At 45.0% G+C, this 144179-nt stretch overlaps 1 protein-coding gene across 1 annotated transcript; it reads right to left on the minus strand.

Annotated features, from left to right (window-relative positions):
• Window positions 1–714: 714 nt before the first annotated feature.
• HSPBP1 (HSPA (Hsp70) binding protein 1) lies at window positions 715–91728 on the minus strand. Its single transcript, XM_082274361.1, has 8 exons — window positions 91716–91728; window positions 84486–84623; window positions 63098–63281; window positions 45567–45791; window positions 43812–43967; window positions 31591–31687; window positions 21840–21951; window positions 715–1021 (listed from the first exon to the last, which is right to left on the minus strand). Exons 2-8 carry the CDS (start codon window positions 84609–84611, stop codon window positions 944–946), a joined length of 978 nt encoding a protein of 325 aa, XP_082130487.1. The 5' UTR covers window positions 84612–84623; window positions 91716–91728; the 3' UTR covers window positions 715–943.
• Window positions 91729–144179: the final 52451 nt, after the last annotated feature.

The following is a 144179-nucleotide window of genomic DNA, read 5'->3' on the forward strand; positions in this document are numbered from 1 at the left end:
GGAGAAAAAAATTCTACTCTAGGAAAGTACAGATACCGCATTTCGGTACTTAAGTACAGTACTTAAGTAGTTCTACTTCGTTACTATACATCTCTGCCTTTATCTAGGTGGCAGCTCACTTCATTTACATTCAATATATTTTGACCTCAAATTATGAAAAAAATTGATTTGATTGTATAGGTTTTATGAGAAAGTAGAAAAGTTTTTTTTTTTTTTGTTTTTTTCCCAAAATGTTCTCTTTTTTCGTTTAAATAATAATAATAATAATAAAAAAAAAAAAAAACAGTGTTGATCAAATACCACAAAAAGAAAGCTTCATGTATTCAAATATTCATGTGAAAAAAAAAAATGGATTTAAATTTCATTTAAATACAGTGTTACATGACCGCGTAATTGCAAGTTAAAGAACCGCAGTGCAGAATAGGGGAAAATGCTCTGGTCATGTAGGGGGTAAAACCTTCCAGAGGTCAAGTGGTAAACATCGGATAGGTTTTATATTTTTTATTGTGAAAAAATAATGGGTTTGTGAGATTTGCAAATCATTGCATTCTGTTTTTATTTAGATTTTTACACAGCGTCCTAGCTATTTTGGAACTGGGGTTGTACATTTATGCATATTGTCATACTGAAATGAATAATATAGGCTGAATGGAGCTCCAACCAAACTGTACTTGTAAAAAAGTAAAATATGCATCAAGTAAAAGTAAAACTAAATTTCAATTTTTCAAAATATATGTATTTTTATTCCAAGATACACAAGTGTTTTTTTGCAGAAATACATATTAAATACGTCAGTCCAATGATGTTTTTAGTTCTCAGACTTCTCTTTTGAAACAAAGATTGTATATGTCTGAGGAGAGCCATGGTAACAGTCTATAACCAAATATTTTACTCATCATCTTGCCCCATCATGAGGCAATATTTGTGAACAGTTTCTATGAGATCATCGGTCCATGCCGTAGTCATCAAGAGTATCCTGGAAGCAGATCTTCAAGAGACGCTCACAAAACTCCAACTCTTCCTAGAAAAAAAAACAATTTTTTTATTTTTAAACCAGGTCTTCTAAATTCCTCCACAAGTGAAGATTAGATAATTTATATTATGGTTTCCACTGCTTTCATATTTTATTTACATATAATGACCTCCTTGGTCCATGCTAACTTACTGTAAAACAAGATTTTTCGATTTCCTCGAGTACAGCAACACAGGACACAGGCTTTCATAAAAGTATTATAACTGTGCTATAAGCAGCTACCTTCAGATGATTGATCAGTAGCAAAAGAAAGGTTGTAGGAATATCCCCCTAAAAACCCAGTATTCTTCTAGCTACCTATAGGGAGATCATAACAGAGGGGAGGCCTAGGTTATGTACTGTACTCCAGGAAACTAACTTTACTGGGAAATCAAAAAAATGGATTTTTGTAAAATCTTACCGTAAAATCCTTTTCTCTTAAGCTCATTGACAGACGTAGTCCTCGTTGATTAATAACAACTCGGGTTATACTGCCCTCTACAGGAGTAGGACTAGACAGGAAAGAAAACATTCTGGCCACACCTTAGGGGCAGTCCCAGAGGGTATATTCTCTCTCTCTCTGCTACAGCAAATCAGTTATGTCACAAAGCAGTGTTTAGAGAATTTAACCCAACCCAACTCAAAAACAGAGGGGTGGGTACTACGTCTGTCAATGAGCTTAAGAGAAAAGGATTTTAAGGTAAGATTTTACAAAAACCCATTTTTCTCTGTCGCTCATTGACAGACGTAGTCCTCGTTGATTAATAACAACTCGGGACGTCCGAAAGCAGTACCACAAATGAGGGGTGGGAAAATGGAAATCAAAATCCAATCTAGAAGGCCCAGCCGGTGCCAACTAGAAGTTTTAAAGGCTCATCAATCACACGATGAGACTCAACTGAAATTCCAACGGAAAAAAAAAAAACCCTCGAGGTAGACCTCCGTTCTCCTCAAATTGCGGCCTGCAAAACCTTGCGGCCAAATGAGGCATCCGCCGATGCCATCACATCAACTTTATAAAATTTCGTAAAGGTATGTACGGACGACCAGGTGGCTGCCTTGCACACCTGGACCACTGACGCCTGATGGCGGTAGGCCCAGGAAGTACTGAGCGCTCGAGTGGAGTGCGCCTTAACAGGGAACGGAGGATTCCGACCCTTAATAGAATAAGCCTGTACCACCGTCTGTCTAATCCATTTGGAGATAGTCGCGGCAGATGCAGGCAACCCCTTTCTGGGGCCATCCGTGATCACAAAAAGTGAATCCGTCTTACGGAACGTTTCCGTAGCCTTCAGGTATACCCTGATTGCCCGAACCACATCCAAGGAATGCAACGCATATTCCCGAGGATGATTGGGCTGAGGACACAAGGAAGGTAGCACAATATCTTCATTCAGATGAAAGTCTGAAACCACATTAGGAAGAAAAGGATGGCTTCGGATGAAGAACTACCTTATCCCTATGAACCACTAGATATGGGGAATGGCATGATAATGCAGCCAGTTCTGACACCCTGCGTGCAGAAGTGATAGCCACCAAAAAGGCCACCTTCTGGGATAATGTAAGCAAGGGAATCTCCCTGATATTTTCAAAGGGAGGTTTCTGCAGAAACGACAAAACCAAATTAAGATCCCAAGGTGGTAAGGGCGCGCGGACTGGCGGAGCCAAGTGCCGAACCCCCTGGATGAAATTCCGCACCAAGGAATTAGTAGCCAAAGGCTTCTGAAAGAAGATTGCTAATGCTGAAACCTGACCCTTGATGGTGCTCAAGGATAGTTTCTGCTCAACCCCCTTTTGCAGAAAGGCCAAGATTCGGGTCACCGAATAGGTACGTGGGGGAAATCCCAAAGATTCACACCACGCAATATAAGTCTTCCATGTGCGATAATAGACTTTGCTGGAAGTCGCTTTCCTTGCTTTAGAGTAGGAATAACTGAAGCTGACAACCCTCTGCCCTTCAGTACCTGGGTCTCAATGGCCAGGCCATTAAAACCAGCGACTGTAAAGCACAATGGAAGATCGGTCCTTGAGACCGCAGATCCTCCCTGAGAGGAAGTCTCCAAGGAGCGTTCGCGACTAGCATGTCCAAGTCGGCCTGACCGGCCTGACGAGGCTAGCCTAGAATTTCCAGGATAGCTGGAGTTCCCTCCATCTCTATCCTGCGGAGAAATCTCAGCAGCAACTTGAGAGGGGGGGAAGATGTATAGTAGCTGATACTGCCTTTATAGGCCGTTCAGCGCGTCTGCTGCGTCCGCTAGAGGATCGCGGGCGCGCGTTACCAACCTCCGCGCCTTCCTGTTGAGCCGATATGCCAACAGATCCACCTCCGGGATGCTCTGATGAAGGCACAGATGGTGAAATCCTTGGTGATCGACCTAAGTGATCACCCTGATATTGTCTGACTGGATCCGAACCAGGCTGCCCTAGAGCTGCTTGGTCCAGGCAATCCGACAAAGTCTGATCGCTCTCTGTTCCCACACATTTATCAGAAACTTGATTCTTATCAGGAGTGATGATTTCTCCTGGTTGAGCATTAGAGACCGAAGTCACCAGACTAGAGGCTCCTTGGTCTGTTTGCTCAACCGGATCCGATTCCTGTAGGGAACTGAGACTAATCTTTGGAAAAGGTAAAGAAAATTATCTTTTCAGGGAACGGGAACTACCGCTCCCTGTAGCACCTAAATGTTGGAAGGGAAGAATCGCACCGGTAGCAGTGATCGATACTCGATCTTGTGTCCTGATCGTATGATCTTGTTATACCTGAAGGGTTTCACATGTATTGTCACTTTAAGGCTGGCTCCACCCAGGAGTGATGACAAGGGTCAAGGGGCAGAGTGGCCATCTTTAGACACATGCAGAGATGTATTGATATGCAGAGCTGTCCTGTAATGCTGTACAGTGAGTCCTGAATAAACAACCGTTGTTCCAGACCAGAGTCCTGTGTCTCTCACAACACGGAGAATATAACAGTGGCGACGAGGATGGGATTTACAAGGTTACTATCCGTGTGAGAAAGGAAAGGAAGAAAAAAAAACTCTGGATTGTCAGGAATACAAAACCCACAGAGCCCAGCAGGAAAATGTCATTGATCGGGACATTAAGTGAATTTGATGGCGAACAGACAACGTGGATTTCTTGGATTGAAAGATTAGAACAATATTTCTGTGCAAATGCCATCCCAGGCGACAGGCAAGTAGCAGTTTTTCTGACAGTGGTTGGTGCTAGGACATATGACACTCTTAGGGATCTCCTTTTCCCTGAAAAACCAGCAACTAAGACTTTGGCAGAGCTCCTGACACTGTTAGGGAATCACTTCCAGCCTAAACCACTAGAGATTGCAGAGAGATTCAGGTTCTATCAGCGGCAGCAGCAGCCGGGTGAAGATATTAAGGCTTATGTGCTCGCCCTTCGCAGACTAGCCTCAACCTGTTCTTTTGGGGAGTATTTACCAACTGCACTGAGGGATAAGTTTGTCATGGGACTGAATAGTGAGTCTAGCCAAAAGAGACTGTTAACAGAGAAAGACCTTACCCTTACAAAGGCAATTGAGATAGCTTCAGTGATGGAAATGGCTGTGAAAGATACAGAAGCTTTGAACCCCCAGAGCAGAAGGGGAGAGGTTAAAGAGGAAGTTTTCAGAACAGCAGTCAAGCAAACTGCAGCTAACGGTAAATATAGACCCTCACCAACCAGGACGTCAGCTTGCTACCGTTGTGGGAATACAGACCATGATCACAAAGTCTGCCGGTTTAAGGATCAGCTCTGTCATAATTGTGGAAAGGCAGGCCATCTGAAACGAGTCTGCCATAGTAAGAAGGTGCGAAATAAACAACCTCTGAACCCCAGGACAAAGGCATATATGGTGGGAAGATATCCATCGTCATCGGAATCAGGGGATGAGGAAGTGCTCCACAGATTGGACATACATCATATGCATTCAGCACCCTCAGCAATGACTGTAGAGGTAACCGTGGAAGGAAAGAAACTCAAGATGGATGTAGACACAGGAGCAGCAGTTTCAGTTATCACCCAGAAACAATGGAGAAAACTTCTGATCCGAACAACTGTCCGTCCAACACCAATCAAACTGCAGACATACTCAAAGCAGATACTCCACCCACTGGGGTACGTGAAAGTACAGGTATCCTACAAGGGTCAGACAAAGAGAATGCCATTGTATATCCTAGAACATGGGGGACCCCCTCTCTTTGGGAGAGACTGGATTGCTCACTTTGGCATGCCAGACATCGCCATTAACCCCTGCAACACTGTGACCATCACATCAAGAGATAACGAGGGATGGGTGGAATCCCTGAAACAGCGATTCCCACAAGTCTTTGATCACCATTTGGGAAAAATAAAGCATGACTGTGTGAGACTCAGGCTGAAACCCAATGCCCAGCCTAGGTTCTTCAAAGCTCGGACGGTACCTTTCGCACTCCGAGCAGGTGTGGAAGCTGAACTAAGCCGGCTGGAGGAACAAGGTGTCATCTCAAAGGTAGAGCACAGCGAGTGGGCATCACCAGTTGTACCAGTAAAGAAAGCGAATGGGGACTTACGCATTTGTGGCGATTTCCGCATGGCACTAAATTCTCAACTGGAGATAGACCAGTATCCCCTACCCAGAGTAGATGACATTTTTGCCTCTCTTGCAGGAGGTCAAAAGTTCACCAAGCTTGATCTCAGGCAAGCTTATTTACAGTTTGAGGTCCACCCTTCGTCCCGCAAGTTTCTAACAATCAACACTCACAAGGGACTGTATGAATACAATCGGATGGTGTTTGGGGTAGCCTCCGCCCCAGCCATTTGGCAACGCAAAATGGATGAGATTTTGGCGGACATTCCTTTCACACAGTGCCTGTTAGATGACATGCTCATCACGGGCCTGACGGACCAGGAACACAAGCATAACGTGGAGCTTGTGTTGGCGAGACTGCAAGAACAGGGTCTAAAAGTGAACTTGGCGAAATGCCAATTCATGGTACCTAAATTGGAGTTTTGTGGCCACCTTGTGGATGCAGAGGGTATACACACCACGGAAGCCAAAGTTGATGCTTTAGTAAAAGCTCCAGCCCCGACCAACGTCCAGCAGCTGCGATCATACCTGGGCTTGCTGAACTATTACCACAAATTCCTGCCGGATCTAGCACACACTTTGTTTCCATTAAACAAGCTTTTGGAGACACACTCCAGATGGAACTGGTCGGCTGCATGCCAACGTGCTTTTGAAGTTTCTAAGCGAAAGCTGTTGGCGTCACGCATGCTCGTGCACTATGACCTCCAAAGGCCTCTCACCTTGGCTTGTGATGCCTCACCCTATGGTCTAGGGGCTGTACTATCTCACGTTTTACCAGATGGGTCAGAGAAACCTGTGGCATTCGCCTCCAGGTCCTTGACAAAAGCAGAAAGCAATTACTCTCACATTGACAAAGAGGCTCTGGCGCTCATATGGGCAATTAAGAAGTTTAATCTTTACCTGTATGGTAGGGAATTCACCATACTGACTGATCATAAACCACTCCTTCAGATCTTTAGCCCTGACAAAGGCATCTCCCAGACGACTGCAGCCCGTCTTCAACGCTATGCCCTATTCTTGGGAGCATATAACTACAAAATCCAGTATCGCAGCCATGATGCCAACGCTAATGCAGACGCCATGTCCCGTCTGACAAGGACATTAACAGACTCTTCTCCACCTGTCAAGAGTTGTCGTTACACCAGCCTGTCCTTTCTGTCTTCCGGGGAAGTAGCAGCCCATACAGCCAAGGATACCTTCCTTAAGACAATACTCTCCTGGGTACGTTACGGTTGGCCTGCAACTGTCACACAGGATTATGAGCCTTACTTCCGTAGGCGTCTGGAATTAACTGTGTCTGGCAACTGTGTTTTATGGGGAGACCGAGTGATCGTTCCACAGACCCTCCGGAGACACATTCTGGAATTGCTACATACTGGTCATCCCGGGGGCACACGTATGAAACAAAAGGCCCGAGGCTATGTGTGGTGGCCGAACCTCGACTCCGATATCACGACATATGTGAATGCGTGTGCTGGATGTGCACAAACTGCGAGAGACCCTCCTCGAGGGTGCGTCCAGCCCTGGACTTGGCCCACGGTTCCCTGGTTTCGCCTACACTTGGACTTTGCAGGCCCGATCAGAGGACACACCTTTTTGATCATTATTGATGCCCATTCAAAGTGGCCTGAGGTCGTTCCTGTTACTCAGCCAACGACTAAGGCGACGATTTCCATACTGTTACATCTCGCTGCTACGTTTGGATACCCCAGAGAAATTGTCACAGACAACGGTGCACAATTCACAAGCCAGGAGTTTCAGGGTTTCCTGACTGCCCACAACATCAAACACAAGTTGACCGCACCTTACCACCCGGCTACAAATGGTCAAGCAGAAAGGTTTGTACAGACCTTCAAACGCTATTTCAAAGCTACTGTGGCTACAAGTAAACAACAGTCCCTGTCACCCCAGCAGCTGGACTCCTTCCTTTCTGCTTACAGAACCACACCACATGCAACCACTGGGAAAACTCCAGCTGAACTTCTTTTGGGTCGGCAGCCATGGACTGTTTTGGATATGCTCCGCCCTCAAACGGTCCAGGAACATGTACGGCAGTCCCAAGACAAGAGGGTCGAACACGACGAGATTCCCCGGTTTACAGCCCAGCAAAAGGTATGGGCCCGATCTTATGGCGCTTCCAACACTCGTTGGCTTCCTGCTATCGTCGCAGAGACTTTGGGACCCAAAATGTATAGGGTCTGCCTGGAAGATGGTTCCATTTGCAGAAGGCATGCGGACCAATTGCGTCCTCGTTCTCAGCTGCCCGAATCCCTGACATCGGCTGCACCTCCAGTGTCTCAAGGATCTGCTCCTACCGGATCAGGAGGCATTGAGACTGATGCTTGGGGAGACTCTGAACTTTTGAACTCAGCTCCAACAGAGCCCTCCAGCCCTGGACCAGAGGTCTGCTCACCCTCTGAGCTAGGGAATCCCCTCTTGGCCCCGCCGGTGTCCATTCCGGCCAGCCCTGCTTCCTCCAGCCCCGAGTCGCTGGGTGCCCGTCCTCAACGACACTGTCGCCCTCCTGACCGGTTTCAAATGCAAGACCGGTTACGAGACTTTCGACGGGCCCGCCGAAAGTGATCCGCTGCCATTTTCTCCCCGGAGCTTCCCTGGAAGTTGTTCTCACATCCGGACATGGAAGAAACCATGTAAATCTCCTGAGTTGGAGGACTGTATTGGACAATTATGAGTACTGTTTTATGCCTGTTCTTGTTTTGTTGTTTTTTTTTTTTTGTTTTTTGTTTTTTTTTTTTAGGTATGGATGGAAGGTGTTATACCTGAAGGGTTTCACATGTATTGTCACTTTAAGGCTGGCTCCACCCAGGAGTGATGACAAGGGTCAAGGGGCAGAGTGGCCATCTTTAGACACATGCAGAGATGTATTGATATGCAGAGCTGTCCTGTAATGCTGTACAGTGAGTCCTGAATAAACAACCGTTGTTCCAGACCAGAGTCCTGTGTCTCTCACAACACGGAGAATATAACAGATCTCCTGAACCCCTTAGTCCGAGATTCAGGAAGGCTCTCTAGCTCTGAATGCCGGTGAAGACGTCCCCCCACCCTCAAGCCGGGTGGGGGCGCACCTTCAGGCTGTATTAGCCTTAACTTCAGGTTTGGCTGAGTCGGCCTTTTGTTTGCCCGACCAGCGCCTCTTGAACCCTCCTAGAGGGGCTTTGCCTTTCCCGCTCGCCCCAGCGGAGCGAACGAACCCTTTATGAGCGGCAAAGAAAGGTCCACGCTTGTTAAGAGGTCCTTTAGCTTTAGCAGCCTGCAGCAAAAAAGTGCTTTTGCCCCCAGTGACATCCTTAATGATCTCATCTAGGGTGGCCCCAAATAGGGGATTCCCCTGAAAGGGGAGATTCGCCAAGGCTTTTTTGGAACCTAGATCCGCTGACCAGCATTTTAACCACAGCACACGTCTGAGGATTACCGCTGACATAGATGCATGCCCTAACAAGGGGGTGGCATCCAGGGCTGCGTCACAGACGAACTGCAGTCCTTGTATAATTTGTTCCATCAAATCAGATGCTGCCTGGGGGATACCTTTCCCCTTTAGGTCATGGCGTACCAATCTTGCCCATTCCGTTAATGTCTGTGAAACGAAACCAATGACAATCACTGGTCTAAAAGCTGACCCTATCAGGGAAAAAATAGTGCGGGACTCCGCTTCCATCTTCCGATCCACCGGATCCTTAAAGGACGGAGCGTCCTCCAACGGGATAACAGTGGCTTTATTCAGTCTGGAAATAGGTGGATCCACCACTGGTGGTACCGTCCATTTCTTAATGAGGGATTCCGCAAACGGATAGCGTCTAGCAGTGCGCTTGGAAACAGTAAAGGTACGTTTTGAATGATCCCATTCCTCTTTAATTTTATTACCAAAACATTTGGGTAAGGGAAAAACCTTCGCCGTCTTGGTAGGTTTACTAGTACCAAAGGGAATTTCCATCTCAGTTGCCTCTGCCGGTAAAACCTCAAGTCTTAAGGTTTCCCGGACCGTCACAACTAGTGCGTCCACCAATGCTTCTTCTTGTGCTATGGCGGAGGCAGGAACGTCCTCCTCACTGTCTGAGGGAACTTTACCTGAGACAACAGCCCCTGCAGAGGGACCTGCAGCTGTAATGACCATCTCAGAATCTGAATCTGAAGTATCAGATGAAATAGGGGTAGGCGGGGGGTCGCTTTCTTGACCCCCGTCCCTGACAGGCCATCTCCACCCGAGACACCAAAGACTCCAAAACTGCTGTGAATGCATCAATACTCTGTGAACTGGAGGGTCCTGCGGCCACCTCGAGGGGAACAGGTGGGGGTACCTGTGTGGCAGGGTCCATGATTATTCCAGACACTTGCCGGAAAAATTTAATTTGCCAAAAAAAATAAAACTTTTTTTTTTTTTTTTCTTTAGACCCCCAGCGCCACAGCGCCCCTCAGTGTTACCTGCTTAGGGACCCCTACAGAGCGAGAGAGAGAGACCCCAAGGCTCACCACTTGATGCTCAGAAGTTTCAATACAACCTGTTCCAGCACTGTCTATTACAGACAGGAAGTCTTTGGCTGGCTTTCCCGGGTAAAAGGAGGCGGCTCCGCCCCTTTGCACGCCTTCCGGCGCCTCCCCCTAGCTCCTCGAGGTGTTTGGTCACCTCAAACATGGCCGCCCCCATGCTGGAGACACGAGGCTACGCCAATATGGCGGCCTCGTGCGACCTGCAAGACAATGGCGGCGGCCTGTGTAGGATAGCGGCGGCTAGCAGTGGGATGTCTATGTTCGGCCTGGCGGCCTGCGGGAGTATCTCGGCCCCACAACCTTCACCCTGAATGGTGATAAGCCTGGCCGGCGGTACAGGACCCTGGCGGGCCGCATGCAGTCCGTGGACCGTCGGGAGGCAGCCCTCTGTCCTTCCGAAGTGACCGTTTGCTGGAGGAATGGCGATCTGGACTGCAGTGACTCAGGCATAGGCATCGGCCTGTGTACACCTCTGACAGGTAGGATACCTTTTACTTCAATAGTAATGCCCCTTATAGTACTGCCACTGACTTCAGTCACCCTTACAGTTTTGCAATGACCTTAGATAGTCAGCTCCCAAACCAAGCCTCCTGGTTTCTGTTCACAAAAAATCACACTCAAATTGGGGGATCTGTGACCTGTTATAGGATAGAGGGGAGACCCATCCTACCATTCCAGAGAGGGGCCCGCGTCCACCACAAACCCGACAGGGGGGGAGGGGGAACATACTACTCACCATACCGGAACCAGGCGGGCGCCCACTCCTGACAGAACCCCTCTCCACCGGGGTGGGGGGGCTGTCGACCAATACGGACGCCGTGACTCTGTTGGTCATTGGCGTTCAGGCGAGACGTTTAACTCGCCGGGTCAGTCCCCGTCCAGTGGGACTATGTCGCGGCCGACCCAGCGCGGAGCTATGGCCTGCACGCGCTCGTAGGCTGAACTGGGGTGACCACTGGATCTCAACATCCAGCCCGTCGCCCAGTTACAGCTTGCTTGCTTGAAGATCTCACAGGAACACTGGAGAAAAAAGCTGTCTAAAAAAATCTAAGAAAAATTCCTGCCAGGACCGAAGATCCTAGCAAGGCATCTAGGTCCTTACTCCTAACTAGACAGAAAAAAACTGATTTGCTGTAGCAGAGAGAGAGAGGATATACCCTCTGGGACTGCCCCTAAGGTGTGGCCAGAATGTTTTCTTTCCTGTCTAGTCCTACTCCTGTAGAGGGCAGTATAACCCGAGTTGTTATTAATCAACGAGGACTACGTCTGTCAATGAGCGACAGAGAAATCCATTTTCCTGATCACAGGACACAGGCTTCATTAAACCATTACATCTGGAATGTCCAAAATCAGTCCAACTGAGGGGTGGACAACACAGCAAACAATGCAAACAGGCCCAAATAACAAATAGGTCAAATAGGGCTTGACAGACTCTGAGCATTTGCCAGATTCTGAAATGCCCAAATAGCACCTGAATCTGACAGAATGTGATTTAACAAGAAAAGGAGGAACCTTATTCATCAGGCTATAGGCCTGAACGATAACTTGTCTGTGAAGACCACTGTGGGGATACGCTCAGACCCCTCATATGGAGGTATATAACTGGCGGCGTCTCCAGCTCTCCAGTTGCCTGAAGGAGGAGGCGGCCCGCTTTGTCCTGATCTGGTCTCTTGCTAGCTCTCTGAGAGCGGGAGTGAGAGCTTGAGACGCCGCCAGTTATATACCTTCATACGGCGGGTCCGTGGCTTAGCCCCACAGCGGTCTTCTCATTCCTCATGATGGCTGGCTGCTTGATTGGTGATCCTGCAAGATACTTTTATGTAAGCATATTTGAATAAAGGGTTACTTGTTTTTACTATCACACTGACCCAGGTGCCCTCTTTCTGCTGTGGTTGTTTGTGTCTGAGGGAATTCCCATTTCCTGCTGAGGAGCTTCCGGTGATTGTGTGTGCTATTCCCATCAACCTATGGCATTCATCCATCCTGCGGACTTCTCCTTGATATTCCTTACCACTATGGACTTGTATGGACTAATTCTTACCCAATTCGTTTTGATTATATCTTAGTATTTTTTACCTCCCCCCCCCCCATTATTGATCCTTTATGGTCTACCTTATAGCTGTCAGTGAACGCTGACTCACACACTACCTGCCAGATCTGTGTGATATATTGCTTGTATTGTTCCAAGGTGGAGACATATCCCTTAGTAGTGCTAAAGGTCAATTTTTGGTCCAGACCAAACTGACCAAACTGGAGGAAGAACAGAAGAGGTCACATGGATGAAAGTTCCTTAAATTGCACCAAGCAAAGTAGGCCCCCTAGGTGCAGTAGTAGACTGTACAAGAAAGTGATTTACTAACCTTTAAGAGGGCAGGGAACACATGGCCCCTAGACCGTTAAGGAACATGGCTTCAACAGCCATTCCAATAAAGCCAGTGACCGAGCAGCAGGATGAACACTGGATGATCCAGAAGAGCAGATGGGCAGACTGCCAGGAGCTTGGGTACATTGAAATTCCATGTTCTCCTGGGCCAATTTGATGCAATAAGGAGGATGTCCTCCTCATTCCTATGGAGTAGGCGAGGAAGAAACTGGAGGGATGGAAAGGCGTCAGACTGAATTCATCCCACAGTTTAACCAAAGTGTCCACTGCTAGGATACTCAGACTTAGTGACAAAATTGTCCAGTTGCTGTTGTATCTGGACAATAAGAGGTCCCTATCAGGTGTTCCATACCAGTGGCAAATGCTTTTAAAGATCTCCAGATAGAAAATCCAGTTTCCTGGATCCAGACGCTGATAACTGAAAGTTTCCCTGTCTGGTGATGTGGACAGGAACTCCATAATGCAATGTTCTGATCAAAAGAGGATTACGTCTGTTTCCCTTAGAGCAGCATGACTTCTTGATGAAAGATGAAGGCCACAGCATTTTCCAAATGTGTTCTTGTCAGGTATCTTTGCTATAGAGGAGTCCAGCGTTGAAGGGACAACCAAGCCACCCCAGAAAGTTGATCGGACTGACAACCAAGTCCCCTGTACTAAGATGTTCAGGACTGCTCTTTAGCCTGACAGGCTAGCATCCACTGTGAGAACTCCCCATGACTAAAGAAGAAACAGAAATCCACCCTGTCAAAGAGAGTCTGGTCTTGCGGATCAGACACATAAGGTGGTCATAGGACGGAGTCAGTTTATACTACGTGGCCAGAATTTTTAGGTTTAATGATGCGGAGTGAAACAAGGTTTTGTGACACCACCCCGAAAAAAGCTACCATGCGATCCAAGACACTCACGCATACACAAATTGAGGGCTATATCTGAGAACCATGGGACAGAAGTTTGTACCAAGGCAGAAACATTCTGGACAAATGTTGTGTCCAATGCGAGACACAGGTAATCAAATCTGTGAAATTGATCCAGCAATGACTTCTGTAGGTCGAGGGTCTAACTGAAGCTCCGTAGAACCTGTACCACATGTTGAATGTTGGCTGACAGGGAGGACTGACTGATCCTTTAGCAGGAAAATGTCCAGGTACCCCACAATGTGGATCTATGGAAAAAAAAACAGAGGCAAAACCGGAGCAAGCACCTTTGTTAAAAAAGAGGGACAGACGTGACAGGCCCAAGGGAAAGGTGAAAAACTGGTAATACTGATTTCCCACCACATAATGATAACTACATCAATGAGGCAAAAATGTGCAGTTAAGTATCCTGGATGTCTATGGAAGAAAAGAAGAAAGCTAAAGGAGGGAGGAAATGTACAACTTTGCATTTTCCTTGCAAAACTTCTGAACCCATAGGAATACGTTTAAAGTTTTCAGATTCGGAATGGGCTGAACTCCACCATTCAGTTTTTAACCTTTTATTTCACAAAAGTTTTTCATTGGATTTGTTCAATAAACGATGTACAGTAACATAGGACATGGGTATACAAGTAAACCAAACAATGGTTAGTGTAAAAAATTACCAGACATCAGTACCAAAACACAAATGCAGAGGGAATTTAAAACACATCTACAAAGGATTTGCAACTATGCGTGTAAGTGGGAAACGATAAAAAGGTACAAATCCTATGGGGATTCCTCAATGAAAAAGGTCATAAAATGCCTCTGTAAGAAAAAGGAAGGGGTGAATAATTTGCTCATGACTAAAAACACTAAAGACTATAAAAGGGGGAAGAATAGACCGAGAAATAGAAAGGAAGAAGGGTAGAGGAAAAGAACAAGCCCAAGAAAAAAATGGCACATGGGAAAGGAAGACAAAATAGTGGCGAGAGGGTATGTAATCATGTTACATACTTGTATCCAGAAGCAGAAGGACCACCAAATCTGGAAAAGAGTGCTGCACAGTCTACAGCCCTGAAAGCCCATTGGGGGGACATTGGGAACTGATTTATATCAAGTTAAATTAAGTAGTAAGAATTTTCCTGGGCAAAGGTTTTGGGAACATTTAGGCTTCATCCACTCACACCTGAGCGTATCGTTTTCAGGCGTTTTTTCAGGCATTTTTTGCAGGTGTTTGGAGGCAGGCATTGCCATCGAACAAAAATGTAATCTGCCATAAAAGAAACTCATGTACTTTTTTGAGCTTCAGGCATTTTGCTTTAGGAGACAAAATGCTCCTATGTGAATGGGGGCCATTGAAATGAATGGGATTTTGCTTGTTGGGCGTTTTGAGACTTCAGAGATGAGCGTTTTACGAGCTGAAAAACGCTCAGGTATGAACGGGGCCTTGGAGGTGGCCAACCAAATGTTATTCCTGTCTGCCTGGTGAAGAGGTCTGCCAGGGTCTGTTTTGCACTATTCTATGTAGGGGAGATTCCGTGTCTGTGTGTGAAGCATATAGAGTAGAAACCAGACCCCTGGAGTTAGGGTCCTTCTGGCAGAAGTTTTCTAATGGTGTCAGGTGTGTGGGGCATTCAATACAGTGCATAATTTAACTGGAAATGTAATTCTTTGAGCATAATGGAAGGCTTTCTCAGCAGGTACGTTCTAGTGCTCCTGCAAATATTAGCAAGAATTAGCAGTATATAAACCTACCTGACCCTGCCACAACCAGAAAGCTATGGGCTTTTGAACAGTGGGAAGAAAAAGGGGTATCCAGAATTCCTGACAGGGCAAATAGAAGGAGAGAAGATTGCAGGAATATTTCACCTGATCCCAGTTTTTACCTTTTTGAACCTAGAAAGCATTCTACTATAGCAGGATGGATTTCAAGATGGAGAAACTGAAGCAGGGAGGAGGTAGAGTGCGAAACTCTAGTTTGTAGCCCTCTGGAAAAAAACAGTCCGAACCCAGGCATCCGATAGGCAGACTCAATAGACTACTCAGTCTTTTTTCTGCCATCACTTTTCTATGTTTCTACTATTCTGAAACCAAAAGACTGAGAAGGCCAACAGACATAATAAGGCCTTGGTTTCATGCTTCGCTCAATTGGATGGCTGTCTTCTTGCAAAAGTTGGTTTATGTCTTAGACGTAATATTGGAAGTTTGAGATGAAAAATTAGGAACCTTTTCGAACCTCAAAAGTAGTTCACCTACTGGTGGAAGCACAAGCCTTTTTCTTCTGGGGGAGGGGATATTCTTATCCAACAAGAGACCAAAGCAGGCATTTGGCGCTGAAATGTAACCATTGGTGTCTCGCAAGGTAGCTCAGCTGACCAACATTTAAGCCAGAGGATCCTGCAGATGCTGTGAAGAGAGAAGGCTCATCCTAGCAATTTGGCTCATTGCCAAGCCATTTACACAGTAAGACAAGGCTGAAGGCAAAAGTTCCAGCTGAATATGAACAGAGATCTGTAAGGATGGAGCCGAGACTTTGAGCCAAACCTAGTCCAGACAGCAATGGTTTGGCATACTGCTTCAGACAAAACTGCTGGGTGAATGACAGGGCTCACCAGGGCAGGCAAAGATAGCCTTGTCCTAGGTTCAGTGCGTTGCGGGACACGACGTCAAATCACATGCGATGTAGAAGTGGTGCGATTCGCATAGCATCAAAATGGTGGAGGACCCTTTTTTTTGCACCTGAATCGCATCACATGGGTGTTCACACCCATGAATTCAAATTCTGGCAATCACACTGCATTTTGCATTCTGTTTCAGGGTGTCTTTAATCTAACACTGACCCCTGAAGGAGATCGCATTGGTGCCGTGCGATTGCAATGCAGTGGGGGAAACGCACACGAGTCGCTGCGTTACCCGCATCACATTAGTGATGCAAAAGTCTCCTTGAGTTTTGGAGAGATTAATGTCCTGTGTCTCATCCTAATCAGATGCCTCAGCCTCATGCTCTGGTACTATGTGTGGCTCAAAAAGTCAAAGACTAAAGTCGATGGGGGGCAAAAGAGAACGGCTGCCACCCTTGTAGTCTAAGGCCTCAACAGGACCATAAATTCTGCCCATGAACTCTGACATTAAAGCAGGAAATTTCTCTCTAGACAAGAAGGATGAGGCAAGTGTGACCGAAAGGCTGACTAAACTAACCTGAGGAAGGCAGAGAGTCTGAACAGGAGCAAGCATTGGAGAAAAGGGTAACAGGACCCTGAACCAATGTACTACAACCCCCAGTAGTGCTAAAGACTGAGCTGAGACCCCTTATCCTTCCACTTATGGTCCACCACATATTTGAATAAATTGTTCCTAATGGGGTACTCACAATCTCTGCAGCAGTGGAGTGAGGAGGGAAGGATGCCACTGTAACCTTGGATTAGCAAAAGTAAAACATTAAAGATGCACTCCCAGGATCAAGGACTAGGAGAGGTCGCTCAGCTGGCAACCTGAATCCGAAGCGGAAAAGGCAGGGAGGCTTCTGCACAGTAACCTCCCTCAAAACAAAGTGGTGGGTGCACACAGTGCACTTAAGGCCGTGTAGGCACAGCACACCACCATAAAGGAGAAAGCAAATGGTACAACAGTGCCAGCATTATGCACCCTTCAATAAATAGAACAGTTAAAAACAGGTGCCAAACAGTGGGATACTTGGTATAAATGTAGACCGTTGCTTTCATCATTAATCTGGATTTGATTAATGTTTTTTATTCCTCCATTTTTTGCCTTTGTGACAAAGGATTTGGCATTCGTTAACGGTCACCCTTTGGAGTTGATTTACTAAAACTAGAGTGCAAAATCTGGTGCAGCTGTGCATGGTAGTCAGCTTCTAACATCAGCTTGTTTAATTAAGCGTTGACAAAAAAAAAAAAACCTGGAAGCTGATTGGTTACTATGCAAAGCTGCACCAGATTTTGCACTCTCCAGTTTTAGTATGAATCCCTGTTTGTCCAGAACCAACTTATATCCATATATAAATAGCTTCTTTGTTATATAATGATTGTTTTATGTAATCTTGCTCTTTGCATCTAAGGCCCCTTTCACACAATCGGATCGATTGGGTCTGCCTGTCCGTTTTTCAGGCAGACCTGATCGGGCCAACCATTGACCAATATGGGGAGGCGGATGTCAGCGGCCGTCAGCAGACATATGTTCGCTGACACCCGCCTGGCATCCAATCCTTCAAGATTCGCTGAAAACAGACGTATGGTGAAACGTTCACCACCTGTACAGCAGGTTGGATCAGATGAAAACAGACAGGCTGTCCTTTTTCAACTGATCTTCCCATAGAGGAGAGCGGGACTGTGACAGGTCTGTCTCTGCACAGTGCGTGGAGATGGACCCGTCATCAACCTGCTCAGTGGGGATCAGAGGAGTGATCCCCACTGAGCAAACGGAGTCTATCAAAACTAATCTTCCCTGTGTAAAAGGGGCCTTAGACGCCACTTTTGTGGAAACTGCTTTTTTTCAATAAAATTTGTAAAAAAAAAAAAGCCACCATAATTGTGGCCAGCAGTCTCCACACAACCCAAAAGGAGGAATAAAATGAACACCCTGGGTGAATGTTAGAAAGGATTCAGCCCTGTACTGTACTCACCAATTCAGTAGCAGGAATAAGAGGGATTTAACCCCATCCTGGCTTCGCCCTGTACGGTGGGCATAACCCTTTAGGGATGCTCGTATATTGGGCTCTACACCAGGCAGGCCAAGGCTCTAGACCTGTAAAGCACCCTTAATCCATATACTGCACTGAATGCCAAGACAAGCATCCTTAGCAGGATCAAGGGCATAGCAACATTACAGGCCAGCCCCACATCTGCCACCACGTTGGGTCTTGGTACAGCCTCCTAAGGCTCTGTTGCCGAGTCCACCAAGCTGATAGCTACATAAAAGAATTCAATGTAGGAAGGTAAGCTTCTGTATGTAGACAGAAGAGGTCCATCGACCAAAGACACTAGCAAAAAACTGAAGCTATCTGGGAATGGGAGGAGTTATATAAGGGGATGTCCCTGCAACCTTTTTTTACCAGTGTCCAATCACCTGAAGGGATCTGCATTGAACCTGTCGTAGGAATTTAGGCCTCATTCACACAAGTGCTGAGACCTGGCTGAAGCTGCATAAACACATGGCCTAGAAGTCTCACACTTGTAAATGAGGCCCTAAAGATGCCCGAAACCTATACTGTACAATCAAAAAGTCCTTTTTTCGCTAAAAATAAAATTCTCTATTAAGCCAGCCTGTATTTGCTCAGTAGACTACTGCAGTTCCCTGGGATAATGCTAGATCCAGCGATGTTTGCTTAGTGTGCAGAGTAGCATATTTTTATACATATGTGTAACAAAGATCACCCAGCAATAAAGAACTGCCTGTACTCTCAGCTCCATGTAATATACACAGCTGTCTCTTAAACATCCTTCTGTCAACCAAAATGTATAGGTTGTAGATGGCTTATCATTTTTAAATATAAAAAAAGTTCCTAGGTACAACATTTTAGTTGCATTAACATGCCATGCCATGAACAGACAATTGAAATAGGCAGGAGAAAGAAACTACTCGTTTTCACATTAGTAAGGCTGCTAATTAACAGTCTGGATTTAATTGCATAGTGCATGAAAAAATTATCTAGCTTTATGCAAATAACCAACCTTAAGGAAAAAAAAAACAAATCAAAATGTAACAAGTAAATGAGCAGTTGCTAAAACCATACCAAGAAAGGATGTAATTTCCCGATTCGAAATTACCCATACAATGAAGATGTTGTCACACTGAACATCTCTAGAAAGCTTAATTCAAGATATGAGGACGACAAAAACCTCCAAATAACTTTTTACTAATTACCGTAACTATCATGCCATTTCAGCCTCATCTAACCATCTAATGAAACTCTCACACAGTCACAGTCTAAGAACTCGATTAGATTTTGACTGTCAAAACCTTTCATACACTGGTCAAAAAAATTAAAGAAACACTTTGTAATCAGAGTACAGCATCAAGTCAATTACACTTCTGGGATATTGATCAGGTCAGTTAAGTAGCGGAGGGGTTTGTTAATCAGTTTCAGATGCTTTGGTGTTAATGAAATTAACAGGTGCACTAGATGGGCAACAATGAGACAACCTCCTAAACAGGAATGGTATTACAGGTGGAGGTCACTGAATTTTTTTCCCTACTCATTTTATCTGACTGTTTTTAACTAGTTTTGCATTTTGCTAGGGTCAGTGTCACTACTGGTAGCATGAGGCGATACCTGGACCCTATAGAGGTTACACAGGCAGTCCAACTCCTTCAGGATGGCACATCAATACATTAAATTGCCAGATTTGGCACATCAATACGTGCCATTGCCAGAAGGTTTGCTTTGTCTCCCACCACAGTCTCAAGAGCATGGAGGAGATTCCAGGAGACAGGCAGTTACTCTAGGAGAGCTGGACAGTGGCGTAGAAGGTCCTTAACCCATCAGCAGGACTGGTATCTCTTACTTTGAGCACTGCCATAACCCTACAAAATGACCTCCAGCAGGCCACTGGTGTGAATGTCTCTGACCAAACAATCAGAAACAGACTTCATGCTTTTCACAGATGAGAACAGGTTCACCATGAGCACATGTGACAGACGTTAAAGGGTCTGAAGAAGCCATGGAGAACATGATGCTGCCTGTTACATCGTTCAGCATGACCGGTTTGGTGGTGGGTCAGGGATGGTCTGGGGAGGCATATCCATGGAGATATGCACAAACCTCTACAGGCTAGACAATTGCACCCTAAATGCCATTAGGAATCGGGATGAAATCCTTGAACCTATTGTCAAACCCTAGGCTGGTGCAGTGGTTCCTTCCGGTGCACGACAATGCCTGGCCTGATATAGTGAGAGTATGCAGCCAGTTCAAGTAGGATGAAGGAATGGATACCATTGAATGGCCCCCACACTCGCCTCACAGAAATCCAATAGAACACCTCTGGAACATTATGTTTCGGTACATCCAAGGCCGCCAGGTTGCACATCAGTCTGTTTAGGAGCTCAGTAATGCCCTGGTGCAGATCTGGGAGGAAATACCCCAGGATACCATCCCTTGTCACATTAAGAGCATGCCCCGACATTGTCAGGCATGCATACAAGTACATGGGGGCCATACAAACTACTGAGTACCATTTTGAGTTGCTGCAATGACATTTTAGCAGAATGGACTAGCCTACTGCATCATTTTTTCACTTTGATTTTAGAGGTGTCTCGTTGAATTCAGCCCTCTTCTGTAGGGTGATAATTTTCATTTCCATCAAACGATGTGGCATCCTTTCCTTCCTAACACATTACCCAGTCCATATCAGTATAGATATCCAGTGTGATATTTTTCCTCATTGAGATCTGATGTGTTTTCAAAGTGTGCCTTTAATTTTTTTTTGAGCAGTGTATATTGCAATGAGGTAAAATGGCCCACTATGTGTAATCAAGCTGCCTGGAACTCCTACATCTTTAATTCCTTCAAACTATGCATGTCTTCAGTTTACCTGAAAAGTAACCAAGCAAATTATCTTAAAATGTAATTGAAAAAGACCTGTTTTATAGAGAGCCCCCTATACAAATACTGTGCAGAAAAAAAGCAATACTTTTGGCCATAAATGGCCTAGACAAGGTCTGCAATGCTCACATTCTCAGTCATTACCTCCAAACAATCCAGCCATTTCTGATTTCTTAGGTGGTGATAACAAGCAGATTCAGTAGTTGAATACGCACCATTTCACAAGGAGATATCCCAGTCTATAGGAAAAACTCTCACCGTGTGTAGGCTTATTCCCTTACTCTTTTTGGAAGACCTCATGTTCATGAGAGCATTAATCTCTACAGCACAATAAAGGGTGCATTTTGGCATCTAGGTGGCACAGATGTTACATACAGCCCGCTGCTGGAGACAGTCAAATTCAATGCCAGGCTGAAATACACTTCACCTGTATGAACATCTGAGCAGTACTTGTGTACAAGGATGTATGCACCAAACGCAGAAAGTCCGTGCTGGGGGTATACCTCTCTTTATCAGAGTAGCACAGAGATGTGCATACGGTTAAAGCATATTTCAGCCTGTCATTAAATTTGACAAGCTGCCGAGACTGGGCTGAATGCTCCTCCTGGGCACCGAAATTTGCTCGTTTGTATGCTGTACTGGCAAATGCACCCATGTGAATGAGGACTAAAAAGAGTGCAGCAAAGGAGAACCAAGTGTGAATAGCTGTTACTGCAGAGCAACATTCATATTGGGTTCTGGTGCTCAAGACGACTTGCTCAATGACTAGACACATATCAATTTGCCCATGCTCTTTGACTAGAAATGTATCTTCTTTAGACTGCTTTATTTAAAAAATAGTAACCTTCTGGTTTACAGACATGGTGATCAAACTCTATTTCAATAGGAAGAAAATAAAATCTTTTTACCTGAAACTCCTCCTGCTTCTGTATTAGCTGACATCGCTCTTTGAGCAGCTCTTCGAAACCTAGTTCAGGTGCTCGACATTCAGCTACACCGAGTGGGAAATCTGACACCATGCTTAAAAAAGAAAAAAAAAAAAAGAAAAAAATTCTATCAACAGCTTATTTTTTAAATGACTAAACTGAAGAGAAAAAGGGGATTATAGAAGGTTTGTGTGGGTGTGTGTGTGTGTGTGGAAACCAACCCAATTTGCCTTTACTACTGGGATGGGGGTGTGTGTTTTCCAGCTGGTCAATTTTTAGTTTGCACCCTATGGCCATCACATGGCCATTCGTTTTTCAATACCAGTCATGGATGGGAGCAGGTTAAGGGAGGATTGGGCCATCTCCATGCTCAGCTGTTTCCCATCCATCCATCAGCATTCATGTACTTCCATGTTGGAGACACTCAGACCAAGTAGTGTTAGGAAGTGTTAGGACTGCAGGATACACAGGGTGCCGTGGAGTGGCCTGCAGCTTATACATGCGTTTGCAAATGTGTGTTAACCAAACCCCTGTTTTTAACCTATTATATTAGGCAGGTACATTTAGTTTGTTAGCAGACTGGTGGGTAAGTATAGCAAACTAAGGGCCAGTTGGTTTACACACACACACACACACCTTCTATAATCCCCTTTTTCTCTTCAGTTTTGTTATACACAGGGATGGAGACGCTGAGCAGTGCTCGCCAGTGTCTCATCTAAAGTCCCAACATTGCCCAAGTTGTATATTTTTTAAATGAAGCAATGTTTTTTCAAGCCCTGCATTCTTCCCTTCTCCTCTACTGGCTGCTCAGGGGAGAGACCCCACAAGGTGAAGGAGTGTTAATGTTTGTGCACACATATCCTTACTGTGGATTTATGGTGAGAAGTATTGCATCAGCCAGAATGCACTGCACCATATTGACCAATAGAGATTATATTCTGGGGCGGAGTTGTTTAGTCGAACAACCAAAACTTTAGCGCTGTAACAGTAAGAGCCAGAATCTACTGTAAAGAAATCAAAATAAGCATTTCTAATATGTGCAGTATTTGTCTCATTCATCTATTAGCATAATGGGAATATTCTCATTCAAGTCTACAGACTTGCAGATGTTTAAGTAATGCATTTTCAGAAGCAATAAGTCTGTCTTCAGGAGAAAAAATGTATATAAAAAAAACACCCTTTTAAAAATTGGGAGGAATTTATTATTAGAATCCTTTGAAGATAGATTGTATGATCTTTTAGTTTTTTTTTTTTTTTTAATCTACATGTGCATGGCCATGAAATTACTTCACAGGGAAGTACCACATGACAAATACCCTGTGGAGTGTTAACACAGGTTAAAGTATGTGTTAACGTGTTGCTTTAAGGCAGCTCATTCATTGTGAATAGGCTGTTAATCCACCACAACCGATAGAAAAACATACATGACCTTTTTTTTTGGGTTGTGTTTTGTGTGCTGCAATGGGTTGCACTATACATTTCAACTCTCTGGAGCGAGCGGCCCAAACTGAGATCCTAGAAAAAGACTGAGTGCCTCCAATGCATTCCATAGTGCAATCAGAATGCTTATTGCCTTCATTGCATTGTGACATGTGGAAGTGTGCAAACAGTTTATAAAGTTATTTGCATATTAAATTTGCTTGCCTCTCTGGGCACAATCGGGTAGTATTTTGTGACGCTAAAAAGGTATGTGCTGGCACATTATGGTGGCCATTTAGGACTCTGCATTTAGTTTCCCTTTAAGAATAAAGGCTTAACCTAGCCACCCATCTCTCGTCACCAGTGCTCTGCCCACATGGCTGTATCATTAATTTACAGTTTCCTGTGAATGAACAGACTACAGGAACTATCACCTATTGTAGCGGACAGCTTGTATTTCTCAATGAACTGCAAGGGTGCTGATGAACACTCTTGTAGTTCATGGATTCTTCCCGCCATTCAGTAACTGCTTCTTGTATTGGAGATTTGGGCAGACAGTGTACCCGAGAGTCTACCGGATACAGACATTGCATCCACGATCTGCTGATATATATATTTTAAATGCAAAAAGATGTGCATTTATTTTTAAATTAAAAAGGCCCTCATTACACAGCTCCAGTGCGTTGTAATGCATTATCGTATGTATGTTATAGTGCAGTATTCTGTAATTTGATTTGGGCTGCAAAAAAGCAGCCAAATTTTAAAAATTGTGTTATACTGCCCCCTACAGGAGTAGGACACTAGGCAGAATAAAAGTCTGGCTACACCCATTGGCAGTCCCAGGGGGTATACTCCCTCTTTCTGCTATTGGCACTCAGTTTCAAGCAGTATCAGAAGAATTACAACTCCACAAAGGGGTCGGTGCTGTGTCCGTAGATAAACATCAGAGAAATTGATTTTACGGCAAGTCAAAAATCCCATTTTCCGCTTTCCTTCATTGACGGACATAGCTTCAGATCTTCATAACCATCGGGACGTCCCAAATTAGTGTTAACATGAGTGATGGGAACAGCAAAAAAAATTCCCAAGGCTAAAAACAGTAGCAAACCAGGCAACATGAGCTCAACCAAAACAACTGGAGTCCACCTGAAAAAAAAAATACACCCTCAAAGAGGATCAGGTCCTCTCAACAGCAGCCTGCAAAACCTTGCAGCCAAAAGAAGCATGGGCAGATGTGAACACATCCACTTTAAAAAAAACTTTGTGAAAAGTGTGCACTGATGACCAAGTGGCTGCCTTGCAAACCTGTATCACTGACACCTGATGACAGAAAGCCCAGGAGGCACTAAGCGCCCAAGTAGATTGCGCTTTAACAGGAAAAGGAGGAATCTGACCCTTGATGGAATAGACCGCAATAACTGTCTGTCTGATCCATCTGGAAATGGTCGCAGAGGATCGGACAACCCTTTATGACGCCCATCCGTGAGCACAAAGAGAGTCAGACTTCCTGAAAGACTCCGTAGCTGCCAGGTACACCCTAATTGCCCGGAGCACATACAAGGCAATTTCCTTTGGATGTTTAGGCCTGGGACACAGGGAAGGCAACACAATGTATTCATTCAAATGAAAATCAGAGACAACCTTTGGAACGATGGACAGGGGTGAAGAACCACCTTATCTCTGTGAATCACCAGGTAAGGTGAACAACAGGATAACGCCACAAAAAAACTTCTTATGAGCCAAAACGGAAGGCCCACGTCTATGACGAGGTTCCTTCCCCTTTGTAGCCTGCAGAAGAAAGGTACTCTTTCCCCCCTGTGAGACCTTTTATGATGTCATCCAGGGTAGCTCCAAACAGGCGATCTCCTTGAAAGGAAAGATCAGTTGAGGCCTTTTTAGAAGTCTGGTCCGCAGACCACCAATTGAGCCAAAAGACACGCTGAAGGACCACTGCCAAATTAGAGAGCCGAGCCACTAGGGGAGCTGCATCTAAAGAGGCATCACAGATACACTGCAGCCCCTGGACCAGCTGGTCCACCAGCTCAGCAAAGGCAGGGGGGAGCTGTTCTCCCTCCAGGTGTCAGCGCAAAAGCTTAGTCCACTCGGTCAGAGTTTGCGACACCAGGGCAATGGTGAATACCGGCCTCAGTGCCAAACCAACCAGAGAGTACATATTGTGGGCCACAGCTTACCGCCTTCCTGTCAGCCGGATTCTTAAAGGCCAGAGACTCTTCAACCGGAATCATGGTTGCCTTGTTCAATCTGGAGACCAGAGAGTCCACCACCGGTGGAACAGTCCACTTATTAAGAAGGGACTCCTTATAGGAGTAACGCCTAGTAAAGCACTTAGGGGCCCCATGGGGACGCTTTGGTCGTCCCCACTCTTTAGCGACAATTCTGTCAAAATAGGCAGGAAAAGAAAACACCTTTGCTTCTCCGGATGGCTTGTGAGTACCAAACGGAACCTGCACCTCCATTGCAGCTGCATCCTCCATTTTCAAGGTCTCATGCACAGATACAATTAGTGCTTTCATCAGCGCCTTTTCGTGCACGGTTGCAGTAGTGGAGGAATTATCCTCACCATCAGAGGATTCCGAGTGCGTGCTTGCAGACCCAGCAGGGTGGCCCACGTCCGCAGCAGCCGAATCAGATTCAGGATCTGATGAGGCAGGGGGGCACTTTTTGCTAGCCCCTCATTCGAAGACCACTTCCACCTGGACACAATGGACTCCATGACCGCCATCAGTTTATCGATGGATGTTTGAGGCCCCACAGCCTCAGAGAGGGGATCAGGGTGGGAGATGTGCTCCAAAGACTCCATGAGTCACCAGGGGGACCCCACCAAAAAACACTGCAAGGGATAACCCCCACCGCGCTGGCAGCCCCACTAGGTCACCAGGCACAAACCCCAAGTGATCCTCACCAGAGAGGGAGAGTACCCCACCAGACACAGCACCCAGCATAAACAGGTACCTGCAGCCACCAGGATAATCTGCACTCCACTCGCAGCGATCAGGAAGTGAAAGGATCCAGAAGTCAGCGATAGGGGATGAGGAGGGGCTCCCGCCACTGAAATCGCTTCCCACAGGGCTCCACTGTCATGGCCGCCGGTATTTTCAATGGCAAACCACTGCAAAATGGTCGCCGGACTACACAAACATGGCCGCCGTGTAAAGAAACACACAGGCTACAACAAGATGGCGGCCCTGGGTGGCACCACGAGGCTTACAGGAAGCTAGGCCTCAGGGAAAGACCCAGGCAGGACTGGGGGTCCTGACAGGAGCCCCCACCAGGTACTAACCCCCCCCGCACAGTCGATCGTCCAGTCGCCGGTGGGGCGCACCCCCCGGCCCCCATCACCAGCATAGCGCCCTGCCCCCACCCCAGGAGGTGGATCAGACCACTCAAACAGCCCCAACATATGTGAAGGGGGACGGGGGTAGGATGAGAGACTAGGATAGGATGACAAGGGGGGGTGGGGGCCTAACGGGAAGGAGTGGAACCCAGGGGTCCCACCGTCCCAAGAAGGGGCCCATGTCCACCCCAAAACCCTCCAGGGGGGAGAGGGGGGACAGCTACTCACCATAGCAGAAACCAGGTGGGCACCGCTCCAGACAGAATCCCTCTTCATCAAAATGGGGGGGGGGGGGGGCAGGCCAGGAGGAACACTGAAACTTGGGCCGAGACCCAGTTGTATATATGACCTTTGCGAAGCGTTTAACTCGCAGACCAGCCACTGTCCAGTGGGGCTATGTCGCGGCCGACCTAGCGCGGAGAGGAAGTCTGCGTGCGCTCGCTAGCCAGACTTGAGTGACCACTGAATCTAGATTATCCAGCCCATCGCCCAGTCCGGCAGTTGATTGTAGATCCCCCACAGAAAAAATCCAGGAAAAAAAAAATGTCTATCTTAAAAGAAAAAATTGCCAGGACCAGATATCCCAGCAAGGAACTAGGTCCTTACTACTGACTATGCAGAAAAAAACTGAATACCTATAGCAGAGAGAGGGAGTATACCCCCTGGGACTGCCCATGGGTGTAGCCAGACTGCCCAACGGGTATGAAGATCTGAAGCTGGGTCCGTCAATGAACGAAAGAGAAAAAAATGGAAGGTAGGCAAATGAATAAAAAGATGCCAATTTAAACTTGGGCTTTAAAGTTATAGGACAGGATTTCAAACAATGACAGAGGTATCCGTGAGAATGGAACCAGTGTTCCAGGCCATACGTCAAGATCAGACTGCACGGGTCTCACAAATTTCCATGGAGCAAGGCAGGCTGCATAACACGGTTTCAGCACTAAAAAGACCTGAAGGAGAGACTCAAGTCTCTTTCCAACCAAGTCTTTAAAGGCAATAGCCTCTCTACCAAGAATATCAGGGACTTGATAAGGCAGGCAATAGCAATATACAGAGAGGGCACCATACATTTTTTGTAAAACCTCCAGTGGGTATTATTGAGCAAACCACCTAGTGGGGATGTAAACCCTTTTAGGCTGCAGCCACTCACAACATATGGCGTTCCAAGAGCTTGGTTGGTTTTGTATTCTTTTAGGATGCAATACATACTAGTGACCTTTGCCCAAATGTACACTGCTGAGAGAGTTTGGAAGAGATCACAGACGATAAAGTCTTCTCCCATGTGGAATCCTGAGACTCCAAAGAGGGCTTATCCCCTTTCCTCCCCCTACTCCTTCAAAAGTAAGGCAGTGGTCATGACAGAGTTACTTTTTTTCGGCCCTTGTTGCTCAACATCTCACAGAGGGGAGTGATCTTTTCCATAAACTCCCCCATAGAGGCAGAGAACACCTCCCTGCTTAAGCAGGGGGAGTGAGGAACCCCCGAAGGGGACAGAGGAGGTTTCTGAGGAAGTTAGAGACCCAAGTGGAAGACAAATACCCAAGTTATCCTAAATAGGATCCCTCATGGGATGGTTGTAGTGCCTCTCCAACCCAATCGGCAGAAAGTGTTCTGAATAGCCCTTTTGCCCCATTCCCTTTTTGTTTGCGTTTCCCACTATAGCAGTCAACTGTACCCAGTCAGGGTACTTATGAGAGCTGGTGGAAGGGGTTATCAGCCATCCAATTATGCCAATCTCAGGCTGCGAGTCCCTAAAATCATCCAAAAGTAGCCAGTACTGGCCAAACAAAGCCAGGGCCACACAGGAAGCAGTCTTGCCACCATGGAATACAGCCAATATACCATCTGAGCCTGAGTGTGGACCCATGACAAGCTCTGCTGAAGAACAAAAAGGTAGAGGTGCCAGCAGAAAGGCTGCCCAATCAAGTATTTGAGAAAACATTCATGACCTCCATGGCCACAGCAGAATTTTAAAACTGGTGCAGCCCAATCCAAAGCTGCAACACATCTCCAAAGTTCCAGTTGTTTAGGGGATTGCAGTGCTCCCGTCACTTTGAAAGGTATACTTCCGAGGGGGTCTTTAGAGACTGGGTCATGTTAGTGCATACCACCACTGCCCTGGACCTGTATAGCATCCTGTGACCAACGCAACACAATTTAACCTATCTTTACATCAGCCCCACAGCGATTGAGCTAGTTTATGTCTGCAGTAAAGGACTGTCAAATTCTCTATGACAAAATTTAAATTGCATAGTTCAGTTTTAAAAAAGGAGAAGCATGACAATGTTGCCTCTGCTGTCAATTTTAACATGCAAGTTTACTGCTCTTATATATCCCACAGATTAAAGTGGTTATTAAGTCAGATTTATAAATCACTTGCACTTCCTCTGTTTTATGAAGATATTTAGTACTCATCTTTTTTTTTTTTTTATTTTAATCCTAAATACCTTCTTGCACAGCGCCTCTCTGTGGTCACGTGACCTCCCTCCACTCTCCTTTACTGACATAAGGATAGCAGCGGGAGGGGTCGAGATTCCCCTCCGACGTATGCCAATCAGCAGAGGGAGGTATTTAGTATTATAATTTTTAAAAAACTGACACACGGTTAATAAAAACAGAGTGGATACAAGGGGATTTATATATGTTGCTTTACAGCCCCAGGGGAATATAGGCAGGAGGGGTGGGGAGGAGATCGGCTCCCAACACAGACTAGGAAACAAGAGGCAGAGAGGGAGAGTGACAGGGAGAGACTGTGTACACATAGCAGGATGACAAAGGCTCATAAATTGACCATGGTATCATGGATCAGCAGCCATGATTAGCATGGCCAGCACGCATAGGTACAGGCAGGATCAACCAGGTATTTTAGAACATAGAATTGAAAAATGACACTGCAAAAGTACTGTGGTATTGATTATGCTTTAAATGAACAGGAGCATTTTTTTATTACAACCATTTTAATATTAAAGATTCAATTTTTTGTATGAATGCTTTTGCTTTTTATTGCTGTGAGATGAAGCACCTTCACCTTGGTTTTAAGTTCAAAGGTCCCTTAATGCATTGTGGCTTTAAACCCTTTCCAATAGCGCAAATCAATGCAGATTATTGAAATGATGTAGAAAAATTCAATTAAATACAATTTAAAGATTTTTTCCACCATTTTCCACCCATCTTCCACTATCCCTGCCCCCTCCTTCTCTGACATCCCCCTTCCACTTTTAAATGTAAATGCCATTAAACATGCCTGCTTTCCTTTAGTGTTCTGGCCAATCGAAAGAGGTCACAGGTCTGTCCTCTTCTCTGAAATCAGCGATGGGTTTCCTGGACAGAGCAGTTCTCATCATCACTAGACTGGACTAGACAGATCAGAGTGCAGAGTTCTCACATATCGATAGCCACTGTGCTGTCTAAAAGAACCGTGAGCACATGCCAGCATGAGGAAATGGCCTCAGAAGGGCATGTCCAAAATGGCCTGGGCTCACAGGAAGTGGGCTGGAAAAGTACAGGGGTCATGTCAGGAGACTAGCCAGAGGAGAGTTGCCCGTAGGCCTGGCATGGTGGCCAATTTCCAATATGGCCGCACTCGCACAAATGTGCGCACACGTATTGCGAACGCACCTTCACTACGCCAAAGACGTGTGTGTGCTGGCTCAAGCAATGCTTGTCAGATCCTGGCGCCCTCTGGCCTTTAAAAGAGGGACTGCAGCACATGGACATTGCTGACTGATCTTCAGCTTCCTGCTTCCTGCTCCTGTGTGTGTGCTTATGCTTCTGATCATCTGTTACCAACCCGGCCTGCCTTTGGATACCTCTTGTCATTCCCCCAGCTCTGACCTCCCACAGATCTGCTCTTGTTTCTTGTCCTGTGTATGACTGTGGCTTGCCTGACAACGTCCCTGTTCTTCTGTCTGCTGACTACTGGCTTATCGACCTTGGCATCCATCTCTGACTACGTTTCCTGCTTCACCCTGTCTGCTGTGATCCACCCATGTGCCTACCTGCAGTACCCAGCCTGCTGTACCCACCTGCAGTACTTACCTGTTCCTCCAGCCTGCAATACCTATTTGCCATATCCAGCTTATTGGAGCCACTATAATCTGTTTCCTGCTGTGTGCAGTCTGCACCATCATCAGCTCCACTGGGTCCTACTGCTCACCTCATCTGGTATCCACCTGCGGAGAGATCTCCACACCTGCATCTCTCATCCGTGGCACAGCCAGCAATCCCTGCTTCTTTGGGCTTCGTGTTCCCTGTTTCCACCTTTAGGGACACCGAGCACCTAGCCGCAAGGAGAGCCCTCTCAGCCTTTTGGCTTCAGGACCAGGTTCGTGACAGGTCAATCAGTCTGGAGAAGGAGCAGTATTGGATTAAGAAATCTTTGAAAAGAAGCTCTGGCTGCAATACTTGCCTTCCCTCTGGTACTACCCTTAGTCTTTTACTACGCTGGGCCACTGAATTTTTCTTCTTTTTTGTAAAAAACAGTTGGGCATTATTACATATATCTACAAACAGAAGCAAAAACTGCTAATGTTAGTATAGACTAAATGCATTTCAGTCATAGTTGTTAAAACTGCTAGAACATGGTCTACGAGGGAATGTTCACCTGGATAAATGGTACAAGGTGCAAGAGTCACATTATCCAAATGCGAGTATGGAAATAATTAACATGGATAACCTTGAAAGCATTGAAACTTGTAATCACCAGATTATCTAGATAGCAGTGGAAAAATACCTAAAAGCTTTTTGGAAGAAAAAAATAGTTTTTAAAATACCAGAAAGCAACAGTGAGCCTGGGAAAATCTACCTGCAGGGTCCATCAGTGGGATTACCTGAATTGTTTGCAGCAGAATATTTATAACATAAATATTCATGTATATTTTAGAATACAATAAAAGGCCTTTATTGTCATTAAAAAACATATACAATTAAATTTCAGACATGCATAAAATGTTTTTTTACCTGCATAGGGCAGAGAGGACATGTTCATGGAAAGGGCTATGCTCTGTGCGAAGCAAGGATACCAGTTGCTGAATCATCCCCATAGAACACAGTGTATCTGCAAAATCAATCATCTATGTTACCACTACATTTTCAATAGGAATCAATATGCAATATAGTACATTATATTAGAGATTGAGTACAAAGAGCATATTTCTCAATTTCTTTAATGTTTCTGGAAAAAGGGCTAAACTGTGAAAATATAAACTGAACCTGCATACAAAATTCTGGTTTCCTATGGAAGAACAGTGACCCTTATTTCTTCATCCATCAAACTTTCCCAGTCTGCTTCCTACTCTCTCCACCCTGTAACACAATACATCCCTCTCTACTTAAAGAGTAACTTCATTCTCCCAATCAACATTAATTCATTTTAGTCCTCATGCTGCTAGCTATATACATAGGAAAGTATATCATTTTTACTGGTTTTAAACTTTTTTCCTGCCTAGGCAAATTATGTCATACAGTACATCCCGGGAGTCTTCAGGAGGAGAGGAGGAGGGGTTGACAGCTTTATTTGCCAATGACCAGTCATCTGAAGGTAGCTGTATAACCCAATTGTGTAAGACTCTAGTTCCTGTGTCCTGCAATGTGCCCCAAAAAAAGATTTTGCAGCTTTTCGACCAAATTGTACAGCAAGTGATTCATACAACCACTGGTGAGAAGGGGGGGGGGGGGGCTTACAAAAGTCAGCTTTTATTCATAGAATCTAAACCTCTGTTCTGATATAAACTGCTTCAAAAGTGTTGGCTGAAGTTGGAACGCACAACAGTTGGGCTTTCATATGTTTGTCGATTACTTAAAGCATCAGAGTGAAGTTGTTTTACGGGGATAATGCCTGAAGCTGCATGCATCATCCCTTCAATGTAGAAGTGATTTGAGTGGCTGTAAACCTTTGACAAAGGAGCCATGAGCAGCTCTGAAACATGTTAGCCAGGACCCCTTTCTGCCTCCAGCGCCAGTATTCGGCATCCTGCAGCCACAGGAGTGGCTGGGCTTCCCAAAACAGTATATCATCTGGCTCCTTTTTTCCCCAAAATCGACAAGTAAATGCGAAGAACTACACAGATCCTTCTCTGTACAGTGATCCTCCCGACCCCTGGTGGGTCTGACAATCGCTACTCCCATCCATATGTGTAAGTTGCCATTTGTCAAATACATTTGTTGATCATGTTTAACGTTGCACTTAAAAGTGGCGTTCTGTGTTTGTTTTTAATTCATGCAGAGATTCCTTTCGCATCTCCAGGGAGCTTCCTTCTGAGAACTGCTTTTGCCTAATCGGTCCTTCGTTATTATTCCATTTGGACTTTTACTTGTTTTGTTAATGCGCTATCCACTATAGACTGACATGGCGCATTATCCTGCTGGAAGTAGCCATCAGCTGAGGAAGAGGAAGGTCCCTCGAAACGCATGCTGTGTTCCTGGACTCCAGATATACATTACTATCCCTTGGACTATTGACACCAGGTACGAGAAAGCCACAGCACTATACATGTTTACTGGGCTGTCAGAGCCATTTCCCTATTAACAGCCCGTGGCACAAAAATCTGTACTTTGTGCCTGTAGCAGCTCATTGTCCATCCATCTGCACCCTTTTAGGACTGTGCCTCCATCACAAGCTCACAATCTCCCGTGGACTCCCATATTATATACAGTATCTCACAAGAGTGAGTACACCCCTCATATTTTTGTAAATATTGTATGATATCTTTTCATGTGACAACACTGAAGAAATGACACTTTGCTACAATCTAAAGTAGCGAGTGTACAGCTTTTATAACAGTGTAAATTTGCTGACCCCCAAAATAACTCAGCACAGCCACTAATGTCTAAACCACTGGCAACAAAAGTGAGTACACCCCTAAGTGACAATGTCCAAATTGGGCCCAATTATCCGTTTTCCCTCCCTGGATTTAATGTGACCCTTTAGTGTTACAAGGTCTCAGATGTGAATGGGGAGCAGGTGTATTATATTTGGTGTTATCGCTCTCACTCTCTCATACTGGTCACTGGAAGTTCAATATGGCACCTCATGGCAAAGAACTCGGAGGAGCTGGAAAAAAAGAATTGTTGCTCTTCATAAAGATGGCCTAGGCTTTAAGAGGATTGCCAAGACCCTGAAACTGAGCTGTAGCACGGGGGACCAAGACCATACAGCAATTTAACAGGACAGGTTCCACTCAGAACAGGCCTCGCCATGGTCCACCAAAGAGGTTGAGTGCACATGCTCAGCGTCATATCCAGGGGTGTCTTTGGGAAATAGACGTATGAGTGCGGTCAGCATTGCTGCAGAGGTTGAAGGGGTGGGGGGTCAGCCTGTCAGTGCTCAGGCCATACGCCGCACACTGCATCAAATTGGTCTGCATGGCTGTTGTCTCTAAAGATGATGCACAAGAAAGCTCGCAGTTTGATGAAGACAAGCAGACTAAGGACATGGATTACTGGAACCTTGTCCTGTGGTCTGAGACCAAGATAAACTTATTTGGTTAAGACAGTGTCAAGCGTGTGTGGCGGCAACCAGGTGAGGAGTACAAAGACAAGTATGTACATATATATATATATATATCTCCTGCACGTGTATTTGATTGGCTAGGACAATCTTTAGCCATATATGAGTGAACGTTTCCTATATAGGTCACTCACCACGCACCCTAGGGTCCAGGATGGACATATATCTCTTCAGAATATGTGCCTACACATGTAGATCACTTGCATAAGATATAATAATATAGAATATGTTCTACATATATTGTGGTCGCCACTTGTTGAGTGAATGTCTATTTTACTTGCACAACCTGTCTGTCAAGCCTCGGTAGCCAAGAATCACACTGGTCGGGCTAAGTATTGCTTACTAACCATACCTACAGTAGCTCACAAAAGTGAGTACACCCCTCACATTTTTTAAATATTTTATTATATCTTTTTATGTGACAACACTGAAGAAATGACACTTTGCTACAATGTAAAGTAGTGAGTGTACAGCTGTATAACAGTGCAACTTTGCTGTCCCCTGAAAATAACTCAACATACAGTCATTAATATCTAAACTGCTGGCAACAAAAGTGAGTACACCACTAAGTCAAAATGTACAAATTGGGCTCAAGTGTAAATTTTTTGTGTGGCCACCATTATTTTCCAGCACTGTCTTAACCCTCTTGGGCATGGAGTTCACCAGAGCTTTACAGGTTGCCACTGGAGGTTGCCACTGGAGTCCTTTTCCACTCCTCCATGATGGTCTCACGGAGTTGGTGGAAGTTAGAGACCTTGCATTCTTCCACCATCTGTTTGAGGATGCCCCGCAGATGCTCAATAGAGTTTAGGTCTGGAGACATGCTTCGCCAGTCCATCACCTTTACCCTCTGCTTCTTTAGCAAGGCAGTGGTCATCTTGGAGGTGTGTTTGGGGTTGTTATGTTGGAATACTGCCCTGTGGGCAAACTCCGAAGGGAGGGGATCATTCTCTGCTTCAGTATGTCACAGTACATTTTGGCATTCATGGTTCTCTTAATGAACTGTAGCTCCCCAGTGGCAGCAGCACTCATGCAGCCCCAGACCATGACACTCCCACCACCATGCTTGACTGTAGGCAAGACACACTTGTCTTTGTACTCCTCACCTGGTTTCCGCCACACACGCTTGACACTATCTGAGCCAAATAGGTTTATCTTGGTCTCATCAGACCGCAGAACATGGTTCCAGTACTCTATGTGCAGCACTCTGTGGCGCTTAAAGGGTGTAAGAACAATTGTACTACAATAAAGAACAAAAGGAGGGGACCATGAGAGATAGAAGGCACAGGGGGAATTTAAAAGTCCATAGGCGTGTCACAGGGGATGAAGGGCATTAGAAGGACTGTATTAGAGTCCATCTGTGGGATCCAGAACAGTTCCAGGGGTGGATGGTTGCTGCTCAGGGCAAGCTCTCTGGAGGAGTGAAGTCAACTCTGCATGGATATGAATGAAATAAAAGGAGAGCGCCTCTGAGTGCAAATGAAATTTAATACAGCATAAAAAAAAATGTAGTAACTCACATGGAGGTAAATGTAACAGCGTATATCCTGAATGTCAGTGGCTCCATAGGTTCTTGGGCCCAGGGTGTCCTAGGAGACAAGGCAGAGTGCCAGCTTGCTGTGGTCTTCCGGGTTGGCTGGAGGTGGAGTCTCTCTAATGGCGCAGCACTTTTTTGGTATTACATTTGATTATTGTATGCAGTGAAAATATACTTGGTGACAGCTGCCGCTTACCTTTATAATTATTTTTAATACATTTTCACGCTCATTTGGTCACTAGACTGTTTATTTGGTTGCGCTGATTTTCATTTGTTTATTTCATGCTTTCATATTGTTTACAACAAATTCTGACCCCACCATTTAAATGTCCCAGCTAAAATCTGGACTCATCAGACCGGACAATGTTTTTCCAATCTTCTATTTTTTGGTGAGCCCGTGCAAATTGTAGCCTCAGTCTCCTGTTCTTAGCTGACAGGAGTGGAACCCGGTGTGGTCTTCTGCTTCTGTAGCCCATTTGCTTAATGGTTCGATGTATTGTGCGTTCAGAGATGGTATTCTGCATAGTTTTGCTGTAACGAGTGGTTATTTAAATTACCGTCTGCCCATTCTCCTCTGACATCAACAAGGCATTTTCATCCACACGACCGCCTCTCACTGGATACTTTTTCTTTTTCGGACCATTCTCTGTAAACCTAGAGATGGTTGTGTGTGAAAATCCCAGGAGATCACCAGTTTTTAAAATACTCAGACCAGCCAGTCTGGCACCAACAACCATTTCCTGTTCAAAGTCACTTAAATCCCCATTCTGATGCTCGGTTTGCACTTCAGCAAGTCGTCATCACCAAGTCCAGAGGCCTAAATGCATGGAGTTGCTGCCATGTGATTGGCTGATTAGTAATTTGTGTTACCAAGCAATTGAACAGGTGTACCTAATAAAGTGGCCGGTGAGTGTACTTGGCACAGTGCTGCCAACTGCAAAGCTTTGGCAACATCTGGGTCTGTGAAAGCTGATGTTGGGCCCAATTTGCACCTGAGCATTTTGTAGCTTAAAGCTCCAAAATGCTCAACATGAAAATTCCTTTGCACTTCAAAAGGTGCCTGTTCACAAGTGCCTGTAGCTTGACATTTGATGCTCCAAAAGCTACACAAGCTACTTTTGAGGCAGAATTGGGCATTTATGCCCCCACAAAATTAAAGAGTATCACCACTTTAACTGGGAAGAAAAAAAACAAACCCCTATTGATGATCAATGTACATTGCAAGGAGTTTAATTGTGTGTGTGTCATTCATTCTCAGTTTGCCATAGCCAAGTAGGTCTGAATCAGGTTAAAAAAACACTTCTTTATGAATGGCTTGACTGCTCAACTGAGTAAAAAAATTTTTTTTAAATTTCTACAGGTGACTACATTTTGCACAGTTTTGTTCAAAACATACTGAACAAAGCAGCGTCCTAATGCACCCTAAACACTGCTACAATTACCAGTACTGCTAACAGGAAGCACTGTTAACTGGAGCAGTGGGCAGGGGAATGGGTTGGACAGCTAGAGACCAGAGAGAAACTCAGGCATGTTCAGAAACTAGTCTGAACCTGCCTAAACTTTTCCTCCAGAAAATTGTGACTAGCCGCAAACCACCTTGACTTCATGACGGGGACTGCAGTGACTGCTTCCTGATGGGATAGCTCAGGTAGCAGGGGGCCTATCATAAAATGAGTGGGCCCGTGTGCAAGATCAAGAGTGGGCCCCAGGCATCGATAAATAAAGAAATGTTAGTTCCCAGTGGTGGCAAAAAGTGGGCTTGGTTTAAGGTGCGCTAAATATTGGGCGTGGGGTAAAGGGGTGTGTTTAGAGTCTGAGATGACCTACACAGTGCAAAATGTGGTAATGTTAATTAAGTAATGTACAGTGCGGAGTGTACGGCAGCAGGTAGTATGTGCGGGAGAGGAGTATGGGGTGTATGGCAGTGGGTAGCATGTGCAGGAGAGGAGAGCAAAGTGTACAGTGGTGGGTAGTATGTGCAGGGAAAGGAGTGCGAAGTGTGTGGTGGTGGGTAGTATGTGCAGGTAGAGGGGTGTGGAGTGTATGGCAGTGGGTAGTATGTGCAGGTAGAGGGGTATGGAGTGTATAGCGGTGGGTAGTATGTGCAGGGAGAGGGGTATGGAGTGTATGGCAGTGGGTAGTATGTGCAGGGAGAGGGGTGTGGAGTGTATGGCGGTGGGTAGTATAAGCAGGATGGTGTCAGCAGGACAGTGGATGGTGTCAGTAGTTATTTATTAATATATATATATATATATTTTTTACAATTTAGCTTTAAGTATTTTTTTAAAATGCTTTTTGGGGCAATGCACAGTGTCAACAATGGACACGGGGGGGGGGGGGGGGGGGGCGGACGGGGGAGGACACAGAGGGGGCTGGAGGAGGACACAGAGGGGCCCGAGGAGGGGGAAGTCAAGGGTGATTAGTGCAGTGGGTGGGGAGCAGTAACAGCAGGGCCACTGTTATAAATCATAGGGCCCCCTACAGCCTACCTGATGGGGCCCCCAGCCCCACCTCTGACCCCATATACCTGCCTAAAAGAATGCAGCTTTGTCTTCAAGGGGGGCAAAAGGGAGCACTGGTGCTTAGTCTGGGGAGATTGGGGGTCCTGGTGCTTTTGTAGGGAGAGATGGGGGGTATTGGAGCATAGTGGGGAGAGATGGGGGGGTCTTGGTGCTTAGTAGGGGAGAAAGGGGGTCCTGGTGCTTAGTGGGGAGAGATGGGGTCTTGGAGATTAGTGGGGGGGGGGGGGGAGAAGGGAGTCTTGGAAATTAGTGGGGGGGGGGGGGGGGTAAGGGGTCTTGGTGCTTAGTAGGGAGAGAAGGGGGGATCTTGGTTCTTAGTAGGGAGATACTGTATGGGGGGTCTTGGAGCTTAGTGGGAGAGATGGGGGATATTGGTGCTTAGTAGGAGAGATGGGGGGGGGGGGTCTTGGTGCTTAGTGGGAGAGATGGGGGGGGTCTTGGTGCTTACTGGGAGAGATGGGGGGGGGTCTTGGTGCTTAGTGGAAGTGATGGGGGGGTCTTGGTGCTTAGTGGGAGAGATGGGGGGGGGGGTCTTGCTGCTTAGTGGGGGGAGATAGGGGGTCTTGGAGCTTAGTGGGGAGATACTGTATGGGGGGTCTTGGAGCTTAATGGGAGAGATGGGGGGTCTTGGTGCTTAGTGGGAGAGATGGGGGGGGGGGTCTTGGTGCTTATAGGGAGAGATGGGGGGGGGGATCTTGGTGCTAAGTGGGAGAGATGAGGGGGTCTTGGAGCTTAGGTGGAGAGATGGGGGTCTTGGAGCTTTGTGGGAGAGATGGGGGGGTCTTGGAGCTTAGTGGGGGGGAGATATGGGGTCTTGGAGCTTAGTAGGGAGAGATGGGGGTCTTGTTGCTTAGTGGGGGGCGATAGGGGGTCTTGGTGCTTAGTAGGGAGATACTGTATGGGGGTCTTGGAGCGTAGAGGGGAGATGGGGGGTCCTGGTGCTTAGTGGGGAGAGATGGGGAGTCCTGGTGCTTAGTGGGGAGAGATGGGGGGGGTCCTGGTGCTTAGTAGGGAGAGATGGGGTCCTGATGCTTAGTGGGGAGAAATGGGCAGGTCCTGGTGCTTAGCGGGGAGAGATGTGGGTCTTGGTGCTTAGTGGGGGGTGCTGGTGCTTAGTGGGGGGGGTAGGGGGTCCTGATGCTTAGTGGGGAGAGATGGGGGTCTTGGTGCTCATTGGGGACAGATTAGGGGGCACTGCCAGTCAGTCGGGGAGGGGGCACTGGTGCTCCTAACCTGGCTGCTCTATCTATATGGAATGCTGTGTAGAAGAATCACCCCCTCTCACTTTCCTTCTCGGCTGACATTTCTGGTCTGAAGGGATGCCAGGGATGCCAGTGCACTGCTAGCTCAGACGATCTCACTAAGGTCCCTTTCACACAGGCGGACTGTTCAGATCCGCCTGTCCGTTTTTTTGGCGTATCTGAACGGATGCCCCATGCATCTCTATGGGGCACCGGATGTCAGCGGAGACATGTCTGCAGACATCCGATCCATCAAATCTGGACGGATGGAAACCCTATTTTCCATCTGTCCAGCGGATCCGACAGATGGTCCGTTCCCATCCGATTCCCCCATAGAGAACAGCAGGGACCTGACAGCTCCGTCTCTGCACACAGCGCAGAGACAGAGCTGCCATCCGCCTGCTCAGCGGGGGATCCACCGACAGACTCCCTTGTGTAAAGGGGCCTAAAGCAAAATAAAACTTCCTCTGTTCCCTTATCGGTTAGACCCTGACTAATCACTCATCTATTGCAGAGCCCAGCAGAGGAAGCCAGCACTGGAAGTCTTCCTTTGCTGCTGCTTTTTCTTTACTTGTCTGAGCGGTCACTACAGGGGCATCCCAAGCATTCCTCCACTTGTGTGTCGGCTGGGCCACCGAAGCCGTCATACCGCTGTCACTCCTGCTGTCAGCAGTGGTCCCCTCCTCCCTTCCCTCCTTCATTTAGGCTCCATTCACACCTGAACGTATTGTTTTCAGGTAAAAAAGCAGCTCATGTACTTTTTTGAGCTTCAGGCGACAAAACGTTCAGGTGTGAACAGGGGCCATTTAAATGAATGTGATTTTGCTTGTTGGGCGTTTTGAGACCTGAGATGAGCGTTTTACCAGCTGAAAAACGCTTAATGCGGCACCTGGGGCCCTCAGGATGAAAAGGTTGGCCCCTACCGCTGCACTGATCATCCCCTAACATATCATCCATGTGTGCAGGGTGGGTCAGGGCACAGTGGGTCTGTCCCCGCTCAGAAGGCCGCATCCAGTGAACACCCTGCACACATGGATGATACGCCACTGTCAGGTAAGTTTAGAATAGTATCCAAACAAGCCTGTGCTCATCCCCACTGGAGACTGGAACCTCTGCTTTTGTGTGAGAGTCATGGTCCAATGTTCTAGTGTGCTGCCAGCACACAGGATATGTTAACCCTTGCTGCAGCACATAGTACCTAAAAATAAAAAAACAACAACCATATTTGGTACCGTTTATAAAGTCTGATTACATTACACTAACATATGTACAAAATTCAAATCGGACTATAACTTCACCTAGACTACAAATTCTATCTAGTTTTCCGGGCATATTTTCATGGTGGAGTATGTGGCCAGATAGGACTACAATCTAAGGACCTATTCAGATGGATGTCAGCATTCAAAATGTTCTCCAAATGCCTAATCCTATAAATATAGGTGAATGTACACATTCACGTTAAAGACCAGTGTTTGGGTTGCTTCACATTGCTATTCTTGTTGAGTGTGTATAAAAACAACAGGTGTTACACATTAGTTGTGCATTCATACAAAATGGAAAGAATAACCTGAAAGTCTATTTCTGTGTTAGATAAATAGCAGGCATGAAACTTTTTAAACCGTTGCCTAAAGCAACCAGTCAAATCTCTACATTTCAGACCTACTCTCTTAAGCTAATGGATTCTAAAAAGCTATGTAGGGACCTTAGTGCCATTAAGAGACTAGTATATACATAAGATGGTAAAAAAATAAAAACACATCTTTTTTGCAGGTAAAGAAAAAAAAAAAAGTGTATTTATGATTTTTAAGAGGAGCCTGGAAAGGTGATTGTGGATGCAATGCAGGACTCCTGCAGACTTGTCAGTGTTTCTGTCTGTGCATATTCTGTACGGGCAGGCAGTTACATGCAGCGAAGGAACTACCTAGAACGCTCAACAGTGCCATGGTAGTTCATTGAGAACTACAAGCCGACAGCCACAAAGGCTGTCGGTACTTGTAGTTTCTCGTTCACAAAACTCTGAATAAATACCGCAGCAGGGCAGCGAGCGGGGAGAGGATCCCCCACTTGTTGTCATATGGTATGCATTTGAGCTGCTCAGGCTGTTAGGAAGTGTAGTTCTGTGCCTGCTGCTGTGAGTGCTGGCTGGGAAGGAGCCCACTCACGCTTAAGACAATGACAGATAAGAGCAGAAAATCCTGGGAGCCGCACATCAGAACAAGACCTGCTGTGCTTCTACAAGTGGCAGTCCCAGCCTAAACCCCTGCCGAATGACCTGGTGGAGGTCCAGGCTGAGACGGTCACTGGTCTACACACAGCAGGTCTTGCTCTGATGTGTGGCTGCCAGGATCTTCTGCTCTTACTAGATGCAGCAGATGAGGAAGACGCTGCAGGAGTGGGAACATGTCCCCCCCTAAAAACGAGGGGAATGTGTAACATGTTCCCAAAGGTGAACTTGGCCTTTAAAATTCATATTTCGGCTTGAAGCAAATGTGCTAGGGTTGAATCACCATTCAGCCTTATACTGGACCATGACAATGAACCCTCTGCACCAAAATTCCCAGCTGTGCGTACCTTAAGGAGACCAGATTTTTAAAATGAAATCCGGGGACATATTTTTTTTCTTATTGACAAATGGCACAGGACTGTATAATACACAGAGCGCTGGGCATAGGACTGCATAATACACAGAGCGCTGGGCACAGGACTGATAATACACAGAGCGCTGGGCACAGGACTGCATAACACACAGAGCACTGGGCACAGGAGTACATAATACCCAGAGCGCTGGGTAGAGGACTGCATACTACACAGAGCGCTGGGCACAGGACTGCATAATAATACACAGATCGCTGGGCACAGGACTGCATAATACACAGATTGCTGGGCACAGGACTGCATAACACACAGAGCACTGGGCACAGGAGTACATAATACCCAGAGCGCTGGGTACAGGACTGCATAATACACAGAGCGCTGGGCACAGGACTACATAATACACAGAGCGCTGGGCACAGGACTACATAATACACAGAGCACCGGGTACAGGACTGCACAATAAACAGGAGGATGTTAGGCATAGAGTGCAGGGTTCAGAGGTTTGCTATGCACAGAGGACACTTCTGCCCCCACATCCATAACTCACCTCTGCACCCTTCTCTCACAGATTATCTCTGCAGCCACCTCTTAGCCCTTCCCCCACAACAGCTAAACTCTCCATGCAGCTGCATCAGCTCAGACCCTTTCTCCCCCTCTGCCCTCACCTGTGTACAATCTGCTCACCTCCCGGTCTCAGCCCTCACAGTCAATTTTGGGCTCTGCCTCTCCTCCACTGAACAGTAGCTAGAGCGGCAGTGAGATTGTCCTTCCGGGGGGCGTCTGCATCTGAGCCACCAGGCTGTTTCTCAGCCAGCATGGGATGCCCTGTCTACATTAATCCAGCCCTGAATCCGGGGACAAAACCAGGGACAGACTTGGACCGAGGACAGTGTCCTTAGTCCAGGGACTGTCCCTGGAAACTGCGGACGTCTGGTCACCCTAGCCTACCTACCACAGCCATTACAAAGCAGTCTTACTCATGGTGCTGAATTGTTTTAGGCTGCGATTCAACCCTAGCACATATGTGCAATGCAAATGCATAAAGCACAAAAAAAAAAACACAATACAAAAACCGCATGATTATGCAGCAGCACTAGTGTAAACCTGGGATCAAGCAGCTTTGGTGAAGACTTCCAAGCATACATGTGCTGACATGTATCACTTTTACTATCAAGCCTAAAGAAGGCAAGGTCACAGGAGTGGCAGTAAAAAGGATTACTATGAGAATAAGTGAAGTTATATTTACAATTTTTTTTCTGCTGCTCATTTATAATAAAAAAGGTATGCCATTAAGAAATATAAAATATCCATACCTATTCACAACACGCAAAATCAGATATCTTACTGAAAAAATAAACCTGTCTTAGGCCTCTCACACACTGTTTAGGCATACAGGATTTTTTATTTTTTTCTAAACTGATAAATGAAGCCCACAGTTTTTAATGTGCCTGAACACACAGGGCCATAAACCTGTGCTGCATATAGATCAGTAAAAATAAATAAAATATTTCACATTGCTGGACAGTATTTTACATGTACAACACATTCCCCAACAAAAAGCCAGAAAAATGGTTTGCTTACGAATACGCACATTTACTATACTGCCCCATGCTTGTGTTTTTATGCAATCGTTTTCTGCCAGGAATCAGATGATGTTCACACATCAGTACAGTGTGCAAGTAACCTTACATGCTAAAAAACAGGTTTCAATGCAATCAAAAAAAAAAGAGCATAAATTTTACCAACTAAAATTCCGCTAAAAATTTAAGCTGAATTACCTTTTTGTTCCGGATGGCTATAGAGCAGATTCTGCAGTAAAAAAGCCGATTTTATTTTGAGTTTCTCTACATCACTCTGCATGGCACGCATCAAAACAGAAAACCCATCTATCTTCACAAATTCAGCCAGCCCAGCTTCTTGCTCCCGAACCAGGCCTGAAAGCCACAATTAATAGAGTTATTAAACATTCATATGTGACCACTTGCAAGAATTACTGTAACTACAACACTGTTATGACATTTCAATCATTTACATACAAAACAACAAACAACGCCTCAAAGTCCTGTCACGTGACTGTGCCTGGGCCTATGAAAGGCATCTTGGTAGCATGATGTCATCAGTTTGCCACAAGTGGGATTAAAGCGTCTCCTACTTTCTGGCAGTATACAAAGTTAGGGGTCACAGCAGGGAGCTTCAGCTGGTAAAACCACCAACATATACACAGCACACACTGCTCTGGCATCAGGATTTTGAGGACTGTTTTTTTCCATAGGCTGGCTGATTAGTCCAGTTGCTAATCCTGAATGACACCAAAATGTCTGCAGCCTGAACGAGTATAAATCCGTCAAGTATTAGGGCTAATTCACACCATAGAAACGCAGCCCAGATGCATTCCAGATGCTTTTCTGCATGTGTGTTTTTGTTGCCACAGCAGTGTTAGGAGATCTTTAATTTGCAGACAGCCTTGGAGCGGTGTATACTCTACTTTCCTTTTTATTTTATCTTGTGCACAGGCGTTTGGGCGACGTTTTTAATGCTTCTCAAATGCCTGCTTTTAATGCCATTGTAAACTTAGCCTTAAAGTGATACTTAAGTCTGTTTTATTTTTTCCTTTAAAAACAATAAACATATTATACTTACCTGCTCTATGCAGTTGGTTTTGCACAGAGTAGCCTGGATACTCCTCTTCTCAGGTCCTTTGCCTGAGCTCCTGGCCCCTCCCTCTTGTCAAGTGCCCCCACAGCAAGTAGCTTGCTATGGGGGCACCTGAGCTGAACCACAGCTATGCGTGTCTAGTCAGACACAGAGCCACAGTTCCACCCCACCCCCTCTCTTTTCATTGGCTAACTTACTTTGATTGACAGCAGTAGGAGCCAATGGTGCCACTGCTGTGCCTTAGCCAATGAGGAGGGAGAACCAGATGACTGAGGCACTCGTGCACATCGTGGATCAAGATGGGGCTCAAGTAAGTATTAGGGGGGCTGCTGCACACTGAAGGTTTATCTTAATGCATAGAATGCATTAAAAGAAAAAAAAACATTTTGCCTTTAGAACCACTTTTAGCCCAGTCGAATGACCAGCTTGTGTCGAATGGGCATACTGGAAAACCAGCAATGAGCGCTGGCAACCAATGGCTGTGAGCACTAACCAGTTTATTCTAGAGGAGGAGTTGGAGTGCCCATCCATCAGAATACAATGTCTCAGTGGGAGAGATCGCTGCATCAACATCGCTCATGCTGAGGCAGCAATCTGTCAGTAGGTTTTTTTGGTTGAACTAGAAAAAGAAAACTGAAAGTGTGTACCCAGCTTTACACATTGTGCAAAATTAATTTAGTGTAGAATAAGACTGGAAGAGTGAGACACTGCTAAGCCTTGTAATTGGTATATCAGAATAAATAGCTGGAAATTTCTTTGCCTGAAGTCCTCAAAACAGGAGAAGCCCAGAAGCATTTACACATATCTAAAATAACAGTTTTGGGTAGATTTGCACTTTAAATCAAATATATAAGAAGTAATCTAAGTGATGCACTTACAAGAAATTGCAAAAAGAGCTTTTATCCTGACTTGTTCACTGCTGTCAAGATCCAGTAATTGCAGCAATTTGCTCATAGCACCAAGACATAGAGCACACTCCTGAACAAATGGTACATTCTGGCTACAGGTGCCAACCAGGTCAGCAGCTCTCCAGCGAAGCTCAGCTTCAGGGCAACTCAAGTAGCGATTTAGCAGCAGTTCCATCCCGCCCAGCTTGCAGAAATCTGTCAGAATTAAAAAAAAAAAAAAAAAAAAAAAAAAGGAGACAACTCTAAGTATATAAATCACTACAGAGTTTCAAAATCAAAAACATCTAAGAACGAGTGCCAAATACTAAACGAACCTACCATTTTCTAGTACCTCCACTCCAAGTAATTTTCTGCATACACGAAGGGACATACTTGTAAAACAGTGAATGTGACCTTTACCAAAAGTTGACAGATGGTTAATCATTCCTTGTAAATTTACATGCACTAGGAAGATTCGCCTGCAGTAAATATTCAACAAATGCTACATTCACTGCTTTACAATTGCCCCTTGTCCTCAAAGCACAATGCTATGTTAGATCAGAGCAAATGGGTGTGGAGTACAGTGTTTCACATCATGGGACTTTTAAAGGGGCCCTGTGAAAACAGTAATATAGTAGCTACTACTGAGGACTTATTTTTGCAGGTGCAGGCTCTAGGGCAGATATGCCAACACTGAACCTACTACCTAGTTAATGACCTTAAACAAGTATACAAACTTTTCAGAATTACTGACTGAAGTCAGTGAAGTCAACTGGTGGAAGCCCCAACTAGAAATAATGCTCTACTGGGCCTTCTAAAGTGAAAGAAATTATTTGATTCTCTGCAGATTTTGTTAGTTTACCCACTTACAAAGAAATGAAGGGTCTATAAAATTTTATCATAGGTGTATCTTAAATGATACAGACAGAATATGAACCAAAAATCACGATACAAATGTTAAAAATGGAGTTGCAGTTCAGTCAGTAAAACAAGTATTTGATCCCCTACCAACCACCATTAATTCTTGCTCCCACAGACTGGCTAAAGTAAGTGCTCATGTGGTACACATATTAGTCCTGTCAATTTAAGAAGGCGCACAAACTAAAATGGGCTACAAGACATTCAGCAAGAAGCTTGGCGAGAGGGAGATAACTGTTGGAGCGATTATTCGTAAATTGGAATTACAAAATAACCATCAATCACCCTCAGTCTGGAGCGCCATGCAAGATTTCGCCTCATGGGGTAAGGATGATCATGAGAAAAGTGAGGGATCACGCTAGAACTACACGGGAGGAGTTTGTGAATGATCTCAGGGCAGTGGGGAAGGCACATGTACAGGCCTGTCTGAAGCTTGCTAATAAACATGTAAATGATTCAGCGAAGGATTGGGAGAAAGTGCTGTGGACAGAAGAGACCAAAGTTGAGCTCTTTGGCATTACCTCGACTAACAGTGTTCGGAGGAAGGAAAATGATGACTATGACCCGAAGAACACCATCCCTACAGTCAAGCACGAAGGTGGAAACGTCATGCTTTGAGGCTGTTTCTCTGCTAAAAGTACAAGCCAGCTTTGCCACATTGAGGGGCCAAATGGATGGGGCCATGTATTGTTAATTCTTGGGTGAGAACCTTATTTCCACAGCCAGAACACTGAAGATGGGTTGTAGCTTGGTGTTTCAGCATGACAATGACCCAAAATATAACCCCAAGGCAACAAAAGATCGGCTCAAGAAGAAACACATTAAGGTCATGGAGTGGCCTAGCCAGTCTCCAAACCTTAATCCTATAGAAAATGTATAGAGGGAGCAGGAACATCAAGTTGCCAAGCAAAAGCCGAGAAACCTTAAGGATTTAGAGAAGATCTGTAAAGAAGAGTGGAACAAAATCCCTCCTGAGGTTTGTAAAAACCTGGTAACCAACTACAAGATATGTCTTACATCTGTGCTTGCCAACAAGGGATTCTCCACCAAGTCATGTTTTGCTTGAGGATCAAATACTTCATTTATTCACTGAACTGCAACTAAATTTATAACATTTGTATCATGTTTTTTTTTTCTGGATTTTTGGTTGATATTTTGTTTCTATCATTTAAAATACACCTATGATAAAAATGATGGATCATTAATTTCTTTGCAAGTGGCCAAATTAACAAAATGTGCAAATTCTCAAATAATTATTTTCCCCACTGTATTTTCAAATACCACAGATAATTGCAGATGTAGAAGGAATAATTTTGGGTAATAGCGATCACAATTACACAACTATAGTATTTACATTTGCCATAAATTATAGGGAGACATATGGGAAGGATAAAAACACTAAACTTCAAAAGAGCCAACTTAACTAATCTGCACTGCATGGTACATGATACTGAATGGGATCAAATTCTTGCAACAAAGAACACTGAACAAAAGAGGGAGTGCTTTAGGGACATATTAAAGGATAAGTTCACCTTTCATAACATGTTATAAAAGGACCGGCCCCCGATCCCCCTCTCCGACAGCTAGCGGGGATCTTCTCCCAGTGCCTACTGTGAAAAAAAAAAAAAAAACGCAGCCGTGGGGCTCTGCCCGCTTGGCAGCATCACTCACTCATTCACAAGGTTCTGTGAATAGAAAACTACAAGTCCCGGCAGCCTTAGCCACTGTCGGTTTGTAGTTCTCAATGAACTACCATGTTGCTGTGACCGCAGTGGAAGTTCAATGGCTCTTCCTGTTAGTGTATCAGCTTGCCCGTATAAGTTCATACAAGCAGATACACTGGTCACACACCGCAATTGTAATCTAATAAAACATCCTTTTTTCTTCAAACATGGGACAATAGCGCAGGATAGGTTACAGTTGACATGTTTCACATGTAGGAGTGCTTCGTCATAACCTTATGAGGAATTGGCAAAACTACAAAGAATGCAATTGGAAATGCAAGAGAGCAATACAGGTAGCCAAAACAGATTAAGCGAGACACATTAATTAGGACATGCGTGAGCGGCGCTGTGCTCCGTCACTGGTCCCAAAGTCTTCTGGGACTTGCCTTGTGTCCCAGAAGACTTCGGGAGGGAGGCGAACTTCTGCTTACAATTTCCTAAGGCGCCAAAGGAGATTGTAGCGGAAGTGGGAGCGGGTACCTGTCTAAAAGCGGGTCCCCCCCCCCCCCCCCCTCCCCAAAAGCTCAATTTCACAAACTGGAACCGAACCGGGGAGGAGGCCTTAAAGCAGAAATTTCCCTTGTGGGTGGAGCTTCGCTTTAAAGATGATCAGGGAAGTTGGTTACAAGCGACAGGGAGAAGGCAACTGTATTAACCACTTGCCTACTGGGCACTTAAACCCAACTTCCTGCCCAGGCCAATTTTCACTCTTTGAATGCTACACTGTACCCATACAAAACTATTTTTTTCACACAAATAGAGCAGGCAGATGGGGGGGGGGGGGCGTCCCCCTATCAGAACACAATATGACAGCAGGGGAGATTGCTGTACTAATATCACACTATTAGTACAGGGACTACTCCGAAGCTAGACTGCAGAATGTCCACATCTGGTTTTCCCCACCTTTGACAGAAATTTTAGAAGAACATCTTAAGGTCTAGGCGTTGGGGGCTTAGGAATTCCTCTTACCAATTGTCCATAGTCCAACTGTCCATTCCAGCCTCCAAGGGAACTGGAATGTAAGTTTCCACCCAGAACACTAGCAGATGTGTTTCCCTTACAACAGCTTGACTTCCAGTGCCCCCTTGATGGTTTATGTAGGCCACTGCTTTGGCATTGTCTGACTGCACCCTGATGGGTGACCTGATGGGTCCAGTGTTGTAGAGATAGTCTGATGGCTGGTAGTTCCAGAATTTTGATAAGGAGTATCAATCATGTTCCCCTGGACAGTCGGGGAATTAGAACCTCTTCCCAGCCTGTAAGGCTGGCATCCTTTGTCACCACCTTCCAAAGCATATAAAAAGAATGACTTCTGCAATGTTTGGAAGAATAGAACCATTGGGCAATCCAAGATTTGGATCGGTTTGTTCTATGTTGTAAGTGTGTTACATTGAGGTTTGGAATAAAGAAATGAACTGAGAGGTGCCATTTTGACCTGGGAGTATGCATGTGGGATCTTAGGGAAGTAATTTTTTTTCCTAAGGAAGGAAAATTTTGGCTTGGACTGGTACTCCAAATGGTATGGAATAGAGGGCAGACTTTGGAAAGTTGATTATCCAAATGTTTGAATAAACTGAATCGTCCTTTGGGTTTAGCTAGACAAGGTTTTGGCTAAGGGGTCCTTTAGTAGAAGGTAATTTAGGCAACCTGTGACATGAATGTCCTGAAGAGCCAGAAGCAGGGCAAGCACTTTTGGGCAAGCATTTTTTCTCTCATCTAAAAGGCAGGTTTCACATGGACTTCAGCTTGTATATTAGCAGTATAAACGGTGAGATTTTTACAAAGCATTTGCAGAGCTTTCAACAAGCTTTGTTGAAGCTTTAAAGTAGCATTAGGCTCCAGTTTGTAAATGTTAAGCACAGATCCTACTGGGAGTACTGATTAATACTTTAACACAAGCTGCTAGCATGCTTCAGAACTATTGCAGCTTGATTAATGCCCGCTGAAGCCTGCTAGCAGTTTGTTTAAAGTGGCAACCCATCAGGAACCCATATTTTGTTAATGGACAGCTGTCTACTATGTAATTGTGTGTTATGTTACTTTTACTTCTACTAATGATATTGTGTTCCCGTCTTTGACTAACTGTAAAGCTTAATTTCTCGACTGAGGATGCATTATATCATGCATCATATATATTCCTTCTGTATGCATGTCCTCCCTTATAGAACTTCCAAAGAACGTAAAATAAAGTTAGACTGCTCATTCAAATATATTGGGCTGTAACAATTTTGATCCTGATACATTTGCAGTATACCTCAACACACACTGACGAGAAAGTGGGAGTAAAATTAGCCCGATCAGCGAGGTCAACAGCAGTAATAGTAACATTTGTTCCTGGGACAGGTCCCATCATTTTCGGTTTTAGTTTCAACAATCTTCAGGATGAACAGAGTGGTGATTCTCCCCAATAGGGACACGGACAGCAATTAAAATTAGACAGAAGGCCTAGCCCAGTGATGGTGAACCTTGGCACCCCAGATGTTTTGGAACTACATTTCCCATGGCATCAACAAAAAATAGTGTAGAAAACTGTAAATGATTAAAAAAAACTAGATAGAATATTGTACTCACAAGGCACCTGATAAGGTGCTATGGCATGACAGGTGGCTGAAATACTGGACCAGAAACATTAGCAACCGAGGATCCTTGCCTTGGCCAGTGTCTGGGGGGAGGGTTGACCGTAGAGGATGGAACACTACCAGCACAGATGGATGGAACCATCACTGGGGCTGGAGCCTGGAACAGAGAACTGAGCGCCCTTGCTGCTGTGCACCATGTTGAAAAAGGGATGCATTTCAAATCATAATTGCTTCTTCCTCAGCCTGTCAAAAGGTTGACAGGCTGAGGAAGAATCCATTGTGCTTCGAAACGCAAAGTTGTAATAAAGCCTTCACATTTTACTACACTATGGGGTGTGAGCCTCTCTCCCTCTTGATGTTTTTGCAGCTTTGTAGCATTAACCCACATAGATTAGAAGCAGCACCTCTACAGCTGCCAATAGCCTGTTTTTTTTTACCTCTGGGCTACCCGCTTGATTAGTCGTTTTTACTGTTGGTTTACTGATATTTTACTTATCCACTGATTTAGGTTACCACAGAGTACTCAAAGTTTTGTGGTTAACATTGACTTTTTGTTCATCATTGCCAATCTAACGCTGACTATCTAATCAAGATTAATCTGTGGTAAGCCTCTGTGGCTCATTACAGACCACAAGGAGCAGGGAGACATTACTCTGGGTGTGAGCGCAGTGGGTCTGACAGGCCTGTTTGCTATTACTTTGGCATCTCTATATTCATCCAACAATCACCTTAATCAATAAAATCTTTATACAGGCATATATCTTGGCTCAGATCACACCACCTATGGGTTATCTATGAAAAAAGGGCATTGAACCTGGAAGTGAGACATACAATACATCCTGACCCAATCCCTTCATCATGGGTGCCATTCAAAGGGTTAGAGGTCAGTTCATGTTGATCAAGCACTGATGTATTGTATACAATGGATTTAGACATCATAGACTTGTGTGGCTACAAAAAAGAGATGGACTCATATTTTTTGGCCTCTATGTTATGCAGTATCTCTTTTAAAGGCCCACCTTCATTTGTCCACACCATCATAAGCCAAGAAGGGAGGATTAACAGAAGTCTACATAAACCACTGACAGTGCAAATGTAAAGTATGTACATAAATACAATGCCTGAACATCTGAAGTAGGAAAAAGCACAAAAAGCTAAAAAAAAAAAAAAAAAAAGGAATAATGTTTTGAAGTAATATATCCACATCAATGTAGAGATATTCTTTTCTAATCCCCGCTCTTTGCGTGTAAGATTAAATGGTAACTTCCCCTTAATTGTAAATCCTCTTACATGATCAGAATGATGTTGAAGTGCTGAGCAAATGAGCCCATAATGTTTCCCAATTTGTACCTTCAGAGCAAAAGTATACCTAAAAGGCAAACATTTTTTTTTCAGTTTTGGACAGTTGGGAAATGGATTAGAATATCTATTAGGTTTTATTGCCATCCCCTCATGTTTAACACAGCTTTGGGATGTCCCAATGGTTAAGAAGATCAGGAGCTGTGTCCGTCAATGAACGAAAGAGAAAATTGGATTTTTGACTTACAGTAAAATCCATTTCTCTGATGTTCATTGACAGACACAGCTCCTGATCTTCCCAACCATTGGGTTATACTGCCCCCTACAAGAGTAGGACACTAGACGGAATAAAAGTCTGGCTACGCCTATGGGCAGTCCCAGGGGGTATACTCCCCTCTGCTATAGGTACTCAGTTTTGTTACAAGCAGTGTCAGAAGAATTACAACTCCACAGAGGGGTGGATGCTGTCTCTGTCAATGAACATCAGAGAAATGGATTTTACAGTAAGTCAAAAATCCCATTTTCTCTTTCGTTCATTGACGGACACAGCTCCAGATTTTCCCAACCATTGGGACATCCCAAAGCAGTGTTAAACATGAGGGATGGGAACAGCAAAAAAGAAACTCCCAAGGCTAACTATAGCCATCCAGGTAAACAGGAGTTCAACCAAAACAACTGGAGCTCACCTGAAAACAACAATACACCCTCAAAGAGGACCAGGTTCTCTAAACAGCAGCCTGCAAAACTTTGCGGCCAAAATAAGCATCCGCAGATGCCAACACATCCACTTTATATGACTTTGTGAAAGTGTGCGCCAACAACCATGTGGCCGCCCTGCAAACCTGCGTCACTGATGCTTGATGACGGAAGGACCAGGAGGCACTGAGCGCCCGAGTAGAGCCTTGACAGGGAAAGGAGGAACCTGACCCCTGATGGAATAGGCCTGAATCACTGTCTGTCTGATCCATCTGGAAAAGGTCACAGAGGAAGCAGACAACCCTTTTCGAGGCCCATCCATGAGCACAAATAGTGAGTCTGACTCCCTAAAAGACTCCGTAGCTGCCAGGAACAATCTAATTGCCCGGACCACATCGAAGGCATGCAAGGCAATTTCCTTTGGATGTTTTGGCCTGGGACTTAGGGAAGGTAACACAATGTCTTCATTCAAATAAAAATCAGAGACAACCTTTGGAAGGAACAACGGACAGGGGCAAAGAACCAGTTTATCACTGTGAACCACCAATGACAGTGAACGACAGGATAACGCCACCATTTCCGACACCCTGAGCGCAGAAGTCATAGCCACCGACTCAGACAAACCTCTGTCCATTATCACCTGGCGTTCAACGCCAGCGACTGTAACGCAGGATGGAAGATCAGTCCTTGGGACAGCAGATCCTCCCTGAGAGGAAGCTTCCAAGGAACAACAGCGACCAGCCACACTGAGCCCGGCGAGGCCACTAAGATGACAGGAATCCCTTCTGCCTCGATCCTGTGTAGAAGTCTTGGCAGAAGATTGAGAGGAGGGAAGGCGTAAATCAGACGATATTGACCCCATGGGGCAGCCAGCGTGTCTGGTGTTCGCCAGAGGATCCCGTGACTGAGACACAAACCTCTGCACCTTTCTGTTGAGCCGGAGATGCCAACAGATCCACCTCGGGGTTGCCCCACCGGAGACACAACTGATGAAACACCTCCAGATGAAGGGACCACTCCCCTTAGTCCAACGCCTGTGGATTGAGGTAATCTGCCAGTTTTCCAACCCGGGGAAGTGAACTGCGGAGAGGGCTGGAACCAGCTGTCCTGCCCACCTTAGAATGCCGGCTACCTGCAGAGCCACCAGGGCACTTCCTGTGCCCCCCTGGTGATTGACATAAGCCACAGCTGTGGCATTGTCCGATTGAATGCGCACTGGACATCTCTGAAGAGGATTCGTCCAATGTTCCAGGCACAGTCTGATCGCTTTGAGTTCCAAGACATTGATCGGTAGTCTGGACTCTTCTAGTGTCAAGATCCCCAGAGCAGAATCAGCCGGATCGGATTGTCCAGAGACTGCGGATTCATGTCCCATTTGGCCAGAATCTCCCTTTGCAGGGACCTCCTAAGGAACTGTGCAAACAGAACCGCCTCGAAGGTAGACACCATCAGGTCCAGCACCCGCATGCAAGTCCGGAGGGATGGCCCTCTGCTGGACAGCAGGAGACGAATTGTGGCCTGCAGTTTCTGGAGTTTGTCCAGAGGAAAGGGCACTCTGGCTAAGTCAGACCCAGATAGCCCAGCTTTGTGGACGGAAACCAGAGCAGACTTCTGAAAATCCAGAATTCTGCCAAACTCCCTCAAGCTCATATGGGGATTTCCAGGTTTTCCACTAGAACAGTAGGATACACCGCTCGCAGAAGGAAGACGTCCAAGTACCGCGATCCCCCATTGGCATAACAATGCTAGCACCAGGGCTAACACTTGTGAAGACCCGAGAAGCAGAGGTGAGACCAAACGGTAACGCCACAAACTGATTATGCTCCTCTCCCATGGCAAAGCGGAGGAAACGCGGATAATCGGCACATATTGGAATGTGAAGAATAAGCATCCCTGATATCGATAGAGGCAAGAATATCCCCCTGATGCAGGGATGCCACCACCATGTGAATGGACTCCGTTGGAACTTCTGCACCTGCACAAAGCAGTTCAGTGCCTTGAGGTCCAGCATTTGACGCACCTTGCCTTTCTTCCTGGAAACTGTTAACAGGTTTGAGTAAAAAACCTTGAAAACATTCCGATGTCGGAACCGGGACAATCACCCCTTGAAGTAACAGGTCTTGCACCACCCCAAACTAACCCTGTAAGCAGTCCAGGGACAGGCCCAAGTTGAAAGGAAAGAACCTTGCTAAGGGGGGTAAGAGCGAAACTCGATCTTGTAGTCGGTCCGTATGACTTTGTGGACCCACTTGTCTTGTACCAGGGAAGTCCACGGGTCCGGAAACCAGCAAAGACATCCCCCACCCCCCCCCCCCCCCCAATACGGGTGAGGGTGCATCTTTAATGCTGAAGGAGTTATACAAAAAAAAGAGTGGGACTGGGACTGAGACGTCCCCTCCCGCTCCTTGTAATGACAGCCAAGCGGCTTCTCAGCTGCATTGTTTGTCATTACAAGACCGCCGACTATGGACGCCGGTACTGGGGTGATGCCTCTAGCTGCAGGCATCACTTTGGTACAGCACTTTACCGAAATATCAGCAATATCGGTAACCTCAGGGGCCGATTCCGATATATCAGAGAAAGTGCATATCGGTCCCCGATATATCAGCATTGCCGATAATCGGTCGATCCCTAATTTATAGCCCCTTTTGTTCAGTTTTGTGCTTTGTCCACGGGTCATGAGAAGCCCGCTCTCCACTTGCCAGACCAAAGTTCACTTGGATCCACCAGAGGAGGCCCTGAAAGGCTTGGTTCCCTTGTCAGTCACCTCTGAGGGACGAAAAAACTTCTTATGAGACGAGAAGGATGGCCCACATCTACGACGAGGGTCCTTGCCCTTACTAGCCTGTGGAAGAAAGATACTCTTTCCCCATGTGAGACCCTTAATTAGGTCATCCAGGCTAGCTCCAAAAAGGTGATCTCCTTAAAATGGAAGATCAGTCAAGGCCTTTTTAGAAGTCTGGTCCACAGACCAGCATTTGAGCAAAACATATGCCGAACAACCACTGCTGAAACAAGGCATTACAGATAAACTGCAGCCCCTGGATCAACTGGTCTGCCAGCTCAGAAAAGGCGGGGGGGGGGGCTACTCCCCCTCCAAATCAAGGCATAAAAACTTAGCCCACTCTGTCAAGAGTTTGCGACACCAGTACAATGGTAAATACAGGCAGAGTGCTGAACCAGCCACAGCAATGTTCCCTCTAATTTTTTACTGGGCTGAGCAAATAAAAAAATTTCTGAGCGCAGTGCTCCCCAACCTTTTTATCGCCGCGGACCGGTCAACGTTTGATCATTTTTCTGTGGCCCCCAATCAATGCAGAGTGCCCACAGCATTGCCCCCAATCAATGCAGAGTGCCATAGCATTGCCCCCAATCAATGCAGAGTACTACAGCATTGCCCCCAATCAATGCAGAGTACTACAGCATTGCCCCCAATCAATGTAGAGATGCCAGCGTGCCCCTTTTCAATGTAGAGGTGCCAGTGTGCCCCCTTTCAATGTAGAGATGCCAGTGTGCCACCTTTCAATGTAGAGATGCCAGTGTGCCACCTTTCAATGTAGAGATGCCAGTGTGCCCCCTTTCAATGTAGAGATGCCAGTGTGCCCCCTTTCAATGTAGAGATGCCAGCGTGCCACCTTTCAATGTAGAGATGCCAGTGTGCCCCCTTTCAATGTAGAGATGCCAGCGTGCCACCTTTCAATGTAGAGATGCCAGCGTGCCCCCTTTCAATGTAGAGATGCCAGTGTGCCCCCTTTCAATGTAGAGATGCCAGTGTGCCCCCTTTCAATGTAGAGATGCCAGTGTGCCACCTTTCAATGTAGAGATGCCAGTGTGCCCCCTTTCAATGTAGAGATGCCAGTGTGCCCCCTTTCAATGTAGAGACTCTTCAGTCCCGAGTCTAGTAATGGTTCTGCCATTTTTTCAGTTTTTAATTAATGCAGAGTGCCCACAGCATTGTCCCCAAATCAATGTAGAGATGCCAGTGTTCCCCCCCCCCCCGTGCACTTACCTCATGGTCACGGGCGGCAGCTTCTCTTCAGTTCATTCCCCGGCTTCCTGCCTCTCCTCAGTCCTCCTGACTCCCCGAGTCCCGGCGCCTCTTCCTCGGCCAATGGCATGAAGTTGGCCTTTCGGCCAATCAGGAAGCGGGAGGACCCGCTCCCTGATTGGCCAGGAGGAGGATCCGTGTGACAATAGCGAATTTTCATTCGCTATTGTCACACAATGGGCGTGCTCTCGCGGCGCACGCTCTGCTACACGGCCGCCACGTCTGCGGCTGCGCGGTTTGAATAGGTGCTTGCGCGGGACCTTCATTCACACTGCGCGCCCGCGCATGCGCGCAGGCTAAAGGGAACACTGAGCCACAGTGTACATATTGCGGGTCACAGCCTCCACTTTCCTGTCAGCCAATCATCGTTGCCTTGTTCAGTCTGGGGACCAGAGGGTCGACCGCCGGTGGAACAGTCCACTTTTTTGGAAGACACTCCTCATAGGGGTACTGCATAGCAAATCTCTTAGGGACCACAAGGGGAAGTTTTGGCTGTTCCCACTCTTTAGGGACAATCCTGTCAAAATAGGCGGGGAAAGGAAATGCCTTTCCCGCTCTGGATGGCTTGTTAGTGCAAAAGGGAACCGCCGCCTTTGCCGCAGCTTCAGCTGCGTCCTCCATTTTTAAGGTCTCACGCACAGATACAATCAGTGCATCCACCAGCGCCTTTTCCTGTGCGGCTACACGAGTGGAGGAATCATCCTCACTATCTGAGATCTCAGGGCATGTGGTCGCAGACCCAGCAGAGTGACCCACGTCTGCAGCGGCCGAATCAGATTCAGGATCTGAGGAGACAGATGAGGCAGGGCAAGGTGGGGGATGCTTTTTGCTAGCCCGTTGCCCAAAAACCCCCTCCACCACCTCCACCCGGGATACAAAGGACTCCAGGATCGCTGTCAGTGCATCAATGGATGGTTGGGATCCAGAGGGCCCCCCACCCTCTGAGAGGAGATCAGATGGGGAAATGTGCTCCAAAGACTCTATGAGTCAATAGGGGGACCCCATAAGAAAAAAAAGTGTAAAAACACTGCTAAGGGACACCCCCACCGCTCCGGCAGCACCACTCGGTCGCCAGTAACAGAGCACGTAATCCATCCTCAGCAGAGAGGGAGAGGACCTCACCAGACTCAACACCCAGCAGAAACAGGCACCTGCAGCCACAAGGATAATTTGCACTCATCGTGCAGCAATCAGGAAGTGAAAATATGCAGGAGTCAGCACCAGGGGATAAGGAGGGGCTACTACCGTTGAAATCGCCACCCAGAGGACTCCACTGTCATGGCCTCCGCTATTTTCAATAGCAAACCAACGCGAAATGGCCGCCAGACTATACAAACATGGCCGCCATGCATTGAGCACACAGGCTACAGCAAAATGGCTATACCATGAGGCCTCAGAAAACGGGACGGGCAGGAAAAGGGGCCCCTGGCAGGAGCCCCCAACGGGTACACCCCCCACATCTTATCGCCCGGTCACCAGTGGTGCAACCGTCTGTCACCTTAGACCAGTCATAGTCCTTCCAGTTTCTGTCACGTACATGGAAGGCATAGACCTAGAAAGAGGAACATAATGATGTCAACTTTTCCTAGAACAACTATGACTGGTCTAAGGTGACCACGGTGGCTTTATTTGCACCTTATGACCCAAACTGATGTGCTTTGCACACTCCAAAGTAGCGAGATTCATGCTAAAAGGCAATGTACCAGTGAAGGACATCGTAGACCCAAAGCAAAGAGCTGCCTGGATTGCAGGGAAGGTGAATCTGGCCAAGACTCAGTACATGGATGGGATTAATTTAGACATTGAACAACAAATACTTCCACATACACCCGAGTATTATGCTCTAACGGATCTGGTGAAGGAAACTACAGAGGCCTTTCACAGAGAAATCCCGGGATCTCAGCTGAGGAACGTGGGGCTGTCTAAGGATTCTGAAGTATAGCAGCATACTGGCGATTGTAAGGTGGATCCTCCAGGAGGGCTCAGATCTACTCTGGAATTATTGGCTTCTGATGATTATCATTCTGCCTACACTGACCCCCTATAACTAAGGGGTCGGTGCTTTCTGGTAAGCCTTTTCACACATTGGGTGTCCATGTGGTGAAGGGATTGAAGATATGTTTATGTGTGGAAGAATCCTTTAGAGACTGCACTGAAGCTTGTTGGTGCATGGAACTTTATATGTGATTTCTTCACTCATTGCTGTTGCACTTTATATATTTATTCACCATCGTTAATGCACTTTATATTTATTAATTGGTATCAGTAATTTTATATATGTATTATTATCTGTTAATTAGATTATATTACACTTAGTGCACTTTAGAGGAGCGCGGCTCTGTACACCGTAATAGGTGTATTTATACCAATCAGTCGTATACTGCACAAATCTGGCCTTTATGGAAGAGTGGCAAGAAGAAAGCCATTTCTTAAAGATATCCAGAAAAAGTGTCGTTTAAAGTTTGCCACAAGCCACCTGGGAGACACACCAAACATGTGGAAGAAGGTGCTCTGGTCAGATGAAACCAAAATCGAACTTTTTGGCAACAATGCAAAACTTTATGTTTGGCGTAAAAGCAACACAGCTCATCACCCTGAACACACCATCCCCACTGTCAAACATGGTGGTGGCAGCATCATGGTTTGGGCCTGCTTTTCTTCAGCAGGGACAGGGAAGATGGTTAAAATTGATGGGAAGATGGATGGAGCCAAATACAGGACTGGAAGAAAACCTGATGGAGTCTGCAAAAGACCTGAGACTGGGACGGAGATTTGTCTTCCAACAAGACAATGATCCAAAACATGAAGCAAAATCTACAATGGAATGGTTCACAAATAAACATATCCAGGTGTTGGCCAAGTCAAAGTCCAGACCTGAATCCAATCTGTGGAAAGAACTGAAAACTGCTGTTCACAAACGCTCTCCATCCAACCTCACTGAGCTCGAGCTGTTTTGCAAGGAGGAATGGGCAGAAATTTCAGTCTCTCAATGTGCAAAACTGATAGAGACATACCCCAAGCGACTTACAGCTGTAATCGCAGCAAAAGGTGGCGCTACAAAGTATTAACTTAAGGGGGCTGAATAATTTTGCACGCCCAATTTTTCAGTTTTTTATTTGTTAAAAAAGTGTGAAATATCCAATAAATTTCGTTCCACTTCGTGATTGTGTCCCACTTGTTGTTGATTCTTCACAAAAAATTCCAGTTTTATATCTTTTTGTTTGAAGCCTGAAATGTGGCAAAAGGTTGAAAAGTTCAAGGGGGCCGAATACTTTCGCAAGGCACTGTATATACCGGAGTTATGGCAGCAGATAGCTGCCATAACCCTGTTTTTTTTTAAAACGGTGGGCGATCGGCTTACAGACAAGGGTGGTCCCAGCGGCTGATTCGCCGCGGGATCACCCTTACGGTGCGGCAGAAGAGGTGCCCCCCCCCCTCCCGCCGCGTCCTGGCCTGTTAACCAGTTACCCACCGCCGCATGTTTTACGTCGGTCCTTTGACACTATATACCGAGGTTATGGCAGCAGATAGCTGCCATAACCCTGGTATTTTTTAAAACGGCGTGCGATTGGCTTTCAGACAAGGGTGGTCCCAGCGGCTGATTCGGCGCGGGATCACTCTTATGGTGCAGCGGAATAGGTGCCCCCCATCCTCCCGCCGCGTCCTGGCCGTTTTCCCGGCTTACCGGACCCGCCGGCAGCGGGGAAAACGATCTGCTCCAGGATCCTCTGAGACAGGAAGTTGAGTGAGGGCAAGATGGCCCTCACTCGACTCTATGGTCTTGGAGGACCGGAGCGACGTCAAAGGTCATTGCCTAGCAACTGGTTTTAAGGGCCGATTTTTTTTCAAACACTTTTTTTTTTTTTTTTTTCTTTTTTAGTGTAGTTGTGAGGTCTGAGGTCTTTTTGGCCCCAGATCTCAAAAAAGAGAGGACCTGCCTATTTCTATTTCAAGGGTTGTTTACATTCCTTGTAATAGGAATAAAAATGATCAAAATGATGATTTTTTTTTAAACACTGTGCAAAAATAAAAAATAAAATAAATAGGAAAATTGAAAAATAAAAATTAAAGCGCCCTGTCCACGTTAGCTCGCGTGCAGAAGCGAACTCAAACGCAAACGCATATGTAAACGGTGTTCAAACCACACATGTGAGGTATCGCCGCGATCGTTCGAGTGAGAGCAATAATTTGAGCTCTAGACCTCCTCTGTAACTAAGCTGGTAACCTGTAGAAATTTTTAAAGTGTCGCCTATTGGGATTTTTAAGTACCAATGTTTCTCGCCATTCTGCGAGCGTGCGCAATTTTGAAGCATGACATGTTGGGTATCTATTTACTCGGCATAACATTATCTTTCACATTATGGGAAAAAATTGGGCTAACTTTACTGTTTTCTTATTTTTTAATTCAAAAAAGTGAATTTTTTCCAAAAAAAAATTGCGTTTGGAAGACCACTGCGCAAATACAGTGTGATAAAAAATATTGCAACAATCTCCATTTCATTCTCTAGGGTCTCTGCTAAAAAAAAAAAAATATATATATATATATATATATATATATATATATATATATATATATATAAATATATATATAAATAATGTTTGAGGGTTCTAAGTAGTTTTCTAGCCTAAAAAAACACCAAGTCAAAGTCAAAAATAGGCCCAGTCTTAAAGTGGTTAAACTGCTGTATGGTCCTGGCCACTGTCCTGCAGCTCAGTTTCAGGGTCTTGGCAATCTTCTTATAGCCTAGGCCATCTTTATGTAGATCAACAATCTTTTTTTCAGATCCTCACAGAGTTCTTTGCCATGAGGTTCCATGTTGAACTTCTAGTGACCAGTAAGAGAGTGAGAGCGAAAACACCAAATTTAACACACCTGCTCCCCATTCACACCAGAGACCTTGTAACACTAACGAGTCACATGACACCGGGGAGGGAAAATGGCTAATTGGGCCCAATTTGGACATTTTCACGTAGGGGTGTACTCACTTTTGTTGCCAGCGGTTTAGACATTAATGGCTGTGTGTTGAGTTATTTTGAGGGGACAGCAAATTTACACTGTTACAGCTGTACACTCACTACTTTACATTTTAGCAAAGTGTCATTTCTTCAGTGTTGTCACAGGAAAAGATATAATAAAATATTTACAAAAATGTGAGGGGTGTACTCACTTATGTGAGATACTCTTTATACACACACACACATTATATATATATATATATATATATATATATATATATATATATATACACACACACACACACACATAAATTTAGGCCAATATGTATTCTGCTACATATTTTTGGTAAAATAAAAAAAATCCCAATAAGTGTAAATTAATTTGTTTGTGCAAAGGGTATAGCGTCTACAAACTATGGGATATTTTTTTTTCTCTTTTCCTAGTTATGGATGCGATTAGCGACTTATAGCAGGGCAACAATATTGTTGCGGACAAATCAGACACTTTTTGGGGACCAATGACACTAATACAGTGATCAGTGCTAAGTAATATGCAAGGTCAGTGTACTAATGATGCTGGCTGGGAACGGGCTAACATCAGGGACGATCAAAGGGTTAACTGTGCGCCTAGCTGGTGTTTTTTTTACTGTGGGAGGTGCTTTTACAAGGGGGAAGGCATTGATTCATGTTGCTGCTTTGCAGGAACACAGGATCAATGCCTTCCCTTCTGACCGAACGGCGATCTGCCTTACATAGGCAGACCGCAGTTCTGCCTGTGTACCAAAGGATTAGCGGGTGCTGGTGGACATCGAGTCTGCAGTACCCACAAATCAGCTCCCACTGTGTATAATCACAGCAGGAACGGATGCGTGCCCCAGACCCGGAGGTACCTAGTACGTGATCCGGCGCAGCTTTACCACTTTGCTGACTTATATACAAGTTATACGGTTGGCAAGTGGTTAATTTTCAGGAATTTCCTCTCAATTCCTGCTTTCGCTATGGGACAGGAAGTAAAGGCAAGTCTCCCCAATAGGACGCAGATGGCAAAAAAATATATAAAACAAAACAAACCACACACACAGATTCTAACCCTCCCCTACTCCATCCTAAATGAGAAAAAAAAGTTTTACTTATAGCTCTACTAAAAGTAGTTTTTTCAAGCTGACATACAGGTACGTCGGTTTGCAGGAAGTGGTTAAGTCTTTCCAACATAGTACATAAGATGATAACACAAGAACACAAGCGTCTCTGACCTTTTAATAAAGAGCAAAAGCAAGACACCTTACTCCTGCAAATGTTTACCTGAAGCATTATCAAGGTTTTCACACAGGTCTACAAGAAATTCCAATGCTCTTTCCTTTCGATCATTTCCATCTTCATCGCTTGTATATGTGTTCAATTCTTGTAGGCATTCCTTCATTTGCTGCACTTCATCAACCTGGCCCGCAAAAGCACTGCGCATGGCTTCCTGGAGCCACTGCCTCCTCTACAAGATAAGAAAGTCACACTTCAGAAGCTACAGAAATATGTCAAATTTATCATCCCTCATCATATGCAGATATCTTATGACATTCTATACCTGGCCAATCCCTATTGAAGCAGAAAATCACTGCTGCTACTACAGTGATCCTCGCTGTCTTCAGAGTTCTGTGCCGAGTAGCTGCCCTGCTTCATACTCCATTCACAGAAGCTGGAGTAGGGCGGGCCTGGCGTGCATCATAACTGTTGGAAGGTAATAGGGTATATTGGCGCTGCCAGTAAGGATAGGTAAATGGGAGAGACAATGGTCCTTATAAAACACCAAGCAAATATAGTATCACACCACAATTACGCCACAAACAATGCTTGGTAAACACTTATCACTTGTAGGTAATTAATGCTATATCAATAAATAAGTTAAAAATGCATACATAGATTAGTGTAGACCATTTTTTTACATTATCGTGGAATTTTTTTACATTATCGTGCATCATAACTGGGCCAGGGGCCTGAAGCAGGAAGAAGCACCCAGCGATGTCAGAGGTGCAGGACCTGGACTGTGGCAGGAGTGTAGTGGATCAAAGCAGGACATTGCTGGATCTGGAAAGCAAGTATCTGATCTGAGAATCCTCATTTGTAAGGGAGGGATTCTCAATCCCATGGACCAGAATTGTTTTTTTCTTTTTTTTTTTTTTTCCTTGACAGGTCTGCTAATCACCGTAATGAGGAACTTCAACCCTTATCATAAAGATTACAACAAAAGCACATTTCGAAAGGTTTGTTAATGGCAATCTACAGATACATATAGATAACTGCAGGCTTTTTTTTCTTTGCATACCTCGATTTTCTTTTCCGCACCATTCTGCTCACAGTGGCCATTTTTACAAAGGGCAGAATAATCCATCTCCCTTTATTTCCTGGAACTCTGCCTAAAACTCTGGGTCTGCCTCATCAAACATGTGACTGGAAGTTGCCAGGATGATGCAGCAAGGCCCTGGTTACATCACCAGTGACATAAAGCATAACTCCACTTTTGTTGAGAAAAAAAAAAACATTCCCCTCTGGGTGATCTCTGTACATTACAAGGAATTTTAACTAACTTTGTTGCAGATTCCTACCTTTTGGTATTCTGAAGAAATCATGGTTTGTTCCTCTGTGCTGAGTGGGTGAAATGGGAGTGGTTTTATAATTATCTGTCAGCTGTGGCAGCTGCAGGGCTCTAATGAGGGAAGCTGCTGAGCCTGCATCCCTTTAGACGTGTTCCTATTGGGAGTAGCTCACCAAAAATGACATTTTTGTTGCAGGGGATACAAGAAATCTGCCTTGTATCTTAGTGCAGACTTCTGGGAAAATTGGTGAGCCAATCACAAAAGCAGGAAATGCTGTTTCTGGGGTGTGGTCAGTATACATCAGGTGTACAGAACAGCTCCAGGTAGCCATATTGCATTGCATTTTCAGAAAACTACAACAGCTGCAGATTGAAAAGGAAAGGTCATTTTTAATAACAATCATAATATGATTTGTGCCAAAATTGTATACGCTCTATGGTTTTTTTCTTTATTTGCAGATTTTTTTCCCCCACAAAAGTGGAGTTACCCTTTAAACCCGGAGATGGAAAAAGAGTAAATAGTAAGTAAAGCATGAAATGTTTAACTAATGGATGTAAGGTGATTTCATATCAAAATGCAGATCTCCGTTGCAGTAATTTTTAATGAAATAGGGGGAAAGACCTGCTTTAAGTTCACTTGATGCAAGCTACATGCCAGAGGCGTAACTAGAACCTTCAGGGTCCCAGTGCAAGAAACCAAGAAGAGCCCCCTGGACCCCTGGCCGGTTCCCTTCCTTTCAAGCCTGGGGCTCTTCCACTGGTCCTGGGGCCCTTTACTCCTGTTGCCGAGCCCTTTATTACGGTTCCACGGTGGGACCCTTTCACAAGTTCTGCAGTGGGCCCTCTTCCCGCCATCTTGGGGCCTCCCCACGGTGGTGGAATGCCAGGGCTCGGTTGCAAGTCTGACCTTTGCAATCCTGGAAGTTCACCCACTGGTGTCAGTAGTTTTTATTTTTTGGTATTTTAATTGTATTATTTTTATCATCGATGCATACTAGCTCATTTATGCCTTTGTCTTTACAGGTTTTTTTTTTTTCTCCTTTTTTATTTTTAGGGTTTACTTCCTCTTTAAGGCCCTGTTCACACCTGAGCGTTTTTCAGCTCGTAAAACACTCATCTCTAAAGCCTCAAAAGGCCCAACAAGCAAACTCCTATTCATTTCAATGGCCCCTGTTCACATATGAGCGTTTTGTCGCCTAAGGCTCCTTTCACACACTCCGTCCGTCGGATGGAGTCTGTTTTTCTCAGCGGAGGAACGATCCGCCGATCCCCCGCTGAGCAGAAGGATGACAGCTGTGTCTCCGCGCTGTGAGCGGAGACACAGCTGTCAGTTCCCCATGCATCTCTATGGGGGAAATTGAATGGGAACGGACCGTCGGTCCATTCTCATCCGATCCGCTGGACGGATGGAAAATAGGGTTTCCATCCGTCCAGATTTGACGGATCGGATGTCAGCGGACATGTCTCCGCTGACATCCGATGCCCCATAGGAATGCATTGGGGGACCGTTCAGATCCGCCCAAAAAACTGACAGGCGGATCTGAACGGTCCGCCTGTGTGAAAGGGGCATAAAGCAAAATGCCTGAAGCTCAAAAAAGCACATGAGCTTGTGACGTCAATGCCTGCCTCCAAACACCTGCAAAAAACGCCTGCAAAAAGCCCAAAAAAATGCCTAAAAACAATACACCTCAGGTGTGAATGGAGCCTTAGGGACGTTTTAATTAATACAGAACTGGTTTAAATGGGGGCATTTTATATCTACCTACACTCCTTTAACAGGTTTTTTTTCTGGTTAAATGGATGTGCAACATACTTAAAATAGGTTAAAAGAAAATTACATTTTGGAATGAAAAAAGGGCCATTGCACCCAATATGTATGCATGTGTCAAGCTTTGAAACTTCTGCAGTGAGATGCAACATTTTATTCAGAATACTTGTGCAACAATAAACACTATCTGTGCTTCATCCACCATAAATACAGCACAGAGAACTAGAAGATAGACTATTACGGTATTTGAACAGGCCTTTATGGCAACAGTTCTCTCCCAGACCTGGGAACATTATTCATAGAAAGAGCATGGTGTTAATCCCTGTTAAAACTGCAAGGAGAAAACGTATGAGCTTTCAGGGTTGTAAACACAAATGTTCTGTTTTTTATCACTACCATCGGAGGCCAGAAAATTGAAATTCTTCCGCAGGGCAAACACTTTCCTGGTCTCCATCTGTTTAAGATCACTGGGAGCAGCAAGCAAATGTCAAACTCAGAAGTAAGGGCACTTATCTGTGCTCTTGGTAACATACTTTAATATGACATAATGCTACTACAATAAAAGCAAGGAAAGTACAGGGACCAGTGGCATGCACTTTCCTATCATTTTACAAAATGTCACCCAGATACAGAAATACCAGCAAAGCACTGACACATGGCCATTTTTATTCCGTGTAAAACAGATTACTAAAATAGACTGAAAAAAGATATTCTCAATCTAAAGTCTTCAAATTTTGACGTTATAACATTGGATTTTACTTAGAGTGCCATCTGTAGGCAAGGAAAGCCATTACAGCCTTAGCACTCAGAATAGTGCTCATAAAAACATCTAATCCCAACAACAAGTGCAAACTACAGCACCGCGGGGGACCCTGCCTGACAAAACTAATAAAAACTTGTATCAAGAAGAATATGCAGTCTTATTGCTAACCTATCCTACAAATGATAATTGCCCCAATGTCAAGATCAACCAATAACTTCAGTACTTTCTCAGCCACCAACTTTAAAAAAAGTATGCAAAAAAGTGACCCTACTCTATAAAGAGTGACTTTATGGTGAACCTGTTCCTGGACAGGGACTCAAAGTATTACATCTCTAGCCAAAACATTTTTTTGTCTAGAGTGGTGAAGGAGTTAGAACCGCTTTGTTCATACAGCTTTCTATAGTCATGTTGGGGAGCCGTTCACCCTCCAGATCTAATACATGTCACAGGACAGGAAGGGAGGATAAATCTCCAAGAGGGACACAGACACCAGTAAAACACTGGGGTTTATTTACTAAAGCTGGAGAGCGCAAATTCAGGCTCACTTCTGCAGAGATACCAATCAACTTCTAAGCTCAGCTTGTTCAGTTAAGCTTTAGCAATAAAAACTGGAAGCGGATTGGTTCCTATGCAGAAGTGAGCCTGATTTTGCACTTTCCAGCTTTAGTAAATAAACCCCATTGTATTGTCAGAACCCATAACAGATTTTTACTGCTGTCTGTGTCCCTGTTGGATATCATCCCCAACTTCCTGTCCTGGTAAAAACATTATAATAATTGGAAGTCTGGACAAACAGCTCCAACAAAGCCACTGACAGCAATAAAAGAAAACCCTACACACCACACAAATGTTGGCAAATATATGCAGGAGACATAGCAGGGCTTCCCGACAATTAGCTGTAGGCAGCAGTCCTATTGAAATTTATTGGGGGCTGACAGCTCCCACAGATAATTGAGGCCGTTCACATGTAATCATTCATGGAGAGTTTACCTGTGAATGATCGGCCCTAGATGTAGGCAGTCTGTGTCCAGGGCGGTTCAGGATTACAGGTGAACGGCCATCATTACCTGCTGGAGTGTTCAGCCTCCAATTGCTTTCAATAGGGATTCCACCCACAGCTAATTGCCAGGAATCCCTGCTGGGTCTTCCACATGTAATCACTAGTGGCTCCATTCGTGAAAGTGCTCTAAAACAAATGCAGCCAGGCAATAGACTACATATTTCTGTAATTGCTCATTCACACCAGCTGCTGCAGTCCAGTGGGGCCGAGGTCAGCGCAGTGATCATATACTTAGCTCACACATCACACCATTTCCTTTATCTTTATTGAGAATAGCCGCCCAATGCAGTCCAACCTCATGTAGTGTAAACCTAGCCTTAGAACAAGTTTCCTTTAATATTTGTAGGCCCACTCCCTTTCCTAGCTCATTATCAACTACATAATTTTTTGAACATCCAACCATAACACTTCTACACAAAAAGTTAGGCCCCATTTACACTTAAGTGATGCTATCGTGTTTTTCCACTTTTTTGGAGCGGCACCATTTATTTGAACAAGCCTCCCTCCACTCCAAAAAACCCACTTAAGAAGCTTGTGTACGAAATTTTGGCACTGATCCAAGCACGTGGAAAAACACTGCTGCTACTGACATTTGGGGTGCCATTAGGCCCAGGTTCACATTGGGGACATTTTGAAATTGTGCAAGTTCAGCACAACTCGCACGATTTCAAGCCACAGTTTCAGTCTGACTTCGGGAGCGATTTCACACACATCTGTCGGGGTTCCTGCACAGATGATGTCTATGGAAATCGCCAAAAGTAGTACAGAAACTACTTTTGGGAATCGGTGCGTTCTGCAAAGTCAGTGTAGCACCAAATCGGACAGTGCCATGTTAAATCGCATGTCAAATTGGACCAATGTGAACGTGGGCTAAGAAATAATGGAACTGCAAGCACATCATGCATTTTAGCACATTTGCAGAAATACGGTAATTGTTTCTGCTACGTCCAGATGAGAACAGGACCTTATGTATCGGACACAAAAGCAAAGAACATGTGTGATATCCTGATGACCGGGCATGCCATAATTGTGAGTGTAGCGAACAGACTGTAAAAAAGGGCTATCCAGTGCTGGACATAGTGAAGTAAGGAATAAGTCCAAGGGTAATATTCCCTTAAAGAGGAAGTAAACCCTCCTCTGACACTTTTACCTATAGGTAAGCCTATGATAAGGCTTACCTATAGGTACTGTAAATATCTCCTAAACATGCACCGTTTAGGATATATTTACCTTACATGCAGCCAGTGACGTCACTGGCGCATGCGCTCTGAAGGAATAGCCACTGGTGCCGTTTCTTCAGAGACCCGTGCCGTGACTGTCGGCTCCCACGCGTGTGTGCGGGAGTGACGTCACCGCGGCTCCGGCCAATCAGATGGCTGGATGCCGCGATCCCGGAAGATGGGCGACTGGACATGTCGCCCGTCATACAGGTAAGCGGGCTGCACGGCGGGGGCTCATTCTAAGGTAAGTATTGCATAATGAGCTAGTATGGAATGCATACTAGATCATTATGTGCTTCTCTAACAGGTTGCCAAAAAAAAAAAAAAAAGTTGTACGGGTTTACAACCTCTTTAAAAATATAAAAACCTTCAGCTTAGCCCTACCACTATACTCTTAATAAAAAACAAATTATATATGTTGAACAGTATATTCATCCTAAAAGGTTTAATTCTAGTAAAGTAAGGCGCTGTTATATACAAAACCCCTGTTTATAAATCATATAAAGTGCAAAGGGTCAGTAAAACCAAGTTTAAACTACATATGCTACAGCCTATTCTGATGTACTCAAAAAATTAAAAAAATACAAATGCGTGTTCTAAAACACCAGTGTTTAGTACCTGAAAATCCAAAAATGATGACCTCATTGATGAGATCACTAACATACATGTGTATATAAAAATCAAATGATAAAAAAAAAACAAAAAAAAAAAAAATTGGGTTGCTGCCTGAACGCCGTGGATAACCATTAATAATAATTTCCTGGGTAGTGGTGGAACGCACACAGGCTGGGAAACCGGAGCTAGCTGTGAGATAGCGGATCCACATCCTACCAGGGCTGGATTGCCAAGGGGCATAGTGCAGGCTATTCGAGATGGTGCCGGTCTAGGCAATTTTAAATGTAAGCACAACTACTGCAGAGTCGTTTTCATCTCTAATTTTTAATTTATTAAAACGGCGTTGCTGTCCACCTGTTAAGGTGGATTGCGTTTACTGTGGAAGAGTTCAATAAGTCCATAACTCTTGCATACACAAGGCGCAAGTGGTCCCTGTGACCTGGGGGCTCTGGTGAGTGCTTTTATTTACCCGCACGTGGTGGAGCACTGCATTTATTGGAAGAAGAGCACTTCTATTGCACAGCACAGGTTTTTGGGTTACAGAGACTGTCACGATTCATACAGTAGATTGTTTTTGTTTTATCATTTGATATACACATGTATGTTAGTAATCTCATCACTGAGGTCATAGTTTTTGGATTTTCAGGTACTAAACAATGGTGTTGTAGAACACGCATTTGTATTTTTTTTTATTACATCAGATTAGGCTGTAGCATATGTAGTTTATATTAGGTTTTACTGACACTTTGCACTTTATATGATAATTTATAAACCAGGGTTTTGTATATAACATCACCTTACTTTACTAGAATTAGATTGTTTGATTGTGTGCACTACACTTTAAGGGGCAGCAGTCATTTTATAGGTTCAAATATTTTACTAGGGTTGGCGCCTTCGACATGTACAAGCATCCTAAAAGGTTTGTTTCTTAATCCTTTTCATTTACAAACAATAAAGAACACTGAAAAAATGACATGTAATGAGTATACAGTAATTGTGTGAGGCTGCTACAGTGTCGCGGCAGCCATGGAATCCAGGAGAGAGAGGATTAAACCTCCTGAACAGCCTGCAGCTCTGCACTGCCAGAGGAGTTTAAAAAAGGCAAAATGGGACGTAGCAAATGGATAAAGACCCAAAGCCACTGTAAACATAATTCCTGTTTAAATTCCAAATGGAGGGTGGCCAGAAAGGGGTATTAACATAATACCCATTTTGGCTGGAGTCCTGAATTGACTACCTAATGCGAACATGATTAATATTTAGAAAGGGCAGGACTTAACCTTGGAACAAAGTTCTTATGTTCGAATTTAGAAGTTCCACCCTTCTTAGCTGCACATAGGATGAAAGAAATATTGATCTCAAGATTACTTCCTATGGTTTCACTGACCTTCAACCTGGCATTAGCAGAGATTCTTATATGTATGCGGTACATACAACATCACATGCTGCAACTTAATGCTGGGGAGCCCTAACCCTGTTGCCTGGCCAGCTATACTGCAGAGTAAGCATTATGTGGGCCATAGCCTGTATAACTAAACATAGACAGGGCAATGCTTATGGAGAGCCTGGACAAGGATTCAATGAATGTTCACTTTGGATTTGACGAAGCATAAAACAACAACAGCAGCACATTGTGGTTTCACACAGCTTGTGATTGTTAAACTAGCTATTCCCTAAAGCTTATCTGAACCAATAAAATTGAACATATGGCAGCCTATTAGCGCTTGGAATGAGGCAGCAGTCATTATTTCAGACGTTTCTTTCCTTAATTTCACCTGGTGATCCTACAAATAACATTTCCTATCCTAGGGTGGCAACGCTCACTAACTATCTACTGAGGGAGTCATGGTTAGCACCCAGGCTGGACTTCAAGGATGTCTTCCTCTCCTTCTCTCCATGACATGAGGGTTGGGAATTGGAGAATTACAAAATGTATTGTTTATGCTTTAAGTTTAGCTCAAAAGGAAGTGTCAAGGACACTGCATTACTGGAAACATCAATAGGTATTTTTCCATCATTTTGGATAGCTATAGGGAGGGTTATAACCCGTCAAATTTTTTTTCGCCATCTCTGTTCCATTGCAAAGATTTCTCTTCACTTCCTGTCCCATAGTCAAATAGGAAGTGAGAGAAAATATCTGCAAATGAAAAGGAATTTCTTAGGGACACCCCCCGGTAACTAGTGTCCCCATTGGATGATTTTCCATCTATTACTTTTCTGGGGACAACCCAAAATTTAGGGTTTTCTTTTACTTTCACTCAAAGATAATGGTAAAAAGGACAAATAGAGAGAGTTAATCTCCTTAACAGGGGCACAGAAAGCAATAAACCCAGGACCCTGCATTCATTATATGTGCTCTCCCACAGTATACAGAACATGAAAATGCCATTATATTATTAGGAAAATAGAATTTTTGTAAGAACTTACCGTAAAATTATTTTCTGAGTCCTCCGACAGTCGCAGCCCGTTCCTTCACCATTGGGTATTGTGCAGGAGCAGGCTTGGTAGTGAAAATGTTATTAGCAAAAACTTTACCCAGACACACCTCTAGGGGGCTGTCCCCACATTACCCATCAGCCACTTGGTGCTGCTCTTCAGTTCCGTAGCAAGCAGTACAGGAAGACATCCAACCCCAGAAAATAGAGGGGCGGGGGCTGCGACTGTCAGAGGACTCAGAGAAAATAATTTTACGGTAAGTTCTTACAAAAATTCTATTTGCTCTTACGTCCTCTGACAGTCGCAGCCTGTTCAGTATTCCTTCACCATTGGGATGTCCCAAACAGTGCAGGTGTGAGGGGTGGGAAGACGCAACCAAGAAAAGGCAACATGTCAATCAGGCCAGAGAAAAAAAACTGAACCAACAGGGCAACAGAAGCTCAACAGGAGCAAAGCCCAGAACAAAATTCACCCCAAGAAGAGACAGAACAACATGTCTCTTCAAACAACTGCCGCCATCAAAACTACGCGGCCAAAGCAAGCATCCGAGGATGCCATCACATCAAGTTTGTAGAATTTCATTGAATGTGTGCACAGACGACTATGTCGCCGCTTAGCACACTTGAGCCACAAAAGCCTGATGGCGAAAAACCCAAGAGGTACTGACGGCTCTAGTAGAACGTGCCCTCACAGAGAAAGGAGACACCTGACCCTCCAGTGAATAGGCCAGAACAATAGTCTGTCTGAACCATTTGGAAAGGGTTGCAGCGGAGGCAGCCGAACCCTACCGAGGTCCCTCAGAAGGATAAACAGGGATCAGATCACCCTGATCGCCCAGACCATATCCAACGAATGCAAAGCAAAGTCCTTGGCATGCTTGGGCTTCGCATAAAGCAAAGGTAAAATAATATCTTCGTCGAGGTGGAAAGCAGATACCACCTTAGGGATAAAAGACTGATTGGATGCGTGGATGAAAACACTTGCGACGCACGCCAGGCAAAATATGCCTACCAGGTACGATGGTACATCTGCCTGGAGGTAGACTTCCAAGCCTTCAGCAAGGTTAATGACAGAATTCGAGAGACCTCCATCTCCCAACACCTGGCTTTCAACAGGCACGCTGTTAAAGCCATAGACTGTAAAGCAGGATGGAAGATCGGCCTTTAAGACAGGAGATCTTCTCTCAGAGGCAGCCGCCAGGGAGGCTCGACGACCATCCTTACGAGGTCTGCATACCAAGACCGACGAGGCCAGTCTGGGGCCACCAGAATTACCAGCAACTGTTCCGACGCTAACCTGCGGAGGAACCTGGACAACAGTTGAATCGGAGAGAAGGCATAAATCAGCCAATACCGATGCCAGGGCACCACTAACGCATCCGTGGCGTCCGTCAAGAGGATCGGGGTCCTGGCCACGAACCTTCCCACCTTTATGTTGAGACGGGACGCAAACAGATCCACGTCCGGAGTCCCCCACCGGGCACACAGGAGGTGAAACCCTACCGGATGCAGGGATCATTCCCCCTGATCCAAGGGCGGACGACTCAGATAGTCCGCCTGCCAGTTTTCCACTCCCGGGAACGTGAACAGCCGAAAATCGATGGAACGTGCACCTCGGCCCAAGACCCGGCCACTTCCTTGGCTGCCCGGGCACTCTTGGTGCCCCCTTGGCGATTGATGTAAGCTACCGCCATGGCGTTGTCTGTTTGAACACGAACCGGGAGACCGTGTAGCCGAGACGACCAATGAAACAAGCATAGCTTGATCGCTCGGAGCTCCAAGACATTTATCGGCAGGGAGGAATTCCTCCGCCGACTGAGTCCCCTGGGCACATAAGGTGACCATAACTCCACCCCAGCCCGACAGGCTGGCATCCGTGGTGACTACTGTTCACAACAGAGGCAGAAAAGACTTGCCTTGAGTCAGAGTGGGTGATAGAATCCACCACGACAGTTCAGTCCTCGTGAGGCGGCACAAACATATCCTCCTGTCTAACGACTGAGGATCCCTGTACCACCTGGCAAGAACCTCTGCTTGCAGAGGTCTCGTGTGAAACCGAGCAAATGGGATGGCTTTGAAGGCCGAAAAACCATCATTCCCAGGGACCGCATCCAGGCCCGTAGAGAAGACAGATCATTGTCCCTGAGAGACCTGAACTCGCCCTCTGAATGTTTCCTCCGGGAGAAAAAAAAAAAACCTTCGCTTGAGCGGAGTCCAGGACCATCCTCAGGTAACTGAGATGAACTGACGGAGTCAGTGCCGACTTCTGGAAGTTGATGGTCCACCTGAACTCCTGGAGCGTCTGAACCGTGACTGTTAGTTCGCTCCACAGAGTGGCACACAAACTCGTCCTCAACAGGAGGTCGTCCAGATAACCGAGGACCGCAATCCCCCTCTTGCGCAGCAAAGCCAGCACCGGGGCCAAAACTTTGGTCAATACCCTGGGAGCCGAAGCTAGACCAAGGGTAATGCAACAAATTGAAAGTGGTCCTCTGCCACTGCGAAGCGGAGATACCGCTGATGACCTTCGTAGATAGGGATGTGCAGATACGCATCCTTCAAGTCGATGGAGGCCAGAAAAAAACTCCTTGACTTGACGACGCCACCACCGACCAGATGGATTCCATCCGGAACCTCTGTACCCGCACAAAGCAGTTCAGAGACTTGAGGTCCAGACTCGGATGCACTTTGCCCTCTTTTCTGGGCACCGTGAACAGGTTGGAATAGAACCCGTGAAACCTGTCTCGCTGAGGGATATGTATAATAACTCCTTGAGCAAGAAGATCTTGCACAGCCCCCATGAGATATTGCAAACGATCGGGAGACAGACGGAGATTTGATGGAAAGAACCTGTCTGAGGGGCGAGATCGAAACTCGGTCTTGTACCCTGAGCGAATCAGGGTTCCCAAAAGCAACGCAAACGTCCCCCCCACCCCTGAAACGGGTGAGGGCGTCCCTTCAGGCAGAGGAGGACTGGGCCGCCGCTCCGGACTGACTGGCCTTGGGCTTCCCAGACCATGGCTTCTTGTGACCGCAGGAGGCCTTAAAGGATTTTCCTTTCTCCTGTGCCCCTGAGGCACGACAGGACCCACGATGAGCCTTGAAGGAAGGACCCCGCCTAGCGTGGGGTAATTTTCCCTTAGAGGTTAGTCCCCACAGAGCCGATCTCCCACATAAGGGACATCAGACACAGTCTTTTTGGGAACGTGGTCAGCTGACCAGCCTTTTTGCCAAATAATGCGACGGATTGCGACCCCAACCACTGATAACCTTGTGACCAGAGGAGCCTCGTCCAGGGCCACATCACATAGTTACCTCACGGCCTGGGTCATTTGATCCACCAGGTCAAGTACAGTCGGAGGGACCGACTCCGCCACTAAGGTGCGCCTAAGCACCTTGAACCATTCAGTGACCGTTTGTGAAAACAGCACAGAAGCAAACACAGGTTTGAGCAGAAAGCCCGCCACCAAATACATGTGGCGGGAAAGCGTCTCCACACGCCTATCCTCAACGTGAAATTAATCAACCTAGAAACGTGTGGTCCACCTTAGGCGACGCCTTTCAAAGAAAATAAAAAACAGACAAGGCGTCCCAGCAGGGTACCCTAGTCCTACTCCTGAGCTAGGCAGCAAGAAACTGAAGAGCAGCACCAAGTGGCTAATGGGTAATGTCTGAGGGACAGCCCCCTAGAGGTGTGTCTGTGTAAAGCTTTTGTTGTTAAATTTTTCACTACCTAACCTGCTCCTGCAGAGAGGGCACATTACCCAATGGTGAAGGAATACTGAAAGGGCTGCGACTGTAAGAGGACAGAAGAGAAATATAAACTGCTAAATGCCTTTTCTCATCAGCAGTTAGAATCTTGTGACTTAGATCAGTGTCGAGCCAAGCACTAGTTAAAGCTTGTAGGAGGAGTTTTCGTTTCATGTTCTATGAGACTGCAAGAGCCCTGACTGTCTGGACAGTGCTGATTGGCTCTGTGCTGATCCACATGCACTCTCCCAAGAAAATAAAAAAAAAAAAAAAAAAATCTCTAACAATAGAGACCAAACTTAGCAAGTGCAGGCTGACACCATAGGCTCTGTGTTATCAGGAAATTATCAGAAGACAGTAGAAGGAAGGGAGGATCAGAGAATACAGGATCAAACAGCCTGTTTACACAATGCGGAGAATTAACCCCTTAGGTTCGACATTGAGTATAACAAGCATGTTTTACTGCATATACAGACTGATTTTACTGTTGTGGGTTTAGTAACACTTTAAGTTGATAACACCCAGACAATTTTCATTTCTCATGTCCTTACTGAACCCAAGCATTAAACATTCACTGTGCTGGAGGAAAAAGTAAGTGCATCCATAGATTAATCACTTCAATGACATCTAATTGGAGTCAGTAGGTTGCACACCTGGTGTCAACTTCTCACGTACCTGACTGATGAGCCCGATAGTGCAGAGGAAGGCCTCCCTTACGTATCTGACTCGCGGCCCCTGGTAGAGCAGACAGGTGGCACGGGAGAGCAGAATGGTATGAGGGCCTGGCGGGTCAGCTGTTGGACGGGTAGCTCCAAGGTCCCAGATGCTTTAAGAGGAGACAACCAGCAGGTAGAAGGATCCCAACAGCAGGCAGGCAGAAGGACGGAACATCCGAGTCCACACTCACTCTGGGGGTTCACAGGCAAACGGATCAGTTCACAGGCCGGGTCAACAACAGGCGGGCAGCGTGGAATCCAAAGGAGCATGCAGGTACAAGGTCAGAGGGGAGCCGAGGTCAGGTGCAGGCAGAAAGCAAGGGAAGTCCAAAGTCAAGCCGGGTCGTACAGGAGATCAATCACAGAAGCAGGTAAACAGGAGCAGGGGTCACAGGAAGCTGCAGATCAGACAGCAAGGACATAATGCTGCTGCAGAGTTTAAATAGAGCAGCCTGTTGCCAATCACTGCAATTAGGCTGCAGACTCAACACTAAGTTAACCCCTTAGGTAGCAGACCCATGACATTGCCCCCCCCTAAAGGGCAGCCTCCGGATGCCCAATTGAGCCAACTTCTCGGCATGGGATCTCTTGAAGGATTGCATTAGTTCCTTAGCATGAATATTGCTTTCAGGCTCCCAAGAGTTATCTTCTGGTCCATACCCCTTCCATTTAATTAGGTACTGAACCTGATTGTACCTCCTTCTACAATCCAAGATTGTTTCCACCTCAAATTCCTCCTCTCCATTGACCATTACAGGCTCTGGTGGACCAGTATTTCGTTCAGGAAAAGGATTCGGAACCACAGGTTTCAACAGAGTCACATGGAAGACGGGGTGAACTTTAAGTGAATCGGGTAATTCCAGCTCATAGGCTACATCATTGATCTTCCTCTTAACAGGGAAGGGACCCAAAAACTTAGGGCCCAATTTTTTTGAGCGGCAAGCCATTTTCAAGTTTACTGTAGACAACCATACCTGGTTGCCAGGTTCCAGAATTAGTTCTCCTCGCTTCTTCCTGTCAAAGATCTTTTTATTATACTCCTGTGTCTTGGCCATAGTCTCTTGTAAAAGTTTGTTGTTTTCAGAGAAGAAATTCATCGTTTCAGAGACTGCAGGGATCGAGCATTCAGGTATAATACTAGGCAGGAAGGACGGGTGAAAGCCGTAATTAGCAAAAAACGGAGTTTGTTTGATGGCAGAATGAAAAGAGTTATTATAAGCAAACTCGGCAATGGGGAGTAAAGAGACCCAGTCATCTTGGGAGAAGGAAGAGAAGCAACGGAGGTACTGCTCCAGAGTCTGATTGGTTCTGTTTGTCCGTTCGTCTGAGGGTGGTATGCGGAGGAAAAAGCCAATTCAATCTCTAGAGAACCGCACAGAGCTTTCCAGAACCTGGAGGTGAACTGGACACCCCGGTCGGACACGATGTTGGCTGGAACACCATGGAGCCTTACAATTTCTTTGACGAAAATTTTTGCAGTTTCCACAGCCGAGGGTGTACCTTTCATGGGCAAAAAATGGGCCATTTTGGACAGTCTGTCCACCACCACGAAGATGGTAGAAAAACCCTCTGCCGGGGGGAGTTCCACAATGAAGTCCATTGAGATCATCTTCCAGGGTCTCTCTGGAACGGGCAATGGCTTCAGTAAACCCCAGGCCTTTACCCTGCTGTTCTTGCTTCGGGAGCAAGTAGTACAAGACTCCACATAGCTCTTACAGTCGCCTACCACCTGAGGCCACCAGAACGTGCGTTGTACCAGTTCGGCCGTCTTCAGGGCACCGAAGTGTCCGGCCAGCTTGTGGTCATGACAGAGCTCTAACACTGTCATTCTTAAGTCCTTAGGTACAACAATTTTACCTTCATGCCACAGTAGGCCATCCTGTGCCTGTAAGCTGGTTTCAGAGGACGAAGCAATCTCAGCAGAAGCCTGTTTGAGTCGGGATAGGAGATTCTCCTGTAATACAAGAAAGTTTCCTGAGGGAAGGATGGTGTCTGGGAGTGTGGACCTTTCAGGGTCGTTGAACATACGTGAAAGTGCATCAGGTTTGGTATTCTTTGACCCTGGCCTGTACGTTATATGGAATGAGAATCTAGAGAAAAAAAGTGCCCACCTTGCCTGCCGAGGTTTTAATCTCTTAGCCGTTCTCAGATATTCTAGATTCTTGTGGTCTGTATAGATAAGAATGGGATGTGCTGCACCTTCAAGTAAGTAACGCCATTCTTCCAATGCGGCCTTGATGGCCAAAAGCTCGCGGTCTCCCACATCATAATTTCTTTCTGCTATTGATAATTTGCGGGAAAAGAAAGCAACCGGGTAAAGTAGGGCTTTAGCTCCTTGCCGTTGAGACAGCACAGCCCCCACTGCAACTTCCGAGGCATCAACTTCAAGAACAAACGGTAAGGCAGGGTCAGGGTGCTTCAAGATGGGTGCTGACGTGAACAGCTTCTTGAGGGCTTCAAAAGCAGATTGCGCTTTGGGAGACCAGAGGAATCGGGTTCCTTGCTTAGTTAGTTCGGTAATGGGGGCGATAATAGCAGAGAACCCCCTAATAAACTTCCGGTAAAAGTTGGCAAACCCGATGAAGCGTTGAACCCCCTTTCTGTCCATAGGAGCTGGCCAATCTAAGATGGCGGTGACTTTCTGAGGGTCCATCTTAATGCCTTCAACAGAGATGATCAGACCTAAGAACTGGATACACTGAAGTTCAAAGTCGCACTTCTCCGGTTTGGCGTAGAGGCCATGTTGCCGTAGTCGGGTTAGCACATTTCGGACATGTCTACGGTGGTCATCAACAGAGGAGGAGAAAATCAGGATGTCATCCAGGTACACGATGACGTACAAGTCCAGATAGTCACGGAAAATGTCATTGACAAAGTGCTGAAAGGTGGCCGGTGCATTGCATAACCCAAAAGGCATGACTAGGTACTCAAAGTGCCCGAATCGAGTACGAAATGCCGTTTTCCATTCGTCTCCTTCTCGAATACGGATTAGATTGTATGCTCCCCGCAGATCCAGTTTAGTGAAGATGACTGCAGCTCCCAGTCTTTGAAACAGTTCGGGCACAAGAGGCAGAGGATAACGGTTCTTTACAGTTATCTTGTTCAATTCTCTGTAGTCTATGCAGGGTCGCAGTGAATGGTCCTTTTTTTCAACAAAGAAGATGCCTGCACCAGCCGGAGAGGTTGATGGGCGAATAAACCCTTTTTTTAGGTTGTCATCAATATAGTCCTTTAGCGTGCCCAATTCAAGCTCAGTTAAAGGGTAAATCCTTCCGAAAGGGACCTCAGCCCCTGGTAACAGTTCGATAGGGCAGTCATAGGACCTATGAGGAGGGAGAGTCTCTGCACCCTTCTTACTGAATACGTCCAGAAAATCGTGGTAAGCCACTGGGATTGATTTTTGTAATTCAAGGTCTGAGTCAAGGCAGAGTAAGGGTGAGGGGTTGACTGGAGGTTCTTGCAGGCAATGTTGCTGGCAATAGCTTGAAGGAAATGTGATTTCTCCAGTGGCCCAGTTGATTTGGGGGTTATGGGCCTGTAGCCAGGGCATACCTAGGATGATGGGGAACAAAGGTGATGAAATGGCATCCAGGCGTAAAAACTCTTGGTGATGGGAAGCAATGATAGTAAGCAAAGGGACCGTCTCTTGTGTGACTGGACCGGATTTAATGACAGAGCCATCAGCAAGATGTACAGCTAGTCCCCGGGCCTTTGGCTGAAGTGGAATGAGGTGTTTGGCTGCAAACGTCAAGTCTATGAAGCAGCTGCAGGCTCCGGAATCAATTATGACGGATACCTGGATACTCCTTCCTGGGAGCTGTAACATAATGGTGAGAGTAAGATGAGAGGCTTGGTTAGGTGAAACAGGAACATGCACTGAGGAGATTGAAAGGCACTTACGCATCTTTGCAGGGCAGGACCTCACATAATGCCCGGGTTCCCCACAGTACATACAGAGGTTATTGATTCGTCTGCGCTGTCGTTCCTCCATGGTGAGAGAGGGACGAAGCAATCCCAACTGCATGGGTTCGGAGGTGTCCGGGCCCGGAGCGACTGGAGCAGAAGGAGTCTGGCTGGAGAAACTGGGAACTTTAGGTAGCATCCAAGTTGGCCGATATTGGCCTGAGGATCTTTCGGAGCGACGTTCCCTTAGACGTCGGTCAATCTGAATTGACAAGTTAATAAGTGCGTCCAGGGATTGGGGTATCCCAACTCGTGCCAGTTCATCTTTTAAAGGATCAGATAGTCCCATCCGAAATTGGTAACGAAGGGCCGCATCGTTCCAATTGGTATCAGAACTCCAACGCCTGAACTCGGCCACGTAGTCTTCGGCGGCTCTGCGACCTTGTTGAAGTGCATGTATTGCGGCCTCAGCCGTCGCAGTCTGCTGGGGGTCCTCATAAAGTTGGGACATCGCTTCAAAGAACGTGGTGAGGTTGCTTAGCGATTCGGCCTTTTGTTCCAGAAGGCGATGTGCCCAGGCTTGGGGTTCTCCGGTCAACAGGGAGATAACGAAGCCCACTTTGGTTGCTTCCAAAGAAAAGGTGCGGGGTTGCAGGGCAAAATAGAGTTCACAAGCATTATGAAAGGCTCTGTATTTGCTACGTTCACCCGCAAATCTTTCGGGTGTGGGTACCCTTGGTTCTGGTGGTAACATCACTACCGCAGGTGCGGATGAGGTAGCACCTGTAGTGTTGGCGGGAGATGACAGAATTTGAACTCGTTCTTCCAGCCGAGTATATCCCTCTTGTAAATCCTTAACAGCTTGTGTCAGACCCGCCAGATGTCGGCACAGTTCTTCCATGGGGGAGGTTCCTCGCTCGGGCTCAGACATGGCTGTCTGATACTGTCAACTTCTCACGTACCTGACTGATGAGCCCGATAGTGCAGAGGAAGGCCTCCCTTACGTATCTGACTCGCGGCCCCTGGTAGAGCAGACAGGTGGCACGGGAGAGCAGAATGGTATGAGGGCCTGGCGGGTCAGCTGTTGGACGGGTAGCTCCAAGGTCCCAGATGCTTTAAGAGGAGACAACCAGCAGGTAGAAGGATCCCAACAGCAGGCAGGCAGAAGGACGGAACATCCGAGTCCACACTCACTCTGGGGGTTCACAGGCAAACGGATCAGTTCACAGGCCGGGTCAACAACAGGCGGGCAGCGTGGAATCCAAAGGAGCATGCAGGTACAAGGTCAGAGGGGAGCCGAGGTCAGGTGCAGGCAGAAAGCAAGGGAAGTCCAAAGTCAAGCCGGGTCGTACAGGAGATCAATCACAGAAGCAGGTAAACAGGAGCAGGGGTCACAGGAAGCTGCAGATCAGACAGCAAGGACATAATGCTGCTGCAGAGTTTAAATAGAGCAGCCTGTTGCCAATCACTGCAATTAGGCTGCAGACTCAACACTAAGTTAACCCCTTAGGTAGCAGACCCATGACACCTGGTGTCCAAATAATAAAATGAGTCTAGAGGTGTGGTTTGGAGCTACTTTGATTGATAAAAGACACTCAAACACGTTAAGATTGCTGTTCATAAGACGCACCTGCTGATTTGAACCATAACTTTTAACAATTAAGATCAGTTGATCTGCATAAGGCTGGAAAGGGATACAAAACAATCTCAAAGTGCTTAAACAGCAATCAGTCAACAGTTAAAACAAATTGTCTATAATTGGAGACTGTTTAGTACTGTGGCTACTAAAAGTGGGCACCCAGCAAGGATGAATCCCAAGGCATAATGCAGAATCCTCAATGAGGTAAAGAAGAATCAATAAATAACAGCTAAAGGCTTGAAGACATTACTGGCACTGGCAAACATCCATGTTAACGAGTCTACCATACGCAATCCTTGAACAGGCAGGGTGTCCATAGCAGAACACCAGAGGAGCCCCCTGCTCTCAAAAAAAATAAAAAAAATTGCTGCATGTCTGAAGTTTGCCAAAGAGCAAACTGCAATGCTACTTGGAAAACGTTTTGGGCAGTATATATTGTGCAGTTTACCAACATCAAAACATGATCCCAACAGTGAAATATGGTGGAAGGAACATCATGATTTGGGCTTTCTTCTCTGCCTCAGGGTCTGGACCACCTGCCATCATCAAGGTCGAGTCCTCATACATGTTTATCAAAATTTTCTACAGGTTAATAATGTCAGGGTGGCTGTCTACCAGCAGAAGCATAGTAGAAATTGGGTGATGCAAGACAATTCTAAGCATCAGTAAATCCACCACAGACTGGTTCAGAAAAATATATATGGAATGGGCCAGTCAAAAGCAGTTTTATCAGGAGGAATGGTCATAAATTTCTCCTGAACATTATGCAGGTCTGATCTAGAGCTACTGAAAGTGCTTGCTTGAAGACATTGCTGCCAAAGGAGGTTCGACCATCTATTAACGCAAAGGGTTCACTTCCTTTTTCCTATAGTACTGTGAATGTTAAATGGGTATGTTCAATAAAGACACAATAAATTAGAAATGTTTGTGTGTTATCAGCTTAAGCACATTGTGTTTGTCTATTGTAACTTAGATGAGAATCAGATTACATTTTATAGCACATTACTGCAAAAAAAACAAACAAACACACCATTTAAATTAAGGGGTTCACATACCTTTTCTTCCCACTGCAACTACCAAGGTGTGATACAGGCAGGAGCAGTGTTTTTTTTACAGAGTGGGGGGTTAGATGGGCATTTGCTATCCCAGGGAAGGCTCAGCAGAGCAGTTTATCGGCATATTGCATCCCAATCAGGCTTCATGCTATTGTTTGTGAGATTCTAATACATAAACATCTTACCAGCCCTCTGAGAAGTGTTAAAATACAGGTAATTACCTGTGGGAGGGGCTAAAGTCTTCCCTGGATTCTCATGCCAACAATCTTGTCAAAGTCCACCCCCTTTCCCTCTCTTCTGTTTGACTGCGGACAGCTCTGGGCTGTGTGCTCACTCCTAAAACTTAAACACAGCACAGCTCCCCTTTCTCTCCCTCCTCCTGTTCACACAGCTCAGATTGGATTCCCTTACAGATAGCATCTATCTGCACACTGTGTAGTTGCCTGCTATGCTGCACAGCCATTCTTAGCTGGGAACCTCACAGGTCAGAACTACAGCACTGCAGACAGCTACACAGTAGACAGGGACAGGAGGAGCTATGCTGCCTGTGCCCAGACTGTCTGCAGTACAGGGAAGAGAGAAGGAGCTCAACGGGCACAGCATCCATGGAGGATGGGGGCACAGTGCTCCCCAACACCTCTACCTATTGTAGATCCAGCCATATCTATACCACCTATTCATTTTCCCACTTTTATGCAGAGGAATAGGACAGTGCTTGAACTGATTTACTGTTCAGGTGTGTGTGTTCAGTAAGCACAGCCACATCTACCAATGGAAGAGGGACAGAAAGAGGAGGTTGATTGCTAAAGTTGTAACCGCTCCCTCTAACCTTTCAGGAAATGGACCATCACTGGGACCTACGTGACAGATGAAGTGCCCCTGCTAGAAAAACAAAAACGGAGGGAGGAAAGAAATAAAAGGCCGATTCACGCTTATGGTAATATTTGTTATTTACCCTATCCCATACTTCTCCTTTTAAGACAAGTACCTCACATTCCGGCAGATAAAAATTATAAAGAGGGGACATCTATTCGCTTTATAGCTTGTTATAGCAATTAGAGCTGATCTGGAGTATCCTCAAACACTGGATTTGTTTATGACAACTCAACTGTCTCTGGGTTTCTACCTACACCTTCCATTAGCTACAGACATATTAAGTCTATATAATTAGATTTATACCTCTTCAGACATCTGTTCCATTTGGTCTGATGTGGTCGATCCAGTACCAGCCTCAATGGCCATATGTAGCAGTCCCTGGAGATTGTGTGGATGTGGCCTGTTTTCTTCATGTCCTTCATCTGCCATGGCAAATTTCCACTGTGGAGAGTAAAAACAAGATGTGGTTTAATTTGCAGCTACATTATATTACCAAGAGTATTGGGACGCCTGCCTTTACACGCACATATACTTTAATGGCATCCTAGTCTTAGTCCATAGGGTTCAATATAAGAGCAGCTATAACAGCTTCAACTCTTCTAGGAAGGCTGTCCACAAGGTTTATGAGTGTTTCTATTGGAATGTTTGACCATTCTTCCAGAAGCGCATTCGTGAGGTTAGGCACTGATGTTGGAGGGAAGGCCTGGCTCACAGTCTGTGCTCTAATTCATCCCAAAGGTGTTCTATTGGGTCAGTATTCTGTGCAGGCAAGTCAACTTCCTTCACCCCAAACTCGCTCATCCATTTCTTTATGGACCTTGCTTTATGCACTGGTGCGCAGTCATGTTGTAACAGGAAGAGCCAATCCCAAACTGTTGTTTCCACAAAGTTGGAAGCATGAAATTGTCCAAAATGTCTTGGTATGCTGACGCCTTAGGAGTTCCCTTCACTGGAACTAAGGGGCGAAGCCTAATCACTGAAACACAACCCTACACCATAACCTCCCCACCCGCCTCCACCAAATGATTTGGACCAGTGCACAAAGAAAGGTCCATAAAGACATGGATGAGCGAGTTTGGGGTGGAGGAACTGCACTGGCCTGCACAGAGTCCTGACCTCAACACCTTTGGGATGAATAAGAGCGGAGGAGAAGGGGGGGGGGGAGCAGGAGGAAATAGCCTATTGGTTCCACTAAATGCCGCCCCTGCTGTCGTCATCCAGTACCCAGGACAAAGATGACAAACTGTGCCCCCTCTTAATATCCAATGTTTGCTCACAGTTCACACCTCAGTTTCAGTTCAGGGACTTCAGGAAATTAACGCGGTCTCTCCTTCTTCTCCTCTTTGGTCCTGTGATAGGTCACACGACAAGAGAAGACAGGAAGAAGGGCAGTCCACCCTTGTTCCCCAGTGGCACTGTACTGAGACTGAAGTATTTTCTCAGCAGGGTCCCACTCTTCTGACCATAGTAGGCTGCTTTTCGAGAGAGGAGAGCAGAATCCTCTCCCCAGCAGCTATAGGGACAACTGCTCCTTCTGATAGGAGTGACACTGCAGTCACTTGTCTCAGCAGGGACATTGCTAAACATGTAAAAGACCTAGGGCATATTAAGTGGCGTAATGATATGGCCAAATTGCTGTAAGAGTGAGAGAGGCTTAAATTGTAACTCCACTTTTGTTGAAAAAAAAAAAACCACGGCATTCCCCTCTGGGAGATCTATGTACATTGCGAGGATTTTAACAAAAACCTTGTTGAAGATTCCTACCTTTTGTTATTCGGAAGTGTGTTTGTCTGCGTCCATGTAGAAAGTAAATCTGATAATTATGAAACCACTCCCATTAATCAGCTGCTTTACCTGCAGGCCTCTAATGGAGCAAAGTGGCAGAGTCTGCATTCATTTAGTAGTGATTTCCTATTTGGAGTATCGCACCAAAAATGAAATTTGTGTTGCAGGGGATGCCTGCAATCTGACTTGTATCTTAAAGTGATTGTAAAGTCTTGTTTTTTTTATTTCTTTTAAAATAACAAACATATTCTTAACTCCTCTGCACAGTTGGTTTTGCACAGAATAGCCCAGATCCTCCTCTTCGTGTCCCTCTTCCGCTCTCCTGGCCCCTCCCTCCTGACAAGTGCCCCCACAGCAAACCGCTTGATATAGGGGCACCCGAGCCAAGCCACAGCTGCCTGTGTCCATTCAGACATAGAGCTGCTGTTCGACCCCGCCCCGTCTCTCTCCTGATTGGCTAAGTAGTGGAGAGACGAGGCAGTCGTACACTTCGCTAGATAGAGATGGGCTCCAGTAAGTATTAGGGGGGGCTGCTGCACACGGAAGTTTTTTTTGCAAATATAAACTTTATTAAAAATTCAGAGGATCAGATCATTACAGAAATCAAAAAAATTTAGCAAGGATAGACACCTTCCAACTCTCAGATTACACACAACTTGATCATACAACTAGGTCAGCGGAAAAAAAAGAATGTCTCAAATAGAGTCGATATGAGGAGTCCACTGCGGACCATTTTGTAAATAAGACAAATATGAAGCAAAAGGTAAAAGGTAGGAATAAAGAGAAATATAATGATCAGAGACACTAAGGAAAGAGAAGTAAAAAAAAAAAAAAAAAAAGGGGGGGGGGGGGGTGGGAAGGGGTGAGGAGCTACAGTTCCGATGGCACTTGTCTACAGACAATATCACTGGACCCAAAGAACCTTAATTTACCGGGAGACAAGGTTATGTACTAAGGAGGGCGATTTCCTCCCTAGAGGCATAAACAAATCCCCAAGTCTCCATCTCTCCGCATGTTTATCACTTTTGTGCTGAGCTGTCGCAATAAGAATCTCCATTTTGTTTATTTCTTCAATTTTTTGGAGCCAGAGAGCCACTGTCGGGGATGAAGTTTTCTTCCAATAAAAGGGGTATGCATGCCCTAGCGGCGTTTATTATAATTGATAGTTTACTTTTTGTAGGTACTAACCAGGATGTTCGAAACGTGAAATAGAAAGAAGGCAGGGTCATCTGGGATTACCTGCTCTGTGAACATTGAAGTCATTTGTTTGACCTCGTTCCAAAAGTGTGTCAGTTTGGGGCATGACCAGAATACAGTGGTGATCGAAAATTTGGGCACCCCAGGTTAAAAATTTGTATTAATGTGCATAAAGAAGCCGAGGAAAGATGGCAAAATCTCCAAAAGGCATCAAATTACAGATTAGACATTCTTATAATATGTCAACAAAAGTTAGATTTTATTTCCATCATTGACACTTTCAAAATTACAGAAAACAAAAAAATGGTGTCTGCAAAAGTTTGGGCACCCTGCAGAATTTATAGCATGCACTGCCCCCTTTGCAAGGCTGAGACCTGCCAGTGTCATGGATTGTTCTCCATCATCATCTGGGAAGACCAGGTGATGTCAATCTCAAAGGTTTTAAATGTCCAGACTCCTCTGACCTTGCCCCAAAAATCAGCACCATGGGATCTTCTAAGCAGTTATCTAGAAAACTGAAACTGAAAATAGTTGACGCTCACAAAGCTGGAGAAGGCTATAAGAAGATAGCAAAGCATTTTCAGATGTCAATATCCTCTGTTCGGAATGTAATTAAGAAAGGGCAGTCATCAGGAACAGTGGAAGTTAAAGCAAGATCTGGAAGACCAAGAAAAAATATCAGACAGAACAGCTCACAGGATTGTGAGAAAAACAATTCAAAACCCACGTTTGACTGCACGATCCCTTCAGAAAGATCTGGCAGACACTGGAGTTGTGGTACACTATTCCACTATAAAGAGATACTTGTACAAATATGGTCTTCATGGAAGAGTCATCAGAAGAAAACCTCTTCTACATCCTCACCACAAAAATCAGCGTTTGAACTTTGCAAATGAACATATAGACAAGCCTGATGCATTTTGGAAACAAGTTCTGTGGACCGATGAGGTTAAAATTGAACTTTTTGGCTGGAATGAGCAAAGGTACGTTTGGAGAAGAAGGGGCACAGAATTTAATGAAAAGAACCTCTGTCCAACTGTTAAGCATGGGGGTGGATCAATCATGCTTTGGGGTTGTATTGCAGCCAGTGGCACAGGGAACGTCTCAGTAGTAGAAGGAAAAATGGGTTCATTAAAATTTCAGCAAATTTTGGATGGTAACTTGATGCCATCTGTGAAAAAGCTGAAGTTAAAGAGAGGATGGCTTCTACAAATGGATAATGATCCTAAACACACCTCGAAATCCATGGGGGATTACATCAAGAGGCGTAAACTGAAGGTTTTGCCATGGCCTTCACAATCTCCTGACCTCAACATAATTGAAAATCTATGGATAGACCTTAAAAGAGCAGTGCGTGACAGACAGCCCAGAAATCTCAAAGAACTGTAAGACTTTTGTAAGGAAGAATGAGCAAAGATACCTCAAACAAGAATTGAAAGACTCTTGGCTGGCTACAAAAAGCGTTTACAAGCTGTAATACTTGCCAAAGGGGGCAGTACAAGATATTAACTCTGCAGGGTGCCCAAACTTTTGCAGACACCATTTTTTTGTTTTCGGTTATTTTCAAAGTGTAAATGATGTAAATAAAATCTAACTTTTGTTGACATATTATAAGAATGTCTAATCTGTAATTTGATGCCTTTTGGATATTTTTCCATCTTTCTTTGGCTTCTTTATGCACATTAATACACATTTTTACCTGGGGTGCCCAAACTTTCGATCCCCACTGTACAAGAAGCATCATGCCCCTGGCCTTCTGGCATCTCCAGCATCTGTCCATGTTTCAGGGAAGAAGTCATGTAATGCGCTAGGAGTGTAATACCACGTTGTCAGAATTTTAAAGTTGGTTTCTTGGGCCTTGGTACAAACCGAAGTCCCCAACGCCAGCCCAAACATCCTTTGACACTGTTCTAACGAGAATGTGCGGTTCAGTTCGGTCTCCCCCGTCCTAACACAGGGCAAATCAGGCATTTCATGGGGTATGGTCAATAAGCTATATGTCTTAGAGATGGACCTAGAAACAAAACCCACCCCATCACAGTATTCCTCAAAGCTCGTCAGGGGAAGAGTAAAGTCTTTAGGGTTCAGGATGGTGCTTAGGAAGTGAAGTACTCGGAGTGCCATCTAAAAAGGGAGCACATAAGGTTTTTTTATCTTAATGCATAGAATGCATTAAGATAATAAAAAACCTTCTGACTTTACAACCCCTTTAATGTAGACTTTTGGGAAGATCAATGAGCCGATCACACAAGCAGGAAATGATGTTTCAGATGTACAGAACACCTCCAGGTAGCCATATTGCACTGCATTTTACAGAAAATTACAGAGCTGCGGATTGAAAAGTAATTTTTAACAACATTCGATTACAATACGAATTGTGTCGCAAATGTATATACTATTTTTTTTTTCTTCCATGAAAGCGGAGTTACCCTTTAACCACTTAAGCCCCGGAAGATTTTACCCCCTTCCTGACCATGGCCTATTTTGCGATTCGGCACTGCGTGACTTTAACGGACAATTGCGCGGTCGTGCGACACTGTACCTAAACTAATTTGACGTCCTTTTTTTCCCACAAACAGAGCTTTCTTTTGGTGGTATTTGATCACCTGTGCGATTTTTTGATCATGCGCTATAAACAAAAAAAGTGCGACAATTTTGCAAAAATAACAATATTTTTCACATTTTTCTTATATGAAATTCCCCAAAAAAAAAAATGTAAAAATCTAAATTTTTTAACATTTTAGGGCAATTTGTTTTATGCTACATATGTTTGGTTAAAAAAAAAAAAAAAAAAAAAAAAATCGCAAATAGCGTATTTTGATTGGTTTGCGCAAAAGTTATCGGGTTTACTAACAAAGGGAAAGATTTTTGTCATTTTTGTTGTTTTTTTTTTAACGCGTAATGGCGGCGATCTGCGATTTTTTTTGCGGTACTGCGACATTGCGGCGGACAGATCGGACCCTTGACTGACATTTTTTACACTTTTGGGGTTACCAGTGACATTACTACAGTAATCAGTGCTATAAATATGCACTGTTACTGTAATATGACACTGGCAGTGAAGGGGTTAACTTTTTTTGAGAGGGAGGGGTTATGTGTGTCCCTAGGGGCGTGATTCTAACTGTGATTGGCTGTGGCTTGAGGTGTAGGAACAGTGATCAACGGTCCTACATAGTAGAACCGTATGATCACTATTCCTACACAGGGGAGAATGACAGCCGGCTTGTTTACACTAGCCGCCTGCCTTTCTCCCTCTCCACCGACGTACGCGAGTGACCGGCGGACGATCGGGTCCGCCGGTCACAACGCGGGGGGTCCGTGACCGTGCGGGAGCGCGCCCGCTCCTGAGACCCTCACAGGCTAGCGGCGTAGACCTACGTCGCTTTGCCTGTGAGGGGCTGACCGCCGCAGTAAATAGTCGTGCGGCGGTCGGCAAGCGGTTAAAAGGAGTATGCCTAAATAAAACCTGAGCCTACTTCTCTCTGGGTCAAAAGAGCTTTACAGAGTGCAGGGGTAAGGAGTGCAGATCCCCACATTTAAAAACAATAAAAAAACAAAAATATATAGCAGAATACATATTGGCCTAATTTAATGAAGAAATTTGATTGTTTACATTTCTTTATTGGATGTGTTTTATAGCTGAAAGTAAAAAAACATTTTTTTTTTCTTTTAAATTGCCGGTCTTTTTTTTTGTTTATAGCGCTAAATAATTAAAACCGCAGAGATGATCAAATACCACCAAAAGATACATTTGTTGGGGGTTGAAAAAAAAAGGTACAGCGACGCACGTCCACGCAATTGTCAGTTAAAGTGATGCAGTGGTCTTGAAGGAGGGGGGTAAATCTTCTGGAGCTTAAGGGGTTAATGTAAATAAATGAGCTGCCTAATAAATGATTGCATGTAATAAATTGTGGACATACATAGGTCAGGTGACAATAATATCACAAACGTTAGAGAACGGAGACCCCCGTGTCCCCTCGCTAGTCAATAATATCACAACAGAGTGATGGGAAGCCACGATTTCCCTGGATCTGGATGGTTTGGAGAAGTCTAGCGGACGTATTCCTGATTTCTTGGGTCGGAAGAAAAAATCTGATCATCCTGAATTAGGGAAAAGTTCAAAAACGAATTATTCTTCAGTGCTGGGTATAGAGAGAGAGAAAACTCCATTTCCCTGCATGCTTTGCTCCACCATGTATGTATATCCGGGTCACAGTCCTCACTGACACCCAGCATGGCTGTGTCACACATAACTCCATCTAGCTGCTAGAATATGGAGTTCCCAGTCATGTGATGGCAGCCTATACATCCCTATGGAGGGAGAACTGTGTACAGTACAGACCCCACCTCCTCTGTATACAGTCCATGCTGGGACCATACCACCCTCCCCACCTTATTACAGGGACCACTCATATACAATGGGGGAATCACAATGGTTGCCTAGAGACAGCTCCACCCTCCCCCCCAAGGTAAATTTTGGCATGGCCCCCCCATACACTGAGTACTATAGGTGTCACATAGCACATGTATACAGAGCAGGCTTCCTCCTACCTGTCAGTGCTGGGGGGGATTCTCCTAGAAAGGTCACCGACTCTGCTGGATACAAGCACAGCTCTCCCCCGGCGATGTATAGATTGTATAATGTGCGGATCCTCTCCAGCCTCTTCCAGAAGCTTCTTCTTCTCTCTTCCGCCCTCACCTCATTCATCGCTGACACAGAGGGCCACCTGCTGGACAAACGTGGAACTTCCTCACAGCCGAGCACACAACACAACTCCATTTCCTTCCAGCTTCAGCTACTTTATTAGGGCTCATGTACACTGCAGCTCTCATATTTTTGTGCCTGGAAACTCCCCTCCATGTTAGCCAATGTGTCCATGTCTTTTCCAGAGTTTACAGGCAGAACCCCCCCCCCCCCCAATAAACTCGGGTTTTGAGAGGAGCTTTCGAGCAGAAAAGACTTCTAAGTGCCCAAAAAACACCTGAATAAAGGCATGAAAATGCTCAAAAACACAAATAAATAAATAAACTGAGGGGAGGGTTTGAGAAAAAAAACTGCTTTTTAAAAGCGGAGTTCCACTCAAAAGTGGAACTCTGCCGATCTGCTTCCTCCCCCCCTCCGTTGCCTCATTTGGCACCTTTCAGGGGGGAGGGGGAACAGGAACCTGTTTTTGCCAGGTACCCTTGCCCACTTCCTGGGAAACAGCGCCGCGGTGCTGTCCCTCGGAAGTTCGGCCCCCTCCTTTTTCCTCCGCAGCTGGGCCAATTACAAAGCACAGCACTCTTTGCGGAAGCGCAATAGGCAACCAGCTGTGATGCCGATAGGCTTCAGTGCCGGGTTCCCTCACCCTGGATGGTGGCGGCGGCGGCACCTGAGAGCCGATACGTAAATCGGCTTCGGGTGCCGACATCGCGGGCTCCCTGGACAGGTAAGTTCTTACATAGTTACATAGTAGGTGAGGTTGAATAAAGACAATAGTCCATCCAGTTCAACCTGTGTAGGTGTGTGTGACTGTAATCATCTAACATAGCCCTCAATCTCCTGATCCTTGAGATGTAAGTCTAAGAGTCTTTTGAAAGTCACCATACTACCCGCAGAAACCACCTCTTGTGGTAGACAATTCCACAATCTTGTAGCCCTAACAGTAAAGAACCCCCCACGTTGCCTGAGGTTAAAACGCTTCTCCTCTAATCGCATTGTATGTCCTCGAGTCCTCATGCAATTCCTTCGAATGAACAGCTTTTCTTCTAAGCTGAGATCCCCATTAAGATATTTATAAATTGCTATCATGTCCCCTCTCAGACGTCTCTTCTCCAGGGAAAATAAATCGAGCGATTGCAGCCGCTCTTCATAGGTAAGGTCCTCCAACCCCCTAATCAGTTTAGTTGCCCTTCTCTGGACTTTCTCCAGCTCCAACACATCCCTCCTGAGGACTGGCGACCAGAACTGGACAGAATACTCCAGATGCGGTCGGACCAGAGTTTTATAAAGTGGAAGGATTATAGTCTTATCTCTGGAATACATCCCTTTCTTTATGCATGCTAATATTCTGTTGGCTTTGGAAGCTGCCGCTTGGCATTGCATGCTGTTGCCTAATCTATCATCAACCAAGACTCCCAGATCTTTCTCCATTTTTGATTCCCCCAAGGGTTCCCCTCCTAACGTGTATTGTGTTTTTATGTTTTTGGTCCCCAAGTGCAAAACCTTACACTTCTCCACATTAAACCTCATTTGCCATGTCGTTGCCCACTCCGTAATTTTGTCCAGGTCATTCTGTAGGATATCTGCTTCATGCTGTGCAGTTATTGCCCTGGCCAATTTTGTGTCATCTGCAAAAACTGATAACGCACTACTGATCCCTTCCTCAATGCTGTTTATGAATAAATTGAACAAGGTTGGTCCCAGGACTGAGCCCTGGGGCACCCCGCTTACTACCTCAGACCAGTCTGAGTATGCGCTGTTTATTACCACCCTTTGGACACGGCCTTTTAGCCAATTCCGTATCCAAGAGCAAACCCTGCTGTCGATACCTGCAGACCTTATTTTATAAATTAAGCGCTTGTGGGGAACTGTATCAAACGCCTTAGCGAAATCCAAGTACACCACATCCACTGGTCTCCCCCTATCTAGCTCACAGCTCACTTCCTCGTAGAATGCTAAGAGATTGGTTTGACAAGAACGCCCATTTGTAAACCCGTGCTGGTTACTACTGATGATGTTGTTGTCTTTAGCATACTCTACGATATAGTCCCTTATCATCCCCTCCAAAAGTTTACATATTATTGATGTCAGACTGACAGGCCTATAATTTCCCGGGATATGTCTCTGGCCCTTTTTGAATATCGGAATCACGTTAGCCTTCCTCCAATCCCCTGGTACATCTCCTGTCCTAATACTGTCAGCAAAGATCAGGAACAGTGGTCTAGATATAACCATACTGAGTTCCTTGAGCACTCTCGGATGTACGCCATCCGGGCCTGGTGATTTGTTTGTGTTAAGTTTATCCAGTCTTTCCCTGATTTCCCCCTCTGTTAGCCATAGTGGCAAGTCCTGTGTATTACTACTAACCATACAGTCATGGTCAGTGTACCCTTCCTTTTCCTGCGTAAAGACTGACGAGAAAAAAGAATTCAGCACGGTTGCTTTTTCAGTGTCCTCTGTAACCATCCTCCCATCATCGTTAATTATGTGTGCAATATGCTCTGCCCTAGTTTTTTTGCTGTTGATATATTTAAAGAATTTCTTTGGTTTTTTTTACTATCCTCCGCTATTTGTCTCTCAAAGTTGATTTTAGCCATCTTGATTTCGTGTTTACACTTCTTATTTTCCTCCTTGTATTGCTGGAAGGCCGATACTGTGCCCTCTGATTTATATTTCTTGAAGGCCAATTTTTTTCCCCTAATAAGTTTTTTAACGCTACGGTTTAGCCAGCCAGGTTTGGCTTTGTCTCTTCTAAATTTATTCCCCATAGGAATGCACTGCAAGATGCCTTTGCTTAATATTGTTCTAAAGCATTCCCATTTTTCCTCTGTGGTCAGTGATCCCAGGGTTTGGTCCCAGTTTACCCTTTCCATCAATGAGTACAATTTTGGAAAGTCTGCCCTTCTGAAGTTTAGGGTTCTTATGTTCCCCACTTGCCTTTTTATATTGTTATTTATACTAAATGTGATCATCCTGTGATCGCTAGAGCCCAGGTTGTCCTGGACTCCTACCTCCGAGATTATGTCTGGGTCATTAGTGATCAATAGATCCAGGATAGCATTCTCTCTAGTAGGGGAATCCACCAACTGCGACATGTAGTTATCCTGTAAGGTTTCCGTGAATAGCCGGGCCTTATGCGAGTGTGCAGTCCCCTCTTCCCAGTCAATGTCGGGATAATTTAAGTCCCCCAATATGATGACTGATCCTAGTTTTGCCGCTTTACCTATTAGTGCTAAAAATTCCAGCTCTACCTCCTCCCCTTGGTTAGGTGGCCTATAGCAAACCCCCACAACTACTTTTCCCTTATCTTCTTCCCTATCGAGTTCAACCCACACAGATTCTAAATCCATGCTCATCCCATCCGTAATGTCACTCCTTTCTAGCACCTTTATATTGTTCTTGACATAGAGACATACCCCTCCCCCTCTTTTACCAACCCTGTCCTTCCGGTACACCGAATACCCTTGGATATTTGCCAGCCAGTCATGTGAGGGGTCGAACCAAGTCTCCGTTATTCCCACAAGGTCTATGTCCTCCTCATGTACTAACATGTCCAACTCATCCATCTTATTAGCTAGGCTCCTGGCATTAGCATATACCCCTCTTAGTTTTACGGAAGTTAAACGTGATTGGCGGTTTTGTTTATTTCTGTTTGGTCTGCTGTTCTCCCGCACAGACCCGCCAATTGATGTTGTTGTTCTACTATTTAAAAGTCAGCAGCTACAGTATTTGTAGCTGCTGACTTTAAATTTTTTTAAGGGGGGCAGAACTCCACTTTAAGCTGCAGTGTGCATGAACCCTTAGGGTCCTTTCACACGGGCTTTCCGCCCGGTGGACTCCACTTTGCTCAGCGGAGATCGATCCACCAATCCCCGCTGAGCAGACGGATGACAGCTCCGTCTCAGCTTACTTTGCAGAGACAGATCTGTCAGATCCCCGCTCTCCTCTATGGGAGATCGGATGACAGCGGGCCGCCTGTCCTTTTTTATCTGATCCGATCCTCCAGGCAGATGGAAAATAGGGTTACCATTCGTCCTGATTTCACGGACAGGATCACGGGTAGCAGCGACATCTGCTGCTACATATGGCGCTTTTCCACTGCATGGAACCGAACGGTTCGGCTCGCTTTTGTGCTTTTCTACTGCTGGTACCGCATGGTACGATGTAGTAACGATTTGGTACGGCGGCGCTTTTCCACTACATGGAACCGAATGGTACGGCTCGCTTAAACAGTACCACCTCAGTTGTGGTTCCAATAGGGCTGTACCGGTACCATATCCCACAATCCTTTGCATGCAGCCTTGACTGTTTGTCAATACTAGCCACTGATTGGTCAGAGAATCGTTGTTATCCCACCCACTTACTTTAGTACTACTTTAGTGGAAAAGCAAACCATACCAAACCGTACCAAATCGTTCCAACACAGTACCATGCGGTACCATGCAGTGGAAAATCAAACCGGGCCAAGCAGGGCCGAGTAGAGCCAAGCCGGTACTTGCAGTGGAAAAGTGCCAATGGTACATGGAGCCTCCAATCAGGTCCACCTGAAAAACTGACAGGCGGACCGGATCCGAAAGCCTGTGTGAAAGGGGCCTTAGGGTCCTTTCACACGGGCGGCCAAATCAGGCCCTCCTGTCAGTTTTTCAGGCAGACCTAATTGAACGGAGGGTTCACCCCTATGGAGCGGCAGGAGTCAGCGGTGACACCCACCGCTATCTGATCTGACCTGATCCTGTCCACCAAATCCAGACAGATGGTGACCCTATTTTCATCCGTCTGGAGGATCGGGTGAAAACGGACAGGCGGTGGCAAACCCCATGCCATTGGCCGAGGAGGAGACGGGACCGGAAGGACTCGAGAAGGCGCGCCGCCGGAGTGACCGAGTGACCGCCGGGACAGAAGGCAGAAGCCGTCGCCGAGTGAGGAGAAGCCGCCCGCTGGGACAGAAACCATCGCCGAGTGAGGAGAAGCCGCCCGCCGGGACAGAAGACAGAAGCCGCCCGCCGGGAGTCCGAGGCCTGCTCCAGGTAAGTGCACTGGTCTTGGGGGGTGGCACACTGCATTGAAAAGGGCACAGACGCTGAACTCTGCATTGATGGGGGCACGGCACAATGTTCATTGCATTGTGGGGGCACAGCACAGTTGCCTTGAAGGGGGCACGCACACTGAACTCTGCATTGTGGGGGCACAGCACAGAGTTCATTGCATTGTGGGGGCACAGCACAGTGTTTATTGCATTGAAGGGGGCACAGCACGGAGTTCATTGCATTGAAGGGGACACAGCACAGTGTTTATTGCATTGAAGGGGGCACAGCACAGTGTTTATTGCATTGAATGGGGCACCGCACAGTGTTTATTGCATTGAAGTGGGCACAGCACAGTAATTATTGCATTGAAGGGGGCACAGCACAGTGTTCATTGCATTGAAGGGGGCACAGCACAGTGTTTATTGCATTGAAGGGGGCTCCTGCAATATCCTCTGATGATGTCTGTGCAGACGATACGCGTCAGGAGCTCGCAGTAGAACTTCATTTTAATACATTGCCTGTTACCATGTGATTCTTGTAAGTGTGATTCCTTTTATTTCATTAAAAGTTTTTAGCAATATTACGCTACGTGCACTCCTTTTTCTGGTTTTCATATCATCTGGTCTTGAGAGACTTCCATCCCTCTGCCTACCACCTTATGAGCTGAAAACTACTTCCATAGTAATGATCGTAGGAGGAATCAGGATCACCTTGTACAGCCTGAACAGGTCTGTTTGCTATATGGCAATTCAGACCCATTTGATCTGGTGAGAGCCCACTTTTACTGTTCACTTGGTGTTGGGATTCTTTTCATCATATTTGGATTTATATATGTATACCAACAAGATGGATCGCTTCTTTATGACTTTTATTTAAGCCCTTTTTCAGTATTGGACTTTATTTCACAATATCCTATATTCTATATATATATATATGTTCAATTGTACTCTTGTATATTATGTACACTCATTAGCGCTGCACTTTTTTCTTCCCCTTTCTTCAATGTAGTCCTTGCCTGAGCCTGGTCTTGAGCATCCTTAAGGGACAGGTGTCTGCTCTGTCTTTCCTTTTCCAAATACCTCTTCCTTCACAGTCCCTAATTAAGACCTTTTTCCAATGTGCTACTCATGTAAATCCCCCAGTTCTGTGTTACCTTGGGATCTGAACCTGCTGCCCTCAGTACCCTGGAAATTTCACTTTGAGCTGATTAAAGATATATCCTTCGAAGATCTTACTCACCTTCTTATGTAGAATTGCCTTTCTCTTGGACTTTACATCTATTAGGTGTGTTTTTGAACTGGCAGTCCTTTCTTGTAGGAAACTTTTTCTTATATTACACATGGAAATGTAGCCTTGAGACCAAGTTGTTCATTTCTACCTACGGTGGTCTCTTCCTTCCACCCTAATGAGAATATTGTCCTTTCTTCCTTTTATCCTGCCTTAAAATACACCAAGGAAGTTCCTTACTCATGCAAATTTCCCTGCATGTACAGAGAAATACTCTTGTTCCTGGCAGAAATGCACTCTGCTCCTAATTTCCTGTTGTGAGTTGACAACACAGTACTTTTTCTGCAATACAAGGTTATGTTTTGCTGAACTATAGCATACTCCTGGGGGTATGTTCTATGTGTTTTTACATCTAGTCTCTGTAATTTCCCTTTTTTTTTTTTCGTGCTACCCAAGGCTGCCAGGAACCATTTTGTCACCAATGTACAGTATTTCTCTAAAAAGGCTATATTCCAGTTAGCATGAACTTCTGAAACCATCAGATTCTTTAGTCTCATAAAAAGACTGTTCAGGACATCCTGTACTGTAGCCTTTCCATCAAAAACACCATCTAAATTAATAGTATAGTTGTTTCTGTACTCAAACACATCCATTATGAAGATGACCTTTGCTGCAGATAATGTGTATTAAAATATACCAAAATAAAACAGTGTAGAACAATCCACACTAGGTAAGTAAGACTCAAAAAGCATAATGAAAAGGAAATTGTGAAGTTCATAATGAAAACAAAGACCATTAGCATGTGTTCTTTCAAATCAGGTGTAAAGAGATCCACCACCAGCTAGGAATAATCATCACGCCTCTTACCAAAAAAGATGGGCCAAAGGTTATAATGGCCAAAAGCGCAAAAGATGTTAACACAGACTGGGCGGTCAGCAAGGAAAACGATGGTCATCACTCCACCGTCAATCCCAATGGAATGCCAGCTAAGAAATACAAATCTCCATTATGAAGTCCATAAAAAACATCAAAGTTTATTGAAAGCTTATAGGGCTCACTGACAAGCTTTTCACTAGAGTGGATCAGCAGGCTAATAGTGTAGAGCAGGGAGCACTAGATGGTGCTCAAAGATTAGCGCAGACGAATGCCAAGAGAAGCCACGCTCCTACATGTTTCGTCGACTGGAGAGGGGGTAATGTGAAGTTGGAGATATCCCATTTAGAAACAAGATGGATTTATGTTATGAAATCATTAATTCCTTTTGCCCTTAACGTCGAATGGGATGTTAATAGTTTTATTAACAATAGCTAATTATTTTTATTTTTTTTATCTTTGCATTTTTTAATTCTTATTTTTTCATTGGACACCACACTTACAGTTAGTCATCTTTTATAAGTGGTATTCATTTCGTGTCCCCTTTCCACCCAACCTATATTTTTGTCATTTTTTTCTCTATAGTTTTTATAGTCTTTATTTTTCAATATTTTTTTTTATATCTATATTGTCATTCCCTATAGTGAAATAGGAGTATATATACTGTCATACAGCCATTAGTCATGTGGCTATCTACCCTTCTATATGAGATAGAATATTTAGGGTTGGATTGATGTGTCATCTCTTAGATAAAGATGGTAGGTAACTGACCTGGTAATTTGTTTATATCACTACTATTTCTATTTCTAATTTGGAAGTTATCCACTTATACCTTCCACTTATCTTCCTCGCCAATATGACTCTGTGTGTCTACTTAACGTATAGACACATAATTTTGTATACATTTTTTTATTTTTCTGTATTAATGTTCACTTGTGAATAACATTTTCCTCCTACCGGTTGTGTATTGAGTAAGTTAGTGACAGGGATCTGTCAGCTAAGAAGTACATTCATTGTATATATTTGTTTTAAATCAACTATATTTTTGTAATTGTATTTATTATCTTTGTATATTTGCTGTACATATCTTATCCCTTGGTCCTGGTTATTTTCTTTTTTCCCTCCTCTTTTTCATGGAAAGCCCTAATTTTTTTGGCCCGTGAGAACATTGCCTCTTTTTTGTTTTTGGGGAGGGGGGGATTGTATAGCACCCACAGTGTACAGTAGGAAAATTTGGTTTTTAGCTCTGTAAACAGAGGAGCTGAGGGTATTTTGTTGTGCTGATCTGAGCTCCAAGGGCTGAGTCTCTCTTCCCTACCCCATGGCTTCTGGAACTGCTGGAGAGTTCTATAACTTCAAGGGTGGAGGAGCAGAGATTAGGCCTGAATATTTATAGAGTCTCCTCCAATCCATGGGTGGGTACAGACCAGAAGGTAGGGAGATAGGCCATAAACAGTTGCCTCAAGGGGACCACTGTGCTGGGGGGCTCTGCCCCTGGGCAGAAAGAAGGAGCCAAAGAGAGAGACCAGAAACAGTTGTAGCCTGACATCAATTCAGCTTCAGTTAGGCTTAGCTGACGCAATTCCTGGGAACCAAAGTTGGCACCTGTTCAGCAGGAGGTCTGTTCAGAGGTCTCTTGAACTTCAGGAATCACCAAAGGGACTGAGTGAGTAGCTTCAACCACTACACCCCAGAGCCTGATAGAGAGAGATAGACCATAAACAGTTGCCTGAAGGAAGGAGACAAAGAAAGAGAGAGAGAGAGAGAGAGACCAGAAACAGCTGAACCCTCACACCATTTCAGCTTTAGCTAGGCCAAAGCCATCCTGGGAACCAGGCCTTAGACCAACCACTACACCCCAGAGCCTGATAGAGGGAGCCTGATAGAGGGAGATAGGCCATAAACAGTTGCCTGGAGGGGCCCCTGTTCTGGGGAGACTCTGCCCCTGGGCAGAAGGAAGGAGCCAAAGTAAGAGAGAGAGTCCAGAAACGGCTGAAGCCTCACACCATTTCAGCTTTAGCTAGGTTTAGCCAAAGCCATCCTGGGAACCAAGGTTGGGACCTGTTTAGCAGGAGGTCTGTTCAGAGGTGTCTTGAACTTCAGGAATCACCAAAGGGACTGAGTGAGTAGCTTCAACCACTGCACCCAGAGCCTGATAGAGGATAAGCAGCAAGATGCAAAACGAGGGTGTGCTAAAGTCATTCCCTTTTCTCTCGCCTAGTGCGTACTGGACAGGCATTTTCAAAGGCACCTAGGGGAACTAATGGTATTTACTTCCTGCACTTATAATTGTTCCAGTATTTGGTATTGAGTTAATTCTACCATTGCTGAATCTGTCCAAAAAGTATTTCATTTTAGGGCTGGTCCCAGCTACAATAAGGCCTTCTTCTTAATTATACAGTACAGGACCCAGGGTTTACTTCTTAATCATGGCATAGGTACTTGAACACTGGCAAAAATTATGCTGCAGGGACATCCACTTTATAACCCCTCCCCATGGCAACAAGCCTCAGCTTTTGCTAGGGTCCTTCAGTTAAGGACATCTTCTCTTTACCTCTTTTCAAAAAAAATTTTCTTGCAGAATCTTCTAATAAAGTGGTTGTAAACCTTAGTCATGAAAAATTAACAAATTACATCCTTCTATAATGTGCCCTTGCACAATTCCAAAGCACCGAGTATGGCTCCTCTCTGATCTCTGATCCCTCTGCTATCTGCAGGGGTCACTGATCTAACTCTAAGGTCTAAGCTGATACCTCAGCCTCCTGGAAGACAGCCCGTCCCCTCCAGCACACAACAGATGACTCATAGACTCAGCTATGTGTTTTTCTCTATTAGTCTATTAGAGGGGGGTCCCTTCCCACCAATTAGCTATGTAGCACCCTCCTAGTCAGGTACTAGGTGAAAGCATTTGTGTGCTTTTCTGCTTATCAGGGAGCAGGATTTCTAGTCTTGCCTGTTACATGTGTCCAAGTGTGATTCACTTGGTCTGAGGGAGTGTCCCCACTGTATCCAAAAAGGGGGGCCTGTTGGACAGTGGATGAAACCCAGCCAGTGACACACAGGCTTCTGTGACAGTCCCAGTGGGAAGACACAACCGCAGTGCATCCTGGGATTGTTCATAAAAGCCTGGGACACATGTGACAGGGCGTCTTTGGCGGGAAGCAGAGTCCCAGGAGGAGGGTGACGGCTAACTCTCCTCCCGTCAGAAAGGAAGTGGTCACAGGCAGTCGGCCTAGTGGACCAGACGTGTGGGGCTGAGCTGCAAGGTCCTGTGGAAGCTGACGGTGGAGCAGTGGAAGAAATTCCTGTGGAAAGCAGTATCAGTGAGTACCAGGTAACTTGCCAGGGGTCTACGTAGGAAGGGGATAACTCCAGGGAAAGTCAGTGGACATAGGACAGCACACACAGTGGGTCAGAAAGGGGGTGCCAAGATAGACCCTGAAGAGAAACTTAAAGTACTGTTCATCATTTAAAACCTTCACCTCAGTGACAAAGTGAAGCAGTGGCCTTTCCGCACACACCTCAGATAGATGTCCTCAAACTGTGCATAGCTGTCAGTTGGAGTATCCCACTCTCTCATCCCAGTTCCAAAATAAATACAAAAAAACAAATCCCCTGGACTGTTTATTGACTGAGCCGAGGACTTACAGTTACTAGTTCAATTGTCTGTTGCTATGGGTAACCCAGGGGAATCCACTTTAAGCAGCTCCCATGGGGTCAGTGCTACAGCTACATGCTTGGCCCACCGCCTGCTGCATACATTGCCATGTAAAGTGACAGAAAACCAAGAGCCTGGACCAGGAAGAGATACTGGGCCAGGTGTCTTTGGTGGGGCTGGTGACCTGCTGGTAGAATTTACAGTTTAACAATGACACTGCAAATTCCCTGCTCAGGTCAGACCTGGGAGTCAACACTGCAGAGAAAAAGGAGGTTAGAGGACCTAAGAAGGTTGTTAGTCCCGAACTGAAACAATGCAGGGCCTCCTGGAGAGCCGTTTAGCTTCCTTAAAGTGTTACTAACCCCACAACAGTAAAATCAGTCTGTATATGCTGTAAAGCATGCTTGTTATACCTAAGGGGTTAATCCTCTGCATTGTGTATAAGGGCTGTTTGATTCTGTCTCCCTCTCATCCTCTTCTTCTTTCACTGTCTCCAAAAAATAATCTGATGTTTACAGATCCAGGGGACGGGCTGCACATGCTCAGTTTGGTGTGTTTTGCTAGAGAGTTTTTTTTTTTTTACTGGGTGAGTGCATGTGATCAGCAAAGGGCCAATCAGCACTGTCCAGACAGAGGATCAGGGAAGAATGAAAACTCCTCCTACAAGCTTTACTAGGAACTGATAGAAGTCACAAGGCTGCTATAAGACTGCTGATGAGAAAAGGTATTTATCCTGTTTATATTTACTAAAATAATTGCATTTCCATGTTCCGTGTACTGTGGGAGACCAGATATAGCGAATGCAGGGTCCTGGGTTTAGTAACACTTTTTAAGGAGCAAAGTTCAATGTATCCTGTAACCCTAGAGGCCTCTGCACAGATCTCTTAGGGCACTGGTCTTAGACAAACTTTCACTGCAGATATGTAGATATGTGGCTAAAGGGACATGAGTGCCTTGGCAATGCCATCTTTCATGAAATGTACTTGAACTTCTTTCAGGCAAACATTTTTCAGGGCCCTGCTTAGCCACAATGACCCTTCATATTTATTTAATGTAAGACAGCAAATATTCACTTTTTGGGTAAAAGTCGGCTATAAGTCCACACCATGAGTGATCCTAGGTTCATTAACCACTTGACCACCGGAAGATTTACCCCTCTTAATGGCCAGACCATTTTTTATTTTTTGCGCTATAAACAAAAAACGACTGATAACTTTGAAAAACAAACAATATTTTTTACTTTCTGCTATGAAACACATCCAATAAAAAAAAAAAAAAAAAACAGTCTTCATCAATTTTGGCCAATATGTATTCTGCTACATATTTTTTGGTAAAAAAAAAAATCCCAATAAATGTATATTGATTGGTTTGCACAAAAGGTATAGCGTCTACAAACTATAAGATATGTTTATTTTTTTTTTTTTTACTAGTAATGGCGGCGTTTAGCATTTTAAAGCTGGACTGTGATATTGCAGCAGACAGTCGGGACACTAACTGACATTTCATGGGGACCAGTGACACTAATACAGTGATCATTGCTAAAAATATGGACTGTCACTGTGCTAATGACACTGGCTGGGTATGGTTAAAGTGGAGTTACACCCAAAAGCGGAACTTCCTCTTTAAAGCCTCCTCTACGTCTCCTGTTTGTGAAACTGAGCTTTTGGAGAGGGGGGGGGGGGGCAGGTACCCGATTTTGACAGGTACCTGCTTCCACTTCCATTCACATTCCACTCCTTCTTGGACCAGTCACTAAGCGCAGCGCCGCTCGCACATGTGCGGCTGGCACCTGGCTGTAAAGCTGCAAGCTGTCACAGCCAGCTGCCCATAGTGGAGATGGCGGCGTGGCCAAGGGAGGACACAAGGTGAACACGGCTGGGGTGAGTACACCGCTGGATCATGGGACAGGTTAGTGGCTGTTTATTAAAAGTCAGCAGCTACACTTTTTGTATCTGTTGACTTTTAATAAACAAAAAAACTGTGTGCCTAGCCATTGTTTGTGCACTGTGTGGGAGGTGCCTTAAAGGTGCGCAAGTAACAACTGCCTATACTGTATGTAGGTTAACATATATGTTCATTTAACACAGAAAGCCTACTGCTTTGTCTTTTGTGAAATACAGTAAATTATTCAGTTTTTTTTATTCCATTCTGCCAGCTGATTATGACATCAATGCTGTTACTACAAGTCTATCATTTCAGCATCTGCTGCAGTCTCGCTAATGATCAGTCTTTTTCCCATCAGTATACAGCAGAATAATCACACTTCATTCTAATTATTGACAACACCCCAAAGTCATCTCATTGTGACATAGCGTGAAAGAATGTTCTATTTCAGAGATTAGATTTGGTATTTTCAGAAGAAATAATTTACACATTCTTGTAAAGCATGCAGAACCTTTAATGACCCATGGAAGAGCTCTTTGTATGGATTCAAACAATTCTCTTCCAGATAATGTTTTCCTTTCACTAGAGCCTGATTGTGTTTTGTTATAAATGACAGACATGTTAAATGATAGTATTTAGCTGCATGATCCACAGCATGGTGGAAACAGCTGAAGCAGTGGACGCCATGATCATTGATCTATATGGAAACCAAGACCGTATGTACTATGACACATGGTCCTGGACCAGTGCCTGGGACAACAAAGAAAAGGAACCCATATCAATGCATTGAGGGTGTTTGCAAGGACATTCTTCTCAGTGTGTGGACAAGGCACACTTTAGAAGCAACGATGGCTCTATTTAAAAGGCATAAAATAACCCAATCTCCCATAGGCGTGCACACAGGGCGTGCCTGGAAATCTCCTAATCACCTTGTGCAATGCAGATTTCCCCTGCTTCCTAGCACTCCCTGCCTCCCTCCCAGGGCCGTGCAGAGATCTTTGGAGGGGCAGGTGCTCAAAGTATAAAAGGAGCACATGGAACAGGGCTTTAAATAGGGCAGGTGTGGGGGCTAACGGGTGATCAGTGGCTGCGGACATGGAGGGGGGGGGGGGTCAATCAGTGGCTGCGGACGTGGTGCTGCCAGCTTCCCTCCTCTCCTGCCGGCTGCTGCGGGGGATGTTTCAGGAACGAGAGCGAGGGAAGGGGCTGGTAAATACCAGCCCCTTCCTTTTCTGAATGAACACAGTGAGTGATCTGAACCGGTCTCTCCTGTGTTCATTCTTAACTGATGCATAGTAAACTATGTTTACTAAGCTTCAATTTGTGAATGAACAGGAAGCCCCTCAGCACAGAGCACTTCCGATTAGTTCACTGTTCAGGGCAGCTGAGGCTGCAGAGAAAGGGACTGGGGAAGCTCTGTTCTCCAGTCCCTTTTTCTGTCTCAAAGGTGAGACATCAGAGATCTGTTTAGACCCCTGATAATTCACCAAAGCCCCCCAGCGGGGCTCCTAAAAAAACTGTAAAAAAAATAAGGAAAAAAATTGTAAAAAATATTAAAAAAGTAAAACTGTAAAAAAAAAAAAAAACGACTGACACCAATCTCTGCTCTACTGACACTGTTTACTGCTCAGTGCTCAGCTGATATACATGCATGTGTGTTTGTGCTCAGGGGGAACACCCTAATGCAATAGGCTGCACACACCAATGTCCATTCCTAATAGGAAGAGTACATACACAGGAAAAGGAAGACTGTAAATTCATAATGAACCTCATCATGTTGCCTAGCAACCTTTTTCTAATATTCTAAAATCATTAAAAAGTCCTGCCTAATACTAGAATCAGTAGGGTTAAAAACCTCAGTGTGTGCCTCTGAAAGTTATTACATTTTCCTGCTAATGCCTCGTACACACGCAACGATTATCGGCCGACCGATCGTCCGTCTTTTGTCCAGAGTTGTGTTTTGTTGGTTGGAATGTGCCTAGACTGCACACGTATTTTCTCGGCCAACAGAAATCTACTTCAGAAGTGATGTCATGTGCTGGTTTACTTTCCGTGTGTTTTTTCTTCTCTGAGTCTTGCTCATCAGATTTTTCCCTGTCGAAATCTGTACTGACTGACGGAAAATCGTCCGTTGTGTTGACGGCCAACAAAAATTTTATAGCCTGCACACCAGATTTTTTTTGGCCGAAAAGTCGGAGTCGGTTGTCGAAAGCATCATACTAACAAGCCGAAAATCGGCCGATCGGACGTTGGCCGAAAAATTCCCGGCCAATAATCGATGCGTGTGTACGAGGCATAAGAGTTGACTTACCTGTCCATCTACTTGCCCACTTGCTGGTTATTGAGAAACACTTATACTCATTTTTTAGGCTTCTTTTCCTTTATTTTGACTTTCTGTCCTGTTCTGTTCTGTACTGTGTTTATGGAGGAGCAGCATTGTTGTCCTAGGAATGGAAGTGGGTTAGGACTGCAGAACACCTCCCCCTCTTCTCATTTCCGAAAAAAGGCAGATGTGTTCTGTAGTTGACAAACTTGAGCTGGGAGCAGTGATAACTAATAAGTGTGCAGCACAGGCAGAAAGCACAGAAAGATATAAGCTAACTTCATTTTTGGCAGGATCTATAGGTCATTTTGTGCACTTATAAAACATGCTTTCAATGTTATGTTTAGGATACCAACAGGGAGCAAATAAAAGATGTTAATTTTAGGGTTTACAGTGCCTTGAAAAAGTATTCATTCATACCCCTTGAAATTTTCCACATTTTGTCATGTTACAACCAAAAACGTAAATGTATTTTATTGGGATTCTATGTATTAGACCAACACAAAGTGGCACATAATTGTGAAGTGGAAGGAAAATGATAAATGGTTTTCTACATTTTTTACAAATAAATATCTGAAAAGTGTGGCGTGCATTTGTATTCAGCCCCCCTGAGTCCATACTTTGTAGAACCATCTTTCGCTGCAGTTACAGCTGCAAGTCTTTTTGGAGATGTCTCTACCAGCTTTGCACATTTAGAGTGACATTTTTGCCCATTCTTCTTTGAAAAATAGCTCAATCTCTGTCAGATTGGATGGGGAGCATCTGTGAACAGCAATTTTCAACTCTTGCCACAGATTCTCAATTAAATTCAGGTCTGGACTTTGACTGGGCCATTCTAACACATGAATATTCTTTGAGCTAAAACATTCCATTGTAGCTTTGGCTGTATGTTTAGGGTCGTTGTCCTGCTGGAAGGTGAACCTCCACTCCAGTCTCATGTCTTTTGCAGACTCTAACAGGTTTTCTGGTAGGTTTGCAGTTGTGCCATACTCTTTCCATTTTCAAATGATAGATTGAAAAGTGCTCCGTGAGATGTTCAAAGCCTTGGATATTTTTTTATAACCTAACTCTGCGTTAAACTTCACAATTTCATCCCTGACCTGTCTGGTGTGTTCTTTGGTTCCATGGTGTTGTTTGTTCACTAAGGTTCTCTAACCCACCTCTGAGGGCTTCACAGAACAGATGTATTTGTAATGAGAATAAATTACACATAGGTGGACTCTATTTACTAATAAGGTGACTTCTGAAGGCAGTTGGTTCCTGTTAGTGCCGGTTCACACTGCAGCGGCACGACTTCGTGGGCGACCTGTGAAGTCGCGTGCACCGCGACTTCGGCACGACTTGCATGGACCTCATAAAATGAATGTCTATGCAAGTCGCTCTGAGGTTGCCCCGAAGTAGTACAGGACCCTTTTTCTAAGTCGGAGTGACTTGTGTCGCTCCTATTAGAACGGCTCCTGTAGCAGTCAATGGACCGCGACAGTGCGTGACTTGTCAGGCTGACCAAGTCGCCCGACAAGTCGGACTAGTGTGAATGGACACTTAGGGGTATATGAGGAAAGGGGGCTAAATACAAATGCACGCCACACTTTTCACATATTTATTTGTATATAAATTTGAAAACCATTTACCGTTTTCCTTCCATTTCACAATAATGTGCCTGTCACGTTCTCGCTGTGTATTATAGACCGCCGTTAAGTACCTGACATGGGATTTGAACCTGTGTACTTTGATATTCTGTCCTGTTATAACCGACCGCCGGGCGAACCGCAAGGCCATCTCTACTGGCAAAGCACCTTTCCCCAGGTTGACGAGAACAAGGGACTCTACCCTAAACCTTGGCTCGGTGGTTGTAATGGTCTTCTGGTGGGGGTTTATGTGAATCTGGAAGTCCTTTTAAAATGAAGCCCCCCCCCCCTCACATGAATGGGGCACCTAGTACTTCTTCATTTACATAAAACAAAGAAGACAATAGCAACTAAACATACACACCCATCTTGACTAATCCTTTAAAGTGGCTGTAAACCCTTCCATAAACCCAGTAAAGTGACTATCCTCAGGTAAAACATAGAGATTAAACAAATCCTCTATATAACTTGTACCTGTTTATCTGCAGTCTTCTCTTCTCTATAGTCATTCAAAGTGCATCATTTTTTAAAGCTTGTCTTGGCTGTCAGAAAGAAAGGGGCATAGAGCTGAAATTAAATCTAGTCAATAATGGATTTTCTAGTAAAATGTTTCCAAATTTTTGCATCCATGTAGGTCAATTGATTAGGGAAAAGTAATTTGAAGCTTACCGTCCTATGACTGTATTGCCAGGATTATAGAGGTATATTGATGAATTCAGCCAATATTGGGACCTACTGTATGAAGGGGTTTGTAAAAATTAGAATGATGAAATAAGGGCACAACAAATGTAATCTTGTGTTTAGGATGCCCACCAGTTCCCTACTTACTGCTTAAAGCTAAACAGGATAAACAAATATTGTCTATATACAAGAGCCAGGTGTGTTCTTCCTTGAATCTTGGTGTACTTTGTGTTTTCTTTCCAGATCTGTTCATTAATTTAGCATGAATCTTTGCCTTTGTGCAGAAGTTTGAAGTATTTTTTAGAACTCTAGTCCAGGACCAGAAATGAGAACCCTTAGCATAGGTGGTGACCTTCCATGTCTGGGCAAAAATACAAACTTATTCTTCATGATTTTGTGTGTTTTGGGGACCCTGTACACTTGCTTTTGGGAGGATGAGGTTATAGATTAAACAGTATTATTAGTATAATGCTGTTCATGTGTGCAATTGACAATACAAATGAACATCTGATGCTCTCCAAAATATTTGTATATCTCAATTTTTTTTTTTGCCTGCTGACCAGTGGCGGCCCGTGCATAGGGGGCGCCAGGGCGCCGCCCCCCTACCCCTAAAAAAAAGAAAAAAAAAAAACAAAAAAACAAAACGAACAAATAAAGTTGTTCAAAAAAAAAATTTGGGTTCGCCGGCCTGAACCCAAGGAACTGGTGGCTGGGGGGGGGGGGGGGGGTGGGGTTACGTCCCAAAAGAGGCGCCGATTGGCTGCCTTCTGGGGGGGTAGGGGGGTATCCTGGGCGCAAGTCTTTGCGGTTGGACACCCCCACTTTCTGATATCCTGGCTGTGATTGGTCCAGTCTACAGCCTGGACCAATCATCATCCAGGATATCGCTGACGTCGCAATGGGGACGGTGCCGGTGCGTGCGTCAGTCATTCACCGTCACCGCCGCTCAGAGAAGAGGAGAGGCCGCCCGCCGGTTCCCGCCGCCGAGACGACGAGGGAGAAGGACCCGCCGCAGAAGAGGAGGAAGAAGCTGAGCCGCGCCGCCGCCAGGTAAGTTTGAACGGAGCAGGCCGCCCGCCGGTTCCCGCCGCCGAGACGAGGGAGAAGGACCCGCCTCAGAAGAGGAAGAAGCTGAGCCGCCCCGCCGCCAGGTAAGTTTGAAGGGAGCACGCACGCTGACACTCTGCAATCATTGGGGGACATTGCTGGCGCTCTGCAATCATTGGGGTACAATGCTGGCACTCTGCAATCATTGGGGGACAATTCTGTGGCGCTCTGCAATCATTGGGGGACAATTCTGTGGCGCTCTGCAATCATTGGGGGACAATTCTGTGGCGCTCTGCAATCATTGGGGGACAATGCTGGCGCTCTGCAATCATTGGGGGACAATGCTGTGGCACTCTGCAATCATTGGGGGACAATGCTGTGGCACTCTGCAATCATTGGGGGACAATGCTGTGGCGCTCTGCAATCATTGGGGGACAATGCTGGCGCTCTGAAATCATTGGGGGACAATGCTGGCGCTCTGCAATCATTGGGGGACAATGCTGGCACTCTGCAATCATTGGGGGACAATGCTGGCGCTCTGCAATCATTGGGGGACAATGCTGGCGCTCTGCAATCATTGGGGGACAATGCTGGCGCTCTGCAATCATTGGGGGGCAATGCTGGCGCTCTGCAATCATTGGGGGACAATGCTGTGGCACTCTGCAATCATTGGGGGGCAATGCTGGCGCTCTGCAATCATTGGGGGACAATGCTGTGGCACTCTGCAATCATTGGGGGACAAAGCTGTGGCGCTCTGCAATCATTGGGGGACAAAGCTGTGGCGCTCTGCAATCATTGGGGGACAATGCTGTGGCGCTCTACAATCATTGGGGGACAATGCTGTGGCGCTCTGCAATCATTGGGGGAAAATGCTGTGGCGCTCTGCAATCATTGGGGGACAATGCTGTGGTGCTCTGCAATCATTGGGGGACAATGCTGTGGCGCTCTGCAATCATTGGGGACAATGCTGTGGCGCTCTGCAGTGATTGGGGACAATGCTGTGGCGCTCTGCATTGAAAGGGGCTTGCACGCTGAACTCTGCATTGATGGGGGCACGGAACAGTTGCATTGAAGGGGGCACGCACGCTGAACTCTGCACAGTGTTTATTGCATTGAAGGGGGCACAGCACAGTTGCATTGAAGGGGGCATGCACGCTGAACTCTGCATTGTTGGGGCACAGCACAGAGTTCATTGCATTGAAGGGAGCACGGTGTTTATTGCATTGAAGGGGGCACAGCACAGTGTTTATTGCATTGAAGGGGGCACAGCACAGTGTTTATTGCATTGAAGGGGGCACAGCATAGTGTTTATTGCATTGAAGGGGGCACAGCACAGTGTTTATTGCATTGAAGGGGGCACAGCACAGTGTTCATTGCATTGAAGGGGGCACAGCACAGTGTTCATTGCATTGAAGTGGGCACAGCACAGTGTTCATTGCATTGAAGGGGGCACAGCACAGTGTTTATTGCATTGAAGGGGGCACAGCACAGTGTTTATTGCATTGAAGGGGGCACAGCACAGTGTTGCATTGAAGGGGGCATGCACGCTGAACTCTGCATTGTTGGGGCACAGCATAGTGTTCATTGCATTGAAGGGGGCATAGCACAGTGTTTATTGCATTGAAGGGGGCACAGCACAGTGTTTATTGCATTGAAGGGGGCACAGCACATTGTTCATTGCATTGAAGGGGGCACAGCACAGTTGCATTGAAGGGGGCATGCACGCTGAACTCTGCATTGTGGGGGCACAGCACAGTGTTTATTGCATTGAAGGGGGCATAGCACAGTGTTTATTGCATTGAAGGGGGCACAGCACAATGTTCATTGCATTGAAGGGGGCACGCTGAACTCTGCATTGAAGGGGGCATGTACACTGGTCTATGCATTGAAAGGGGGCATGTACGCTGGTCACTGCATTGAAAGGGGGCATATACCATCTCCTGTACCATGACCTGTGACATGCCTATACCATATCTGTTCCATGCCTGTACCATCACCTGTGCCATGCCTGTACCATCACCTATGCCATGCCTGTACCATCACCTATGCCATGCCTGTACCATGACTTCAAAGTCACGCAATTTTTTACTGCGTTTTTTGACGCGAAGCAATACCTATTACATTTTTCTTTTTGCGCCCCCCCCAAAAATTTTGAGCACCAGCCGCCACTGCTGCTGACCGCTGTGGTTTAACCTCTGAAAACTATGTCACTATTGGACACAGCAGCCACACGGATGGAGCCACAAGGCAGGGATGGGAAGCATGGGGAAACACAGGCATAAAAACAATACTTGGAAGTAAATATCAGAGTGTTATGGAGGCTGCAGCCTGAAAAAAAAGGAAAGGTAGAAGTCACTGGTCACTGAAGAGATGAGTATCCTACCTCTACTTTTGACCTGATAAGGTCTCCCTAATGCCGTACAGACAAATGGTCCTCTTAAGTGAAATGTAAAATTTTTTTACTTTTCAAATCTACTAAAATAGGTAAAAAAGCACTTCTAAGGTCTTCTTATACTCAGGAGAAACAAAACATTAAGCCATAAATATATGAAAATATAGCGTACACATGAAAACTTTAGTTCAATTCTCCAGGATTCTAGCGATGGCCCTGCTTGCAGGGTGTGGAAGCCTGATCTAGGCCGTTTATTGGATAGTGAGGCATAGGTACGTATTTTCATAAGAGCTCCCTCCATGTTAGTATTCAGGAAAATGCTTCCAAAATCTGCACCATATGGTATAAAGTGCCCAAACTCCTTCATAAAATGTCACTGTCCATCACAGCCAGTTGCTGGGGATGTCAGGAGGGGGGTTCTTTCCTCCATATATGGTGGCCTTGTGCGGATTTGTCTTACTTTTGGTCGAAGGTCCACGAGCATGTAGCTTAGGTGACTGGCGCTACCCTGGACGTCACGCCAGAACAATAACTCTTAAACCTTAACTAACAAACATTGCGGACTTACACAAAATCTTTGACTGCTCATATGATCAACGCAGATAGGATGTACATACCAGCCCACTGGGTGATGGACATTTGCTGACCCTGCGAAAGTTGTTCATCAGACTAAATAAAACGGAGGAGATGGAGGAACTAATTCACATAGCCCAGGTAAGAATGGCCTTGTTCATGAAAATCTGGGCATGTTGGATTCACTATAAGACTACTATCCCGTATAAACAGTTCGTGTCTCCAGTTTAACGGTGTTTGGCTGCATATCGGAATGGTCAGTATGGGAAAAAAAACTGTTTTGTGAAGGCAGTGCTGCTTGTCTGTTAACTGGGGGGGGGGGGGGCTCTAGAGGTTGGAGGGGAGGGGGAGGCGCAGGTGACCAGAACATAATCTCGCTGCCAGACACTGTGTGCAACTCTTTATTGGATGGGCACCGGTTTAAACTTATGCATAACTCTGGGGAACACCAGTCGACCTTTTTATATAGTTATATCTGTGGGGTAGGCAGAGGCCTTCTACTATCCCTCACATCCCTTACCCTGTTTTCCTCTTCTTCTCTCCCTACTGTGCAGGGGGGGGGGGTGTTCGTTTTCTCTTCTCCCCTCCAGAGCAGCACCAGGACCAAAATAGGGAAGTGGATGGCCACAGAATGGCTTTTGGAGTCTGGCTAAAGTAGGGCAGGAGGAGCTTTTTTTTGTATTAGTATTTTTGCAAAAATTTTGTATTTTTTTTTTTTTTTTTTATATTTTGGTATTTGTATTTTTGTATATGCTTTATGGACCTTGACCTAGCATGTGAGCTATATGTTATTATTTACATGAGGGCTAGTCAGCCAGGTGGCTACTGATGGGTGACTCTGATTCTGGGAAAGAGAGGGGGAGTTCCCTTTTTTTTCTTCTTCTTTTTCTTCTTGGATAGGGTAGCTCAGGATTTGCTCTCCTACCAGGGTATGATAATTTGTGCATGTTCGGTTTGAATGTTATAGACTTATTTTCTGGGGTTACAGATCGGTAATCCCTTTTGTTGTACTACTGTCTTTTTTTTTTTTTTTTTTGGAAAATCTTAATAAAGTTCCTATGAAATAATAAAAAAACCTTTAGATTTGTGGCTGAGGCTGATAATGATGTACATTTTACAATTTTGTCTGAAAAGTATAAAGATTTGTTGTGCTTCCTAATTTTTTTTATATCATTGTGATTTTGGCCCATTTCTTCTAAAACACTTTGTGATTCTTTTAGACGTATTCATTGTTCACAGTGTTTCATCTTATGGCCTTTGCTATGTCTCTCATCATCCTCCAGAATGGGTTTTTGTATGCCTGCAGCATGACTGAACAAATTGGGCAGCAAATCACTAACTGGGTCAAAAGACAGAGCACCCTGAAGTATTAGGGACCTACTAGGAAATCTAGTTAGAGATACTACTGCTAAGATAAGACCGATATATATTACACATTTTTTTCATCACTTAAGTGATTTACAGGGCAGGAAATGAGTCAGAAAGGTTCAAATAATAACATTACTCAGTGTGGGGATGAAGGAATCTGCCCAGTTTTGGTTTACGGGGGTTCAGCAAATTCTACTTGAAATCTGCGAAAACCCAGACTTAGCATTGAAACCTACTGAAATTCATGGGAGACCAATCTTGTTAGTCCATTCTGGTCATTTTTAGGGCTAAATACTGTAAAAAAAAAAAAAGGGGTGGGAAGTTGGGCATTGCCCCGGGGGACAAATACCAATGCTAAATAAAAAAATGTAAATAAAAAAACATACAGTTTCAGGGGCAACATTGAAAATACACAAATCCCTTAAAGTGGATCTTCACTGTATCTCAGCACCACAAGCTAAAAACACTATTGAATTCATTTTTAATATTTAAAGAAATACTCCCCTTCCATCAATTTCTCTATGATTTATTATGTTGAGAAATCACTTTAAAAAACACCTCCTTAGCGTTTCTGGCCGTGGCTATCTTTAGTAAGGGCAAATGACTCATGTAGCTTTTACTTCCTGAAATACATTTTCCCTTAGCTCAAGCATGCATGCAGGAGAGAAAACCCCTCCTCCTCTCCTACCCTCCCGAAGACTCCTGGGATGTATGACATTATTTGCCTAGGCAAGAAGCCAGAAAGTAACCAAAGAAATGTAAAAAAAAGTCTAAAACAAATAAATATGAAATGCTTTCCTATCTATTTACTAATGCCAGCAGCATAAGGATTAGAAATAACGAATGTTGATTGACGTTCCACTTTAAATAAGAGTGAAGTTCCACTTTAAATAAGAGTGAAGTTCCACACTTTGGCTTAAAGTGAAACTTCACCCAAAGGCTGTGTTCACACTGTGTGTGGAGTGGGTTGCAGCAGAGGGTCCAGTACGTCCCTGTTCATCATTTCAGGTCCTAATTGGGTCTGAATTTTTTGCTGAATTTTGACCTGAAACGGAACAGAATACTCACAGCAGCCTTATGCAAACCGCTATGCAGCTGTCCCTGAGCTGTGTGAACTGGCTCCATTGAGAGCCGGCCACAGTCTCCTGACATGCGTATTGGATGCGGGGAAACCTGAAAGGGATGTTCTGCTTTAACAACTCCTTCCCTCCTCCTCTCCTCCTTTTTTACTTTTCTCCTCAGTGTAGTGCCTTTTTAGTTAGGTTGCTAGGATGTTAGGTAGTTCTTTTTGACCCCTCTGTAATCATGGGGTTGGTTGTTGATTTCTTTTGGCTATTCTGGGTTTCACAGGCTGCAAGTTTGATTTCTCTCCCCTGCCTTTCAGAAGGTTCTGGAACATAGGAGTGGAACAAGGCAGCATGAATGGATATGGTGCTGCAGCCAATCCCTGGGAAAGTGTGCCCAGAAGGTGACTGAGGAGCACATAAATAGTCTGAGCTGTGGAACAGCAGTGTCTTCCTTGCAAAAATGGAGAAAGTCTGGTGCCATGGAAGTCAGCTAAACATTGTTTTATTATTGCAGGCGAATAACAATAAAAAATCCAACGCGTTTCAGCCATCAGGCCTTAATTAACCCATGATTAAGACCTGATGGCTGAAACGCGTTGGAATTTTGACTATTATTCACCTGCAAAAATACAATTATGTTTTAGCTGACTTCCATGGCACCAACTTTTCTCCCTTTTTTGCATGATTTATACATGAAGGATTGCAGAGATTTCCCAGGCGGAGTGCTGTGTCCTTTAGGCTCACCAGGCATTACACAGGAGGTAGTAGCACCTGTTCCAGCAGTGTCTTCCTGTTCAAGGGATTCCACCTGTTTAGGTGAGGGGGGGGAACTACCCCCCACTTCCAGCCATTTCAAGTTGCTATTCATCGAGGTACCGAGTGTGACAGAGACAGGGGGCCTATATCTAAAGGTTTTTCTGGCACTCCCAGATTTCACCTGAGGATCCTGTCTGCATAGCTTCACTGGAAGGCACTTGGAGAAAGCTAAATGGGCACAGATGCTCCCCTAACCTCATAAGTACTGCTTTACTGCAAGATCCTCTTGACTGTGTTGACCACTCCCTCTTTACTTCTCCTACCAAGATCCTGTTGACCGCTCCCCTTTCTGCTCCAACCACATAGGCAATTGGAATGAAAGTTCCCCCCCTCTGCAATCTTCCGGTACATGCCACAAGTACCAGGAAGCTGTAGGACCATTCATATACAGCACAATGCGGCACGCACATGTGCAGTGGGAAGCAAGCAGTGAAGCCGCAAGGCGAATTCTCACATTAGTTCACTGGAACCGCAAACATGAAAGATTTACCCCAAACCTCAGTGCTGATCCTCATTCCTTCTACTCAGTACTGGGATCAGAGAGCGCTAAGAGATCCTATCTGCGGTGGGGTATACCCTTAAGTGGGGTACACACTAGTAGAAAATCTGCCGAAAATTGCCATCCGAGGTAAAATTGTAGGATTTTCGGCTAGTGTGTACACAACTTACAGCAGCCGATGCTGACATTTTCAAAAAAAAAAAAAACGGAGAGACAAACACCAAAATTTTTATCGTCCGTCCCCTGACCTGACGACCAATTTTCGTTTAATGTGTATGCAGTACGTCCGCAAAAAATCTGATACGAAAGACAGCGCATGATCTGAAGTTGCTGACGACCCGGAAGTCTAGGAACAAATGTCCCAAAAAAAAAAAATCAGACGAGAAATTTCGTGAACATTTATGCACTGTCAACTAAAAATGGTTATGAACGCTGAGCAAGAGAGAGAAAAATCTGAGGATATTTTGTCCGATTTCCGTCAAGTGTGTACGGGCCTTTATTCCCACTGGCATTCAGTTTGCTAATATTACCATCTTGCCACAGAGAACCATAGGAATTACAAACATCAGATCTGTTCTCGTGTGTTTTCGTAAAAAAAAAAATACTGCACACCCCTCTATAACTAAACTACAAGATTTCTTAAACACATCCCCAGACTAAAAAAGTGCACAAAAAAAACTTAATAAAAAAAAAAAAAATAATAAAAAAAATAACATGACAATACATATTTTATATCGATAGAAATTGGGATTAGATTTCAATTTCCTGAAAATACTAAAAACTCTTTACCAACACCACACTTCTACAGTTTCTGCATGTCAGGATACACATCTGACATCAAAGAGAGAGGGAATCTCTTCTCTCCTACTCTATTTGCCATTATGATTAAGCCACCAGCATTTTACCAAAAGTGAAAATCTAAATATGAGGTAAGTAAAGTCCCGAGCCTGGGAGCATAAATTCCCTCTTTGAGGATGACCTATACTCATTACTTCCCCATGTATCACTTTTCACACCATTATCAATACCCTTAATTCTTTCAATGAAATTTCAGGACTTCAGAACTACGTCACCGAATCTGGAGCAATGAACATAAATATTGCTCACTAATTATATTTGCAAATTAAGAAAAAAATTATATTTCAGTAGCAAGGCTATTGCCTTCCATAGTTATAAATAAAACTCACTCCTATTACATCTCAACTTTTTTATGGTAATTGTGTTGCCTTATTTAAATCACACTAAGAGGAGATAGACAGGTGGCCTATTGGATCTCTGTCATGGATGGGCAAAATCAATGCAATAAAGGTGACCCTTCTTCCCAAAATAAATTATTATTTTTAATACCTTCAAATCAGAGTGCCAAGCCATAACCTGCAGAAGATCCGGTCTAAAAATCTAAATGTTATTAAGGAACAGAAAGGTTGCAAAATACCTTGCAAACCCTTATCCTAGCAATCCTAGCCACTAAGGAGCTTAGGAGCCCCTAAAAAAGCAGACCAATTAGCCTAGCATTCCATGCTGTATGCTGCCCTCTCTGGGTCACTATAAAAGTCAGATCATACAAATAAACTCCTATAGACATGGTCAAGTGACTTCTCACAAGACATAGACCAGCCAACATGTTTTTGACTTTTTTTCACATTCCAGTTAATTATGGGATGAACTACATAAAACAATTGACTCACAGTGAACTAAGTCACTCTTCCCTGGCCCCTACATTTCATTATCATGTCACCCTCACCACAGGAAATAAATCCTCAACCATTGGTGGATTACTAAATAGATGTACTGCATAGGCCAAACATTTTTTCTCTAGGCTGTATGCATGTCACTCTGAACAGGGGGCATATCATGAAATCAGTGGGCCCGTCTGCAAGATCAAAAGTGGGCCCTAGGCATCAAGAAATAAATAAATGTGGCGCGCTTAGTGTGCTGTGGCAAAAAGTGGGCCTAACCTAAAGGGGGCATTTTTAAATAGAGTCTGAGATGACTTACATAGTGCATAATGTGGTAATGGTAAATAGGGAATGTACCGTGCGAAGTGTAAGGCGGTGGGCAGTATGTGCAGGAGAGGGGTGTGGTGTGTATGGCAGTGGGTATTATATGCAGGAGAGGAGTGTGAAGTGTATAGCGGTGGAAAGTATGTGCAGATGAGGAGTATGGGGGGTGTACGGTGGTGGGTAGTATGCGCAGGAAAAAAGTGCAGAATGTACAGTGGTGGGTAGTATGTGCAGAGAAAGGAGTGCGGAGGTAATGGCAGTGGGTAGTAAATGTAGAAGAGGAGTATGCAGTGTATGGCAGCGGGTAGTATGTACAGGAGAGGAGTGCAAAGTGTATGGAGGTGGGTATTACATCCAGGAGAGGAGTATGGAGTGTATGGAGGTGCGTAGTATGTGCAGGAGCGGAGAGCAGAGTGTATGGCGGTGGGTAATATGTGCAGGATGGTGTCAGTTGGGTAGAGGATGGTGTCACTATTTCTTTATTTTTATTATTTTTTTTTTTTTTTTACAATTTTTTATTTTTTTTATATTTTTACAATTTCATTTTTTGTATTTTTTTTATTTTTTCAAAATGCTTTTGGGGGGCAGTGGATAGTGTCATTAGGACATGTCAGTAGAGCAATGCACAGTGTCAGAATTTATTTTATTTTTATTATTTTATTTTTTACTATTCTTTTACAATTTATTTTTCACAATGCTTTTTTTTATTATATTTATACAATTAAATGTTTTATTATTTATTGCAATTCTTTTTTTTTTTTTTTTTATTAGCGCTGTTGGGGGGCTTTGGAACGGGGTTTGGTGAGATATCAGGGGTCTAAACAGACCTCTGACATCTTCCCTTTGAGACAGTACAAATTCCCCAGTCTCTTTCTCTGCAGCCTCAGCTGCACTGAAGATGAATGAACAGGAGACAGAGGCTCCTTTTCATTCATAAACTGAAGCATCATGAACACAGTTTACAATGCTTCAGTTAGCAATGGACATATTCAGCAATCACTGACTCATTCCGAAAAGGGAAGGGACCTCCGCTCTCCATCCTGACAGTTCCCTACAGCACATTCGGCACACCCTGTGCACATGTCTATGGGAACAAAAGTCTGGTTTGAATAAGGTGTATGGGTTTCAGATGGTCCTGAAACATCTCCTACAGTAGCTGGCGGAAGAGGAGGGGAGGGCAGTCGGATGCACTGCAGGAGGGAGGGACATAGGGGGGCCCGGGCAGCAGAATGACTACGCCGCACGACACACCGGCCCACCCTGTGTGCATGCTTACAGGAGCCACAGTCCGGTCTGAATAATGTGTCCGAGTTTCAGGTGGTCTTAAAACCAGACACATAGTTCAAAACACTAGGCTGAGATCTCTCTCACCACTTCCTTCTTTTAGGATCTTTTCCCAACAACCCCCGAGTCAGGAAGTGACATACATAATTCTACATTACAGTGTGATACCAGTAGCTGGCAGTAGATGGCAGCGGATCCTTACAAGTGTATAATCCGATGCCTAAAATTCAATATTTGTCCATATGCTTGTGGTCCATTTGTAGACTGGGAGTATGTTTCTAACCCATCCACCAGAGAGGTGCCTAGGTATTCTTTCTCTATTGTTAACTATTTATTTTACCCACTTGCCGACATGTACTGCGGCAGGTCGGCTCTATTGAGCAAAATAATGTACCTGTACGTCATTTTGTGCAAGGCCACTAGGGGATGCATGCACGCTGAATGGACAGAGGGGGAGCCAATAAGTGGGTCCGGCGGACATCGGGGTCACCCACGATCGTTCCCGAGAGAGGCAGAATGGTGGTCTGTCTATGTAAACAAGGCAGATCCCCGTTCTGACAGGGCAGAAGATGGAGATCTTGTGTTCCTGCTAAGCAGGAAAAATCGCTAGTTGCTGCCATTACTAGTAAAAAAAATTAAATATAAAATAAAAATAATATAGTTTGTAGACACTATAACTTTTATGTAGCCGAATACATATTGGTCTAATTGAATGAAGAAATTAGATTTTTTAAATTGTTTTTTTTTTTGGACATGTTTTATAGCAGAAAGCAAAAACATTGTTTTTTAAAAAAAAATTGTTGGTCTTTTTTTGTTTATAGCGCAAAAAAATAAAATCCGCAGATGGGATCAAATACCACCAAAAGACAGCTCTATTTGTAGAAAAAAAAAGGACATCAATTTTATTTGGGTACAATCGCACAATTGCGCAATTATCAGTTAAAGTAACACAGTACCGTATCACAAAAAATGGGGGGTAAAACCTTCCGGGGCTAAAGTAAGTAAACGTCTCTTGTTTGTGCGCATTTCTTTTTTGAGCACACTTCTGGGAATTATATACAAAAAAAATAAAACTTTTTTTTTTTTTGACAATTAAGTACACATGAATTGAAAAAAAAAAAAAAAAACAGACTGGCCAATAAACCAACCTGTTACATGCTAGAGGGTAAAGATTGCTGACCAAATATGTCAGGAGAGTGGGTCTCTTACCCATAATTTGTGCATGGTGGCACTGGCAGCTCATGTGTGTATTTTTATTCCTGCATTATTGCTTGTTAATTTTAATAAATCATAACCTATCCTTTTTTCCTTTATCACTTCCCTCCCAATCCGTGAGACAGACTTGTAAGTTACTTTTTCTCAAATCTTTTACTCATCATTTGACACAGATGCATTAACACTGACATTATTAACCATGTATCAATATAATATATATATTTTTTAATAATGTCTATTTTATTTTTAAAAAGCCAGTTAAATTGCTATTGAGACCTTTATTATATGACAGTAGAAGCACTTTAAAGAAGTAGATTATTAGCAGTTTCACAGCTTCCATAAAAATGTGGCTCACACGCTGACACTAATTAGAAGAAACCCATTAGCAATGTACCAGTCTTCCCACTATATAATGGTCAAGGTAACTATTTGGTCATTTAACATGGAAAATCTAAAGCAAAAGTGTCACTTTAGTTAAAACAGGGATGCAAAGAAGAAACATGGAGAGGATAAACATGGTTTTAATAATCAGAGTTTAGGGTTTGGTGTGTTTTTATAGCATGCCATTTAAACAAATACTCTAGAAAATACTATTTGACTTTTCAATTTCATAACTCCAGTTTAAAAAAGCAAACAAAACTTGTAAAAGAAAAAAAGATATTGGGTTTAGAAACTAGGATCTTTTTTTGGATACAGTATATTAATTGTAAAATGTTATTATTAGGGTAACTGACATTTGGTCAAAATATAAATATACAGTTTGTTCTACAGCAGTGGCGGCCTGTCCATTGGGCCCCCTATCCATGCGTCCGGCCCCCTAATCTACATGCAGGGGCCCAATGCATGGATTCCAATAGGGGATTTTTTTTTTTTTTTTTCTGAAGCATGTGATTAGAGCCAGAGGCTCTAATAGGTTTCAAAAAAGGGTGTGCTCGGGGGGCAGAGTATGACAATAGTGAATGAATATTCGCTATTATCGCATTGATTTTCCTCCCAGCCAATCAGGAAGCAGGTTGTGAGACCCCTTTCCTGATTGGCTGAAAAGAGAAGCGATTTTACTGGCCATTGGCCAGGAAGAGGGAGGAGACATTTGACCGGAGGAGACTCACAGCCGCTCGGGCAAGGAGTAAGTAAGGATGCTGGCTGTCCGGCTGGGCAGCCAGCCAGCCGTCTGTCCCGGGAGGGGGTGGTAGATCTGATTGCTGGCCGGCCATCCCGCCGGGGGGGGGGGGTGTTGGTTGGGCAACCCCCCCCCCAAATTTTCATTCACCACCCACCACTGTTCTACAGATATCTTTAATACATGACATAGCAATCCTGGACCACTATTAAGTAGCTAAAGAGACAGCTCGGCAGTTGCTGCTTGTTTTGCAGCTCCCTTTGTTTAAAGAGCCTGTAAATAATAGGTTTTATTTGACAAGCTGTGAATAGATAGTAAAAGTAACAGCCAAGAGCTCCACCTGCTGGCTTAACACAGATTATTCATTTATAATAATTCAACTGTTTAGACCTGTGAACTTTTTCCTATAAGCCTGTTTGCTTCAAAGACCGTGCTTCCCTCTTCTGTGGAACTATATTATAAGACAGGTCTACAAAAAAAAATAAAAAATTAGGACCGTAGGACATAGAAACATAGAATGTGTCGGCAGATAAGAACCATTTGGCCCATCTAGTCTGCCCAATATATCTGAATCCTATGAATAGTCCCTGGCCCTATCTTGTATGAAGGATAGCCTTATGCCTATCCCATGCATGCTTAAACTCCTTTACTGTATTTGCAGCTACCACTTCTGCAGGAAGGTTATTCCATGCATCCACTACTCTCTCAGTAAAGTAATACTTCCTCATATTACTTTTAAACCTTTGCCCCTCTAATTTAAAACTGTGTCCTCTTGTGGTAGTTTTTCTTCTTTTAAATATGCTCTCCTCCTTTACCGAGTTGATTCCCTTTATGTATTTAAATGTTTCTATCATATCCCCTCTGTCTCTTCTTTCTTCCAAGCTATACATGTTAAGGTCCTTTATCCTTTCCTGGTAAGTTTTTTCCTGTAATCCATGTACTAGTTTAGTAGCTCTTCTCTGAACTCTCTCTAGAGTATCTATATCCTTCTGGAGATATGGCCTCCAGTACTGCGCACAATACTCCAAGTGAGGTCTCACCAGTGTTCTGTACAGCGGCATAAGCACTTCTCTCTTTCTACTGCTTATACCTCTCCCTATACATCCAAGCATTCTGCTGGCATTTCGTGCTGCTCTATTACATTGTCTTCCCACCTTTAAGTCTTCTGAAATAATTACTCCTAAATCCCTTTCCTCAGATACTGAGGTCAGGACTGTGTCAAATATTCTATATTCTGCCCTTGGGTTTTTACGCCCCAGGTGCATTATCTTGCACTTATCCACATTAAATTTCAGTTGCCAGAGTTCTGACCATTCTTCTAGTTTTCCTAAATCCTTTTCCATTTGGCGTTTCCCTCCAGGAACATCAACCCTGTTCTGTGGAAGTGATCCGTCTTACAACACTCTTTCAACACTCAATGTTGGCCTCCTGGGTGGGTGAGCAGTTTCTTAGCTATCCCTATTTACAAGGACATGTTCCATTCCATGTGTGGTGGATTCCTGTAACACAATTTTAACACTCTTCTTGTCTTGCTCCACGCCTGTCCTTCCATTTCCCCACGCTGCTGGACGGCCATTAGGAAAAGGGAGTAAACAGGTAGCCTATGGAGCATACTTCAGCGATGTCCCCATATGCCTGCTCTTCACGAATATTCATGAGATGAGGAGGCGCTGATTCCCATTCAACCAGCTGGTACCGGGAATAAAAGGTGGATCGCCATTGGATAGTGGAGGATCACTCGTTTTGTTCAAAGCGCTTGACCTAATCATTAAGGGTACGTGTTTACTGCCTAGGGGGGAGCACGGCGGTGTGGTGAAGGCTCTTGGTAGCTGTTGTGGTGAAAGTGAAGGAGAGTATCCTGTGTCTATTCTACACCATTCCCACCTGGTTCCATCGGGGAAAGAGACTTTGGTTTCACCATTTTTGCATGACCAGCCTTTTTATGAACATTATTGATCAAGATCATACTTGCAATCAATTTAGCAATATATTCGCCGCCCTTGGATTAAGGGCTGATTAGCGCTGCTAGTGCATATATGGGCTTTTGTTTATGTATGCACCTTTTCTAAATAATTCAAATATACCCGACAAAAAAATAGAAACAAAAAGAGAAAAAACACTCAACATATGAATGTAATATGTAACTAAATGTTAATTTGTTATCCTTAACCTTCCTAGCGGTATTCCCGAGTGTGACTCGGGGTAAGATTTTAGAGCCAAAAGCGGTAACCCCGAGTCACACTCGGGGTAGCGCTAGGAAGATTGCTGGAGGAGGTTTTACTTACCTTTTCTCCAGGATCCAGCGAAGTATCTCGGCGGTGTGCGGCGGCGGAGCTTCCTCCCGATCGTCTGCGAGCCCCGGCTTCTGTCTCCGGCGACGTGACGTCCGCCGGGGGGTGGAACCGGCGGCAAATTCGAATGGAAAACACACTAAACACTCTGATACCGTTCAAAATAAAAAAAAAATCACATTACATTGCCCCCCAGTGCCCTTTCCTGCAGTTTTACTGTACTTTTTATGTAAATATATGTATATATATATATATATATATATATATACAGTATATGTATATATATATATATATATATATATATATATATACACACGTATATATATATATACATAATTCTTGTGAATGAGCAGCCCAAACCAACTGTATACATTTATTATAATAAATGTATACAGTTGGTTTGGGCTGCTCATTCACAAGAATTACATGCAAAATAATGGTACCGCTTTCAGCACCTAAAACCCAAAAGAATCATACCGCCAGGGAGGTTAATAAAAACCTTTGAAACAAAAAAGAGAGAACTTTTTGTAATGTATCTCTTTTCCTTGATCATAATAAATGAAATTTATACAAAACCACTATATATCCCCTATATCCACTTTAGTTTTTATAATCACATATTAGGTTTACAATTTTTTCCTCTGCTTTGTGGTATATTATATTACTGTTAGGCTCCATTTACACCTATGCAGTTTGCTTTCGAGCGTTGCTGCAGTGCTTTTTGCATTTTGTAATGTGATTTTGCCACGATTTGCGTTTTTTATGTTTTTGACAAATTTGTTGTTGGGCAGATTAAAAAACACAAAATGCACATGTCAGGGTCCGGACTGGTAGCAGGAGCGGTGCAGGGAGTGGATCCGCTGTGTCAGTGAGGGATTGGCGTGGACCGTACCGGAGGATCGGTTCTAAGTAGTTACTGGTTTTCACCAGAGCCCGCCGCAAGGCGGGGTGGGCTTGCTGCGGCGGTAACTACCAGGTCGTGTCCTCTGGTAGCGGCTCAACTTCACCGACTGCTGATATAGGCGTAGTACAAAAGGGACAGGCAGAGGCGTAGTCAGACGTAGCAAAGGTCAGGGCAGGCAGCACAGGTTCAGAGGCGATAGTCGTTAGCAAAGGGTTCGGCAACAGGCAAAGGATTACACAAATAACGCTTTCACTAAGGCAACAAAGATCCGGCAATGGCTGGAAGGGGCAGGTCACTTATATAGGAAACAGGTCACAGGAAACAGGTCACAGGAAACAGGTCACAGGAAACAGGTCACAGGAAACAGGAAACAGGTCACAGGAAACAGGAAACAGGTCACAGGAAGGGAGGTTTGGACCAGGCACCAATTACTGGTGCACAGGCCCCTTAAATTTCAAACGACCTGCGCACGCGCCCTATGGTGCAGGGGCGCGCGCTCCGGGAACCATGTGAGCGGGGAGCGGAGGAGGGAGCCGGAGCGGGCACAAGTGAGTGGATCTGGAACGAACGCTGCGAGTGCTCCGGTCCAGAAGCAGGGACCGGAGCGCTCAGCGTTACAGTACCCCCCCCCTTTGGTCTCCCCCTCTTTTTGGTACCCAGAAACCTGAGGATGAGGTTACGGTCCAAGATATTCTCCTCTGGCTCCCAGGATCTCTCTTCAGGACCGCAGCCCTCCCAGTCCACCAAAAAATATCTTGTCCCCCTGACCAATTTAGAGGCCAAATCTCCTGAACGGAGAAGACATCCGAGGTACCGGATACAGGCGTGGGAGGAAGATTCTTGGGGGAAAAGTGATTAAAGACCGCAGGCTTGAGGAGGGAGACATGAAAACAGTTGGGAATTTTAAGGGAGGGAGGGAGATGGAGTTGGTAACACACAGGATTGATCCTCTTCTTGACCTTGTAGGGTCCCAAATAACGAGGACCAAGCTTGTAACTAGGAACCCTGAAGCGGACGTACTTGGAGGAGAGCCAAACTCTGTCCCCAGGAACCAGGACAGGAGGAGACCGACGTTTCTTGTCCGCTTGGATTTTCATGCGGGATGAGGCCTGTAAGAGGGACAGGCGCGTCTCACGCCAGATGGCAGAAAAGTCTTGCACCAGGTCCTCCACTGCAGGTACACCGGAGGAGGAGGATAACGGCAGAGGATGACGACCGTAAACCACGAAGAAGGGAGACTTGTTGGTGGCGGAAGAGTCTTTGTGGTTATAGGAGAACTCCGCCCACGGGAGGAGGTCGACCCAATCGTCTTGACGGGAGGAAACAAAGTGGCGAAGGTAGTCGCCCAAGATTTGATTGACCCGCTCTACTTGTCCATTGGTTTGGGGGTGGTATGAAGAAGAGAAATCCAGCTTGATTTTAAGCCGTCCACAGAGAGCCCTCCAGAACTTGGACACAAACTGGACTCCTCTATCGGAGACAATATGTGAAGGCAGGCCGTGTAACCGGAAGATGTGTCGGAGGAAATGCTTGGCCAACTGAGGTGCGGATGGTAAGGCTGGCAACGGGATGAAGTGCGCCATCTTCGAGAAGCGATCTGCGACGACCCAAATTATCGTTTTCCCGTGAGATGGTGGTAGGTCCGTAACAAAGTCCATCGCGATATTGGACCAAGGGGTCTCTGGTATGGGAAGTGGCTGGAGAAAGCCGGCGGGTCTTTGGCGAGGGGTTTTGTCTCTGGCACATACAGAGCAGGACTGTACAAATTCAGAGATGTCCTTCTCCAAGGATGGCCACCAATATCTCCTGGAGATAAGTTGTAGAGTCTTTCAGACGCCAGGATGTCCTGCGAGAAGAGAAGAATGTCCCCACTTAAGAACCTTTAGGCGAAGACGGGGAGAAACATAGGTCTTTCCGGGAGGGAGGTTACGCAAGTCTATAGGTGCCACGGTGACCAGACATTCCGGGGGCACAATGTGCTGTGGCTTGACTTCCTCTCCTGTGACATCAGACGAACGAGAGAGGGCATTGGCCCTGAGGTTCTTGCTCGCTGGACGAAAGTGGATCCGGAAGTTAAATCTGGCAAAAAATAGAGACCAGCGAGCTTGGCGGGGATTTAGTCTCTGAGCAGACTGGAGGTAAGATAAATTTTTATGATCCGTGTAGATGTTCACGGGATGTACCGATCCTTCCAGTAAATGCCGCCACTCTTCCAAGGCCAGCTTGATGGCGAGTAATTCCCTATCCCCAATAGAATAATTTCTTTTAGCGGGAGAGAAAGTCTTAGAGAAAAACCCGCAAGTAACCGACTTGCCTCTCGTAGTCTTTTGCATGAGCAAAGCACCAGCACCAACAGAGGAAGCGTCTACTTCCAGGTAGAACGGCTTAGTAGGATCCGGTCTGGACAGAACTGAGGCGGTGGCAAAGGCAGACTTAAGAGCGCTGAAGGCCTTCTCGGCCTGGGGCGGCCAAGATTTCGGGTTAGCCCCCTTCTTGGTTAGGGCTACAATTGGTGCCACAAGGGTGGAGTAATGCGGGATGAACTGTCTATAATAGTTTGCGAATCCGAGGAATCGCATGATGGCCTTAAGGCCAGAGGGACGAGGCCAGTCCAGGATGGCAGACAGTTTGGCAGGATCCATTTGTAGTCCCTTGGCAGAAATGATGTAGCCCAGGAAGGGAAGGCTGGTACGGTCGAACAAACACTTTTCAAATTTAGCGTAGAGACGGTTCTTTCTGAGACGGGAGAGTACTAAGCGGACATGAGCACGGTGTTGATCCAAGTTAGTAGAGAAGATGAGGATGTCATCCAAATAGACCACGACACAGGTATAGAGCAGGTCTCGGAAAATGTCGTTAACGAACTCCTGGAAGACCGCTGGAGCGTTACAGAGCCCGAAAGGCATGACTAAGTACTCAAAATGCCCGTCTCGGATGTTAAAAGCCGTCTTCCACTCGTCACCCTCTCGGATGCGAATAAGGTTATAGGCCCCTCTGAGATCCAACTTGGTGAAGTACTTGGCGCCTTGTAACCGGTCAAAGAGTTCCGTAATCAGGGGAAGAGGGTAACGGTTCTTTACAGTAATGCTGTTGAGACCCCGAAAGTCTATGCAAGGCCTAAGGGTACCGTCCTTCTTCGCAACAAAGAAGAATCCTGCTCCGGCAGGAGAAGAGGATTTCCTGATAAACCCTCTCTGCAGGTTCTCCTGGATATACTCTGACATGGCTAGAGTCTCTGGAGGGGAGAGAGGATAGATTCTTCCCCTAGGCGGCGTAGTGCCAGGTTGCAAGTCAATGGGGCAGTCATATGGCCTCTGTGGAGGCAACACCTCCGCCTGTTTCTTGCAAAAAACGTCTGGAAAATCCGTATATGGTTCAGGCAGACCGAGAGGAGGAGAAATAACAGGTGCAGACTTGACTCGTACCAACTTGAGACATCTGCCGAAACAAGCCGAACCCCAGCTTCGAACATCTCCGGAGATCCAATCCAGAACGGGACAATGGCGCTGGAGCCAGGGCAGACCCAAAAGGAGTTCTGAGGTGCAATGGGGTAACACAAAAAACTCCAATCGCTCAGAATGCAGGACTCCGATGTCCATCTGAAGGGGTTCTGTACGGAACTGCACCATACCGTCGAGTCTCTCTCCATTAACTGTGGAGATGAAGATGGGCTTCAGTAAACGAACCACAGGGATGTGGAACTTGTTCACCAGCGAGGCGTCGATGAAGTTACCGGCTGAACCGGAATCCAGAAAGGCAGAGGCAGCAAAGGAGATCTTGGCGGACACGGAAATCCGCACGGGTACCGTAATGCGTGGAGAGGAGGTATTCACACCTAGCAACGCCTCTCCCACGTTGACTAGGTGCGAGCGTTTCCCTGACGCGGTGGACGGAGAGGACAGTCCTTTAGAAAGTGCTCAGTACTGGCACAGTACAAACAGAGGTTCTCGTCTCTACGGCGGTTCCTTTCTTGCGTGGTCAGGCGAGACCGATCCACCTGCATGGCTTCCTCGGCGGGAGGCCCAGAAGAGGGTTGCGGTGGTGGCTGGAAGATAGGCGCCAGACGAGGAAAGCGTCTGGGACGAGCACTTCCCTTTTCCTGTAGCAGTTCCTCTCGTCGCTCAGCAAAACGCAGGTCAATCCTGGTGGCCAAATGGATGAGGTCACTCAGGTTGATAGGGACTTCTCGTGCGGCCAGGACGTCCTTTATGGCGCTGGACAAGCCTTTCCTAAAGGTAGCACAGAGCGCCTCGTTATTCCAGGAGAGTTCCGAAGCCAGGGTGCGGAAACGGATAGCATAGTCTCCGACAGAGGAACTCCCCTGGGACAAGTTCAGTAACGCAGTCTCTGCTGAGGCAGCCCGGGCTGGCTCCTCAAAAACACTCCGGAATTCCACAAAGAAACTCTGGACACTGGCAGTGGCAGGATCGTTGCGGTCCCAAAGTGGTGTATCCCAGGCCAGGGCCTTCCCCGAAAGCAGGCTAACGACAAATGCCACCTTGGCTCGCTCCGAGGGGAACTGGTCAGCCGACATCTCCAGGTGAAGGGAGCATTGGGATAAGAATCCGCGGCACAACTTGGGATCACCGTCGTACTTGGCCGGCATGGACAGACGGACTCTAGAAGTGGCGGCGGCCACAGGCTGCGGTGGTGAAGCAGATGCAGGCGGTGGAGGCGGCTGCTGCTGTGCTGGAAGAAGCTGCTGCAGCATGGCGGTCAACTGTGCCAGCTGTTGACCTTGCTGAGCGATCTGCTGGGACTGCTGGGCCACAACTGTAGTAAGGTCCGCGATACTAGGCAGAGGCACATCAGCGGGATCCATGGCCGGATCTTACTGTCCGGGTCCGGACTGGTAGCAGGAGCGGTGCAGGGAGTGGATCTGCTGTGTCAGTGAGGGATTGGCGTGGACCGTACCGGAGGATCGGTTCTAAGTAGTTACTGGTTTTCACCAGAGCCCGCCGCAAGGCGGGATGGGCTTGCTGCAGCGGTAACTACCAGGTCGTGTCCTCTGGTAGCGGCTCAACCTCACTGACTGCTGATATAGGCGTAGTACAAAAGGGACAGGCAGAGGCGTAGTCAGACGTAGCAAAGGTCAGGGCAGGCAGCACAGGTTCAGAGGCGATAGTCGTTAGCAAAGGGTTCGGCAACAGGCAAATGATTACACAAATAACGCTTTCACTAAGGCAACAAGGCAACAAAGAGCCGGCAATGGCTGGAAGGGGCAGGTCACTTATATAGGAAACAGGAAACAGGAAACAGGTCACAGGAAACAGGTCACAGGAAACAGGTCACAGGAAACAGGTCACAGGAAGGGAGGTTTGGACCAGGCACCAATTACTGGTGCACAGGCCCCTTAAATTTCAAACGACCTGCGCGCGCGCCCTATGGTGCAGGGGCGCGCGCTCCGGGAGCCATGTGAGCGGGGAGCGGAGGAGGGAGCCAGAGCGGGCACAGGTGAGTGGATCTGGAACGAACGCTGCGAGCGCTCCGGTCCAGAAGCAGGGACCGGAGCGCTCAGCGTTACAGCACATCACGGTAGAAACATGGAAAAAACGCACTGCATGCTTTTCTGAAGCTGTTCCACTGAAGTCTATTGAACCAAAAAAGCACAGTTTTGCAATTAAAAAAGTACCTGATTCTTTTCAAAAATGCAGAGGCACAAACATGCATTGATGTGAGCATGCTCCATAGGAACCTATGTTAAAAATAATGTCCTGCGTTTCTGCAAAAAGCATGAAATACGCATTGGTGTGAATGGAGCCTTTCTCTTCAGTATAGCTTTAAGCTGTGATTTTAAAGTGATTCTAACGGCTGAAGTTTTTACCTTAAGGCTGGATTCATACTAATGCATTTTTTCATGCTTTTTGCAGAAATGCATTTATTTTTTTAACATGGGTTCCTATGGAACACATTCACATCAATGCATTTTTGTGCCTCTGTGTTTTTGAAAAGGGTCGGGGACTTTTTTTCCTGCAAAATGCAGCGTTTTGAAAGTAATAGACTTCAATAGACCTGCATCCAAAATACCGCGATTTTGCAGCAATTTGTGTTTTGCGTTTTTAAATCTGCCCAACAACAAATTTTCCAAAAAAAAAAAAAAAACATAAAAAATGCAAATCATGGTAAAATTGCAGGAAAATCACCGTCAAAAAGCACAACAGAAATGCTCAAAAGCAACATGCATATGTGTGAATTGAGCCTAATGCTGCCTATGCATTAGGGTAAAAAACACCTGGGTGCAACCCCCCCCCCCCCCAAGCCCCCTTATACTTACCTGAGCCCCATATTGATCAAGTGATGAGCACGAGAGCAGCGGCTCTCCGGGGTCACTCTCTCACTGGCTCACACAGCCAGTGAGCCAATGAGGAGAGAGCAGAGGGATGGAGCTGAGCTGCGCTTGGTGTGTGAATGGACAATGTCCATTCACAGGAGCGCGGCTTGGGCTCGAGCCTGCTCAAGTGCCCCCATAGCAAGAGGCTTGATGGGGGAGGAGCCAGGACTGCTGGTAAGGGGACCCAAAAAGAGGAGGATCAGGGCTGTTCTGTGCAAAACCATTACACAGAGCAGGTAATTATAACATGTTTGTTTTTTTTTTGTTTTGTTTATTAGTTCTAACCTTTGGATTTACTACAGTGGAGGTGGTGGAAACAGAGACTGTTTAACCTAGATATAATCTTTAAAACCTGATCTTAGGCTGAGTTAACTCTAACTAGTTATTTATCTAGCTAGTTATTATGGCATGGTCAGAAGATTAGATATTGGATGGTTATATGTCTAACACTAGTAACACTAAAGGCTCAATTAAAAAAAAAAAAAAAATGTATACTTACCTGCTCTGTGCAATGGTTTCCACAGTGCAGCCCCAATTCTTATTTTCTCAGGTCCCCCACCAGCGCTCCTGGTCCCACCTGTTCTCCAAGTGCCCCCATAGAAAGCTGCTTGCATGCTCGCACCCAAGCTTGCTCTGTGATTGACAGCAGCATGCATGAGCCAATGGTCTCAGCGAATGAGGAGAAGGAGACCCAGGAGAGCCGCTGCTTCCTTGCACATCACTGGATTGGGATGGGACTCAGGTAAATATTAGGGGGGGGGGGGGATAATAAAACAATAAAAAGTAAGGCAAAGGTAAATCAACCTCTCTGTTGAAATTTATATATATATAATATATTTGTAGATGTATAAAATATTCCCATAGAGTCCAGTCACTAGGGCAGCAGTTCCTGAAAGCAGAAGCTGACTCTGTATGCAAAAAGACAAGAAAGAGGGAGAGTACCTCTAAGTGCAGGCAACAAGGACAATTTTATTGAAACCAAAAAATGGCCACTCACAGGAAAACATTAAAAGATAGGCTCATCTGTACAGTTCCGGGGCGGTAGTATTGAAATCCGCTTGTAAAAATGCCAAAGTCCGCTGTAAGTAGTTGACATGGAGAAGGAAGCGGGCTCAATCCAGCCAAAGGACAGTAGAACACAGCATGTACCACAGCGTATGCGCAATGATGTCACCGGAGGGGAGAGAGAGCAACGCGTTTCTGAGCATGCGCATTTCCGAAACTAGCTGTCTTTTCCCTAAGCTTGAGAAAGGAGCACACATGCCTGGTTTTAATAGTGCACCTGCTTGGAAACATGTCAATCTCTCCTCCCACTGGCGACATCATCCCACATACACTGTGGTGCTTGCTGCTTTCCACTGTCGTTTGGATGGATTGAGCTGGCTTCCTCTCCACGTCAACTACTTACAACAGACTTTACTTTTTTTGATTTCCATATTGCTTTCCTGGCACTGTACAGATGAGCCCATCTTTTTTTTTTTTTTTTTACAGATAAACAAAGACAAAGACAACACTTACAATTAAGGTACATCACCCTACACAGGAGGGTATCAAAAAAAAACGAAGAAGGGGGAGAGGAGAGGGGAAGAAAAGAGAGGAGAAAAAAAATAAAAAATATTCTAACTCACATCATCAGATACGGGAGACATTGGCACACCCACAGCATCTATCTAGGAGGACCAGACCTTATCAGATTTTTTGGGACAATTCCTACTATCGTAGGTAAGACGATAGAGTGGAAGCGTCTTAGCAACAGCGACTATCCAGGATGTCCGGGTGGGAGGTTCAGACAGCTTCCACCTCAGAAGGATTTCTCTCCTAGCATAAAATAAGGCGTAGGTAATGCATAGTTTAACATATTTATCCCCTACCACGTCCCTAAGATTATTCAGTAATGTCACCGTTGGATCCAAGGGAACAGTGGTATCAAAGATTTCACTCAGAGTGTCTGTCACCTCTTTCCAAAAAGAAACAAGTGCTGGGCATGACCATACAACATGAAAAAAAGTACCAGTGTCACGACCACACCGGGTACAAGAGGGATCACTCATGAGGTATATTCTGGCAAGTCGTTGTGGTGTGTAATATACTCTATGTAAAAACTTAAGCTGTATAAATCTATCTCTAGCCGATATCATTGAAGGGATATAATTACTAACACAGTCTTCCCAGTCTTCAACGGTCAGGTCCGGAATGTCCCCTTTCCATTTATTATAAATTTTCTCTAGAGACTGACTGTGGTTCATCAGAAGCCACAGATATATGGAGGATAAGGATTTGCCCATGACCTTAAAGGTCAGCATTTGTTCCAGAGGATCCGATTCCAAAACAACCGGTCCCTGAAACTGAGCCAACATTGCATGACGGAGTTGCCAATAGCGAAACTCCATCGTTTTGGCAATGAATGGAAGACCTCGAACGATGGAAGTCTCCCTTCTTGGATAATCTGTTTCATGGTCACAATCCCTTTAGCTCCCATATCTGAGGATCAGGGACTTGTTGCAAATGTAATAAATTAGGGTTACCCCACAATGGAGTGTGGGGGGATATACGTAATGGCTTCCTATACACGTCTCGTGCTCGAGCCCATATCCGTAACACCGTCCGCATGGGGTTGGTGATCTGGGGATGGGCCCGTTCACCCTGAAAAACGAGATTGCTCAGAGCCGCATAGAATCCCAGTAGGGCTGCTTCCAAGGTCACTGCAGAGTTGAACTTGGGCTGGGAGAACCACCATCGAACCGTCACCAACACTGCGGCCCAAAAGTAAAGCTGAAAATTAGGGAGTGCCAAGCCCCCCCCCTTGAAAGTGGGAGATACAGTGTTTTCCTGGCAACCCGGGGGTGCGTCCGGCCCACACAAAAGATGTTACTACACTGTCCAGTCTGGAAAAAAATTGTTTTTTAAAATATCATTAGGGGAGTTACGAAAAAAAATACAAAAACTTCGGAAGATAGTTCATTTTCAATAAATTAATCCGACCAACCGGAGATAAGGGGAGCATACGCCACGACGCACACCTCCTAGTCATTTGGAGAAGCAAGGGTTTAATATTATCTCGTTGATAGACATCCAACGTTGCGCCCACCTTGATACCCAGATACGTCATATCTTGAACCCACCTCAGAGGCGTCTTGGTATCAATTAGAGGGACCGATGGATGTAAAGGGAATAGGACAGATTTAGTCCAATTAATACATATACCAGAGAAACGACCAACGGTATTAAACATTTGTAAGGCCCTATGTAACGAGGTGGAGGCATCGGCCAGGTAAACCAAAGTGTCATCCGCATATAATTATAATTTCTCTTCAATCACTCCTACTCTAATGCCACAGATCCGTGGGTCCGCCCGCAATATTATCGCAAGCGGCTCCAGGGCCAGGGCAAACAAGGCTGGGGATAATGGGCATCCCTGTCGGGTGCCCCTAGACAAGGGGAATCTCCCCGACAGGAATGAGTTGGCCCGTGCCGTAGGGCTGCTATAAAGCAGCCTAATTCAAGAGACAAACCTGGGGCAAAACCCGAAGCAGGCAAGGATCTTCCATAGAAAGGGCCATTCTACGGAGTCAAATGCTTTCAAGGTGTCGAGGGAGCCCATCTTTAAATGTTTTCATATAGGTGGTCATTTTTGTTTTTTAATAAAAGTGTCCTTATTGTTTGCACTTAGAGGTGCTCTCCCTCTTTCTTGTCTTTAAGGCTACCTTCACATCTAGACATTGCTATTTTTACAGGCGTTTTTTTGTGCATTTTTTTTAACGTTTTACAGGCTTTTTACAGGCGTTTTTGTGCAGACGTTTTAGGTTGACAAGTGACCAATGAAAAAAAAGAAGAAAAAAACTATCTGTAATTTGCCAAAAAAGAAGCTCATATACTTTTTGAGCGACGGGCATTTTGCTTAAGGCGATAGAACGCTCAGTTGTGAACAGAGGCCATTTAAATGATTGGGATTTGTCGGGCGTTATTAGAGCTGAGGCTTAGAGCAGAAAATCACCCGAAAACGCCTAGATGTGAACAGAGCCTAAGTATTAGGGGGCTGGTGGGGGGGGGGGGAGCAGCACACAGAAGGTTTATGCAGGAAGGTAAAAAACTTTCAGCGTTTACAGCCACTTTAAAAAAAAAAAAAGCCTGTTTAAACTCAAAATACGTACACAGTCAGAAAATTTAATTAAAGTGTATCTAATGTTATAATGTGAAACCATAAATTAATTTCTGCATTGTATTATTGTATCTGTATTTCAAGATCTGAATGATCATGAGGTTTGTAAACTTACTTTGTGAAGATCCCACACATTTATTTCCTTGAATGCTGTGACTTGTATTCACTATACTGTGTGTGTAGTCACAGGTGTAGGGCTACCCCTGAAGGAGCCACTGCTTGAGATGGGTTCTCTGATGCCGGCCTTGACCTTTTTCTTTAACCACAGCCTCTCTAACATGCCCGGCTGGGATTGCAAATACTGGGGTTCACAAAGAAATTACAGATAGCAAACCTATTTCCTCACAATAATGCCAGTTTTTAGGTCTGGACACCAGACCAGTCAGTAAAAGGAAGCAAAGTTGGTACAGTAAAACCATGGATTGCAAGCATATTCCGTTCCAGAAACATGCTTGTAATCCAAAGCACTCCTATATCAAAGCAAATTTCCCGATAAGAAATAATGGAAACTCAAATGATTTGTTCCACAACCATTTATTCATAAGTCCTTCAGTTTATTGTCCATATAAAAAGATTATAGCAATGTGATAGGTTGTGTAACCATAAAATGTCCACCCACAAATGGCAGCCTCCACAAGAGGGTTAAAACCAAAATCTAGCCGGAGCTACAGTGTATAAAAGAGAAGAGAGGTGCTTCTAAGTGTAGCAATATGGTTCCATTTAATGAAGGTTCAACATTTAGCAACTCACATGGTTGATGACTTATAGAGGTACATCTAAGAATGCAGGCAACCAGGATAAAGCTGTCCACATAGACCATCCTCCTCACTGCTGGGTCTCACCACCTTCAGTCTGCAGACATGACCGGGAAGACTACCCTGCAGTAAAGCAATCTGAAAGTGAAGCTTGAAGCGCTCGTGGAGCACAGCGTGGAAGGGATGACGTTGATGGCGGTGAGGAGGACGGTCTATATGGACAGCTTTACCCCGGATACCTGCATACTTAGATGTGCATGTTTTAATCATCAACCATATGAGATGCTAAATGTTGAACCTTCATTAAATTTGACCATATTGCTACACTTAGAGTCATCTCTCTTCTCTTACACTCAGTTGTGACATGACGCTACCTGTATATTAAGGCATAGCTTTTTTATCAAGTCAACATTTATTTTTTAAATTTTGCTTGTCTTGCAAAACGCTCTCTAACCAAGTTACTCTCAATCCAAGGTTTTACTGTATATTGATTCCTGTTAGTAGTCATCAATGTAACTACGGTAACTAGGGCAATCATAGAAAGCATTAAAGGGTTACTAAACCCAGGAGCCTGCATTCACTATATACAGAGTGCTTTGCGAAAGTATTCGGCCCCCTTGAACTTTGTAACCTTTTGCCACATTTCAGGCTTCAAACATAAAGATATAAAACTAATTTTTTGTGAAGAATCAACAACAAGTGGGACACAATCATGAAGTGGAACGAAATTTATTGGATATTTCAAACTTTTTTAACAAATAAAAAACTGAAAAATTGGGCGTGCAAAATTATTCAGCCCCCTTAAGTTAATACTTTGTAGCGCCACCTTTTGCTGCGATTACAGCTGTAAGTCGTTGGGGTATGTCTCTATCAGTTTTGCACATCAAGAGACTTTGATGCTTTTTTGCCCATTCCTCTTTGCAAAACATCTCGAGCTCAGTGAGGTTGGATGGAGAGCGTTTGTGAACATCAGTTTTCAGTTCTTTCCACAGATTCTCGATTGGATTCAGGTCTGGACTTTGACTTGGCCATTCTAACACCTGGATATGTTTATTTGTGAACCATTCCATTGTAGATTTTGCTTTATGTCTTGGATCATTGTCTTGTTGGAAGACAAATCTCCGTCCCAGTCTCAGGTCTTTTGCAGACTCCATCAGGTTTTCTTCCAGAATGGTCCTGTATTTGGCTCCATCCATCTTCCCATCAATTTTAACCATCTTCCCTGTCCCCGCTGAAGAAAAGCAGGCCCAAACCATGATGCTGCCACCACCATGTTTGACAGTGGGGATGGTGTGTTCAGGGTGATGAGCTGTGTTGCTTTTACGCCAAACATAACATTTTGCACTGTTGCCAAAAAGTTTGATTTTGGTTTCATCTGACCAGAGCACCTTCTTCCACATGTTTGGTGTGTCTCCCAGGTGGCTTGTGGCAAGCTTTAACACTTTTTATGGATATTTTTAAGAAATGTCTTTCTTCTTGCCACTCTTCCATAAAGGCTAGATTTGTGCAGTATACGACTGATTGTTGTCCTATCGACAGAGTCTCCCACCTCAGCTGTAGATCTCTGCAGTTCATCCAGAGTGATCATGGGCCTCTTGGCTGCATCTCTGACCAGTCTTCTCCTTGTATGAGCTGAAAGTTTAGAGGGACGGCCAAGTCTTCGTAGATTTGCAGTGGTTTGATACTCCTTCCATTTCAATATTATCGCTTGCAAAGTGCTCCTTGTGGTGTTTAAAGCTTGGGAAATCTTTTTGTATCCAATCTGGCTTTAAACTTCTCCACAACAGTATCTCGGACCTGCCTGGTGTGTTCCTTGTTCTTCATGATGCTCTCTGCACTTTAAACGGACCTCTGAGACTATCACAGTGCATGTGCATTTATACGGAGACTTGATTACACACAGGTGGATTCTATTTATCATCATTAGTCATTTAGGTCAACATTGGATCATTCAGAGATCCTCACTGAACTTCTGGAGAGAGTTTGCTGCACTGAAAGTAAAGAGGCTGAATAATTTTGCACGCCCAATTTATTTTTCAGTTTTTTATTTGTTAACAAAGTTTGAAATATCCAATAAATTTCGTTCCACTTCATGATTGTGTCTCATTTGTTGTTGATTCTTCACAAAAAATTACAATTTTATATCTTTATGTTTGAAGCCTGAAATGTGGCAAAAGGTTGCAAAGTTCAAGGGGGCGAAATACTTTCACAAGGCACTGTATGATCTTTTACAGTACACAGAACATGAAAATGCAATTCTTTTAGTAAATATAAACTGCTAAATACATTTTCTCATCAAAGTAAAGTGAAAAACTGGTTTGCTATCTCTAAAAAAAACAAATGAAAAATGTGATAAAAATCACAAAAACGTGAATGATAAAACTAAGTGCAAAGGTGCATAGTTGGTAACTTGAGCTTTTTACATATGAAAACTTGCACTTCAGAATGCAATAAAAATCAGCTGTTCCAAATGTGACATATGTGATATTATAAGTGAACATGCCAAGACTATGCAGTGAAAAAAATTTTATATGGTGAAAAAATCCAGAATTCCATGACATGAAGTCCTATAAAAAAAACTCAATTGTGGGTTATTTTAAATCAGTCCCAAACATTATGAAGAGCTGAAAAGGTGCTATTCGGAAGTCCTCAAAGTGCACAGGGGACTGGGACTGGGCCCTGGCTAGTAAACATAGTGCTAATAATGTCATAGATAATTTGTCCACATAAAAGTTTACCAATTTAGATAATGTATGTAATAAGACACCATCCAGGAGGATCCAGTATACAGTGCATCCGGAAAGTATTCACAGCGTTTCACTTTTTCCACATTTTGTTATGTTACAGCCTTATTCCAAAATAGATTCAATTCATTATTTTCCTCAAAATGCTACAAACAATGCTGCATAATGATAATGTGAAAGAAGTTTGTTTGAAATCTTTGAAAATGTATTAAAAATAAAAAATGAAAAAAATCACGTGTACATAAGTATTCACAGCCTATGCTCAATACTTTGTTCAAGCACCTTTGGCAGCAATTACAGCCTCAAGTCCTTTTGAGTATGATGCTACAAGCTTGGCACACCTATTTTTTGGGCCGTTTCTCCCATTATTCTTTGCAGAACCTCTCAAGCTACATCAGGTTGTATGGGGAGCGTTGGTGCACAGCCGTTTTCAGATCTCTCCAGAGATGTTCAATTGTGTTTAAGTTTGGGCTCTGGCTGGGCCACTCAAGGACATTGACTGAGTTGTCCTGTAGCCACTGCTTTGTTATCTTGGCTGTGTGCTTAGGGTCATTGTCCTGTTGGGGGTTGAACCTTCGCCCCAGTCTGAGGTCCAGAGCGCTCTGGAGCAGGTTTTCTTTAAGGATGTATCTGTACATTGCTACATTCATCTTTCCCTCAATCCTGACTAGTCTTCCAGTTCATGCCGCTGAAAAATATCCCCACAGCATGATGTTGCCACCACCATGCTTTACTGTTGGGATGGTATTGGCCAGGTGATGAGCAGTGCCTGGCTTTCTCCGGACATGACGCTTGTCATTCAGGCCAAAGATTTCAATATTTGTTTAATCAAACCAGAGAATTCTGTTTCTCATGGTCTGAAAAAGTCCTTTGGGTGCCTTTGAACTCCAGGCGGGCTGTCATGTATCTTTTTAGGGCTCTTTCAGACAGTCCGCTACGTCGGCGTACTCTGTTTTTCTCAGCGGGGGATCGATCCGCCGATCCCCCGCTGAGCAGGAGAATGGCAGCTGGTCTCCGCACTGTGTGTGGAGACACAGCTGTCAGAGCCCCATACATCTCTATGGGGGAATCGGATGGGAACGGACCATTGGTTCGTTCTCATCCGATCCTATCCGATCCGCTAGACAGATGGAAAATAGGGTTTCCATCCGTCCAGATTTGACGGATCGGATCGGGAGCTCTGTCAGAGTGATCATCGGGAGCCCCTGGAGCTCTGTCAGAGTGATCATCGGGTTCTCGGTCACCTCCCTGACTAAGGCCCTTCTCCCCCGATCGCTCAGTTTGGCTGGGCCCCCCCGCGCTAGGAAAAGTCCAGAAATGTTTCTGTAGCCTTCCCCAGATCTGTGCCTCAATACAATCCTGTCTCGGAGGTCTACAGACAATTCCTTGGTCTTCATTGCTTGGTTTGTGGTCTGACATGCACTGTTAACTGTGGGACCTTCTATAGACAGGTGTGTGTCTTTCCAAATCATGTCCAATCAACTAAATTTACCACAGGTGGACTCCAATCAGGTTCTGGAAACAGTTCAAGGATGATTAATGGAAACAGGATGCATCTGAGCTCAATTTTGAGAGTCATGGCAAAGGCTGTGTGTTTTTTTTTTACGTTTTTTATTTATAATAAATTTGGAAAGATTTCAAACAAACTTCTTTCATGGTGTCATTATAGGGTATTGTTTGTAGAATTATGAGGAAAATAATGAAGCTAATCCATTTTGGAATAAGGCTGGAACATAACAAAATGTGGAAAAAGTGAAGCAATACAAATACTTTCCGTGTGCACTGTATGTCATGTGATAGGTTAATTGTTGCATGCATAATTCTACGTGTTTACCATACACCACATATTATGTTACGGCTTTAACATCCATGTCTAAAAGGTTTCTACAATACACTTGATTTAAATGTCACCAATTATCATCATATTTCAAAAGTAAACGTATGCGCTAAAATAGGGTATAAGACGTGCCAGAAGATAAAAGACGGACAAATCCAAGCAGTCGTGGAACACCACAGGAAAGAGCAGCTTGTAGTTCCTGAACAACTAGAGGGCCATAGTTTGGAGACCCCTGGTATATGAGAAGGGGCTTGTTATGGGGCCGTGTTAGCTATTATGAAAGAAAATACCTGCTACTACTAGATCTACCGAGTGATAACAAACGAGATCGGCATATACTTAAGCTGGAATCAGTATATATTTTTTCCTGAATATAAAGCCGTAAATATTGGAGACAGAACGAGTATATATCTGACTGGAGAAGATTGAGATGTCTGAGAAGAGTTAAGATTACATCTTTAAATGCTCATTTGAGTGATATGGAGGTGAGCGGCCATTTCACTTAATGTCGGATTGCTAGCTCACCTGCACACGCACCTGACTGTGATTGGAAGCTTGATCTCACTCTTCTATTCACCTGAATTTGCTATTGAATATTTGAGCACCCAGCACTTTAACCACTGTAAAGATATTCTTAAGGACTGTATGGACATTTATGCACTTTATTTAGCACCTTAGCACTTTTTTTATTTATATTCACCTTATTTATTCACAATTTTATGTGTCTTGATCAACAGGGATCAATCACCATTGTTGAATTTAAATTTTACCTTGGATTTCACCATTATATTTTAAATAAGGAGTATTGCTGTATATTTTGATAAGATATTTTTTCACCACTTGGCACCTTTATATTAATTTGTGACTCATCACGTTTAGATTTACGTCACTATTTTTTACACTTAGAACATTACTGTGACCAGCTCCTATATCATCGCTTCTATATTTATTCCCTGCTTTCAGACACCCTTGAATATTTTAATATTGTTCCCTTGAAGATTTTACAATTTTACTATCTCAGATTTGCTTGTATACCAACACATAGAATATTTATTCATCTTGGATTGTCCCACTTTTATGCATTGGTATCTTTAATATTTTAGAAAGACCCTTTTTTTTCGGTTTTACACAGTAAGAGTGGTTCATCTCATCAAGGAGTTGAGCACTGATTTTTTTGCTTTTATCAATTATCATCATAGATATTCTACTCAATAAAGCTGGTTACCTCAAAAAACCTTAATCAATATATCTGCTGCTCCAATCAAAACAATTGCTTGATCTGAAGTACAGATACTTTTGTGGAAGAGTGGCAGGGTATAATTTTAAATATCCAGTTTATTATGCCTTTATTATGTGAATGGGACCTGCAAATCTGTTTTGATCTGTATGGGATACCAAATGCGGCAGCAGGGATGACCAAATTAGTGTATATGTACTTAGGAAACTGGTAACAGACTGAGTATAATTAGAATGAAGTGTATTAATGTACACAACAAAAATCCAGCACCAACAAACTATAAGCAAAGAAAAAGTGAAAAATAATCATGACAGCGAAGCAAAACTAAACCAACAACCTAAGCCTATAAACTATATACAAATGTAGAGAAGCAGACATACACAGGGCATGAGCAGGACTGGGGCTGGAAACAAGTGAGATGGAGATGGGATACGATACAGGATAAAGGGTACTGGATGCAAGGTACAGGATGCACGGTAATCAGCAGCAGGTATGTAACTAACAGGCAAATCACTGAAACCCTTATGCGAATCAAGGGAGGGGTTATATACCCTCCAAACAGCCAGCTTAAGGTGGAGCCTAAAGACTAGGATCTGGAAACTGGCTAGGTAACCTGCAGGTCAGATCCTTTAGGAGGCACAACAGTTGGAATCTTCACATATTCCAATGCTGAGACAAAATCCCTGATGCAAATTTAGGGAGGGGTTACATACTTTCCCAGCAGCCAGCATCAGGTAGAACCTAATTACTGGGATCTGCTGGCTTCTGGGAGACACCTGCTGGTGGCCACCAGGAACCACAGTGCCTCAAGCATGTGATCTAGGTCCTGAGAAAAGCTATGCAAACATTGCATAGGTATCTGGTATTTGCCCTGCCCCATCAAAAATGTTTCAATATCAATATAAATATACATTGCCCACCAATCCACTTGTCACAGACTGGAGTCCATATCTGCTAGGAATAGGGCAGATTAGGAAACTTAAGTGGTTGAAGCTGGTACTGTATGGAGGCACAGCACTGTAGTAGATACTAAGTGGTAGGCAGAAGCAGTAAAGATACAAAGTAACACTGGGGTGGCATGGGATGACCATGGATGCTGTATAAGAAGGATACATTAGGGACTCAGGGGGATCAGATCTCAATGTTCAGCCAAGAAGGACCAAGGCACAAATGAGCGTACAGGTGTACAATAGGCTCTAGAAGCACCAGGGTGCTGGGTTCACAAGAAGACAGGAGCAAGAGTCTCTGGAAGCACTGGGATGCTGGGATCAAATGGGCAAGAGCCTCTGGGAGTGCTGGAAGTACATACTAACAAATAAAGAGTTTCTGGGAGCACTGGGGTGTTGGGAGCATAGGAAGATGGGCATGCA

Source organism: Pelophylax lessonae, assembly GCF_965119305.1.
Source record: "Pelophylax lessonae genome assembly, chromosome: 12".
In the NCBI taxonomy this organism is placed as follows: Eukaryota; Metazoa; Chordata; class Amphibia; order Anura; family Ranidae; genus Pelophylax; species Pelophylax lessonae.

Bases quoted from the DNA above. Each gene is read 5' to 3' on its own strand.
- HSPBP1 (XM_082274361.1), bottom strand. From the start codon at position 84,611: ATGGCAGATGAAGGACATGAAGAAAACAGGCCACATCCACACAATCTC. The intron at 45,792-63,097 runs GTAAACATTTGC...TAATTCTGACAG, and splicing joins AAACCTTGATAATGCTTCAG to ATTTCTGCAAGCTGGGCGGG. The intron at 21,952-31,590 runs GTAAAAAAACAT...TTCTTTTTTAAG, and splicing joins GTCCTCTCTGCCCTATGCAG to CATGGTGTCAGATTTCCCAC.